The following is a 125,092-nucleotide window of genomic DNA, read 5'->3' as shown; positions in this document are numbered from 1 at the left end:
TAAGGGATTACTATTGCTTAACAAGCAATTAGATTACTGTTACTTTTAAGCACACAGTGTTACTAAACCATGATTTTGTTTGCGAGAGTGTCTCATGACCATGATGCAAGCGCGTGCAGCGTTTGTGGTAGTGACTGAAAGAATCTTTTAAAATCACTTTCCTGTTGTTTCAAAAGAATACGAAAAGAACTTAATTAAGAAATACGGGCTTCAGATTGTGACACACCATGGACCCACACAGCACTCAATCATATTGCACTTTTATTTACACAGTGTGTCAAATGCCAGATGCATCCCTCCGGGCAGCTTAGACACAGAGTTTCCTGGTCGGCACCCTAATGACTCTGGACGCACACACACATCATCTCTGGTCTTCCACATCACTATCAAAAAAAAAAAAATCAAGAATGAAATTACTTGCTACTACGCAAGTAACCCCGGCGGAAGGGGCTACATGAATAGGATGAGGGACCTATGGATTCTTCGATACCCAACATCCACAATGACGGCGAAACAACTAGTAGCTCAGTGTTCCAACATTCGAAAGAAGGGACTGCTCTCACAGCTAGAGATTGACGAGGTACAACACAAATGCTACAGCTGGAGAAATACCAAGGGCTCAGAGAAGAGCTCGAGAGGATGTGGAGGGTGAAGGTAACGGTGGTCCCCGTGGTAATCGGAGCACTAGGTGCGGTGACTCCCAAGCTAGGCGAGTGGGTCCAGCAGATCCCGGGAATAACATCGGAGATCTCTGTCCAGAAGAGCGCAGTCCTAGGAACAGCTAAGATACTGCGCAGGACCCTCAAGCTCCCAGGCCTCTGGTAGAGGACCCGAGCTTGAAGGATAAACCGCCCGCAGGGGCGTGCTGGGTGTTTTTTTTTATATATGTGTATATATATATATATATATATATATATATATATATATATATATCAATCATCTAAAACCTAGATGTTTTATATATATATATATATATATATATATATATATATATATATATATATATATATATATATAAAACATCTAGGTTTTAGATGATTGATATATATATATATATATCAATCATCTAAAACCTAGATGTTTTATATATATATATATATATATATATATATATATATATATATATATATATATATATATATATATATATATATATATATATAAAACATCTAGGTTTTAGATGATTGATATATATATATATATATATATATATATATATATATATATATATATATATATATATATATATATATATATATCAATCATCTAAAACCTAGATGTTTTATATATATATATATATATATATATATATATATATATATAACAGGCTGAGGGTCGCAGATGCCAACAGACTTAATAAACTGATCCGTAAGGCCAGCAATGTTGTGGGGATGGAGCTGGACTCCCTCAAGGTGGTGTCGGAGAGGCGGATGCTGTCCAAGATAAAGACAATGTTGGATAACACCTCCCACCCACTCCATGACATGTTGGTCAGTCACAGGAGCTCGTTCAGTGAGAGACTGAGATTACCGAAAAGCACCACTGAACGACACAGGAAATCATTCCTGCCTGTGGCTCCCTGTACAACGCATCCACTTAACACACTGTTTGCTGCTACAACTACACATGTTTCTTTTCCAACTATTTATTTATAAGTGACTTATGTATGTATGTATGTATGTATATATATGTATATATTGTACTATTCTTAGTTAGCGTATTGTCTGTCTTGTCTTAATGTTGGTTTAAAATGGAGCACTGTAACAAAAAATAATTTCCCCCAGGGATCAATAAAGTATTCTGATTCTGATTCTGATTCTGATATAACATCTAGGTTTTAGATGTTCTGACTGGCTGATACCTAAAACCTGATTCTGCCACTTTATTTTTTTCATTCAGATTTTGTGTCACATGCTGTGCAGCCGATGACTAAATTCCACCACATGGGGGTGTAGCTCAGTGGCAGAGCATTTGACTGTAGATCAAGAGGTCTCTGGTTCAATTCCAGATGCCCCCTGTGATGTCCTTCAGTCTCTCTGCTGTAGAGATGATCGTTGGTACTTTCATCTATTGTCTCAATAGGCAAATCTATGAAATGCTGAGGAGTGTGTGCTGCAGCTTCACAGAACCCAAAGTGCTGGGGTCCGTTCTTCGTACCTCGCTAAGTAAGTTAGCTGGATCTGATTGTTGACGATTTCACGTGATCTTGGATCGTTCGGTTCTCCGAAGCTCATCCGGGACTTGCTGTCATAGCAACAGATCCGTAAGCGTAAACCTGCTCGGGAGCAGGTTTACTTTATGTAAACAAGATTAGATCGCGGCCACTCAGGTATGTCCGCTTCATTTATACGAAAGCAACAGCGATATTTTACCACTGTTTGTCCATAAATAAATAACATCAATGTAACTAAAGATAATGCAGCACTTGATCCTTTCATTGATTCCATACAGATACATACAGGTCATTTCCTAACAAAAGGGAAATGAACTATTAACATTCTATTTCATGTATTTGATTATTTCAGATGTAATTCATATTTTAGAGTAGTAATAGTAAATTACTTCGTGTAATCAAGATGAGAGCCCACGGCTATAAAAGCGAAGGTGGATTTGGGAAGTCTGTCGCAGCCATGTCCTGTCCGTATACGCGAGCCACCCATTGTGGAAGGTGCAAGATTGATAAGGAGAGTCCTCAGAATTCAGCGTATATTGCGGGACAGACAGGATCCTTTAGCTCAGCGTGACAGTGTGCTCATAGAGAGATATTGATATTCCCGTGAGGGTATTATTTACTTAACCAACTTGTTGATGAGGGGGTGCAGGACCACCACCTGTCTTTTTTTGCTCTGCCCTTTTCTTGGTTGCTGTTATAAACAAACAGATTATTCCAGGGTCTCTTTCCAAGAGACTAAAAGCAACATAAGTGATAAATATTACCATTCTGTAGAATATTCTTATATTTCACTTTTACTTGTTCCCATGTTCTAGTGGGTCCTGTTGTGGCTCTAATGTGAAAGAGGATATAATATAATATAATATAATATAATATAATATAATATAATATAATATAATATAATATGATAAATTTACCCTACCGCCTACTGGTGTTGGCCAGAGGGGCCGATGGCGCGATATGGCAGCCTCGCTTCTGTCAGTCTGCCCCAGGGCAGCTGTGGCTACAACCGTAGCTTGCCTCCACCAGTGTGTGAATGTGAGAGTGAATGAATAGTGGTATTGTAAAGCGCTTTGGGTGCCTTGAAAAGCGCTATATCAATCCACTCCATTATTATTGTTATTATTAGATTACTTACGAGTTTAATTTGTCAGCAACTTCCTGCCAGCCCTCTCTCCTTGCTTTTGCAGCCTTTGCAGTGTTCCCTTGAGTTTTAATTAAACTCTGAAACTCCTGAAATCCCTCAATCAAGAGTTCTTGCTCTGCTGCCGAAAAATACCGAGCGCGCTCCTTCGACATTTTCGCCGACCAATCAAAGGGTTGCCGATCAATGTTTCTACTATCGATGCGTAGCTCCTGTTAAGCCACCCAGTGATCTCACATTACTTCATCCAGCTGTACTAATCGTCAACAACAGGTGAGAACCGGAATAGTGAGCTCAAAGTTAGCGCGATGATTTGATCTTGGATGTAGTAAGCGACGTACGAAGAACGGACCCCTGATCTTCACTCAGTAAAGGAATTTTCAGCATTCTGTAACAACAGCCAAGCAGAATCATGAAGACTGTGATAAACAACATTTATAACATGTTTCCTGTTTCACTGCACAATAACAGACAAGCTGTTTTCATCACAGCAGGAACATTATTAGAGTTTGTTACAGAGGCGTCACCTTTACTGTAACAGGCTGAGCTCACAGGAGTCTCAGTCGATGTCAGACTGAACTGCAACATAATCGACAGTTTTTAGGAGATGAGGTTAGTTACTGTCACTAGAGTTTGGTCTGTTTGGAGGTCACAGCTGAATCGGTGAGCTTCACAGAGCTGTCCGCCTTCAGACTCGACGGTTTCCTGGATATAAGAAAAACAGAAGAAGAAGAAAGTCAGGTGACATAAAACACTTAAAGCTAACAAAGGGAAACCTCCAGAGCAGCAATGTCAAACTGCTTCAGTGGCCACCTCTCTCCATCACTGAGTCAGTCTCAACTTTACGGCATTTAAAACATGTTTTTAATAACTGGTTTATTTTGATGCTGCTGAGGCTTCACTGACAGCTGGATGCTGACACCAGTCGCCCTGCTACGCCTCCATGATTGTGCCATTTGGAACAATCTACTTTTCTTTAATATTTATCAGTGTGATACTCAGATTACGTGTTTCTGTTTGTTATACAGTTTATGGATGCAGTTTGCTGTGGGGAGAAGATAAGTCAGCATAACAACCTCTCATTGCTTTAACACAGCGAAGGCTACAACACAAACACTGAGGCTCTGTCCCTCTTTCACATACAGTCTATGAACTGAACTACTTAAATAGGAGGATGTTGTCTACCTGATATCTAAACTGATGAAGGAATGGAGAGTTTAAATGTTAGTTGTAAACAGCTATATCATATAATAACTGCAGCTGTAGCTGTGATCAGACATCCCCCTGCAGGCCCTGAAGCTGAGCTCTGAGGTCCTCACAAACCTGCTGGAGCCAGCTTCCATCCTGGGGAGCACGTTTTTGTGTTTCAGCGCGGGGCGAGGCACAAAACCCAGATCTCCCGGCCTGTAGCGGGCCAGCTGGAACTGGAAACTCCAATCTGGATCCAGACTTCTTGTTCTACACAGACGATAAAGATGCAGGATTTCTGTCAGTCATCAACCTGTCAGGTATTTGCAGACCATCTTAGCGAGCACTGATTTTATTACCGGGCTGCTGCAGAGTCAGGCGTCTGCAGCTCGTTCACTTTGCCGCCGTCAGCAGCGGAGCTGGCAAATCCGTCTCTGCTTAAAAGCACCAGCATCCTCTGCATCAGCTGCTTCCACTGGTCCACCTCTGAGTCCTGCTGCAGGTGAAAACAAGACTGAAACAGTCTGATTGGCTGAGATAAAGACCTCACCTTCTTCACTGGAGCATGGAACCATCGTCATCGACAGACAAATAAAATGAATTCAGTTTGCTTGCAACAACTTTGTGTTTTACAGATAAATTCCACCTTGTCATAAATCTTTTTTTCCATTTCTGTATTCTAAAACATAAAACGTTGATGAGGCGAATACCTCGTGTGTTCTGTGTTAGCTGAAGGTTTCAGACTTTTACTTTGAAATGATGTCGGTCTCACTGAAGCTCACTTTTCTAAAATCGAGCAGTCGGTCAGAAAGTACGACACCTGTCATCTGCACACGTTCCAGAGTCAGCGCTGTCATCTTACCATCAGTGCTTGTCTGAGAGCAACAGCTGCTTCCTGAATGATGTTCTTCATCCTGCTCCTCCTCCTCCTCTCCTGTTGAAGCTCCGCCTCCAGCCGGCTGATCTGAGCTCTGTTTTTACTGCACTGTTCAGACAGAGAGGCCTGATTCTGCCTGAAAGCACAAGCAGAGGGGGTATATCTCAGTGGTAGAGCGTTTGACTGCAGCTCAAGAGGTCTCTGGTTCAAATCCGGATGCCCCCTGAGCAAATGTTATGCCACCCTGAGTTACCTGCCATCATAGAGCAGGAGTGGGAATGTGTTTTAGATGTGTCCTTGATCCAACACAGCTGATCTAAATGGCTAAATGACCTCCTCAACCTGTCCTGAAGTTCTCCAGAGGCCTGGTAATGACCTAATCATGTGATCCAGGTGTGCTGACCCAGGGTGAGATCACAGGAGACTCTTCCGCTTTTCCTCAAAGTGAAACAATTTCTCCCCTTTAAGGAAAAGATCTCTTTCTACTCCATATAATTTATTTTTCAACTTCAAAACAATCCTTACTCTTCTTCATCCTCTGCATTTAAGCCACCTTTCTTCTGATTGGTTGCCTCTTTCAAACAGGTTTGTCCTGAACAGTGCATATATGGCAGAAATGATAATGATAACAGGCTCACCCTGACATGTTTAACTAATAATAATAAATAATGAACAATATCAGTGAGTACTTGCAGTCAAGCCTCCAAACTGATGCACAACTTTCTGTTTTCTGCCTGAATCTGAGCCTTTAAACTAAAATACACTTTTCTAGTTTTGCATGTAAAGAATTATTCATTTTGAATGAACACGTTTCCTGTTGTGTTTCTATGTACAAATAATAATTTATGGAGTTAAATGTACGATATTTCACAGACACTGTTTTGTGTGGCCGTAGTTAACACGTCAGGTCAAGGCTGCTCTTATCTTGCAGCGTCTCTTCTCTGGATGTGTGAAAGAGGGATTTTTCGAGCTCTTGGCTTGGAAACACAGAGGAGCAACTGAGGTGGAAAAAAAGGAGGCGAGCACTCCGAGTCACTGATGACAGCAGCTGGGACCGCTGCAAACGTCGCTTTCTTTGTCTGCAGTGATGAACAAGGCTTCATTGTGCAGAGATCTGCGTCTGCCTGAGAAGAATGCGACCTTGCTGATAAGAAAAGTAGCAGAGCAGAGCAGAGCAGTGAGTAATGAGCATTTAATGTTCATATCAGGCACCTGTTTGAGTACCTGCTTGATGGGAGCCACAAGTGCTCTTTTCTAGAGGCATTTTTTTAGTGTGTGTGTGTGTGTGTGTGTGGAGTCCTGCCTGTGCCCCTCACAGTAACATTTAACGATTAATCACAGTGTTGCTAAATAACAGGCTCTGGGTTGCATCAGTCACATGATGACCATTAACCAATGATCGCCCTTGACAGCAGAGCGCGCTGGTCACGAGTCAGGAACGAGCTCTACAGCACGCAGGAGTATTAGCTTGTTGTGTACACGTTGGTCAGTTGTGTTGTGGTAACTGACGAATTGAAACAAACGAGCGTGCTGTGTGTAAAACCGCGTGACAACCATCACCTGTCCTTTTATTAACTGCACAAGTAGTAGCTGCTAACTAACTGGGTGAGGCTGTCCTGGGTCTGTGGGGCTGTCCCCGTTTTATGGAACATATTTATTTTTACAGGGCTTTTCCTCCCTTTATGGAGGGCTTACATTTAGTATATTTACACAGTGAGAGAGAGTGTGTGTGTTTGTGTGTGTGTGTGTGTGTGTGTGTGTGTGGCAAAGTGCTCCTGCGCAGTGTACCATAGGCACGAGAAAAGTTGTCGTACCATAGGCACGAGGAGTGTGTGTGTGTGTGTGTTTTGCCTTATGATTCCAAGCACTGTCACCAATCTTTGCATTTTATTATTATCTCACCTGTTTAATCAGCTACATTCTCTCCAATGGACTTTTTACCGTCTACGGTCTCAGATCCACACAGCCCCGCCCTCCAGCACTGTCAGCAACAACATTGTACCCATCAGGTAAAACTAGTTTCTTGATGAGTGTGGGTTGTTGTTCCAGGCTGAACGCTTCCCTTTTTAACTTTGAGCCCCGCCCCTTCAAACCTCTGCACTGCCCGGGTTCATTTTCATTCTGAATACAAATTTCTGTATTTCTGCTGCACTAATGTAAAATACTAGTTTATGTCTTTGTATTGAAGTAAAACAAAAATGAATGCACAAATATTTTTCTATTTTTAAATATTAATACATGAATTTTCCAGCAATCATAAGTAAAAAAGGAATAAACTATAAACTACTGTGGGTGTTTTCTTGTCTCGTTCAGGGAGGCCTCATCATCATCATCCAGCCATCAGCTGCTACCAGTAACACGATTCAGTGCTTTTATGTTTCCTGTCTGTCTCCTTTGTGTCTCTGTTGTTATTGATTTATTTGATTACTTATTATTGATGAATCTCACTGTGGAGTTATTGCTTGCATATAAACGTACCACAAATGAGACTACGAGCCCGTATGTGTAATAACTGCACCTGCTGCTTTGCTTTCATTAACGTGAACCTGAGTGAGACTCATCTGTACGGACGGCAGAGTGAACTTTGACCTCAGCGCCTCCATCTTGCCCAGGGCTCCTGCGTGTTCGGTCTGAAGCTGCTCGAGCCGCTGCCTGCAGTCCTTCTGCTCCACCTGCAGCTGCTGGCACTTCTCTGTGAGCTGCTCCACCACCTGATGGAGAGAGTTGGATATGGATTTAGAGTGAATCACTTGTTTTTCACGTTAAGAAGACGTTGGCGTTAAACACGATGAAAGGGCCTGGCACTGGGAGCACACTGTCTAATGCTGGTCCACTTTTCAGTAACCTTGATTTAACTAAATAAAATGTGGATTATTTGAAGCCGCTGTAATCTGAGTGGACAGTGAAGCATGACTGTGGTTACACTGCATTTAAAATATTAAATTAAACTTAAAGACATTTAGAATTCCTTCTCTTACCTTCTTACGGACGCAGCTGGTGCGTGACGTGTCTCTGAGCATTTCTTCCAGGTTTTCCACATCCATGCTGAGCTGACTCTTGCAGCCCCGCAGGGCAGCATTCTCCTCCATCAGGATCTGCACCTGCTCCGACAGCTGCCCCACGCGAGCTTTCACCTCCGCGTTCTCCTGCAGTGCCAGCCTGGTCATCTCTGGGACTTTCTGGTCCACCAGGAGCTGCACCTCTGCTGCCATGGCTGCAGCGTGAGACTCCATCTCCCTCTCCAATCTTTGGCAGGACACAAGACAAAGAAGGTAAAGTCAGAGGGTATTTTAGGTGGATAATTCAGGTATGCAGCCTTGTGAGGAGACACTGACGATATTTGTGTATTTGCTGTGCAGTAGATAAGGTGAGTGTTCTCATATATATATAGCCAGATATTTAATTCAATTCAATTTTATTTATATAGCGCCAAATCACAACAAAAGTCGCCTCAAGGCGCTTTATATTGTACAGCAGATACAGAGAAAAACCCAACAATCATATGACCCCGTATGAGCAGCACTTTGGCGACAGTGGGAAGGAAAAACTTCCTTTTAACAGGAAGAAACCTCCAGCAGAACCAGGCTCAGAGGGGGGCGGGGCCATCTGCTGCGATTGGTTGGGGTGAGAGAAAACTTATTTTATGCCCTTAAATTTATGCCTGCAGGTTCAGAGCTTCAAAGGAACACGACCCTTGGTGGGACGAGGATGACATAAAGGAAAAAACATTAGTGCTACAGAGGCAGGATTAACATGTCGTCCTGAAGACAAGCTGCGAGTTGCTGCGATGACACGGATTTGTTTACAGTCTGAACTTAAACTAGTTTCTACGAGTGGACTCGACCCGGGTAATGAAAAGAGTCTGTGCTGTGATTTTTATGTACTAAAGTGGATTCCACCTCCTCTTTTCCAGCAGCGCTTTCATCTCCAGGCTGTGAATGTCATCCTTGTGCTCTTCCTTCTGACTCGCCAGCTGCTTCTCCAGCGACTCTAAGCTGGACATCATCTCCTCCTTTTGCCCCTGAAACGCCTCCAGGCTTGCAAACCTCTCCGCTAGAGGAGAGAAGAGGAGAGTTTAAATCATTCCCTGAAGCCAGTCTTTGCTGAAATAAACCTCCTGAAAGTTTAATGGTTCCTGCTGGAAACACTTGCATCCAAAAGAAATCTGGGCTGGATTTTCAAGGAATACTATAAATATAGGAATACTATAAAGCTGAGCTCCTTTTAACATCTTTGGCAGGGAGAGGCTGATCGAGGCCTCTTCCAGCAAATCACTGTCAGTTCTTTTCAGCCTTTCCAAAAGTAAAACCTTTTTTTAAATTTTAGTATTATTAATTTCTATATTTGAGACAAAACAAAAAGGCTTGAATTGGAAGGAAAACTTTTGAGTTCCCACATTTGAATTCTTGTGGCTGACACTTCATGGTATGATACAACATTAAACTAATGTTTAAGAACATGCTTCAGAAAGTTAAATGGAAAATGTATATTCTCCTGAAATGCAAAGACATATTTAATTTAACATATTTAAAATATCACGAGATTCCAAATAATGTAATCTTTAAGATTCCCCCACAGAGCTTTATTGATGCTACACAGACACACACACCACCCTCATAAATATGAACAAATACTTTGGAGTAAAATCCATCTGAAATGTATAAAATCAAAGGTTTATTTATTCAAATAATTGATTATTGAGGAAAATATGTCTCGGTATAAACTGAACTCATACCAGTCGTTTGACCAGATTCCATTAAGATTAGTTACACGTAAAACGTTCAAACAAAAGAATGCAGTGATATTTTGTAATGATTGTGAAAGCATATGTTTGAAATAAAAATGAACTGAACTGAAAAGGGAGGAAGATCCAGAAATTTCATCTTTTATTTAAAAAAAAAAATCCTTATTATTATTTTAAAAATCGAATCCCTACCATCACTTTGATGTTTATGTGGATACCCTGTGGTAAACTCTGGTGGGCTACATGCTAAGAGCTGAACTTTTACCGAGTGCTGTGTTTTCTTTGATAAGCTCATCGATGCGGTTCTGAAGCTCCTGCCTCTCCCGGCTGTGCCGCAGCTGCAGGGCGTCTCTTTCCTGATCTGAAGCCTGCAGCTGGTTCTGCAGCCGCTGCGACAGCTCGCCCACCTCGTCCTCCTTCTCCAACAGGGAACGCTTCAGGTACGCGATCGTGTCTCTGTTCTCCTGCTCCAGTGTGCTGCGCTGAGTCAGCAAGTCTTTCCTCTGTCTCACAAGGTCATCACATTTCAGCTGATATCTGAGGGGTTAAGGATGACAGCTTCAACGATTTATAAACTGCATCTGGCCTTTTCTGGATTTCAAGCAGCTCTACAGCTCGAGCAGAGCATGCACTGTCTGAGTGGCCTCAAGCTAACTCAGACCGATGGATGCCTGAAACAAATATATATGTGAAGGTCTCGAGGCCTGTAGAAACCACAGTTTTGCAGGTGTGAGAGTGATATTTTATTTCCAGCTTCTCAAATACAAAATATCTTTAAAACAGGCCAAATCAGGTGAATGTTTTTGACAGATAAGATGGAAAACTCTAAAAAATATTCCCAGTGTGACATGTACCAAATCCAAATGAACTTTTTTTTTATTTTAGAAAAAGCAAGTTTCCAATACTTGAAAAACAAACAGACACTTTCAACACTTAACTTTCTTTCTTTTGAGAAAATTCTGACAGTAAGCACCTAAAATTACTGACACAAGACAATCAACTTGCCTGAAATACTTTAATATTCTTTTGAACCTTGGTTAGTTTCAAAGTCACCACAAAGCAGTGTCAGAAACATGAGTCTCACACTGCAATTTACTTTCTTTTCTTTTTTAAATAAATTTTTATTGCTTTTTGCAACAGCATACAAAGGTCTGTTTTCTCAGTAATATGCTGCAGTAATAGGAACCCTCCCCCCCTCACCTCCCACCCTGCTCTCTTCCAAACTTACATCAAATAAAAAACACATAGAATATGTGTACATTTGTGACATTTATACATATTGAAGGAAACAAAAAAGAGAAAAAACAAACAATAGAAACAGCTAGCACAGACTAAACAATTTTCCCCTCATCCAAAATGGAAAAATGTTCCACGGGCTTCTCCACATTTAAAACATGTATCTGGAATTCTGTTATTATATTTGTTCAATTTCACCAGTGTTACATATGTTTGCATGATCCAATTATATTGTAATAACTTTAGGTTAATATTAATCGATTGTTTTTGTGATTTTAAGCAAATTGGCTTCCATGTCTCCTCAGAAATATTAATATTTAGGTCCTTTCTCCAAGCTTCTAACTTAGAAGCTGATGTTTCTGGAGAGGCAGAGACAATCCAGTTATAGAATGTTGAAATTAAGCCTTTATTACCACCTTTTTCCACCATTAACTCCTCTAACTTACTTAACTGGGGAACGTTGAGAGACTGATTTTGCATGGAAGAAATGAAGCTTCTAATCTGTAAATACTTTTGAAACTAAATCCTCAAATGAGACCATTATTCCATCACAAAAAAGATCACCCACTTTCCTAACACCTTTTTCTGCCCAACCCTGGAACCCTGCGTCCAAATTTCCTGGTGCAAATAAAGCATTTCCTCAAATAGGACTAACCTGAGAGAGATTATTCTTAATATTCATCATTTCTTTTATTGTAAACCAAACTTCAATCATATTTTGGACTATGGGATTATTTGTTTCTTTCTTTAATTGTTTTGGCTGTGCAGAGTGTAAGTACAAGTTTAATGGCATTTTAAGAGAATTTGCTTCCCTTCCCTCCCAAGATGGGGTATTTTGGGATGAAAAATAAAACATTATTGTCCTTAGTTGAATAGCCAGATAGTACCCCCCTGTATCAAAGGGAAGATACAACAAAGACAAGCGAATGCGGGGATGCTTCTTGTTCCAAATAAACTCTCTGACTAATGACGCTGGTTTGCTAAACAATCTTCCAAGTGTCTCCCTTTAGCATTTTTCTCATGCAGTATAAATACTGATTTATGGTTTGGACGTGTGCAGAGGGTTGGTATATAAACTGGACAGAGGATGTTAAAGAAGGAGCTGCAAGGAAGAAAACAGGAAGACCACGGAGAGCTAGTGTGGGAGAGGAGGATGTTAGAGACGATGCTCTGCTGTGATGACACTTAAAAAGAGAAGAAACTTGTGAATATGTTGGATAGAAAAAAATGAAAAGTCACTTTCATAAGTAAATCCTAGTACATGGCATGTGAAAGAAGCATGTAGTAAATGTTTTGTTGTATTTTGTTCATGTGAACCTGCATTAACACACTTTTCAAACCCCCTCATGAAGGAACCCCGGGATCATTGTTATCTGAGCGCACCAAAGAATGAAGCGTCTCACTGTAGCTTGTAAAATCAGTTCATTTCAATGAAGCTTTGTAAATTCAGCCTCCATTATGCTAATGCAACATTAGATCGAGTTAGCAAATAAAACATATTTAAGATATCATTACAAAGTGCTTTTTACTGCACACACAATCACTCTAAACATTACGGTAAACTTAAACGGCTCACCGCTCCAGCTCGTCGGTTAAATACGCTATCTGTGTCAGGTAGAGGTCCTTCTCTTTGTCCGCAGACCCGCTTTTCTCTGCAGGAAACTCGGAGTTTTCCTTTTTCGGTGTCTTCTTGTTTCCATCTCGTTTGTCGCTGCCTTTTCTCTCCGTCTTTCTGGGCATTGTGTCTCACAGAAAGTTAGCTAAAGTTTCCGCGGATAGCCCGGCGCGAGAAACTAAACGGCACCGTTGCTAGGCAATGCTGCCTTCAGTGACTTCTCGGAAACGGTGACGACTTCTTCTTTAACCTGATTCGTGATTGTGAATTGACTGAGATTTAAACTTTCTTGATAACAATTTAATACATACCGTACTGGAATAAAATACTTTCATGCCTTTTAAATGTGGCAGAGCTAATATATATTTCCATTCTGTTTAATATGCCATCATTTCCCCTTAAAATTCAGTTAATGTGCAATCACAAATAGAACTAAATGCATAGAAAATAAGAATGAAAAGAAAAGAAAAAAGACACTGGCGAGTACAAAAGAAATTGAAGACTGAGTTCATGATTGTAGCTAAAAGGTATCAACGGGGGAAAATATCAATATAATACATAATAACAGTGAAGCAGCATTTGAACTACACACGGAAAGCTTCAGAAACAATTCAGAGACTAAAGTGTCGAAAATGAAAGAAACTCTTTATATGCTTTCACTTTCAGTAGCACAAATTGGTTTTGCCATCTCCTTGTGTCCACCCAGGTAAATTAAATATATAAAGACAACGTTATTGCGTGGCCATTCATCATTTCATTTCACTGCTTCATCAATGCAAACAAACCTCTACAGACCATTGCAAAAAGAAGGTCTGAGACCTAACTACAGGTATTCAAAGCCAACTTCATACCTACTTCTTGTTGCATGGTATACTCAGTTTAAAGCATAAATCATTGTGGGGGCTGGATTACATAGTTGGCTTTTATTGGCTCTACTGTTCATTTTACACTGATGATCATTTCAAAATAAGTGTCTCTCTCTGAGCTGCTGAGAGGCAGCATTTATTCATATTTATTATAAAGCGGTGGATGATAGGCACATACGTTTTCCATGTTGGTCTGCTGTGTTTTACAGGCCTGCTTGGACTGGATTCAGACTAATGGAGATGTTACCTGCATTAAACTGCAGACTTTATCACTGCATTATAATCTGTCATTATAACCTTTAGAGGCAATTAAACTCAGTGTTGCAGCCCTGCTTTCAGTTACTTTAGGACCTGAGCCAGTGAAGTGTAGCAGCTATTTATTTTGACTCAGTGATTCGGGGCTGCTTTTTAATTGGCAACTTTGTTTTATCCCCCTCCGTTTGGCTGTAAGGATTTTAATTGGCTGCCTCTGAGCTTCACCTCACTCCCTGTCTATAAATCCACCGGGCTGACTGACGGTGCGGAGGTCAGCTCAGTTTCAGCTCAGTCAAGCTGAGCAATTAATTAATTCACCAGCAGCCAAGGTGGGAAAAACACTGCAATAAATATGTTTCAGTGGGAAGATACTATAAAGAATATTACACTAATAGTAATAGTTATTTTAATTTGACAGGCAGAACAATTTCCTGTATTTAATTTGGGGGATAATTGGCATGAACCGTAGTTAAGTTAAATCTTCAGATTATAATACAGAGTCATGGTTATTTTCTGTTACCCACTTGGCCCACGCGTTGGTCCTTCAGACTGCAAAGCTGGCACAGACTGAGTTAAAGTCCAAAGAGTATGCCTTTTTTCACTCTGCAAAGCCATCAGGTGGCCTCTGAGGACACTTTTCTGGTCCCTGCACCTCATAAGAAGAATTGTATTGAATTTTAAATTGTGTTTTTGAGTCAATATTTTTAACTCGTGTCTGGAGAGAGAGAAACGGGAGGCCTGCAGAATGATGCTTCTGTACTTCCAGCTCTCTCCCCCGCATTGTTTCCTCCCACTGGATCCCAGGCCTTCTGGGGAAAAAAACCAAAAAGCAGGGTGTGGAGGGACAGGGACCTTACAGCCTCCAGCCTGGCACCAGTGCATATCTTATCAGCCAGCCTCTGCTTGGGCTCAGCAGCAGACCTGTCCGTGTGCACACGTCTTCTCTGGGCAGGTCCAACAGTTATCAGCACTCCTTATTGCCAGGACCCATGAGCCAGGACAAGCAGAATAAGCAGGTACCGGATTGCAGCGGACCGATGTCCCCCAAAGTCAAGAAATCCCCCAGGATGCCCAAGTGCTCCCGCTGTAGAAATCACGGATACGTGTCTCCACTGAAGGGACACAAGCGCTTTTGCAACTGGAGGGACTGCCAGTGTCCCAAATGCAAACTGATCGCGGAAAGACAGAGAGTCATGGCGGCCCAGGTAACTCAGTTTAGGCGCCCGTTAGCGCGGCTAGCTGCAGCTGAGAACAAAACTGCTTTTTAACACCAAGCCAAAGGTTTTGTGACCACACACAGCCACACAGGCTGTTTGGGACTTTCTATTTATGTCTGTGGACTTTTAAACCCTGTTTTCTGCGGGTGAGTCTGTTCATTAGTAATAACCACCCAGAAAGCAGCTAGCCAAGTTCGTACAGAGCTAACAGTTAGCTGCCTGACGGAGCTAAAGTTCAGGGTTAAAATGTTCCAGCAGCTGCTCACATTTATAAGATACTTACAAAAAGCAAAATAAATTCATTTGTAACTTTGTAATTTAAAGTGACAATTTAAGAGTTTGTAAAATAACATTTTAAATGTATTAAGTTACTAAAAATAACCACATGTTTTTTTTCCTTTCAAAGAATATTTTTGTTGGTTCTTCCAGTATTTCCCCCACATTGATATCTACTGTTTTTTCTTTGAGCTTCTTTAAATCCATGTTGTTGATTCTGCTCTCTTTTTTAATGATCTATCCTGTAACGAACGCTTTAATAACTGAAGTTTATTGTCTTTTTTAAATAGACTGTATTTAATCCTATTGAAAACCTTTTTTTTTTTTAGCAGGAAACGCAGCAAAATTTAGAAATCAGTGGCTTTTAAAGTCAGTAGTGCTGGATAATTTCCTCATTTTCTAAAGAACAGATGAATAAGTTGGTCTAGCGTGGTCAGGTGTGTGAAAACTGATTTGGAAAACTGTTTAAAAAAGTTATTTGGAATTTCTGCTTGAAAGTGACTCTTACAGAGAACTGATACTAACAAAATGAGCAGATAAAGAATTAAAATGTCTTTTTAACTGGGTAAAACATCATGTTTTACTCGTGACCCTGAGATACATCGATGCACAGAGCTGTCAGTTTACAGAAAGCTGAGCTGATCACCTGATTGATTACACCAATCATTGATTGATTGTTTGTTAATTTATTTCAAACATGTAAACAATATACAGGTACATTTAGAAAAGAAAATAAGAGAGAGAAAAAAATACTATACAAAAATCAATACATTTCAATATTGCTACCATTCTGATTCATTTACACGTTGAAAGGGAAGAAGTACACACTTATTTGATCCCACCCCTTTGCCATAAATTATCATTCAATATTTAGTCAGCTTCCTTACTGATATAATTTGTAATAAAAATGGTGAACAGATTTCTAATATACTATATCCTGTACATCTTTTAATAGAGACATTCACATAATTTCAAGATCATATTTTTATAACTCTTTTTGAACTGTTTTGTGTTTGGACATTGCTGTAATTCCATATTCAGACTGTTCCACAGTTTCACTCCATGAACAGAAACACAAAAGCCTTTTCTTGTAGTACGGACCTTCCCTGTTTTGAAGTTACAAAAACCCCTTAAATTATAACTTGCTTCTTTTAAAACAAACATACTCTGAATATTACCTGGCAGTTCTTTATTTTATGCTTTGAATAAAATTTGTGCTGTTTGGAATTTCACTATATCGTCAATTTTCAATATTTCCTACTGCAAAAACAGTGAGTTTGTATGTTCCTGTAACCTGCAGTGTGGATGATTCCGACTGCTTTTTTTGAAGAGTAAAAAGTGACTGTAATGTTTTATAGCTGTTGCCCCAGACCTCTGCACAATAGCTTAAGTATGGTGAAACCAGTGAACAGTAGAGAATATGAAGTGATGTTCTGTCGAATACCTGCTTTGCCTTGTTTAGTACTGCAATGCTTCGTGATACTTTGGCATGAATATATCTTACGTGAGCTCTCAGTTAAGTTTTTCATCTGTTATTACCCCCAGAAATGTATTTTCACTGACTCTTTCAATATCAACACCATTTATTTGAATCTCAGCATTTGTATTTAAACGACTATTTCCAAATAACATAAGTTTAGATTTATTTAAATTTAATGATAATTTGTTTTTATCAAGCCAGAACTTCACTTTACTTATTTCATATCCTCCAATAAATTCTGCAGATCATCACCAGAGCAAAAAATGTTTGTATCGTCAGCAAAGAGAACCATTTTTAATGCTTTGGACACTTTACAGATGTCGTTAATGATGTTGAATTTTGGGGGGTACACCACAAGCAATGTGCATACATAAGGAGCAACCACCATTTAATTTCACAAACTGCTTCCTCTCACTAAAGCGACCCCTCTGACACCATAACGTTCCAGTTTTCTTATTAATATATCCTGATCTATAGAGTCAAATGCTTTTGTCAAGTCTCTGAATAACCCAGCCACATATTGCTTTTTGTCTATGGAATTTGAGATGTATTCTATTGAATCTGATAGTGCCAATGATGGTGATCTGCTTGATCTGAATCCGTACTGACTCTCGGTGAGTCGTTTATCTATAAATTTTTCAGTCGGTTGTTAAACAGTTTTTCAAGAATTATAAACAACAAAGAGCTGCTGGTTTCATCTCGCTCAGCAGCCAGGAGCGTGTTTTCAATATCATCTTGTTTTATGGCGATATCAACAGTTTATCTGCACACAAACAATCTTATTATTGTCTAATCAGGTGTAATTACAATTTTCAGACGAGCCTCTGTTTAAATCTGTTCTGGGAAGTCAGCAGATAAGGGCAATGTTTGTTTCATGCTCTCGGTTCCTTATCAAACCTCTCCTCCCTTCCAGGTTGCCCTGAGGAGGCAGCAGGCCCAAGAAGAAGAGCTTGGGATGTGTAGTCCAGTGTCTCTGTCCGGTTCTGAGATGATGGTCAAGAATGAAGTTGGAGCAGACTGCCTGTTCTCTGTGGAGGGACGGTCCCCGACACCTACCAGCCACCCCACCTCTGCTGTCACAGGTAACCTCGTGTTACATGGACCTCGTCAGATTTTGTTGTGTTATGAACCTTATTATTAGAGATCTCCAGTGTTTTTAGTTATTAAACAAAAACAAAAACAAAAACAATGCTATTAACGTGTCAAGTGTCTGAAAAAATTCCAGTTAATTCTCTCAAAGACACCTTTTCACCTGTGAGGTCTGGACACAGGTCAGTGTTACTGCCTGCACTTCAGCTGCTGGTCTGAGAGGCATCCACCTGCCTGCACTTCCTCCTTCTCTGTTGTGTGCCTGTCTAGATAAACCAGTTACCCCTCAGTGAATTAATGTTGTTGCTTTTTTAAAATGTTAATTGGTGTTATTGCTAATCCAAGGCTGAACAACATCCTGTGGACTGAACACGTTTCTAGACGAGAACAAGAGACTCCGTGATAACAAAGGACACTAGAAACTTGAAAATATGTCCTTGAGTTTTTCTTCCAGGTTGTGTGGAAGCTGACACAGAAGAGTGTTTCGCTGATAGCGCTTAAATGTGATTTTGGGTCAAGGCTGCTCTTATCTTGCACTTTGTATGTTTGTATGTGTGTTCCTTTTATTTTGAGGGAACGGGGGGGTAGAGATGAAGATTGAGGTATAAAAAGGAGTGGAGCACTGTGTGGAGCTGCTGATGGCAGGAGTTGGGACAGTAAATGTGATCATGTTTGGCTCCAGTGGTGCACAGTGTCTTCCCTGTGCAAAGATCAGGGTCTGCCTGGGAAGAATGTGTCCTTGCTGATAAGAAACGTACAAGCGAGAGTGAGTAATGATGACTTAATGGTCATCTTCATCCTGAAAAATGACAATTTTATGTTTGACACCAAGTACAGCTGTCACCTGAAGATGGAGCTGTTGGGCAGCATGTTTCAAAATGAACTCTTTCTGTCTCCTTTAATGATCTGAACAAGTGTAACTTAAATACTGAGAGAAGTTAATTGTTACATTTTAGCATCAGTAAAATGTGAGACGGGCTTAATGAGACTTGTTTCCTTGTTAAAATTGCAACAAAACACAAACACGAGCGTTTGAAAACATCCTGAACATCATATGTTAAATTACCTGACAGTGCTGAAACAACCAGCCACAGACTTCACTCTTCATCCTCTCGGTCTCATCGTGTTTTGTTTGTTTTTGTGTCCAGGGACCCGCTCAGCATCGTCCCCCAGCCCATCAGCCGCTGCCAGGGCTCATACCGAGGGACCGTCTGACCTCCTGCTGGAAACCCCCTATTACAATTTCTACCAGCCTTCGCGCTACCCCACCTACTATGGAAACCTTTACAACTACCCGCAGTACCAGGTGAGCCACAGCAGCGACAGTCAGTGTGATCAGGAGCTAATGAAGGCGTGAGCGTTGGTCCTGCTTGTTGGATACGTTGATTTGACAGGAATTTTAAACAGCTGGGTGAGCTCGGCAGGACAAATCTGTCCGTGTGCGTCAAGCTACAATTCATAATCGTATTACTTTAACCCAGTTACATCAAACGTGACCCGCTACAGGGGATTAACTGCTGTGGCTTCAAATATAAAAGAACCGCTTTTGTGTTGGAATGTTCTTCATGTTTAGGAACAGGTCTGCACATAGTTTATTGTTCTCGTAGCAGCAAAGCCTGTAAAGCAGCATGTGAGAAATTCATGCCACAGAAACGGGAGGTAAGCGGCTTTACGGCGCTTCAGTCGGGAAAGGCTTCGCTTTCACGCCAACTTATCACGAGAGTGTCGTGTTTCTCTCAGACAATCACTGGTGTTAAACCAGTGTTAAACTGGTGTTAAATGATCCTCATTTTAAATGAGTGTTGGTTAGATTGGCACTGATTTGTTATATATGTAGACAGTCACAGCCCAAAAATACTTGTAACTCACAGTTTTGATTATGTTAAACTGATATTTTAATGTCTAAATTCCAGCCTCTTGTTGGGTTTGTGGCTATAAAGAGATCTCACAGGTCTGCTTCACTAAGTCAGTGTGCAGGCTACACTGCTTTTATTTGCCAGTTACTTTGGACTACATAAACAGGAAAGCCTAAATCTGAAGTTGCTTTGCATTTAATCCTCTGGGGTGTCTTCACTCTGTCAGTAGGTCTGCAGCTTCTCAGTCCTCCAGGTCATGGCAGTTTTAAGTGCTTGAACTGAAAACAGCTGGAATATTTTGATCATTAGGATGTTTCACCCGTCATCCGAGAGGCATCTTCAGTGCTCAAAACTCAGGTAGTTTTTCCCCAATGCAGAGGCCAAAAGGTCGATTCTGTTCATCTTCACGTTTACATCATCATCATCATCCAGGTGACTTCTTCAGTCTCAGCTGACTGCAGGTTTCAACCTTATAAACGTACATTTGCATAATGACTGAAACCAGCCCACTGAAGGAACAATGGGCTGGGAGATCAGTTCATTGATCATTAATATGCAAATCATCATGAACATTGATCAACAACTAGGGCTGAACGATATATCGCATTTGCGATAATATCGCGACATGATCAAGTGCAATTTTCTAACCGCAGAGGCTGCGATTATACTCTGGACATGTCCAAATTCATGGGCTGCATCCTCCTGAGGCCGCATTTGTAGACCGATTACGTCACAGCGACGTGCCGAAGGCTGTCCAAATTACTACCATATCCCAGAATTCATAGCGCGGCCCAGCCAAACTCCAGTTTCCAGCAATGGCGGCCGCTACTAAGTTTTAAAATTACTCATACTAATCTTTCTGGGTCACAAAATAAACTTTTAACATATTTTCAGGCGAGAAAGTAGTTGTGTAAACATCAAATATCTGCTCGGTTTATCAAGATATCCCATATTTGCAAAAGTGCTTCGACGTTTTCAGAGGCGTCTGCTACCCACCAGCTCGACAGCTAGCCGGGAGCTCGAGGGTTACTGATGCGGCCGAGAACGGCACAACTCCCGGCACATCATTTTCAGATCACCGCGGAGTTTCGCTGCTCGGGTTAAACGTAATATATAAGTCACTTAGACAACCTAAAAATGTTATTGTTGGGCTTTTTTCAGTGTTTTGTTTGTTCGTGAGTAAATCGGTTTGGCTGAGATTAAAGTTATTAGATTAGATAAAATAAAACTTTATTAATCCCCCGGGTGGGTTCCTCCTTGGTTTTCACACAGCTGACTAAACGTCAAACAGAAAACTTATTAAACAGAAGTATGAGACAGTCGAGAATTTACACCAGTGTCTGGTTATATTTTAGATAGCAAGAAGCAGACGGCCGAGTTTATTAAACTCCACCGAGACAGCGGTGACGCTAATCAGAACTAGACCGTCCAATTTCACGCCTTTAAACTTTAAAGGCGTGTTTGTGTGTGTGTTTATACAATTGCTATTATGTTTGCACTTTATGTGTAATGTTACTGACTGCAGAGATCAGTAAGATGTGTGTATTTTTTATTTATTAGTTTTATTTATTTAATATTATTTTTTAATTGAATGACTGTCTAGTAGTTCACAGATGTCGAAAAACTGAGTGTGGTAAAGCCACTGATTTTGTTTATGTATATTTCTGCAATCTGAACATTGTACTGACTTTCATTTTAATGTTTACACCAGGGTTCCTTGTCAGCACTTTATGCTCAGATGTTTGTAAGCTAAAAATAAACTATTGTGTATGTTCAAATATACTGTTGTGATTGAAGAAGTTAAATAAAAATGTCAGTCATCAATTCATGCATCACCTCATGTCATCATAACAGAGGTCTGTCTTCCAGGAAAGAACAGTTTAAAATTAATGTAATATAGTATTGGCCATACTATATGATGTATTGCTTGTCTTTGTTTAATAATACAGAAGACAAAGACCTTAAAAAATAATCGCATATCGCATCGCAATCGCAATATTGGGGCAAAAAATCGCAATTAGATTATTTTCCATAATCGTTCAGCCCTATCAACAACCACTGATCAAGTCAGCTCAGACTGAAGAAGTCACTTGGATGATGATGAAACAGATGAACAGAATCAACCTTTTGGGATTTACTTACCTGGATGTTTGAGCCTGAGCATCAAGACACCTAAATGCAGAGGTGTCAGACATAAGGCCCGGGGCCCAGAATCAGGCCACCGCTGACTCCAGTCTGACCCAATGGATTTTTTACAGCGCTTCTTATTAATAAAGACCTCCCCCATGACAGGGCTGTATGACCAAAATCTCATATCCCGATATAAGACATCTATCGTCCGATAACGATATAAATCACGAAAATGTAACATTTTCTGTAAATTCTGTGAATCTCTGGTTGCTGAAGTGTTTCCAGCTGCGCGTCATGTAGCTGGAGTCGAGTGTTTTAACTGATGCATGAAACGATGCATTTTTAGACATAAGTTGTAACGGCCGCCGTTTTCTTTGTATTTATTACACGGCGTGCGGCGGGGAAAAGCCTGTTCTAAGGTTTGCGTCTAAGGTTTATTTTTTAGCACCTGGCGGCTCTTTTTTGCTTCTCATCCGTAAACACTCTGCATCTTTCACGTGATTCAGCTTATTTTGAAAAGTCTCAACAGGATCTTGAGCTTTATTCTGAAAGGTTTATGTGGAAAATAAACAAGCGGACACGCGATGGTTTTATTGTCGTTGTTGCTAACGACAACGCATAAAAACAGGTGCTTGTCCGTCTGTAGTGGTTATATTAAATATAAGAGAAAGAGAGAACTTTAAGAAATTAATATAGACACTACAGTGACCATCAAAACAATGAAAACAGTTTATTTTGCGACACCACGCAACAAACGATAGCGTAAAATGAAACGATAGACGTTTTTATATCGTTATATCGAACAGCCCTACCCCATGATCATTCATACTACACCACAGTAACTCGGTTAAACATACGTTTACGTGACAGAAAAGTTTAGTTTTTTCAGTGTTTAATATGAAAATGTTTCTTTTTTAATTCACAAGAATTAATTTCTTACAGTTTAAGCCCAAAGAGTCGTGTTGATTATACCGTCATGTATCTGAGATGAGCTAAAGTTGAACTTTCTCACTTTGGGGTTTCTGAGGGTGCAGTTAGACTTCTTTACACTGACAGAACGCAGAGTTTCACTGGTCCCGCCCCCTGAAGCTCAGAGTGGGCCTACCATATAAAATGAGTTTGACGTGCTTGCCTTAGTGGTCACTTTATAGTATGTTACAGTCCTGCAAACCCAGAGGATAAAGATGTGTCCAGTTTCTGACTCCAGGTCCGCTGCCTCGCTCTTACTGCGCTCAAGTACAGACCTCTGTTTAAATCACTGAAATGAATTTGGGGCTGATTATACTGGATGTTTACTGCTCGGTCAAAAGAAAAGCGATGAAAATCAATCCAGTGTTAAATCATCTTTAAGGATACTTTAGTGAACTAAAGGTGTCTAAAAACAGAAACCAGCTGTGAAAAATAAAAATCAACTCTAGACTTTGGATGGCTGCAAATTAACTGCATTCACAAAGTGTTTGTATCCAGATAACTGCTCTGAACTTATGTATAGAATAGAATAGAATAGAATAATCCTTTAATTGTCCCGCAGGGGAAATTTGGTTCTAAAGGCAGCAAAAAAACACCTATACAAGCAGAAGAGGACACAGGACGGAGACACACAAAATTGTTACATATTTCCATCATGGACAATCGTTACCAAAACAGTTCTGTGCTGTTATTAAAATTAAAGTACAGATAAATGGCAAACCCAGCTGTAGTGTGCAAACAGAGCAGGATATGAAAGTTTAAATAGTTAAGAATATTTAGAATAATTAGAAAAGTGCAGATTGTGTGTCGTACCTGTGCATTAAAAAGTAGACGTGTAACTTCCAATAAGTTAGTGTATATAAACTGAGGAAAGTAGTTGTAACCAGAGGTGGGACCAAGTCATTGTTTTGCAAGTCTCAAGTAAGTCTCAAGTCTTTATCCTCAAGTCTCAAGTCAAGTCTCAAGTAATGTCAGGCAAGTCAGAGTCGAGTCTCAAGTCACTGGTGTAAAAGTCCGAGTCAAGTCACAAGTCTGAAACTTTGAATTTCAAGTCCTTTCGAGTCTTTAAAAAAAACAAACGAAAAAATAATGTTGCAGTTATGCTAAATGTAAATATTAGACCATGTAATTTTAAATCTGTGTTTTTCTCAACACATACAAAATAGTGAACTTAGAAAATATACACAAATTGTGAAATTGCACCTCTTTAAAATGCAGCTCAATTAAACCTAGCTCCAAGAATAATTTTCACCGACAGTTCTGAGATAAGCTGCATGTTATTCTTGGATGCGGTTGTAGGACCGGCTTTAAAATCACATGACAAAAATATCATACACATTAAAAAAAACTGCATCACCAACGTAGCCTGGACAACATTTGCTAGTTAGATGAAGTCAGCTATCTCATCTTAGCATATTTATATGCATATTTATAATTATACGGTTCTTGGAGTGAGTGCACACACTCATGAAGTTTAGTAACTTCCGGTCACTGCAACAAGCCCAGGTACAGTTTACCGACGGATGGGTGCAGGACCTTGAAATGCACCGTGTAGAACGAAAGACCATCGTACACATCATAAGTTTACCAGTCTCACAAATCGTCATCATAAATACACATTCGTTAACCGTTTATTAATAGGACCTTTGAGCTCAACGGTAATTAATTAGTAGTGGAAATAATTTCTGGTAGCATCACAGAAATGTAGCAGTGACAATAATACTGTATGCTGTAATCGTACTGGACAATTAGTGATACAAAAAACCTGTTTTATCCTGTGAATAAAAGTATATGTTTTTGTTAATGTACCATAATAACAGAAGTGAAACGCAATATTGTGTCAGGACAATTCACTATTTATGCACAATAAACAAAGGAGCATAGCGCGACAATTTCTGTTCAGCGCCAGACTTGCTTGTAACCTATATCACCAATTATGTTAAGAAAAATGACGCATTAACTACAACAGCAGACTGACCTTTGTGTAAATGCTTGGAGCAGACTAACCTGTGAGCTGGAGGGTTCTGGGACGTTATATTTGATCTTTGAATGGCTGCAATCCAGGCCATCCGTCGCCTCTTTGTCACTTCGGAAACATGGCTCGAACAATTTCTCTTCAACGACGTAATCCGATAACAACCGATCTCTTTACCCGTCGGCTTCCCGTGGCTGTCATGCGACCGGCTATTGCAGTTAATAATACAACAGCTTCTTGACATTTTTGTGTTTCTTTTTATCGCTGTATAACTGATTTTAATTGAAAGCCTGCGTGCGCTAGTACCGCTTGCCACGAGTTCCCAGAATCCTTTGCGGTTCTACCCGTGAATGACGTCACATTTTCAATCTCTATATAATATGCATGTTAAATTTTATATTTGGGGTAAAATATCAAGTCTTTTCAAGTAAACCGGTTCAAGTCCAATTCAAGTCCAAGTCATTGGTGTAAAAGTCCAAGTCAAGTCACAAGTCTTAGAACATTTTTTCAAGTCAAGTCTAAAGTCATAAAATTAATGACTCGAGTCCAAGTCATGTGACTCGAGTCCACACCTCTGGTTGTAACAGTAGTAGTTGTTCGGTTGATTAGTGGAAATTTACTCCACGACTAAAAACATTGAACCCAACACTGAAACTAACAAAGCTGAACCCAAAGCTCTTAACGAGTAAACCAAAACAAGCAAACCTGCTGTGGAAAGTGAAGAAAAGTGAACAGATTTCAGAACAAAATAGAAATAAAAGCTCTGATGTTGCTGTATGTTTGCTTATTGTAATCACATTACATTTGAAAACAGCCCCAGCTGATTTCTAACAGAAGCCGCCTGATGAACGATGTCTGTCAGAACAGTTTAAAGGACTAAATGAGGGACAGTGTTCATGTATGAGACTGATGAGGAACTTGAACGTGTCCTGATGGAGAAGGTTCGACGTCTGTGTTCAGGAAATGTAACCGAGCTCCGTCAGTGATGCATCAGCGTGTCCTGTACTCATATAACCGTATACGTGGTTACACCCAGGTCACAACTCAATTGAAAAAAGTCAGCGCTGATGGTAAAAGAGAGAGCAGGGCACACACACACACACACACACACACACACACACACACACACACACACACACACACACTAAGCTTATGCATGGAGCAGATTAGATCTATAACTCTCCTGCGTTTGTGTTTTTATGAAGAACATTTGTACCCCTCTCTCCGCCCCCTCCTTCTCTCTCAGTTGCCCCAGTAGCAACGTCTACTTTTGGGGTCACTGCCTCCGCGATCCTGCCCGCGCACAGCAGAGCCTGAATTGCAAAGGTTAATGGTATTGTCTGTCGGCAGAGGAACACACCGCTATGCCTCAGCGCCCGAGGGAGAAAGCCAGCACATTAATGCTAATCAGTTAGCGCTCTTTAGCATAATTTGGCCATCCGCTTTTGTGATTTATGATATTTTCAGTGAAGTTGTCAGGTTGAGAGGGCTACGTGCTGTGGTTATTCAATATCAGAGGCAGATTTTTTTGTATTTGCACGAGGAGCTGATTTAATGAAGATGAGTTTTAGAGCAGCAAACACTCAATAAATAATATCTGTAAGTAGAAAGGTGGGATGAAATAGTTCATTGCCTGATTTTAACATTTGGTTAAAGAGAAAGAAAGAAGGAAACCGTTGTGTGTCTCCTTTACCCGTCCTAAACCTCCAGTTCAGTGAGCTGCATTCAGATTTTAGTATCCCAAACTGAAGCGAGTCCTTGAGTTGCTCACTTTAGATTTTGTCTCCATATTTGATGCAAAGCAGTTATCGCCGTCCTGTTTCTGCACGATGCAGAGAGCACGCCTGAGTCAATGCAAGCCCAACAGCCTTTAACTTTTCATTCGTTGGGGTTTTTCTCAAGGTGTCCCTTTATAAATACAACATCTCATTGTGAGTGCATAAATGACACTATGCACATCTATAAATCTGTTGATGCTGACAGAGGTGATGGCAAAGGCGAATCATCATTAACTGTGGATGGATCTACTATGAAACTTCCAGAACTAAGAAATAAATGGTTTTCTTCACTGTGAGGCAGGAAACTCCTGACAAAGTGTGTAACAGGAGAAAAATCTGTACAGTTCACCTTGTTGCTGTAGTCGTGGGCTCACGGTCAGAATAATCTTGGTGGCTCATATACATTTTTTAATTTAAACACTGGTTTTCAGCCATGCATCCATATTCTGCTGCTGATCTGAGAGGCAGCAGTCTAAGCAGGGACCTCCTCGAGCGCTGAGGTGTCACCAAGCTGGCTGAGAAACATAATCTGACCAGTGTGCCCGAGGTCTTCCTGTGCTCTCCTACTGGTAGGACTATGATTCCTACGATGCCCAAACCACCTCATCTGGTTTCCTTATAGAAGAGTAGCAGCTTTACTCGGAGTCCCTCTCAGGTGACGAACTACAACTACTGCTGGATGGAACAGGGTTCACTCTTAAATGAGCTGTGGGCCCCTGCTGGCAGTGTCGTCTCATTGGAGGGTCACTGTAGTGTTCAAGTGTACAAAAGAAACAAACAACCACAAATGTTTGTTTGGTACCACTGCTTGCATCCACGACCGTAGGCGAGGGCGGGAACGTAGACGGAGCAGTAAATCGACAGCTTTGATTTCACGCTCAGCTCTCTTCACCGTAAAGATGGGTACAGCGTTCAGATCCCCGCTGACTCCTGCTCCTCTCTCCACCCACTTGTGAACCCGACCCACAGATACTTGAACTCCTCCCAAACACACCATTTTGTGGCCTCTGACTTTTCTTGCCAGCTGTTTCACGCTTGGCTGCAAACCCTCCAGTTTAAGCGAGAGGTCACTTCCTGATAAAGCCAGAAGATCGGCAGAAAGCACAGAGGTGATCCCGAGGCCACCAAGCCAGAAACCGCCGGCCACACTTTGCTGCGCCTGGAAATTCTATCCATGAAAGTTACGAACAACAAGTTTCAAGTCAAACTTTGTTATTTTTTATATTTCTGCATCTGCTTTTTGCCAGTTTGTTTTCGTCTGTTCTGTTTTTATGTTTTGTTGGCACTTCTTAACGCCTCACTCATGACTGAGGTGAAATATGCATTTCCCTTAAAATCATTAAGCTAATGCGTCATAATAAAGTGATGCGCAGGTCCTGAGCTCTTCCCACTGTAACACCAGAGGAAACAATGTGGTCTTTATCAGTGGAAGGCCATCTGCCTCCTCCTTTTCTCCTGTGCACTCAGTGATGCTTGGCTGTCATGCAGGTGGATGGTGATAATATAAGGGTAGTGTAGAGCTTCCAGACAGGAGATGGTGCCAGATAAGAAGACAGGCCCTCTCAGGGAGGTAAGGAAGCCCCTCCTTAAGGACTCAGCAACTTATCTGGGTGGTTCAGAGGAGGCACTGTAGGTCTGTGAGCAAACCGCAGCGTACGGCCGTCTTACACGTTTGGCACAAGTTGTTACTGATGTCATGGTGATAATGGTGGCTTTCTCTTCACTCGCCATTTATTTCAATATTAATATCAGTGCTGTCTGACATGTGCCTTGTTTAAATCGCTTTGGTTGGTACATCCAGGTGTTCTCCAGACTGAGTGCAAATAAGGCAAAAACTGCACACGTGATCTGTCCACTGCTGAAGCAGGACCACAGGAGAGCCGATGCTGCACGCCTGACCCGACAGGCTGATATTGAGACACATGTGCACGTCCAGTTTGTAGCAGTGGCCCTTGTTATATTTTAGTCTTGACCACAGAACTCGTAATATTTTAAAGAAATGCTGCTTTGATGTTAAACTGCGCTTTGCAGTAAAAACTGAGCAGCAGTTTCTTCATTCGCTTACAGGCCTGCAGACTGTTACTGAGGGCTGCTGCTGGCCTGCAGACCACGCTTTGAGAACCATGCCTCCTTTCCTTTAACAAACAAACACCTTTATACAGAGTACAACATGTAGTGAAATTCTTGTGTCCAAGCTGCAGACAGGCTGCAGACATAGCTGCGGGAGTTTTGGGGGTTTTTTTGCGTGGGGGGTCTAGCCAGGACCCTTACTGGATACCGGGTGGGAATCAAGCTTGTGACTCTCGTTCCAAAGGTGTGTAGTCTTACCACTACACCATCCAGCTTCCTTCCCTCCACTTGAACTGGAGTCAGCTGATTCAGGCACAAGTGTGCAGAAAAAAAGGCGCTTTGATTTTTCCTGCTCATCCTTCATGCAGATCATTAAAGATTTGCAATACAAACAGCAGCACATTTGTACCTGTAATGGCGTTACTGAATTTAGTACAATAACGGGTTAAATTACTGCAAAAAAAAAGTTTCATGCGTGCATGTGGAAAAGATTAAGAAACAGCAGCGCGACCTCTGCACAGACCTGAGCGAGCACCAGTGAGAATGATAGCGGGCTGCAAACCAGCATGACTGAAGGCAGCCGTGGAGACGTTACTGCAGGTTAATCGGACACTTTATTAGATTCATCAGTAAGATAGAAGAAGGGTATCAGCTGGCACTGCGATCAGCTGATCAGCCTGGAATTAAAGTTAAGCTTGACTGTGTGACTTAATTTAACTCTTATCACTGAAGGACATGTTTTTGTTTCTGTTTCCAAAGTTTGATGCTTTAGGTGAGCGTGTTAGGGTGAAGCTGCACTTTGACTGACGAGGACACACACAGTTTATTTATTTTGGAATGAAAACCTACACTGTTCACAGAAAAACACAGTAAACTGGAAATAATCTGATAAAGCAGTGGTATTCAGATTTCTCCGGGCATAACCACGTGGTCGGTGTGAATAACCAGCCTGATTATGGTCGCGTGTCTGAAGGACATCCCAGGCAGCTGTTATCATCTGGGTGTTTTGAGCTGCTTTCATTATTTTAACCGACACATTTTGAACCTGTTTGTGATCATTTCTCCTGACTTCTTCGTTGGTGTTGCTTCCAGCTTCAGCTTCCCATTTATCGCTCCATAACCCCCCACAGCTTTGTGAAAGCCTGATTGGTGGCTGGTGGATCCAGCTGCTGTCGAAGGTTTATTAATCATCTGTGGGGAAAATATGTTTGAACACCATTTGTCTCTTTGTGTGAGAACACCAACACTGAGCTAATTTAAAGTCCTGCTTTTTACAAAGTGGCACAAACTATCACCTGACTTGATGACAGGTCAGATGATGTGGACAGTTAGCTACACACTGTGGCATCGTGCTGAACCCGGGGATGTGCTCGCCGCCTCTGGATGTAAACGTATGGAAAAACTCAGCCTCGGCGAGCAACTTTGCCAGTTTTGTTTGGTGCTCCGTGTGTCCCGCTTAACCATCAGCGCGGTGCACTTTCAAGACTCCAGTTCCAATCTGTATTGTATTTTTCACGGCCTAATACAGGAGCCGAGTGTAGCTTAAATAACAGTTTATAAAGCTGTCGCAGAACCGATGGTGTGGACAATACGGGTGACGTATTACAGCCTGACAGAAATCAAATTCCATAAAAATGAAATTGAAAACCCTCAGCGAGGCGGCCTTGCTGCTGAGTAGACAGCTCGTTTTAAAGTTTTCAGAGGACTGAGGAAAGCCAGCTCTGGGTGTTGCTGCCCATTTTGAGAACAAGCCGCGGGCCTGTGAAATCACACACTGCTAATTTTCTGTCATATATTATTTTACGGCTGTATTTCTTTCTGTCACTCCGAGTTGTTAAAGTGTTGCCTGTGAAAATCTGATGTATGTGATGAAGGATTTTACAGTCAGAATCTGTGAGTGGACTCACACAACAGCGGCGTTTATATTGTATTATAAATATATCCAGTGGTGGTGTTAGCGGGCTCTGATGTTCTGATGAAAGTCATAAAGCCAGTGTAAACCACTGTAACCTCACAGAGCTGCAGGAAATAAACTGTATTTTATATAAAACCTTTATTTAAAGTGCAGATCTTAAGATCATGTGACCCCAGTAAGGCGCATAGCCTCTGTTGAACCAACGGCTGGTGTTTGACTCACAGAGCAAAAGTCACAGGAAAGACTTTTTAAAGCCGGAACAGTTCTTTGTTCTTTTGAACAGTTCCCATGAAAATCTCCAGTTTTTATCAGCGTGTCTTTAAGCTCAGTTTTTTAATTCATCATGTAGCTACCAAGATATCAGCTCAGACGGAAACTATTCAAACACCTCAGAAAGAAATCCCCTTGTGTGCAGCTAAGATTTCAGTGTGAGCATTTAAGATCAGGACATTTTTGTCGTTAGCAAAACCAAATGTAGACTGATGTTAATTTTAGCTGTTTGCTAATCTGTCATTATCGCATTTATAACAAACAATTAAAAAGAAGCGACAGAAACACCCTTCAACTCTGTTATGAGTGATGTTGTATAGTTTGTCCACCAGAGGGCGCTCTGCAACTTCCCCAATAGCAACAAACATGTTTGGAACCAACAACCAGCTGATCCAAGAGTAAACAAGCAGATAAATAACTGCACACAACAAATGTTACAGATCTGTTTAGGTTTTGTTTGTCTGGAGGCAAAAAATATATATTTAATATCATATTTAATATCCGATAATTAAAACATTTTGTTTCTAGTCTCGTGTTGTTTCTGTCGTCATCTTGTCATATGATGGTTTTGTTTCTGCCCAGCGGGGACCCCAACATGAACTTTTATGGAGAGCTATTTAATCCTCATACCACACCTTCAACCATGGGTCAGCTCCTAAATATGAAGACTGACCTTAATTCAGATCTTTGGTGGATTAAGGAGGACCTCCAGGCCTCCACTTTCTGGAGCTTTGCTGTTTATCCACAGCATGCAGTGTTTGTATGTTTTCAATCTAAAAGTGCCTGTCTTTGTGTTTTACTTGCATAAAGCAGATGCCTCATGGCGATGGCCGCCTGCCCAGCCACAACGTGTCGTCTCAGTACCGCATGCACTCCTACTACCCAGCAGCCACCTACCTGACTCAGGGCCTGGGCTCCACCACCTGTGTGCCACCCTTCTTTAGCCTGGATGACAGCAATAACAGCTGCTCTGAGACCATGGCAGCCTGTGAGTGACACACAACAACACACTTCTCAGGCTCCATAAACCTTTACCCAGACTTTATCAACAGTACATGGAAGGGAGGATTGCACTCGAATCCAGAGCGCCATAAAATGCACTTTTTACTTTGACTAAACTTTTTTCCTTCCTGCTTCTGATGCAGTTCTGTGAAAGCAGGTCTGACCCGAGCGTTTCTGAAGCTACAAAGTTAAAAACAGTACTGCTCTGTTTCTTTTTGGCATGTTTAAAGATGAAGTAGATTTGATCCCCTGATCTCTGCAGCTCTCGATTTCTGGCACTTGCCAATCTCAGACGCTGATCTCTTCTTAACGTAGCTGCTGACGGAGGTGGCTTGGATTTTGTGCCTTTCTCATGCCTGTGAATGTGGGCTCATCAGATTGTGTGTGTGTTGCTTCACATGTTCAGCACAGTGTTTTTGGAATTTGTAAAGACTGCATGTAAGTGCATGATAAGAGAGAAGATCCAGCATAAAGCAGAAGAGATAGAGGGAGGCTGCTCGACTAATAAGGCCAAATGGAAATTAAGGACATTTAAAGGATTTGCTGTTTGATGGTTTTCAGGCAGGATAAGCTTCAGATCAGGATTCTGGCTCTGCAGTGGACGTCGTTATTAGATTTAAATGTGTTCAGAGAGCACACGACATAATCTTAACAACTCTCAGATAAACTTGTTAGTAACAGAGGACTGCAGCATGCAGAGGTTCACATTTGCATGAGCACAGTGGGAGTGCAAAGGCTGGTTTGACTGAGGCATTGAGGGTTTGATGTCTTGATTTTGTGTTATGATTTTTATTATTTGTTGTAGTTTCTGTTCCCTCCAAGGATCTCGGACTGTTTTTGTTCCTGTTTTAATTTGAAGTGTCTGCCTTTTGTGTCGTTTGTTTTGTGATTGTTGGTGCTGTTGTTGCGTTGAGTGCTCAGTCTTTGTTCATTTGTCTCCACACACCCTGACAGAAGGTGTCTCTCTGAGTTCCTGTGATGGAGCTGCGTCTGAGTCAGTGTTAAACTCAGACTGTTGGACGGTCGTCTTCTGGATCTGTTTCATGATTATCGGCGTTTTCTTTCACACCTGTTACCTGTACAGATCTGGGCTGTTCTAATCCACACCTGCCTCATTTTTGTGATCCTCAGATATATGTAGAATCATAAACCTGTAGGTTACATAAATTCTGTAGCAATTAGCATAAAAAAAATCTCTTTTTCCTCTTTCCTCGTGTGTTTGTCTCATATAAACCTTTGCACATTGCAGAGATTCACTTCTATAAAGCCTTAAATTAAAATCAAGTTTTCTTTTAACTATTTCTGGCACTCTTTGGCACAGGATAATCCATTTTTCCTTCCTTGCACTTGGCAACAGTGGGAAGGAAAAACTGACTTTTAACAGGAAGACAGCTGGTGTGAAGGAAAGGGAGACATAAGGCACGCAGAGGAGGAGAGCCAGAGATTAATAATAACTAATGATAGGAAATGAATGAAAATGAGTCATAGACGCACCTTGGTTGCAGAGATTTTTAACACTGTGAATATAACACTCAGTTCCCTTCGTGCTTACATCTAAAAACTGGGTTTGTTTTATTTTTAAGGAACTAAAGATGAAGGTTGTATTGTATGTTATTGCTCATATATAAAGGATATAGGGGAAGCGCATCAACAGTACAACATAAATATCCTTCTTTCAATGAATCGGAGCGCTGACAGCACCAGCATCGCAAACCTAAAGACCCCCACGTCTCTCCTTGTGTCTGTATTTGTTTATGACTTTCACCTGTCCTTTTCCTGTGGGGGTCCCACGTCAGCCCCCTGCTGTGAATCGCCATGCTCCATTACAAGATAACAACGCTCTCTGTGGGTGGCCCCGCAGTTAGAGGCAGAGGATCAGCCTGCCTCAGTCGGTTCTTTCACCTTTACTGTGGTTTCTCTCATCAGGAAGCGTGTACTTGCATATATACCTGGAGACGTTTTTTTTAATTAATCGAATTTTTAGCTTCTAAACTTTAGAAATTAAATGAGCTTATGTGTTTTTAAAGATACAGAAACGGCCTTGGTGGCTTACTGAATGTAATAAAAACAGCACAGCAGATCCCCAAAGACATTAAAGTGGCTCAGTATAGCAGAGGGAGGCACAGAGCAGTGCAAAGAAGAGCTGTCATTTAACACTGACACGAAGGTTGATGGTTTATTCGAAATGACAGAGACTGTGAGTACACTGCTAACGTTACAGTTACTTTATGTGTTTAATGTTAGCTGCTGCAAACATTTTGATTGATTCCACATCGACACTGTGCTGTCTCACACAAAAATGTGCATCTCAGGGAATCATGAACTCGTGCAGCACAAATTCTGGATGCAGGTCTTTGAGCTGTGTTGTTTTTCCTGTGCTTGTGCACTTCCTTCTTCTGATTCAGCTGTAAGGACAGACTTGAACACTTGTCCCTGCACCTCAGTACAAACACTACAGAACAGAAACAACATTGATGGCGTTTTCAGGATTTTAAGTGTTCGTCCTGGTGACATCTGCACTACTCTCTTACAAATGTGATTTTGCTTGAAGCATCTGAGCTGCCACAGGAAACAGAGCCTGCTTGTCTCAGCCCAGGTACCTGTTCTCCTCCAACACATCAGGGACATAAAACACTCATCTGAAGTGCTGTTTTTGCGTTAAACTGTTGGTTAGCATGCGAGGAAAGGAGGTTGCTAGCCCAGACTATTGACTAATAAATTAGTCTCCATCAGATGTTATCGTTTGCTTGTTTAGATCTTCATTTTATTGTAAAAAGGTAAAATCAGTGCTACAGTAAAGATAAACCGAGAACCTCCCCACGCTGTCTCGTTTCTCATATTTTATTAAATCATGTTTCACTTCAGCCGACCTTCCTCGGGTACAAAAACCAGTGTTTTCAAAATGTTCACTCCCATCCACCCGGCAGAATTCCAATTAGGGAATATTGGATGTTGAAACACTTGACACGTGTTTGCTGTTAATCAGATGATGGCGCATTATAATAAAAACACAGGAACAGACTCACTAACAGGAAGAAGGATGAAGGATATCTGCTTCCATCGGTGGGGTGAGTGGGGTCTGCTGTGGGCTAATACTGCAGCTACTGCTGCACAGGCTCTGATAATGTGGTTCTCAGAAGGAATAACTAAGCGTTTAAAAGGGAGGCCTGTTGGGTGGAGAATGTTTTTCCTTGACTCAGCTTATTGTCATCATGCTTGCTTAGTTCAGACACAACCAAACTTGGTGTGTGGGTGTGCGCCGTGTCTCCCAGAGCTGGAAGATAAAGCGTGTTTCTGCAGACAAGGCTGCGTTTAATATGTCGGCTGTTAGATCACTCCTGTGCTTCTGTAAACGGCAGCGTGCATGTGTCAGGCCGCGGCCTTGATGTCTGCTGAGGCTCGTTCACATCTTATCAGCAAGTTTTTGGACAATGACCATTTTTGTAGCTTTGGCTCTGTGTGCATGTCAACTGAAACTGCCAAGAAGTGAACACTTTCAGCTTGGCTTCAACAACTGCATCAACCGTTTCAGGATTATAAACACTTTTATACACAACTCCATCATCAGAGGCTCAGGAAGTGGCAGATAAAAAATGTTTTTTATCTGCCACTTCCTGAGAACATGAAAACTTGATGTTGATGGAAGTGAAGTTGGCCGTCGTTAGACTGGAAATAAAGGCTTGTAATAAAGAGATGTGATGCAAGGTGCAGGTGACTGCTGGTTTTCTTTGTTGTTTTGGTGTAAAATCATGTTTCTGATTTGGAGTTTTGCTCATTTGGAGTTCAAATGATGAGGAAGAGAAAACGTCTGTGTCCTGTGACAGTTTGGTTTGGACCTCAGTTCACAGCCATGGTTCTGGTTCATCCCTTCAGGTGCACAGGGGTGCAGCGGTTACTACTGTGGCCTCACATCAGGAAGGTCCTGATTCCAAATCCACCGCCCGGCCGAGACCTTTACAGACTTGTATGTCTGCTCACTCTTCTACAGTTCTCTTCTTCCTCCCACAGTCCAAAGACACGTTAAACTTAGTGGTTCTGAACTGGTCATAGGTGTGACTCGTGTGCTACCCCTGAAACAGACCAGCGACCCCCCCCCCCCCCCCCTCGCTCCACAGCAGCTGAAATAGGCTCCTGCTTTCTGACAAGCACTTAGGAAAATGGATGGTCGGGTTCATAACTTGTTTTTCTTTAGAGGGATGCACAACAGAAACAGGGTGAAATGTATTTTTACTGCAGATCAGATCGCTTCATCATGGACCAGCCTGTTAAGAATGACATCATCGTTTGTACCGTGAGCTTAGTCTCAGCTAACGGTCACAGCATTACTGTCGTCGTATTTAAACAGAAATATTCAGTGTAATCAATGAAATCCACTCTTTTCCTAAAGATAACTTTTGGACAAGAACTTTAATTATTATAACAGCAGTCGATTAATCATTAATCAAAAAATGTGTTACTTCTAAGACAGAAAGTCCAATAATTGACATAAAATAACTTGTTTTGCTTCATGCAGTAACCAGAAGCAATCCAGCAAGAAAAACTGAAAAAATGACTCAATTTAAGGTTAATAAGTAATCAATTAGTTTTTACATTTATAAATAAATAGTTGAGGTTAATTTTCTTCCATTCACATATTGATTTTGGACTGTTTACTGAATAAACTGAACACTTTAACGACGCCTCTTTGAAATTGGACATTTTCACTGAGCTAAAGTCAAACAGTCATTTTTAGCTTTTGGTGATAGAGACACAATCTGGGTTATACGTCCTGGTTTCAGGTCTGCATTTCAGAAACGGCTTTGCTGTGGCTGAACGTGCATCTGGTGCATCTCGGGATCAGTCGATGAGGAGGAAATGACTGTGAGCGGGGAGCCTCGCTGCCCTCCCTTCCACCTGGCAGCCAAGCAGCACCCTGTCAGATTTATCTCCCTCCCAGGATAAGGCTAATCATTTGGCCAAATACAGAGATCCAAATAACCTTCAGGAGTGCCACGTTGTCCTTTCCCCTCCCCTCCTCGCCTCCTCCTCTTCTTCCTCCACCCCTCTTCGCCCTCCCCCTTCGCAGGCCCCGCTGTCTCCGCAAAATTGCCTTCTGGAGTTAGTGAGCGGGAACAGTTAAGATTTACAAACAATGATGAAGCTTGTCATGCGTCTTTCTCCATCCGTCACGGCGGTCCGGGCGGAGCTGTGGGTAGAGCCGTCCCGGTGTTCTTCATAAAAGCCAGCTCTGTGTGAAATACGCCCCCGGCCGGCCTGTTTACTGCCCCGCGCTCGTCAGCAGCCCCGCCGCCGTAAATCGCCGAGCGGGAGGTGACAGTGCAGTCCATCAAACTCCCACCCCACTTCGCTGCCCTCCCAACATCTCACCTCGCGCTACCCCCACCCCTCATCACTCCATATAGACACACACAAACCGCAAACACCCGCCCCGCTTCCTCGCTAAGATCTATCCGAGGAGGCTCAGATGAGCTGCCCGAAAAGAGTTATGGCGGTTTCGGTCTTACGGGAGACAGCCGCGCGCCCGGTCCGTCGGTGTTTATGTTCTTTCTTTTTTGTCCTTGTGTAGACTTTTTCAAAATTCACGAGAGCCCAAAGTTTGCGAGCTGTCAGCAACTTTCCCTCCACCTCCTCCGACTCTGTTTTTAGACCTCGCCCGCCTGACTGTACGTTTGTCTGTTTTTGTTATATTGGTGTCAGCGCGGCGTGCAGTCATTTAAATGCAAATCAGATTGTTGAGCTATTGCAGATGTTAATCCTGCTAATCGATAGACCTGTGTAAGCCCATTAAGTTAGAAATCCATTACTATCTTTCTAGATGATATTCTATTGATTTTTCTTGCTTCGGTCTACACTCTACTGTACGCCAACGTGAGTTACTGCGTATAAAGTCTGGCGTTTCGGGCGTTCCCCTCCTCCTCGTGCAACAGGCGGGGAAACAAACGGCGGGGAGATTGGTGTTAGTAAGTTTCTTTGTGTCGTGTGTAAAATGGGCTTTACCTGCTTTCAGATCAGATTTCTTTACACTCACATACAAAAAGAGTTAAGAACACACACACACACACACACACACACACTCGGGCCGCACTCATTCCCGAGATGTCGGCAGGGCCTCTCGCTCTTTTGGATTTATTAAACCTGAAACAAATGGGTACCTGAAACCCAGGAGGTGACCTTTTCAGAGGGAGTGCTGTTTCATGTCATGTAGCAGCCAGAGTTCATTTCCTTGGTCACTGACAGGCTGACAGCATCACTCAGCTCCGTGTTGTTTCATTGGCTCAAAAACAAACGGTTGCTGCAGGAAGCAGAAGTTTTGTATTGATTATGGAGCTTAAAGCTCTCTGTAAGATTTCTGTGACACACAGGAAAAAGCCGGGGTGTTGTTTAGTAAATAAAAAACAGGGACATACTGTGATTGTAGCTTCAGATTAAAATATGTGAGTTCAAATTGGACTCTTGTGTTTTTCCTTGTTTTGTCCTTTTGCTCTAAATGCTGTAATTCAGTCCATGCTCTCCACACATGGATCTTTCTGATGTCACTGGGAGTGGATGTCCCTATTGGATGTCTGCAGGTGCACTTGGGCTCCTTGGAGAGTCAAAAAGATGGACGTATTTTCCTGGTTCAAAAGCCTTCAACCTGTATTCTTTCTATCAGACACCAGGGGGCGATCGTTGTGGTTCCAAATACAGAGGAAAACTTCTTTATGCGTATGCTTATTGGCTACATACGTTCACCTGAACAATAGAAACCAGCCTACAGTTCAAACGCACAATGAATGAAAACTTTGAAATGGGACGAGGGCTGCGTCACGCCTCTGTCATCTTCACTGGGGACAGACTGGTTAACAATGCCGGAGTTTTTTCATTTAATGGCTGATGTCAGAAAAGTGTTTGCTTGGTTAAAAATACACTCGTCAGTAAAGTGGGCAGTGACAGGATTGGACAGGAAAAAGAAAAGATGCAACTGTTCAGTAATTACCAGCTTTAAAAAACAGAAAACTCTGGGTCACACACTTTTAACAACAAATTAAAATTTTAGTAACCCTGGTTATTAATTGGGTCACCTCTTTGAATATAAACACGTTGTGATCTTTGCAGTTTTTCAGAATACGTTTTGTTTGCTGTTTGTTTCTGAGAGTCCCCGCAGTGTTCCCGTCATCAGCGTGTCTGACTGAGCGGCCGTTGCTCACAGAAAAGTCCTGCGTGTCCTGTCAGGTTGTCTTCCACACTTTGCCGTGGTGCTAAGTGCCCTGATAGCCCGCGGGGCCGTGGACGGGCTAAATACCGGCGTAATTGTCTGCTCGGGGCACAAGCACCGCTGTAATGCGTTGTACAACCACCATTAACACAGGCCTGGGGCTGTGGAGACATTAAATGGCCAGGGCTGTGTAGTTTATGTCCTCTTCCCCTCACTCTCTATTTCTCTTTCCCTCTTATACACACACACACACACACACACACACACACACACACACACACACACACACACACACACACACACACACACACACACACTCTCACACATTGTCCTGCTCTGAGGGGCTTAAAAGGAAATGAAATGTGATCCTATTGGCTGCTGTTTCATCTTTGATTTTCTTTGATGTGCTGCATCAGTCTTTGTTGCTCGGGACGTTTGGATTAGATTTAGTTTGTATCTATAGTTCAGGAACTTTATTAGCGGCAGCGTCTCGACCCGGTGAGCAAACAGAACAATCAGACTGAAGCGTTTCTGAGCCACAGTTACATAATGAGACCTAAATGTCTGACACTTATTCACTCAGAAAATACACATTTTTGTCATGTTTTCTGTTGTACTTTCACTTATATCGTCTGAGATCTTAAAGCTTTAGACAGTTAACTCTAAAAGCGATTAAAGGTCCTGATGTTCTCGTTCGGTTGCCTTGAGTTTGTTTTCATGAATGAAAAACCTGGTGCACTGATTTTTTTTTCCTGTTTTACTTTTAAATAGAAAGAATAGGAAGCTGACATTCACATTTGTGATGTGGTTATGTATATGTTTAGGACTGGTGTTTATATTTTTGTAAAATTATATCCTAATTAACATTAATAATAAGAATAGCCTTTTTAATGAAGTCTTGTATTATGGTGGCATTTCAGGTTCTTAAACACTGAAAAATGACTTTGTCTCCTAATCTAGATTCTAACCTGATGGTTCTACGCAGCTAATCTCAAAATGCAAACATGACTTATGTCTAAATGTTCTCCGGATATAAACGACTTCTTGGATGTTGTTTCCTACTATGCTGCGTTCCCACTTAATGGTGCTCGTGTAGTCTCTTTCCTCGCGTTGTTTTGAGCATCAGCAGCGGCTGACAAATGACGCGGCCGTGGCAGCTCTCCGAAACAGCCGAGCGACTCGGATAAACACATCTGGCAGCTTTAGCACCCGTGAGAGGCGTCCTCCTATCCACAGCAATATATTTCACTCTTCCTGTGTCCTTTACTTTGGCATTTTTCTTACCCTGTCGACTCACAATGAATCTCTTGTTTAAAATGTAATGATAGAGAAGTCCTGCAAATATCGATCGGCCACCTCAGCTCATTATTGCATATCCATAACTCTTCGATGGATCATGTCAGGCAGCCCAGCGATGGACTGACGGGCCATTTTGTGAGCTGATGGGGCACAGTAGCCGAAATGGAGATTTAGCATAGGGACGAGGGCTGCGTCACGCCCCTGTGGCAGTCATCTTCACTGGGGACAGATTGGTTAACAATGCCGGAGCAAAGGTTTCTCTCTGCTTAATTAGCCTTTGACCCCGACAGTCTCCGTGGCCTCGTCTCGGTTTGGTTCCAAAACAAACCAATAATGAGCCTTTAAGTGTTTTCTGATCCTCTGCATCCCTTTGAACAATTATCTTAACAGCTATTTATTAACAAGGTGAGAGTGATAAATGTATTTAACGGTACAGACAAGAAAACAAATAGTCCTGATTCATGAAAATGCAAAAGTTATTATTGACTCTGAAGATGTTTGATGTGAAATAGCAGTAGCTCAGGCAGTGACGGACTGTCAGCAGCAGTCACAGTGCAGAGCGAGGTGTGGTTTGTTTCAGCAGTGCTGGCTCTATTTGTACACACATATATATATGTGGGGGGGCTCAAGGCTCGTCTTTGTGTTGTGAGAAAAAGAACAAATATAATCATACAACCAAAACAAAGAGCAGTCTGTCCTTAGGCTCTGTTAGCTTCAGTGTTCTGGTTTCCCTTCGATGTTGTGTCTTTTTGTTGCGACTGCTTCCACAGCAGGACGGGGAGGCTTTGAAACGCTTCATTTGGACTAATTCTTCAAACTTTGTGGGGAAAAATTCTCTCAAAGTAAAAAGAAAAGAGAAAAAGATTTTTTGTCTCCCTTCAGATGTGGATTTCTTTCCATAATCTGGATTAGTAGTTTATAAACTTGATAAGTTACATAATTACCTTAGGGGTTATTAAAGTACTCTAATTCTGAAGTCTAAATAAGTGGGACGCCATAGTGGGCATTTAGTCTGTTGCTTGGCATAATATTAATTGAAAAGTTCAATGAAATGTGTGAAATTATGACTGACACATACATTCTGTCAGGTTTAAAGGCTCCAAAACATTTAAGATGATGTCTTTTGATCAGCTGTAATGCAAACAGTAATATGGATTATGTGATGTCAAAGAAGTGAAACGAGCATTTTTTTAAATAAACTGATACATTTTAGACTGTTAGATTAAAATGATTGTCCAGCCTGCAGAGTTAGGGCTCCTACAGAAAAGCCAGGTGGTTTAAAGCCGAGGGTGAAGGTCTGCACTGTGAACATCAGCTGAGTGTCATGAGCCTCCACTGTTCACTGCTCAGTATTTAAAGCCCGCCTGCCTGACTGCTCTTTGACTGAGTTTTCCGGGCCATTAAGTCCTGCTGCTCGCCTGATGATGAGGAGCCGAGCGCCCATACGGGGAGCATCCATCCCTACATGGGCTGTCCTCAGTTGGACACACACGGGACCCTCTCAAACTGGCCAGGCGCTTTTTTTAAGCTGCAGCTCGTATCTTTTTAATGGGAGCCATTTAATCCCAGGTCAACCTTGTCATGTGACAGGCAACTCTTCATTCGTAAGATTGAATTTTTGCTGCCTTGATAACAGCCTCCACTAAGTGTTGCTGTCCCTGGACAGAAAGCGCTTTCAGGCAGTCGACAGTAGCGGGGAACTTGCAGCTTGCAGACACTGAACAGTGTCTCCTTTGCAGTTAAAAGTTATGAAAGTGAGAGCCAAAGTATCAAGGCTGAGTCATCTGCTGCAGAGACAAGAGTTTGGATCTAGTCGAGTCATGCAGCTGTTCTCTCTTAATATATCATTAATGTGTTCTTGTCTGTTATTCTAAATCAGGATTAAGACAAGATTGATTTTTCAGTTTGTTTGTTTTTGTCAGGAGTGTTAGTTTAGTTGCTGTCTCGTGTTTTGGTTCATGTCTATTTCTATCATAATTTATGCAGAGGTAACCTCCCCTGGTGTTTCTGTTATTGCTCTCTCTGTCTCACACAGTCTGTGTTCTTTGCTCCCTTCTGTTTCCTTGTGCATGTGTATGTTAATTAGGGCTGGGCCATATTATACAGTTCACGGTAATACTGGTACAATGTTAGGCAACGATAAGAAAATGATGTTTTCATACGCACATGGCCGATCGTTGAGTGAAACGGATGAACCAGAATTGGTTTGTAAAAATGCTGCAACTTCAGTGATGTGGAACTGGTTTGGTGTTTGTCCGTCAGATACACAACAAAGCACATTTTTTGTAGAACATGCAAGCGGCCGTCGTTGTTGTCGTATTTGTCGAACTAAGGTGCGCCTAACTCTGGGAGTAATCTGGGTCCTAAACTCCGTAATCCTACAGGTCCCAAAGTCAAACGAACACTGCAGCATCACTGAGAGTTAAAAACTGTCTAAATTCTTTCATCTTTAATAAAACGATCAGCATTGCTGCTTTACCAGGTGTAACTATAAAGTTTAGCATCCAGGCATCCATGAAAACAGAATTTATTACATTTAACGGAGGTAGAAGTTAGCGGAAGTTAGCGGAAGCTAGCTCGCTAGTTTCGCTAGTTACCTCAGCATGATATTGCATGTTCTGACTGAGAGATTTCTGAAAAAATTTAAACGTACAGCTCTGTTATCACTTCCAACATAAATGAAGACAGGAAACTAAACAGCAGTGACGTTTGTAAAGTTACTGAAGTTGGGCTAGCTGCTATATAATGATGTGCTACGTGATCGCTAGCGACACAGCTATGTTAGCATAACATAAACAGTGAAGCTGGAGGACGAACGCTAACACTTTTCCACTCGATAAAAGTTAACGTGAGGGTTCCCGATGGTTAGAGACAAATGCAATCGCATGGCAGGATGCTGTAAACGGACCAAACTTCAGTCAGGAGAACAACTGAGACAATCCATCCACAATACGAGGTTAGTGATTAATATACTGCAACAACATGGGAATAGAGCAGCTGTGATAGAATACAGCATTAATGAATCAATGGTACAGAAGTGGAGGAAGCAAGAAGAATGAGTTTAATAAAGTTTGATTTATCTGACTGCTTTGTTTCGCTTAATGTGTCTTATAATCCCGTGCACCTTATGGGCCGAAAAATACATATTTGACTTTTTTATTTGGCACACTGCAGTTTAATGTAGCAAAGCACCTCTTTTTAACTTCAGTGGATATTATACATGGTTATGCTCTGGATATGCCAGCCCATGTCTACTGGAAATGGCTTTGGTTAAACTTTCAGCAAGGAATTTGCATTTGCACTGTTACATTTTTATATAGCTTCAATGCACATAAAAAACAGCTGCTTGTTTAAGTGAAAATAAATGGATGGGTTTTTTGGCGCTAGTAAAGTTGTGGAGTTGTATTTTGTCTCGCATCAATTATATCGTCAGTTATATCGTTATCGCAAATTTTCTGTTGATGTTCTTGCTGTTTGTCCAAGCTAAGCTGGACATTATTTAATTCTGGACTTTCCATTTCCACCAACATGTTCTGGATTTGGGTTCTTCTCTACATACTCCACACACAATGTCAAATTAGTTTTCCAAGAAAGCCCAATGTTAGAACTGCTAACACGATACATCTGATTATTAATCCTACAGAATCAGGTTAGTTCAGCTGGTTACTTTCCATCTGACTTGCTAACAACAACCCATCAAACAGAGGCAGAGACGCTGTGATGTGATGACATCTTAGAATCAGCTGTTAGCTGCTGTTGCACAAACATTACTACAGACAGCAATGCAACATCCATCCATTCTCTTCCGCTTATCATTGTCAGGGTAGCAGTGACCAATGCAGGGAACATATAGTCAGGTAATTCCACACATCACAAACTTAAAGTAAACAATTGCCTTTTAAAAGAAATTCGTTAAAAATACAGAAATGTTTGAGATTCACTGACCTAAAGGCTCACAAAGCTGTTAGCAGGTTTCAAGTCCCAGTTAGATGAATTATTTTCTTTGTTAATGAGCGATAAGATCGGCCTCGTTGATGTGAAATGATCTCTGCAAATTTAGATCCTGTGCTAAGTAGGTATTTATTTCAGATACATAAACTCCCCTGACAATCAGTACAGCTGAAGGCAGAGCTAAGCATGCACATACAGGGTGTGTGTGTTTACTTAAGTGTTATCTACCCACATGACCCTTGTGTACAGGAGATGAGTGTGGAGCATGAAACCCACAGAGCGAGCTTATCCTCGGAGGATCAGACTGAATTACCATCTCCTCTCACATCTGGGCTTTTGTTCCCTGCTTTGGCAGCAGCAGAAGTGATTGTACCTCCATTCACACCCTCCCTCCCTCTCTTAGCAGGACAAGTGGGAGGTTAAAAAAGCTTCCTTTTGTTAATCCACACAAAGACTGTTTAATAGTTTGGAAATCTTATATAGAGTGCTGAGTGAGTGAGAAAAGGGCACAAGTTCATTCCAGAGAACGAACTCTGAGCATCACAGGCGGTTTGTTACAGCCTGGAGGGGAACTTTGGACAGACTGGATATTCTTGGTTGTTACTATCAGACATGTAGATGAAAGTTACAGCTTAAAGTTCTCTGGAGGCCACGCATGAAATATATAACATGAAAATTATCTGTATCCATGGATACTGTGACGTCACCCATTAGTTTGTTTTCTTCACCCATGTTTGTATCAGCTAATGCTGGCGAGCTGGTTTGGTTAACAAGCATCCATCCAGTCGGCAAACGTCAGTGACTTGACGCGATGATAGATGATCACTGGAGATGCAAAGTGGGCGGTACCAGGTTAAACTTTTCCAACTTTGAGGTCAGAAAATGAAGCAACTTTGAACGAGAGCGAAGGGTTCTGTTGATTGAATACGACATGCTGGGTTATACATTGTTACCTAGGAAACCGGAGTTGTCTGCCTGTCTTCAACTTATAGATTTTATGTATTAAGCTTTTATCAACCCCCCTATTTAAGAAGGGGGGGCTGGAGAGTGTGCACCAACCACAGGGGGCTCGCACTCCTCAGCCTCCCCAGCTCTGTGCCTGGGACACTGGAGAGGAGAGTCTGTCCGTTAGTCAAGCCTCCGATTCAGGACGATTTTCAGTCGTGGAAGCTGGACCAACTCTTCATCCTCTCCAGAATATTCGAGAGTCGTGGGAGGTTGCTCAACCACTCAACACGTGTTTTGTGCACTTGGAGAACGCATTCAATTGCGTTCCTCGAGGTATCCCTTGGGGGGTGCTTCAGAGGTATGAGGTGCCTGGTTTGTAAAAGTTGGACTTTTCCCGTGGTTGTTTGACTTCACCAGCGCTGCTCTGTGTCACATATTAACATATTATGGACAGAATATCTTGGATGATGTGGTTCTGTTGGCTTTATTGGATGTAATCTCCGGGTCGCTTTGCAGCTGAGTGTGAAGCGGCGGGAGTTAGAATGATCACCTCGAGGTCTGAGGCCGTGGTTCGTGGAGCGGCCACTCCGAGTGAGGGAACAGTTACCCAAGGTAGAGGAGTTGAAGTATCTCAGGGTCCTGTTTACAAGTGAGAGGAGAGTGGAAACGGAGGTTGACAGATGGTTTTTGGCCGTGGGGCATCACGAATGCTGTATTGATCTTTTCTTTTGAAGAGAGAGCTGAGCTTAAAAGCAAAGCTTTGGATTTTACCGGTCAGTCTATGTTCTTATGTTCCCTCGCCTAAGCTCACGAGCGCTGGGTAGTGACCAAAGAATGAGTTTGCAGATAGAAATGACCTTCGTTTGAGGAGTGCCTGACTCCTCTGTAGAGATGTGGTGAGGAGCTCGGTCATTTAAGAGGGACGAAGAGTAGAGCCGCTACAAGGGGCCAGTTGAGGTGGTTCAGTAATCGGACTGGGATGCCCCCTGGACGCCTCTTGAGTGAGGTATTCTGGCCATGACCTGCGGGGGAGGAGGTCTCAGGACAGACCCGGGATTTTGATTTAATTTTTTAAACTTTTCTATTTAATTAAGCACTTCTGATCTATTTAGTTTTGTGATTTTGTGTTTAATTTGACTGCTGTAACACGTTTCCACACACACACTTCCAAATATTTAGCATAGACAAGATAAAGAATATGTTTAATTTAATTAGTGTCATTAACAGGTGTGATGTGGCTAATTGAGAACACGGCTTCCTGCTGTCGCAGCGGCCTGACATTAATCTGAATTAAACAGGAGAGCCGAGGACAGTCGAATGCAGTTGGGAACATGTGTACTACAGTGTGTCGTGATTTAACGTCCCCACTGAAACTAACGCGTCCGGTTGCTTTCGGCCTTTAATTACACCATAGATTTCCTGCTGATGAACAGGCGGCGAATTAACAGTGAGAAGGCTAATTCACAGCCGCTCTCCCCCACCCACTCGCTGTTATTGCCACACAAGTTATTGTGTTATTGCTGAGGGATGGAGGGGAAAAAAGAGAAAGAGCTGAGTGCACTTAGCTACACAAACATTAGTATTAACGATCGGGCTGCCAGTTCACAACTGGTGACAAACTGCAGACGGGCAGAAACTGGAAACCAATCAGGAAGTTAATGAGGAGAAAAATTACTCCTCTTCTCTCCTCCCACCACTGCTGAGGAGAACACACACACACACACACACACACACACACACACACACACACACACACACACACACACACACACACTAGTGCAGGGAGGTTTTATATTTTTTTAAGCTGTGAATTCAGTAGACTTGTGTAATCTGATTACCTGTGTACATTTCTCATAGTTTTATTGTATTTTGGGAGCTGATGAACCTTCTAATCTGTCATCTTCTCTCCTGTAAACTCGATCCTCAGATTAACACGTGTGGAGCATCTGGATTAAGCAGCTGATTATTTTCTTGGTTTTTATTAATAAATAACATAAATAAAAAATAACAAAATCTTTTAATGTACCTTAAAGTAATTTTTTGTTAATTATCTTAACATTAATTATTTATTAATTTATTACTTTTATTAATTACATGTAGAGCTGGGCGATAGAACGATAACGATATGTATCGCGATATAACTTTTACTCGATAGAGAAATTAAGCTATCGCGATAGACCTCGCCGCTCTTGTCCGCAAAAAAAAAAAAAAGTCAGCCAATCCAAATTAAGTAACGCAGAGCCGAACCAATCACAGCCGCAGCGTCACGTCGCGTGACTTGTTACGTACAGCACAAGTGCCAAGCCACACGTGTGTTTGTTTGGGAAGCAGCCAGCGGGTAATGGAGGAAATGAGTGTGCCGACTAGAAAAATCAACCGAGCGTGACCGAAGAGAAAACAGATGATGGTTCCAATGGCGGAGAGATTGTCGAACGGAAGAGCCATAGAAGTTCCGTAGTGTGAAGGTATTTCGGCTATTTCAAGTCTGACAAAAAACAGAGTAGCGTGCACTGTAAATTGTGCCGAAAGCAAGTCTGGAAATACAATAAACTGGTGCATGCGCTACGTCCACACGTATTTTTGAAAACGCAGATTTTTCTATGCGTTTGCACCTTTCGTCCACACGTAAACGGCGTTTTTGGTCACTGAAAACGAAGATTTTTAAAAACTCCGTTTTTGCATTTACGTGTGGACTAGAAAAACGGAGAAAACGCAGCGTCAAAGGTGTGCACATTTTTTGACGTCACACTGTGCGCCACGTTATTGTTTCGGTGAAATGAATTTCTACAATACTGTTAATTCTCTCTGCAGTGTTTAAATGCTTACATATACACACAGTTACTGTCCGTCCACACATACGACTCGGTTCTGCTTCTATGCCCCAGCTTTGTTTACTTTTTCCCACCGAGGCTTCTAGACTTCTGATTGGCCAACATTTCTGCACGGTTAGGAATCTAGCGCCACCTGCTGCTTTGGCATGTTCATAGCAGCGTTTTCCTTCATTTCTGCCTTTATGTGTGGACGGGATTATTTTTTAAAACGAAAACGGAAAATCTCAGTTTTCAAAAATACCCGTGTACGTGTGGACGTAGCCTCAGTCTCTGACTGGAAGCGCTAATTCGTCATTCGGCTTTTGTCAGACTAAAGTAACTGTTAAAACTGTTTGAAAAGCTCAGCTATACAACAAGGAGAGATCGAGAATTTCCTTTTAGTTCTCAGTTTATTTGATATTGACAAAAGTTAGTCAGTTTTGTCTGTTCTTCTGTAAAACAAACTAAGATTTATTTTTAGAATTAATATTTTGTTTCTAAGTGGAATTGACAATTTAGTCTGTTTCGTTTGTTCTATTTTGAAACTTAAACGCTTTAGCGGCTGCCTTTTGTGTAGTTTGCAATATTTGCCTTTATTTATCTGAAAAAGTCTCATGTTCCTTAAGTACATCTACCCTGTTGAACTTATTATGGAAAATGAATATTTAAATAAAAACAAGCTGCTGATTATTTCACATTTTACTTGTGAGCAACGGCACATTTAAATCTTACAAATATAGTTATTTGGCTTATATCGTGATAGATATCGTTATCGCCTGAAATGAAAAAAACATATCGTGATATGAAAAAATCTCATATCGCCCAGCTCTAATTACATGTTATTAAATTAAAAAGGCATGATTTTGTTTCTTATTTGTATTTTTTGGCATTTATACAAAAAAGTTACTAATACTATTGTAAAAACGATATTTAAATATTTATTGAGTAATTCTGTGATCAAAAGGCTGTTCGACTTTTCTTGCTTCGATCTGGGAAACGTAACTTTTATCCTGTTAAATTAGCACTTTCTATTCATTTTACAAACAGGGATGAATGATTGCGTTTGCTGCCACATTAATGTTATTGTTTTATTAGTAGACATAGCTTGTTCGATTTCAGTTCAATTTTATTTATACAACACCAAATCAAAACAGTCGCCTATAAAATAAAATACATAAAATTGTATATTTATACGATAATACACACAGAGAAAAACCCAAAAACCATATGACCCCCTATGAGCAAGCACTTTGGCAACAGTGGGAAGGAAAAACTCCCTTTTAACAGGAAGAAACCTCCAGCAGAACCAGGCTCAGGGAGGGGCGGGGCCATCTGCTGTGATTGGTTGGGGTGAGAGAAGGAAGACAGAATAAAGACATGCTGTGGAAGAGAGACAGAGGTTAATAACAGATATGATTCAATGCAGAGAGGTCTATTAATACATAGTGAGTGAGAAAGGTGACTGGAAAGGAAAAACTCAATGCATCATGGGAATCCCCGGCAGCCTACGTCTATTGCAGCATAACTAAGGGAGGATTCAGGGTCACCTGGTTCAGCCCTAACTATATGCTTTAGCAAAAAGGAAAGTTTGAAGCCTAATCTTGAAAGTAGAGATAGTGTCTGTCTCCCGAATCCAAACTGGAAGCTGGTTCCACAGAAGAGGGGCCTGAAAACTGAAGGCTCTGCCTCCCATTCTACTTTTAAATACTCTTACTGCTAATAGTTGAAGTTTATGTGTGTGCTTACATGTGTTTAGTACGTCCATGTTGTTGAAATGGGAACTTTTACTGACCTCTGCGTCAGTAAAAGTGTCCAGTGTTCATCTGCTAGTGGTGGGAGGAGCCTGGCTCTCTGCAGGTGCTGCAGGTGTGAAGTTGTGCGTGAGCTGGATGATGTGACGATTTCCTTTCCCACTCATGTACTGATTTATTTTTATTTGAATTATAATTAAAGTTTTGGAAATCAGCTGTTCAAGTTTTTAAAAATGTACGACTCTTGTTAAGTTAATAAGTGATTATAATGATTTGGTATAATAACTGTCTTCTGTATGTTTCCCTCCCTGAGCCTGGTTCTGCTGGAGGTTTCTTCCTGTTCAAAGGGAGTTTTTCCTTCCCACTGTCGCCTAAGTGCTGCTCATAGGGGGTCATATGATTGTTGGGGCTTCTCGATGGCTTCTTACAATATAAAGCGACTTGAGGCGACTGTTGTAATTTGGTGCTATATAAATAAAATTGAATTAATGTAGTTTATACTACTGCTCAGTTACATCAAACACAACAAAAGCTGAGCACCAAAACTGTCAGCAGTTCTTTCATTCATCGTCTCCAAGCTCGAACATTTAAAAGTTTAACTACACGAAACATTTCAGAAACAGTTACCTGAGTAGAAAAGGTCACAACCAAACCAAACAGTGAAAATGATCATTGTTAATAACTGAGCCTGAGGTCTGCTGTTAGTGTTTGTGCTGCAGCTACAGGGCGAGTGTTAAAATGGGCGGGTGCACATCGCTCCGCTCTTAACTGTAAAAGATGTAATGCTTTTGTTTTGTGGTCACTGTCTTCTCTTTTTGCTCGCTGATTCAATTTGCTGTAAATCCCAGGCTTTGCCAGGAATCATTTCACCGTGCGCTCGTATTTATATCGAGGCTAACAGAGAGGAGCATTTATTCTGCAGAGCTGATGATTACTGTCCCGTTTTGTCTGTCTCACTGTAGTATTTCTGTTGTCCTTCTCGTTTACTCGCCTCACAGCACGGAGACATGTTTATTTTATATGTGCGCTGTCCTGTCTACCTACACGACGTAATAGGAATCTATCATATTAATGACTTTAAGGAGTTTCCGAGGAAGAGATTTGTACTTGGATGTCAGACGTGAAGTGAACCATCTGAGGATTGTCAGGGTTTTTTCCCGGTTTATTATCATGTCACTGCAGTGTGAAGGAGTTTTAATATCTAATAATCAAATGTGTCGAGCAAAGCTCAGCAAACGTCGTCATCGGAGCCATCGTGACAACATTTTGGATGTGCCGCTGTAGTGTTTTTAATCGAAAAACGACTCCTCCTTAATTTCCTCAATCAAATTCTGTGACTTCTTGTAGTTGGTGCAGCAAAGATTATGGAAAGTTGTATGAAATATAATCTCTTGTTTTTAATACTTTAATATCATTTTTAAAGTGGTCTTGAGCGATAGTTCTCCAGGCTTTCTGAAGGTCTTTCAAAGTTTTCTTCGGGCATTGGCTGCGTGTTCACTCGATTTTCAGTCCAGTCCAGGAGATGAACAGGAAAACAAAATCCAGCAGAGACCCGACACAGGATCAGCCTCTCAGTCGATTCATTCAACAGTCCAACAGTGAGTCTGCAGCTCACTGTAAAGCAGGGTGGAGGCTCTGCATTTCAGCCAGTGGGGGAGGATGAAATTATGAACACAGAACAGCAGCGTCCGATTGGGCACAGCTTCATTTGTCAGCACACTGCCAGTGCGGTTACAAGCTTACCTGGACAGGTACAAAATGTTGTTGCTTTGCATTGCTGCGTCTATTTTTCATCGTCCGACTTTTATATAATCAACATAAATAGAGTCATTAGAAAAAATGTTTCCATTATCTACCCAGGTGGTTGTTTTAGTCCCTGACATTGTTCGGTTTGTTTGATGTTAATGAAGTAAATCGATGTGACGTTTGTTGGTGACTCAAAGGGTTCAGACTCTTTAGAGAAGCACATTTTTGCTCTGAGATCTTCGGTGCTCCTCAGCAGATCTCTGACTCTCCATCTGTGTTGTTCCTGCAGCCTTCTCGCCCAGCAGCATCTCCGCTGGTCACGACTCCACCATGATCTGCCGCTCCATCAGCTCCCTGGTTAACGTTGACGCCAAGGCTGAGTGCGAGGCCAGCAGCCAAGCTGACGGCTTCACCGTCGACTCCATCGAAGGCGGCGCCACCAAATAAGAGAAGAAAAGGATAAGATCACACGACAGAAGCTTTACGAGCTCGGACGAGCTGAAACTTGATGTTCTTTAAAAACTGTTTAATCGTTCGCTCTAGTTTCACGTTGTCTGCACGTTTCCCTTCTAAAGCTCTGTTCTTGTATTTGTAGATCATTTTAAATCCAGTTCAGGGTTACGTATCGCAATGTAATTAACTGGCCAATGCAGTGAGACCCTTGATTAGCTTTAATCAAGATCAGATGATTGAGCGTGAAGCAACTCTTCCAAACAGAAATAAAGTGGGTTTTTTAAATGCAGAGCAAGGTTCTGGTTTTTTCCTTTGAATAAAGCTGCAGCGCCACATTTCTGCTGAGGGTTGCTTAGCATGATCGACTTTCACCTCATCAGTCCAACAGCTGGTGACTTACAGACAAGAACAAGAAGACCACATTTTTCTGTGTTAAACTCTTTGCAGCTTGTAAAGAACAAACATGTCAGGATGATGTGCTGTTAAATAATCAGCGTGCACAGCCTTTAACCGTCTAACCTCCGTCGTGTCCGCGTGCACATTTACACTCCGGCTCAACATTTAAGTCTGATTCTCTAAACGAGCAACGTAAAGACAGCCGTGGAGAAAAACGAGACTTTGTTACAAATAACATTTAATTTAATTATGAACCAGGTGATTTATTTGATCTGAGCAAATGAAACTACATATGGATGTTTCCTGTTGGTTATTGGCTGACGTACAGTATCCTCATTATGCTGTCATGTCAGCTAATTATGGGCCCACTGTAACCATATTCTCACAATGGGGGGGAAAAAAAAATTTAATCTGAAAAACTGTTTTTCAGATTAAAAGTCAGCTGATGTAAAAAAAAAAATCACAAAAATCAAGTATTTGTGACGTAAAGTTTGGTCTCCGACTGGACGTCTGTGTCAGACTCAGATGTCCTCCCGAGGATGGCGTGGGACGGGTTAGACGGGAATCGCGTGTCCTCTGCTGCGTTGGCGCCTGGTGAGCACCGGCTGCTTATTTATGGTGCAGCTTCCACAGCATTTGCATGTCTATTGTGTTTTTAACCCTCCTGTGGCCGGGAGTCAGCTGTGCACACCGCTTACTGTTTGCAACTTCTCCAACGTCCTGTCAGGCGGAGCAGAGGCGGAGCAGAGGTGGAGGCCGACGGCTGACTTTGGAATATTTCATGTTTTCAGCTCCATGTTTGCTGATCGACCTGTGAGCATGTGGAGAAAAACTACATCTTAAATATAAAAGTAGCTTTCTCATTTCTGCTCTTTTTCACATTGACTGAAGGCATAAAGCTGCGTTTGACTTCATAGAGTTTAACTGTAAATTAAAAAGCAACTCGCGGCCCGGAGCTCTCCCCGCTGCGCACGCTCTTTGTGTTTTATAGAGATTCATTTCAAACGGCTCGCTTCCAATGCCTCTATTTGTGTTTGCGTTTGAATAAGACAGCAACAAAAGTAATTTGGAGCTTTGGAGTTTATGTCGCTACAGGTTTCCTGGGAATAAAAACGCTGGGACGTGATGGAGTGCGAACGCGGCCGTGTGCCGGGAACAACGATATAAAACAGACAAAGAAAATTACTTGTATTTTCTTTGTGCTGCACGGTGGGAACATTCATTGGATTGTGCCCCATCTGTTGTAATCAATAACGTGACCATCTTGTTTTTTTATGAAATGCACTTACTCTTAATTTCATCCACCAGTGGTTTTAGAGAGAAGAATGTGGAGTTACCTATAAGGCTCTGACATTATAAATCACCTCTGGAGACCAGATTGTACAGCAGTATCGATTGATCCTGATATATCACAGAAATTTACTGTCACTTCTGTTTTCAATTAAAGATACAATCAGTCAGATAATGACTTAATTGGATTTTACAGAAGATTGAGTTTTATCGCCCCGTGCTTTATGAGTTTAGTTAAGGAAGGCCGTTTTATCACAGTTGTCAGGCCGCTGCTGCCTTGTCCTTCTGTAGCTGCTGCCCCGCGTACAGGCAGGGGAGAAAGTGTCACAGGGTCTGTTTTCCTTGAGCTGCCTCCGCCTCCATGAATCACGCCCTCCCGTAATAGATAAAATCTGCTCGGATCCCGCCGTGACACCTCCTCGGGGAGTGATGGGAGCTCGGTGCAGACGGTGTGGAAGGGGATGCTGCAGGTTCAGAGACGGAGGAGGAAATTTCCAACCGCTGGGAACAGCCAGAACGTTGGCACCACTGTTGGAAAGGAGAGAGTTCAAAGGTTATTTTATTGAGACGATATTTTACTGTGTAGATGAAACATTCTACATTAAAGGAAACCAGTTCTCCCATTCTACTCATTCCCAGTTCCATGTTTTTATTCCTGAGTCTACTAGAGCAGCTTTGCATGATTCACAATTCAAAATAAGCCTCATACATCTTATACTACTGAAACTAAAAATGTGTTTCTAGTTCAGTTTTTATTCGCAATAAATGAATAAAAATTAGAATAAATGAATAAATCCAGAAGTAGGAAAAAAAGTCTCACAGGGAGTTCTTATATATAATTACTTACATTTTTTGTCTTGTTTAATATGATTGTCCTCCATAATAACACCATAGTGTATATTTAATATTACAGAAAAAGCACAACAGGTGCCCTTTGACACGATGTCTGCGTCTATATTTAGCATCTTAACACTATTTTCTTGCCAGTTTTCACTTCTGTGAACCAGGAGAGCGTCTCACCTTTAACGTATCACCATCAGCTCTGGCTGTTTACGGCCACAAACTTGGACTCGAGGATTAACTGAGCAGAAATGTAGTGGTCCTAGTCCACTGTGATGTCACAAAGGACATTTTTGGTGGTAACTGAAAAAACTGCAACATAATTTCACTGAAATGTCTAAAAATAGAAGGAGGTCAGAGTATTTTACAGTTGGTCTCATGCTGACAGCACTGACGTGGCTGTTTGGGTCCAATGAAGGGTTTGCAGAGAAACTTGTGAAAGAGTGATGTTCCTCTGGCCTGATGTTTTGTTCCTTCTGACTCGTCATATTTTTAGATTTCTTCTCTTCTTTTTTTTTTTTAAACTTTAATTACCACTAAAAGTCTATTTTATATAAAGGCTGAGTTTTGTTGCAATATTCTGCCTCCACTCTGCATACCTTAAAAAATGCAGTAAAATTAAAGCGTGTACTTCAACCAAGTATTCTGTACGTATTAGCAGCCACTGAATTCAGCTGGTTTACTGAGAGCACGACTGTCTGAAGGACGGAACGAGCTCTGTTCATAAATGTCTGTCCTGAAAGCCGAGCATCAATAAAAGGGCCAAACTGTGAAGACTAACTTCCCAGGTTCACCCTCCCCTCATCTGAGACACGGAGCAGCCTTTGGGAGGACAGAGTGCGACCAGAGACCTCAGTCGTGGCCTAATTTTGGTATGAAGAGATTAGTTCATCGTTAAAAATGGCCTTTTTTATACTTATCTATATCTCAAAAAGAGATTGTGGCCTTGCAAGACATGCAGTAAAACACCAAGAGGCTCTCAAAGTGTTATTTTGTTGGCATTCCCCTCTGCACCCACAATTACATTTTTAAATCAGCTGTTTAAAAAAATCCAGTTTTATTTGAATCTCAGTGCCAGACCAGCAGGCCTGCATCAGCACACTGTGTGAGATAATAAGCTCATAAAATAATTATACAAGAAAAGCAGAAAATCTTTTGAGAATAACGACACGTTAATAGTTTAGCACAGAAAAATCTAAATGATTCTTTAACTCATGAAATTATGTGAAAATTGTTTTCATTCCTTCGAATAATGAATCACATTTTGTATGACAACTTCAGATTTAGACCACTTTGTATTAGTCCTGTTTTTTACTATTATTATTGCATCTTTCCTTTTCTGTCCTTATCATCATCAAATTGACTTCCCTGCCCGGCACCGACAGGGTTGAGCAGCCACGTAAAGAACACCATAAAATTTTAGCCATCTTCAAACATTTTATAGCTTTACATGCAAGTCAAATAAAAATGACCTGCCCTCCTTAATGATGACAATAACATTTATTTATTTATTTTACAAATGTGAGATAATAAGAGGCGAAAGAAAAAGCTCAGTTTGAGATGTTAATATGATCTATAACTCTGAGACTGATAATATTAATGACACACTCACGTGTGCACGCTTTGCTGATATTTCTGTTTAATTTATTCAGTATTTTGTTTTTACTGCCCGCTTATAGATTTTCTTGCAGCGGTCTTAAAAGCACAGCCTTTCCCTTTTTGCCTGGATGAAGGCTGACGTCTGACTGATGTCCTCGGTCAGCTTTCTAAAGACGTCAGATGTCCAGCTAATTCCTCTGTAGGAGCTCGGTGTCCCGCCTCCCCAGGGAAAGTTAAATCAGCATTTCTGTGACAGGACTTGTGAGTGGCAGCGACGCCCCCAATCAGCACCTCATAAAAACCTCACTCAGCAGAGGTCAGCTCCTCCTCCTGCTCCGGAGGGGCCCTGCTGGAGGAGTTCCCTCAGCCAGCGTAAACAAGAGCTCCAACATGAGGAGAGACTCAAGTGCAAAGTACTGAAAGCAGCGTGGGAAGGTTTTGTGTCGTGAACAAAACTGCCTAAAATAAACACTGGAACTCCATTTATGAAGCAAAAACTGAAAAAAGCCTTCGACACATTAATCTGAGTCCAGATTTCCAGGATGGAGGTGACATATGGTTTAAGTTCACAGAGCTCTGTGTGACTAACCAATGAGCCCCGACTACGATCTCTCATAATAACAGAATCTATAATGAAACCAAGTCAACGTGGACTCTCGAAAAGATGCACTTTTATCCAAATACACTCATAAATAAATATAAGGAAAATATATTATAGCCAATATAAAGACACGTTAATCATCCTCAGCTGACACCTTAAAGAGAGAATCATTATTTTTACATTTTTTCAGGTAAATGTTGTAATCCTACAATATTACAGTATAAATGCTTCTTTTCCTGCTTTGCTGAAGGATTATTCAAAAGTAACAAACCAGTGTTTAAACTGTGTGGAAATGAAAAAATAATTACATTTTTAGTCTTTTAAATTCTCCTGTGTCTGTTGTCGGGACCTTATTCTTCTAATAAACGGCACGTTGCTTTAGGCACATTATAATTTTGCATGTGTAAAAGAATGTGTGACTTTGAGCTCATTTTAAATACTCTGTATATGCAATCCTGTCATTTTGAGCTTCTACAGGACAACTTCACGTTTCCTACAGAAGGCAGAACAAAGCACGTTTTTCAAATTCACCCACATATGTGAAAATATTGGATATAAATATGCTGATGCACTGAGGCCATACAGCACCACACACAGAACTTCATGTATTCATTTACTTTGTTACTTCTGGGTTGGAGCAGCTCAGAAACTCAGCAGGCTGTGATGGAGAGTGACTGTGTGCGGCAGTGTTTTAATATCAAAGGTCTAAAACTGAGATTATTAACATTTTACATGTGCGTGGGCGCTTTGATTGAGTTAAATTACGTTGACACAGCTACATATAAATTTGGGCTATAATACATAATGACTGAGCGGACTGGCACAAGTTTAATTTGGATTACATTTCTAACGTGAAACGTCTTAGCGAGTAAATTCGAGTAACCTTATTTTAATCTGTCACCCACGCGTGTTGGGCTGTCAGCGAGCGCGGTTACAGACAGCGAACAGGTGTTTAAACCCAACTCACGAAGGGTTTAGTGCTCAAACTGAAGCAGATAACACTGCAGGCGATGCCCCTCCAAAGCAGCCCCTCACCCCACGGTGGCTAATTTGGCCACGACCAGCGCGTCAGGGCGCTAAAGGACACCTTGCGCGTGACGTGGAAACGCAGGAGCCTCTCCAGCATCCTGCAGAGCCGCAGCTCTAACAGAGAAGCTGCAGTATAAACTTTCATCCCGAACGTGTTTTAATCTTTATCGTGAACAACACGAATAAATTTATTATGCGTTCACCCGCAGCCTCCCACTCCCACAAATCTACTCGGCCGGCACAAACTGCAAAGCCACTCTAGTCACCTTGAAATTTCCTCTGCTATTTTCCAATTAAAAGCTTAATAGCCCTGGAGACGGGCTTCACGCGGGGAAGTTTACCGTGCTCTTATTCCCTGTAAGCCGCGAGCCTCGGATCCCATTATTTGCTTGAATAAACCTTTTTTACGGTCAGAAATGGGCCCGGCTTTGTCCGGTGTTATGTTTCAATGCCCTCTATTAGTCCGGCAGAAGGGACATATCAGCATCCTCGACATAGCTCCCAAAGGGCTTTTATACATGCAGAGGCCTAATCAGCTAAGTTATGTACGATTGTGTAAAAGGTGCGAGAGGCGCCATTATTATTTTTCGCCCCTGGAATTAAGACTTAAAGCGTTTCGGGCCTGCAGGAAACGGAGCAGAGCGCGGATAGATGTCCGGGCCTGTAATCGAATTATGAACAGTCTTTAAATAGCAACCTTTTTACACCGTAAAGGTTTTCATGGGTGACTCATCTGGATATTTCGGAAAAGGGAAAGTTTGGATTGTATTTTTATGAAACAGCTGATTTAAGATTTAAAGGTTTCGCTGGTTTGCTTCAGGGAGCGAGTCCTTTTGAAACCTGCACACAGGAGATGTCATATTTAGTCGTTTTGTGATTTCACGCTTCTTTTTACACACACACCCTCTCTCTCTACGTGTGTGTGTGTGTGTGTGTGTGTGTGTGTGTGTGTGTGTGTGTGTGTGTGTGTGTGTGTGTGTGTGTGTGTGTGTGTGTGTGTGTGTGGTGTACGACGCTAATGTTGCTAAAAAGGGGCTCAAAACAAATCGAGTGCCTGGAAATAACACGAGGCTCTTAAATCTTCATACGAGTCTGTCCTGCAGAGTGATTTTTCTCTGAGCTACTTACACTAATATTGCACTAATATTGCAGTAAAGTTGCAGTAATATCACACTAATATTGCACTAATATTGCACTAATATCACACTAATATTGCAGTAAAGTTGCAGTAATATTGCAGTAAAGTTGCAGTAATATCACACTAATATTGCACTAATATTGCACTAATATCACACTAATATTGCAGTAAAGTTGCAGTAATATTGCAGTAAAGTTGCAGTAATATCACACTAATATTGCACTAATATTGCACTAATATCACACTAATATTGCAGTAATATTGCAGTAATATTGCACTAATATTGCAGTAATATTGCACTAATATCACACTAATATTACAGTAATATTGCACTAATATTGCACTAATATTGCACTAATATCACACTAATATTGCAGTAATATTGCAGTAATATTACAGTAATATTGCACTAATATTGCACTAATATTGCAGTAATATTGCACTAATATCACACTAATGTTGCACTAATATTGCAGTAATGTTGCAGTAATATCACACTAATATTGCACTAATGTTGCAGTAATATTGCAGTAATGTTGCACTAATATTGCAGTAATATCGCACTAATATCACACTAATGTTGCACTAATATTGCAGTAATATCGCACTAATATCACACTAATGTTGCACTAATATTGCAGTAAAGTTGCACTAATATCACACTAATATTGCACTAATGTTGCACTAATATTGCAGTAATGTTGCACTAATATTGCAGTAATATCGCACTAATATCACACTAATGTTGCACTAATATTGCAGTAATATCGCACTAATATCACACTAATGTTGCACTAATATTGCAGTAATATCACACTAATGTTGCACTAATATTGCAGTAATATCGCACTAATGCTGTAGTAATTTTGCACTAATATTGGAATAATCTTGCAGTAATATTGCAGTAATATCGCACTAATGCTGTAGTAATTTTGCACTAATATTGGAATAATCTTGCAGTAATATTGCAGTAATGTTGCAGTAATATTGCACTATATTGCAGTAAAGTTGCAGTAATATTGGAATAATCTTGTAGTAATATTGCAGTAATGTTGTACTTCATTGATAAATCTGTAACACGGGGTTTCATTTCGGATCCAGGGTCACGTGTTCGCCTCCAGCAGCGTGTCCGGTGCTTCGGGAGGTCGTTGCTGTTATCTGATCCTCGCAGGCGCTTTGACGCGTTTGGTTACTGCTCGTCTCCACAATAGCGTGTCAGGCTGATGCGTATCAGTGCTGTCAGCTGAGGAAAGGTGGATCCTCCACTACAAGCCCACACCTCTCATCCTCCTCCTGTCATGCGTGCAGCACAGCAGCTCCATCCACCTCCACCTCTCTGACTGCTGCTGCGGCCGACGGCGACTCTCGCGCCCGCGTCCACGCTGGAAAACACGCTGAGTCCGACGCAATGAACGGTTATGGGTCTCCGTACCTCTACATGGGGGCTCCGGTGTCACAGCCTCGGGCCCCCCTCCAGAGGACCCCCAAGTGCGCGCGCTGCCGGAACCACGGCGTGCTGTCTTGGCTCAAGGGTCACAAGCGCTACTGCCGGTTCAAAGACTGCACCTGCGAGAAGTGCATCCTCATCATCGAGCGGCAGCGCGTCATGGCGGCGCAGGTTGCGCTCCGGAGGCAGCAGGCAAACGAGAGCCTGGAGAGCCTCATCCCGGAGTCCCTCAGAGTGCTGCCCGGCATCGGCTTAGCCGGGGCCGGCGAGGGGAATCAGCCAGCCCCGCTGAGGACCGAGGAGCTGGAGCTGAGGTGGAGCAGCACGGAGCCGGGGCAGCCCGGAGCACCGCTGTGCTCAGGTAGGAGAGCAGGGGGGAGAGCAGGGGGGAGATATTTGACTCTCTAAACAATTATTGTTTGTCTGGAATGAAGAAAAAAACCCTCGAAATTATGGGATGTTTTTTTTAATAAGAATATCTTTAAAGGCCTGAAACTCACAGTATAAACATTGTGACTTTGTTATTTAAAACCGTTTTCAGGTCAAACAAAAACGGATGTGAAACAATATAAAAGCTGAAATGATCATTTCAGCACTGCTCGCCGGTCTGACTGCACTGATAATGACACATTTAGCTGAAGTGATCGATACACATCACTCCGATTTCTGTGAAATAATCACGCAAATACGAGGTTTCACTTTGCGAGTCAGGAAACAGATGAAGAGATGAGCTGTTTCAGGAAAGAGACGTTTAATAAAACTGAAGCGAAATCAAACAAAGACGTGTTGACATTTTTAAAACAATATGAATTAATTCAGTTTTTAACATTTGTTTAAATAATGATGCATATTGAATTATTACAGACGTTTTTTCTGCTGCTGAACTTTTAATAATGTTCTTCTATTTCACGCAGAAATTTTATTTTCTATATAAATATAGAAACTATATAATTTATATAAAATAAAACGTGCTTAGTTCTCGCTGACCTGCGTGGAAATGATTTCTGTGAGAACCATTAAGGAATAATTACTTTCCATCCACCTGCCCGAATCACCTTTATTGCTCCTGACACTTTAGGCACGGATTCGGACACGCGCGCTTTCATTTCCTGCGTGACTGTAAAAGATTACAGTAATCAGCGGCGGACAGGCCCGATCGAATATAATCGCCATATTTCTCACAGGAGGTCAGCTTCGGATGAAATGTTGCCGAGCAACAGGCCATGTGTTTGCAAACTGCGGTCAAAGATCCCACGGCGCGCGCACTCAGCACTCTGCGTTAACAGCTTCTGTGAGGAGGCTCAGATAAATCCTCACACGTCTACGTGTAGCGGACAAGTCGTGACACGCGATTAATGGCGTGTTGCTTTTCCTCGTGAGGAGCGTGGAGGTGTTTGCACTGTGAGGCGGGTGAGGAGTTCGCACTAACCGCCTGTGAGCTCACAGGCTTAGGGGTGTGCTTAAAGTTTTCTGTGGATGCTGACACTCTTTCGTGATTTTGTGCTTACGCCGATAAAGTTGTGACTCTCTGACCCGCAGAGTCCACGGAGGACGGCGCAGACGAGGTTTCAGCAGGAGAGAACGGAGAGAGCTCCAGCGAGAAGGAGCAGGACGCGGTCAGCTCACCGGAGGCCTCCAAACCGAACTGCTACACCCCCGAGCCTCCGGGGACCCCCTCCCTGCCAGAGGAGAGCCGCTACGGCCTCCCTAAAGCCGGGAGCGCCGAGAAGGAGGCCAAAGCCGAGAGTCCGCAGAAGTATCCGGCCAGCCCCGCGGAGCAGGGCGTGCTGATCGAGGGCCTCGGCGGCTCAATCACGCTGCCCCTCAGCCTCCGGGCCAACCGGCCCCCGCTCGAGGTGCTCAAGAAGATCTTCCCCGCCCACAAGCCTCCGGTCCTGGAGCTCATCCTGCGGGGCTGTGGGGGCGACCTGGTGGGGGCCATCGAGGTGCTGCTGTCTAGTCGAAATCCTGACGCCAGCGCGCCACCGCACGCGGACGCGCACGCGGACGCGCTGGTGCTGCCCTCCAACGGACACCTGTTCGAGCCCGGCCTGGGCTCCTACCACCCGGCGTCCTCCTCCGCCAAGTGGTCCGTGGGCTCCGCCTTCCGGGTCCCGGACTCGCTGCGCTTCACCTCCGACTCCGCCGCGGGGGTGGTGTCCACGGGCGCGCTGGGGGTCCCCCTGCAGCACCCGTCCTTCCCGCAGCCCACGCGCTACCCGCTTATGCTGCGCAGCTCTCTGACGCGCAGCCACGCGGGCCCCTTCGTGCACAACGACGTGACTCTGTGGAATTCCGTGGCCCTGCAGCAGCAGTACCAGCTGCGCTCCGCGGCGCAGTACGTGTCCCCGTTCCCCCCTGGCGCCCCCGGCGGGCCCGGGCTGTTCCGAGGCTCAACCCTCCTCCCCTCCAGGCCCTCCGAGGAGCCGCGCGTGGGCATTCAGGAGGAGGGGTGCCCGCTGGGGCCCAAGCCGGGCCTCTACTCCCCGGATGAGGAGTACGAGGAGCGCTCAGATTCGGCGGACTCCCGCATCCTGAACTCCTCCAGCTGAACAGGAGACTGAGGAACATGTGTCACCGTGACAGGACGTGTGCGTGGACGGCGTGGACTGTCCTGTCTGAGCTGAGCCGTGGGAGCAATCACTCCGATGAACCTCAAACATCAGCCTCGCGCTTCCCACACTGGACTCGACCAAAGCGGGTGAATGTAACAGACTCATTATTCTGAAAGCGTCTCAGCTGTTTCCTGTAAGCATGTGTAGTACTGTGAAATCTGCCGTGTCCGGATCACGGCTGCATGTCGAGTAATGCCAAATAAATGTGAGTAGTCCAAACGGATAAAGGCTGTTTTCTTGCGTGTCGGCCACACACACTCAGTCACGATTACACGAGACTACAACATGTCTGCCCACAGTCCGGCTTCACATCCACACATAAAACACGCGTGACACCAAAGGATAATAAGAAATAATAGAAGCAAAATATGGAAGCATCCCCGATAATGATTTTGTTTTATGGAGCAGCAGTAATAATAAAACCTTAATTTAATCAGGACTGGAAACATTTAATATGTTTGTGAGTGTGCTGTGGGCCTGATCTCTGTCACCCGTGGCACCGTCAGCGCACTCCTCACAGACACGTGATGTTGTTTTTGTATGAAATGTTTTCATATCACCTGTAAAAGCCGAACAGAAGGATCTGAAATCAGCTTTAAAAAATCTGATTAATGAATAATCTCAGTTCGATGCATCAAAACACGAGATTATAAATATGATATTCATGTTATTAAAATGATTAAAGCCTCGTGAAACCCACTGTTTAGATATTTGGTGTCATGTCGAAGATGTTTCTGTAAAAGTGAAAAACAAACACTGATCGTCATCAGACAGTGACGTCAGTCAGGCTGTCAGCGCTTTAAAAATCTCAAACGCAATAATAAAAGCACGTGTCTCCCTCAGTGCTCGTGTATTTAAACCTGTGACGTGTTGATGATCTGCGCAGCTGCAGACCAATCACATACTCCAGCTTTTAAGCTTCCGCTTGTTCAGACGCTCCAAAGGTGACAAATTCCAACGAGGGAAGAACCAGGTAAGACGAAACATCCGGATTAAGCAGCTGCGGCGGATTAAAATAAACATACGTGACTTTCTAGTTACAACAGAGAAGTGACAGTGCTGTGAATAATCTGTGGATCAAAATTATCCACGCGCGTGGGGGGCAAATAGTTTTTACTCACAGAAATACACAAATGAATATCCGCTAGTCCACGTTTCCTTCGCTCAGCGCGCGGCCCCTCACGTTAAACCTGTCACGTGCTGCCATCTCGTGGTGTCCTTTGCACATAAACCACAAACAGGCGCCGGAGACTCTCGTGACGTGGATAATGAAGATTTTCAAAACAGTAGATGTAACGAAGACGAGTGATGTGAGAAATGAAAGCCACAGAATCCCCGACAGTGTGGGCAGGAAAGAGGAAGGACACGCCCGGAAGCTGAACCCCTGCCTTGCTCATGGACAGCTCGGCAACTGTTTCTGCGCTTTGTGACAGCGCAGTGATATTTCCTCGTGTGCTGCTCGCCACTGTTTTTACTGCACTACAGTCACCTGACAGCTGCTGCTTTACTAATTAAAATGTGGCTGCAAAACACGAGAGAAGCGTCAGAGTGATCTTATACACGCGGAAAGACACGTGAAACCAAATTATCAATAAAATAATCTGTTTGTCTGTTATTTTGGACATTTTTTTTTTGGGATATTTTATTGAGTGGTTTAAGAATCCGATTCATTGACCAATATTATTATTTTGTCTTTCAGACTGATGAAACAAACAGATTTCCTAACATTCATGTGCAGTCACATATTTATGAGGCTTTGCTGACATAATATAATGATGCCATTTAAAAATAATCTTTGTTTTATTGATTAATTCTTTGCAATATATGGATTCAGACTCAGGTGTGCTGCCAACAGGGAAGCTGCAGAGCGCCCTCTGGTGGACAAACCGCAAAATAACAAGCTTTTATTTTCTTCTGCCAGTTCTTCATTATTATTATTATTATTATTATTATTATTATTATTATTATTATTATTATTATTATTGTTGTTGTTGTTGTTGTTGTTGTTGCTTTTACTGGACATTTTATGTACCACACTGATATTGACAAACAGGAGCTCTGGCCTCAGTCCTGCATCTTCAGCACATAAACATTTATTCCATTAATTGATTAATTTACCAAATATTTTCTTTAAAAAAACTACTTTAAAGTAGTAACATGTGACTCATTAACGGATTTTATACCTAATATTTAATGAGAACACTTTTAACATCAACTTAATTTTGTACTTAGTTTCTTTCTTTCTTTTTTCTTCTTCTTTTTTTTTGGACTCCTGGAAGGAAGAAATGTGGAAACTGAATTATAAATACAAAAAAACAAAAAAGATAATCCATCTAATTTTCAGACAGCCACTCTTCCTGCACTATCCATTCATTTTCATGAAATCTGGCTCTTTTGAACCGGAATCAATGTCGTCACTGCTCTGACCTTTGACCTTTCTAATAGCAAGAAATATGTAATGTTACGGGTTTGGCTTTAACCAAGTCATACTGCTCAGTCTCCTTTACAGTAAGCTGTTGAAAGACTCAGTGAAATGCATTAACTGTGCTGTGCTCACATTATGAAATGATTCAGCGTGTTTGGATGTGGAGCCAACACATGTATGCCATCATATTCCCGGTAAAACTGACCTTTCTCAATGTCACAACATCCGATCTGACAGGCTGTGTGTGTGTGTGTGTGTGTGTGTGTGTGTGTGTGTGTGTGTGTGTAAATTGCTACGTAATGAGGAAAGGTTAAATATTACCAGCTGATAGTTAATGACTAAAATTGAGCTAAACAGTGTAACCAGCTGTAAAATGTAAAAAATGAAATATCTTTGAAGCTAATGTAATCTAAACCCCACAATAAGAAATCCAATTTACATCCAAAGCAGAAGACTTTTGATCAAATGCAGACTAGTAATATTAATCAATAGTTTAATTATAGCAAAGAGGTTAAATGATCTGGACTCTTTCAAACAACGAGAGGAACTTTTACATCAATTGTTTTTGTTGTTGTTGTTTGTTTGTTTTTTTGTGGAGTAAGAATAACAGAACATCGCTGGATTTCCGGCTGAAGGCTGCCACCCAGTGGACAACAGAGGAATGTCACGTTTTAATCTTAAAAACTTCACATTCCTGTTAAACTGCAGCGCATGCTTGTGTGCTAAAAAATTCTATCCACATAAATATTTTTTACATACAATACTTTTACATAAAAGTGAAACTAGGATAAAAGGAAAGTTTTCTGGATATGATACAAGTGTAATTCACAAACATCACAACGATATTATTCTCCAAATGAAAGTGTGGGGAGCTTGTAAGTAACAGCTTTTATTCAGTGCATCGATAATGTCAGTGCAAACTCAGACTGAAGGAATGTAAGTTTACTTTAAAGCTGCTTCTCTTTCTCACAGAGAAAATGTCCCAATTATCACATGATGACCAGCAGTCGGGTTACAGGGAACTGGCTGGGTGCAGCAAATGCAGATGAAAGTAAAAAGCGTGGATGAGGCTTGTCAGGCAGCTGTAGGACACGTCCTCCTGTTTGTTGCACATTGGCCATGAGAGGTCGAGGTGTCAGCCTCCTTCAGACAGAGACAAATGTCGCCCCGCCTGGTTTTCTATTCAGCTGCATGTGTTGTCGGTCCATCAGAGGCTAATTAACATAGCAGGATCCCCAGTGATCCCACGCTGCTCGTTCTGTCTATACACAGCTCCTGTTACACTTTACGGCATGCACAGCAGGACGCTTCCAACGAGATGCTGCTGTTTCAATCAGGCCCAAAGTAAACTGGACAGCATGTGAGGACTGTGTGTCTGCATCCACGCAAAGGTCATATCAGCCAAAATCGCTGCTTCCTGCATGTTTCCACAAAAAGCCCAAATGCAGTTAACACATGATTTTTATAAACACACACTGTCACATATCTGTGCACGCTGTGGGAATGAAAGAAGCCTTTAATGTTCTGAAAACTGTTTCCTGTGCTGTTTAAAATTATTTTCATGATGTCATGTTGGACCTGAACTCTGTCTTCTTACGTTTGTTTTTGGGGAAATACCTGGTGCAGGAAAATCAAAGGCAGGGAGCCACTCCCACAAAACAACAACGAAATGTGGAAAACTATTCCTAAAATGTTTATGGAATCATACTAAAGAGACACCATTCGAAGGTTCAGATGAATAAAAGTCATGAGATGACTAATGACTCTCGGTTATCACAGACTGGTTTCTTTACAGGAACATCAGGAACATCCAAACTGGGGCGATACTGTCTGAGGAGATGTATTGTCGCATTTGTGACATTGGACAGGGAACCCCGCTGAACATCCCCACAGAAAATCTTCAGGGAACAAAAACTAAGATTTCCTGGTTTCAGGAAATACTCTAAAAAAGTCACAGGCTGGAAACATCTGTAATGTTTCAAAACCACTCCAGGATCCAGGAAAACTGATCGAAGATCTCAGGATTCCTGAGGTGATCATGGAATTTGTTCAAGGATCTCTGGGTTTCCTCGTAATAACCTCTGAAATTGCTAAGTGGAGCAAATCTCTCTTACAACACCCCAAAAAGGCTGAGGGGGGTTTGCAAAGCACCTAAAATTAATATTAACTTACATTTTCTTCTCAAAGCTTCTTTTAAAGCAATCAAGACTCAACAGACCCGTGAATGTTTATGAAATTCCATCAGTGCCTAAAACCCAATCAGTGATTCCCAGAGTCCTCACCTAATTGTCTGATACACCCCAACCTCTGAGCAGATAAGCGAACACCCGCGAAATGATCAAATTCCACGAAGGAAAAATATCAGAATTAATAAATAATCAATACAAAATCAGGACTCCCTGCAAAGACCCTTTAACAAGCTACATTTCTTAAATCAAATTAAAGGTCCCTGGAAAATCCTTATGCGGAGTTCAGCTAAAACCTGGAAATTCCTTGGCCTTGGGAATTCACCAAACCTCCCTTAGATTAACTCCTTAAAGCCTACAACTATTTCACGGATCCATATAATTCCTTCAAGGAACTCCGAAGAGTTCAAAAATAACCCCTCTCTGAAAAGTCATTGAAAGACCTCCAGGCCGTGACGTCCACATTTCTCCTGGAGGGTCCGGCTCTGCGCGACCCGCCTGTCCGGCCCTCCGGCCCGCTCTCAGGATCAAAGCATTCCCGGCGTGGAAGCAGCAGCCGCGGGTGGGCTGCTCGTAACCTCCGCAGTAAATTAAGACGAAGAAGCAAATAAAGCTGCACCTGCGGACACTTTTTGGCACTTTTAATATTTGCCAAAAAGTGATTGCTCGTATTTAAACTGCTATAAGTAACTTGTTGGGCTATAATATGTGAAACATGTCAAATTGGATGACACAAAGTCATCTTGAGCCACAAACAACATTCGTGTAACAAGGTAGAAGCTGCATTTGGCAGCGACTTTTATATAACCTTTATTTATGTAGTTAAAAAAACTCATTAACATTAAAAATGTGTTTTTAAGAGTAAGTTGGCCAAGAGCACAGCAGCAAATATTACGATATTCAGTAAAAATATTTTAGGTGGGGATAAAGGAGCGGGTTGGTTATAATGTACAATAACACAGAGTTGTAAAGATACTTGAAAAACTGATATTACACATAAAAAATACACGGAAACATTGGACATCAGTTTTTGCCAGGCGATCACTTTTTGGCACAACACCGGCTCACCTTGAGTCCGCGTGCCAGAAAAGCACAAAGCGGGACCAGGTCCTCCGTGAAAATAAGAAATAAAGATCTGAACTCGTCACGGAAAACAAAGAGCTAATAACAGTCTGTAACTATATTTAAATTTGCACCGGAGAAAAATCACATTAATTGAATTCTTATATTATCTTAATGATAATGAGAATTATAAACAGATAAAAATGTCATTTAAGAAAATCTCTTTTTAATATTACGCATGCGCACAGTGACAGTAAATTAAAAATATGTGGACATTTTTAGTTTGAAAAAATCCCGCAGGACAGAGTCCCACGGCCTTCTTTCTCAATGCAGCACATGCGTGACATTAACTCGCAGCAGTCAGCGCTGCCGTCCACTGTGAAGGCCTGTGTGCGCGTGTGCTTTGTCCCGCAGTCAGTTCCCGTGAAAGTCGGTTGACAATGAATAAATGTCACGTGTCCGTGTTTTTGTCTTTGTGAGGCTGACTCTCAATCAGCAGCCCGCAAACAAAGATGCACGCGTGCAAGGCCCACGTTCAGTCATTAGTGTCACGGGTGAAAAAGACACTGAGGACCAGAGAGAGAGCACTCAGACACCCGGGACTTCATCTCAGCCGTTTATAGCATTAAAGGAGAATTATGAGGGTGGATTTCCAAAATAAAAGCAGCGAATAATAATAATCAGATGTATTAATATAATATTCAGATATTCTAAATAACGCGTCTGCTGGTCTGAGGCACATTTGGGCCTCCGTATCCTCCAGCTGCTGTTTTGTGTGGGGCTCCTCTTCATGCTGACACGGTGGGTTTTTCTCTCAGGTGTGATTGTTGTGAAAACACGGTAATCTTCCCCGGTTATCTGTGCCAGCTGCACGGACTGTAACAACCCGCAGGACACCTGTATCGCCCCGCCCACCCCCGTCTGTGGGCAGAGGCCCAGCAGAATAATGACGTCAGGAAGTGAATCCACCAGGTTCAATCTTTTTTCAATCTTTATAATATCATCTTCTCTTTTTAAAGGTTTACTTATCAATAAATGACAGTTTTCCTCATTTGCTCACTGAAAGTTACAGTTTTGGAAAATTCTGTTTCATTTGTTCGTTTTTTCAGCTGAAAACTAAAAAGCTCGATTTCCATGACGCGCAGAGGACAGTGAGCCAGGCCTGAAGCTCCGTTTCTGCTCACACGAACCTGAAATTAAACGCAGACATGCGACGTGATAAACTGTTGCGCTGGTTTCCTGGACGACTTTCTCTTTTTCACATCTTCCCACTTTCGGCCTGTCTTTCCTGGAAAGTGACCTCCTGAAGTAACCGCAGGGCGCGCGGTGCTTGTGGCCGACGCTCCGCCCGCCCCCTGCATAACTGCTCCTGCTCCTATTGGCTCTTTGCGTGTTTGTAAATGAGCCAATCAGAGGGCAGCCTGCTTCGGTTCATAGCGGTGTGGCTCCTTGTGTCCGAGTCAGAGGAAAGTTGGACGCGTCCCCGGCGCGTCTGCGTTTATCCGCTCAATTAACGGCTAATTACAAGCTTGAGTCTGGACCGTGTGTGTGTGAGTGTGTGTGTGAGTGTGGCGTTCATCACGGTGTTAACGACGTTGCCCCGCCCTGCTGGACTCCTGGAGGTAAAATTCATTCCGTTTTTTAAAAGTGTTTCTCGGCTCAGTCGCTCAGACGCAGATTAATTAAACCGGTTTAATTAAACTCTGTGAGCCAGCGTGACCCAAATATCCCGGGTTATGTGACAAACTCCTCTGAGATCCAGCAGACTGTTGGAGTTTTACTAGTTCTGGTTTTATTAAGGCCTCACTTTCTCTGATTACAAACTGTCGTGTTAAAATATTTCACAGCTGTAAATAAAAATAAATGTTCAGCCTTCTGAAAAACTTCAAACTGTTTTAAACTTAAAAAAAACGAACAACAGATTTATTATTATCTTTTTATTCTTGTAGATAATCTACTTACTAGACTAAAATATTTTTATTTTATTATTTTTTAAATAAGAAATGACAGACCTGAAAGTTTGGGATAATTCATGAAACTGTCCAGATGAGGAAATGGGAATATTTGGTGTGTTAAGTCTGACAAGCTGGTGATATTTACATATTTTAAGTGCCAGTTTTTCTCACCTGATCTAATCTAATAACTCGTATTCGTCTCCAGGTACAAACTGGCTTTAAATCCGGCAGACATGTCAGAGAACTCCGGGTGTGAGCTGGAGATCGACGTGGAGAGCCTGGAGACGGAGAGCGAAGAGCTGGCCGACTCCTCCGAGCGCCCCGGCTCTCCGCAGCTCGGCCACGCCGCCTCAGAGGACGACTGCCCCGGCACTAAGAGCCGCGACAGGGCGGGCCCCATGTGCGCGGGTGACCAGAGGAAACTGAGCCGCACGCCGAAGTGCGCCCGCTGCCGCAACCACGGCGTGGTGTCCTGCCTGAAGGGCCACAAGCGCTTCTGCCGCTGGAGGGACTGCCAGTGCGCCAACTGCCTGCTGGTGGTGGAGCGGCAGCGGGTGATGGCGGCGCAGGTGGCCCTGAGGAGGCAGCAGGCCACGGAGGTGAGACTGAGGGTGGTGTGTGGTGGAGGTGCTGTGCTGATGCGTTCAGGTGCTTCGCGCTAATAACGCAGGAAGGACTCACGTGTGTGATGAAGCGTCTCCGGTTAATCAGCTGCTTGCTTGGAAGTCTGAGCCTGGATCACTGCTGCCCTGCAGCTCAGGGTTTTCAGTGGAAAGTTCAGATGATCAGGACTGTTTGAAATCAGGCAGCTCAACATATTTATCTCCTCACACAGCAAGCTGTGGCACTTGGAGCCGCTACAGTGACCTGTGGCCTTTGACCCCTCAGTGTTAGTGAATCAGGCCTTGCTTCTGTGATCGCAGCTTCTGTTGTGCTGAAGTCCTTCTTTTGTAAACGGGGCAGTTTCTGCTTTTGTCTGTGGGAAAGTCGAGCGCTTCTTCGTGTTGTTTTTGATAACTGCGGCACATTTGCACACTGACCTTTGTGCTACAGTGGAAGAAAAAGAAAATCGCTGCGCTGATTCTTCCAAAGTTTTTATAAGAACCCGAAGCCTTCAGAAGCGCAGTCCGTGTTATTTTAAAGGCTCTGTGTTCGGGCTTGCAGCTGATCAGAGTAAAGCCGAGGCTCAGTGTTCAGCGTGAATGCAGTCGCTCAGCGTGCACTTTATATCGCTTTGTTAGCTTCACTGAACAAACACGAATATAAAGGCACATCCGAGGAGCCGTTGGAGGTTTTCGAGGTTCATTCAGCAAATGAGGAATATTTTGTTTTTCCCCCAAATAAAGGCTTAGGAAGAGAATTTGAATAAAAACACAAAATCACAGCTGTTCCATGTGTGTGTGAAAAATCTGCGCATATTTCTGTAAAAGAGCGAAACTGTTACGGCGCCAGCATTTTAAAGATGAGACCAGATGAATGTTTCCCAGTTTGTGTCATCAGCTGAGCTCCTGTTAAATGTCCAAGTTTATATCTTTAACAAACACTTTCTCTCATTTCTATTACTGCAAAAAAATAAAAACTAAATGTGTTAAATGTTAGATTGACTTGTTAGGCCTGCGTCTCCGTCCTGTTTAGGGCTGTTTCGAGGCCTTTTCAAGGCTGTAATAACACGAGAAATGTGTGTCGCTGCCCATATTTTAACTGGATTATTATTAAGAGGCTGGTTTTTATTATCCAAACATACATGGGACTTGGACCTCAGCTGTGAAAAATCAGTTATTTTAACAAGGATTAAGGTGAACACTCTGTCAGCGTCTTTTAAATATTTTTCTTTTGTTTCTCTAATTTCTCAGGATAAGAAAGGCATATCCGGGAAACCAATTCCTGCAGAGAGGAGGACGATATATCAGCGACACATCCGACCGTCCACCATGCTCGCCAAAAGCATCCTCGAAGGTACGGCTCAGACAAAAAGAAAAGCTCCTCTTCTGCCTCTCCTTCGCTCGAAGCGGGGCTTACATTTCTTTTTCCTTTAACACCAACGGGGCGATAAGGACGTGCTAACATCTGTAAGCAGTAAAATTCTGGCACGTGATACGCTAACTCGTTTAGCAGCATTACAAAGTATAAATAGCTAATTAGATTATTATCTATGTTGGGTGTCGTAATATAATTCCAAACACACTCGATGTCATAAAAGTTGAAGTAAATGTTTGATTTTCGATGACAGGATATCGCCCGGTGCAGTCTGATCCGTTCCTGGCAGCCAACCCGTCTCTTCCCCCTCCGCTGAGCGACCGCATGAGGAAGAGAAGGGCTTTTGCAGACAAGGAGCTGGAAACCATCATGCTGGAGCGGGAGTACAAAGAACGAGAGCTGATGGAGAACAACCAGGGGGCTCCAGGCTCTCTCCTCTTCCCCAACGGCTTGGTCCACCACTCGTCTGAGTACAACTCCTACAAGACGGCCTACTCGCCGGCAGCTCCGGTCGAGCCGCAGCCCAAAGAGCTGTGCAGCTTCCTCTCCCCTAACTGCCTGGATCTGGGCATGCAGTACCCCTCGACCCCGGGGAACGTCGAGCTCATCTCCTCCAACGTCAGCGTGGCGACCACCTACCGCCATTACCCGCTGCAGCCGTCGCGAGGTGGCTTCGTGATGTGGCCCCGCGGCGCAGCCAACCTGGGAGACGCTCTTCTGTACCAGCAGTGCCTGTTTAACGCCACGGCGGTGCAGAACATGAAGCCCGGTGCTGTGTGGGAGCCCAAAGCGATGCCCGCTGAGAGTCAGCCGCCAGAGCAGGAGGCCGCGCTCGCTGCTAAATTGGAGGGATCCCGAGCCGCTGCTCTGCAGGACTTATCAGACCCTCAGAGGCCCGACCCCAAACCTCCTGCTGTCACCCAGGGGGAGCAGAGGGAGTGCTCGGCCTTCTCTCCTCCTAAGAGGAGCTTTGGACAATCTTTCCCCAACCACCCTCATTCCCAAAACTCCAGCCAAGTCCTCAGCAAGTTAAGCAAGGACAGTGCTAAGCCTTCCATGAAACTCAACTCCTTTCACTCCCTCATCCAGCACTCGCTGAGTGAAAAAGCCAGCGGCGGGTCCGGGCCAGAGCTCAGAGCTCCGTACTGCAAGGAGCTGTTAGAGGAGGCGGCCCGCAAGTACAGGGAGAGCTCTGCCAAAGACTTTCAGGCGGTAAAACTCGCAGACAGGTACGCCAAAGACTTTCTGTCGAAGCCTGTAGGGACCAAGATGGCGCCCAGCGAGTCTCTGTCCTTCTCCGTGGAGGCCATCCTGAAACGGCCCACGCCCGCCATAAGTCGAGCATTCCATTAAAATCCACGAGGTGTCCTTTGTTGCACTATAAACACGAGGCTTGTCTCAGCCAGAGATCAGCTGCAGTTGTGGTTTTCGGGGTCAAATGTAAACGTGAGCACTGCATCGGAAAATAGACCAGTTTGAAATGATTGTTTTTTCAGTGTAATATTTATGTACAGTGTATAATATTTTACACGCGCATGTTTGAATAACTTTATTTGTGTCGAGTATTTAAACACGATGTCGATGTTTCCCTCACGTCAATAAACTTTATAAGACTGAACTTCCATAAAAAGTGTCCGATGTCATTTCATACTCGAGTTGTGACGGCTGGAAGTGCGAGCGGGTTGTTGTTTAGGTCAGAAGTTAGTCTGCACCGAGCGATGAACGACTGTGGCCGGACGCAGAAACACGAGGAACTTCAGTCCTCTGACGGAAACACACACAACCCTAATGTTTTTTTAATCATTTTTTTCATGTTGCACTATTAATAATTTAATATTTGGGCTTAGACTTAATACTTCATTTTGTAACACCTCGTTTGTTTCGTGCCCATTAAAAGCATAAATTCAGACGAGCTGTTCCTCGACTATAATCAGGGCTTCTTTAAGAAAAGGGAACTAGAGTTACAGACTCGTCCTGCAGACATTTTAACCTTACTTTTCCATAACGTGGTTAAAAACCTGTTTCCTTGACCTTTGCACTTTAGTCGTTTGCAGGGTCATTAAGTTTTTACAGTAACTCTGCGACAACTAAAATATGTTTCAAATGAATGTAGCGGACAATATCCCATCACTCCTGTAGAGCCTCAGTGAAAAACTAAGAAAAAGAAAATCCCAGGAATGTTTTTATCACTAGAGTTTTGCACAAAGACAAATTTCACAAGTAAACCACATAAATGAGGTGTGGATGTGACAGAGTGGATGTAGACTAAATATGCTCTTCAGGGGCTGAAACACGATATCGGCTCATAAATCTGCGAGCAGCATCATCTCATCCGTTCATGATGCATTTCTCCACTCATTCCTTTCCACTTACAGCCTCTCAGCGTGTGTGTGTGTGTGTGTGTGAGTTTGTGTGTGTGAGTGTGTGTGTGTGAGTGTGTGTGTTGAAAGGAAGCTCCAAACACGGGTTTCACATGAGCAGCAGAACTCTGATCCGTGCAATAATGAACAAGACAGGAGGTTAAAAAAAGTCACTAATCTCTTGTTTCTGGCACGGACGTTTCATCGGCATGAATCTGCAGCGAAACCACTCGCCTGCCTGATAAAAAGAAGCATTTTTCCTTTACTTTTCTCTTCTTTAAGCCTGCTGAGACGTCTCACGTAAAGCAGAGACTGTGGGCGTGTGATTGTCTTGAACAGCTTCCTCGTTGCTGCTGTAATTGGATTTGGCCAGACGATGACATTTTGTGTCACCGATGACGACTTACATCACTTTAAGTAGCTTGCGGTTGCACTTTGTTTTTCACTCTGTGTGTGTACATGTTAAGACATCTTTGTGAGGACAGACAACCTGCATGTTACTATACTTGTGGGGACCAACATTCACTTATGGGGACAAAATGCTTGTGTCCATGCGTTTGAGGCATTTTTGAGACTCAAAATGTGGTTTTAATGTCAGGAGTACGGTTAGGTTGTGTTTAGGCTGAGCAGCCAGGGAAAGCATTATGTCAATGAGATGTCCTCACTAAGATATGAAAACGAATATGTGTGTGTGGGTATGTTTACTCACCTTCTTGGGGACCTTGGTGATGTGGACATATCTGCATTGTGAGGACGATTTGGCTCCTACTTTTAAACTTAGATGGTACCGGGCCGCGAGAGTTAAGGCTCGGGTGTGAAATTGATGGTTTTCAGGGTTTTTATGGTTAACTTGGCCCCTTTCTCAATTCTCAAGTACGCGAGTCCGTATAGTGTACATGTATGCCTTAATAAAAACAAGCAGGTAAGATGTTAGAACGCTTTTATTTTGATTTTAGTGGACACTCAAAAATTACAATAGACAGCTGCTGGGGTTTGGAAGAGAACTGAACAAATATTTGAATATTTACACAGCTACATTCTAGCTTGAAAATATCTTAGAAGTTTATTTTGTGACCCAGAAAGAGAAATATTTAAAAGTTTTTAGCCGCGCTCGTCCGCCATTGCCGCGTTTGAGTTTTGGACGAAATGCATTCTGGGATATTTAGCTGTACCAAGTCCACACACGTCACCAAAGATGCATGCTCGATAAAAAAAGGCGGAGCGAGAACACATCGGGAATTTTTCGTGTTCTCGGCTTGATGCGTACTTTGAATTGGAACAGTACTTGGTCTCCGACTGATGACGTATCACGAGTACACGAGAACACAAGTACGCACCTCCGAATACGTTAGAGCACTTATGCAAATATGTGATGTGTTGATAAATCGAGCAGGTATTTGAAGTTTACACAGAAACATTCTCGCATGAAAATATCTTAAAAGTTTATTTTATGACCCAGACAGAGGAATATTTCAAACTCCGCCACTGCCTCGTTTGAGTTTTGGACCAAATGCATTCTGGGATATTGCATTTCGTCATTTCGAGCTGATTGGAGACCAAAACAGCCAATCAGATTTTTTTGCATCCAAGTCTGTGATTGGCTGGTTTTGTGGCACAAATATAACGGTGTAGAGAAAGAGTTGAACGCGCACGGGCAGAAATGTTGAGAGCGACACATTGGGAGCGAGCGCAAATGTAAAAACTGAGCGAGAGGGGCTGCTGTGTGTGTGTGTGTGTGTGTGGATAACAGCAAACACTGAAATACAGTTTTTGCACGCAGCAATGAATTTTGTTCACTCAAATTGAGCTTTTCTTCGCTCAAAATAAATTTCACATTTCAAAATGCAACACCTGCACCTGCAAACTTTTATTACGTGCGCTCAAATTATTTTTACGTGCGCTCAGAATAGTGGCACAAAAATAACGCCATACCTGTCAGCACTAGTGTCTTTTAGCGTCTCGTGTTAGTTTCCCCGTCTGTCCTGTCCTCATTCACAGATTGTTTTCACTTGTGGTTGGTTGTGTGCACCTGTTTCTCTACTGTTTACTCAGCAAACACTTTCTCGGGAGTTTATGGTATCCGTTGCTAGTTCTAAGTATTATTGAACATAATATCACAATCATTTTGCAACATCCCTGTTAGAGTTAAAAAGCAGGATGAAGCAGTGTACGATTCAGGGCAAGCTTACGTTGTGGCTGCCACCATATTTCATGCAGTGTCCTCAGTTTCTCTGTTAAAGTCACCGTTTATTTGTTAAAGAGGTTTAACTCAAGGATTCACAGCGCAGCTTCGTCTGGACGTGGCTGCAGCCATCTTCTTATACATTGATTCATGCTGTGCATAGTTCACTGAGACGCTGTAAGAAGGGTGTTGTGGATTAAACATGGTTTACAAAGTGTAACTGAATATGAGAGCTTAACGTTTTAAAGATGTTGACTGTATCAGGCTGTGTTTTCATTCTGAATTCAACTGAATTCAGTGTTGTTTACACAGCCTTTTACAGATTAAACATACTCCATCTATAGCCCCAAAGTATCAAATCTGATATGTACTCAGAGCACAATGAAGACAGTGTTTTATCTATGACTTATCAATGTGTGTGTGTGTGTGTGTGTGTGCTCTGCAGAAGGTGACAGTGTTTGTCTGCACTAACCGCCACTGATAAGTATCTGCTGAAGTCCTCACAGTCTCATTCCCAAAGTGTGCGATTTAGCATGTCAGCAGAGAGAACTGGTTTGTTAAGTCGCTCCCCTGGGGTCCCCTCCCGGCGCCCCTCACCCCTCCACCCTCCCCCTTATCAGCAGTTGTAGTTCACACAGTAGCATTTTGTTTGGCGTACACAGGTGTCGTTTACCATTTAGAGACTTCAGTCTCTCTCCTTCATCACAGCATGAACAGACACACACACACACACACACACACACACACACACACACACACACACACACACACACACACACACACACACACACACACACACCCACACCTCTGGGAATTCAGTCTTTCATGGCTCTTGTTTCAAGGCAAACAGCAGAGCAGAGGTCACTGAATGCGTTTGTTGCTCATACAGTCGAATGTCCACGTTAAACATATGGCTGCACTTCAGTGCTCACACATTCATTACTCACATTCAGGTATATGTATAAAAAACTAAGCATCGCCGCTCTGACTAAAGCATGATGAAGTATATTTTCTCTGACAATAATGTTCTCCTTTGCTGACTGTTGTTTAATTTTGGGGATTCACAAAAACCCAAATGACCACACTGAGCTAATGTGAGGATACTTTTTTTTAAAGGGTGTGTCTCTGTAGTTTTAGTTGGGAGCATTTGGTTTCCATCAAGAGGAAATCTCAGTCCCTCAGTCCCCACAGACGACCATGTTAGGATGTCCAGCAGAAATAAACAGGAAACTCTTTGCACAGTTTGTTGGTGCCTTTTGCACATTTGTAATTATGTGAAAACTTCCTGAGCACTTCATTGTGCAAACAGCTTTTTTCATGCTTTACTTTGCACTGAATATGCTAATTTTGCACCTGCACAGTTTATAAATGCAGCTCATTATCAAAGCTTATTAATGGTAGCTGATAATTTAACAATGCACCCACCAAATTAATTATGCTTTTGGTGCAGTTTTGCTGTGAGCGTCCATTCACCTCTATACAGTAAAAAAGGCTTATAGAAAATGCAGATGGTGTCCTTATTCTGAAGTCATTATGTTGTGCGGTTGCCAGTATGGGGGCAGAGACGCATCTGATAGGCTGGATTTGTGTGTGTAAACTAGAGACCATGACAGCAGCCTGGACTGTAGCAGTGAGTCAGAAATATTGAAACAAAAGTCCAAAAGGTGAAAATAAAACGGAGGGATGGTGTTGTACGGAGTTCCCCTGCTATGATACAACAGCTCCATTCTTCTCCTCTGCTGCCCATATAGCATTTGGCTGCCCTGTCAGTGACTGTGCGCCGGGTTTATTGCTTTATCACCGCCTGCGTCGGCTCAATCCATGACAGACACACACACACCCACACACAAGCACACACCGGCGAACCCTTCTCCAGGTGTTAAACCAAGCCATCCGTCCCACTGTTGCCATTGTCACGGCAGCAACTCTTAGCCCATCTGATAATCTTTTGCACATTAAGAATCTATTAAGCACCACAAACTCAACCCTCCCACACACCCACACATTCCCAGAAAAATCACACGGTGGGTTATTTTGACTCTTGAAATAAATGGCACATGCCTTATTTTGCATTAGCGATCAGCGGGCGTGAAGGGAAGGGTAGGCTCTCTATTCATTCCACCCATGTTTTTTCCCTCCTCCTGTACCAGCAGCAGGGAGAGGAACGCCGGCCAGTTCCTGCATTCCTTCCCACCACCTTGTAATCCAATAAGAAATGTGTAGCCTTGCAGCTTTTGACAAGTAGCTCCCACTTAATTACCATGTTGTTGAAGCTGACAGGCCCGGGGGCCAATGGGGGCAACATGCTGGCGGTTCATAGCTTAAGGAGGCTGGGAAAGTCCTGCACACACACACACACACACACACACACACACACACACACACACACACACACACACACACACACACACACAATTATGATAGTTTTGCAGTACCAGTGACAAAAAAGGCTGCAAAGATGTATCCACGTAAAGAATCCGCCCTGACAATAGCGCAGGGTTCTCAGTCCTTATAAATGGAGGTGCAAGACAAGGAAACCCCAGCATTATTTTCTTTTTCGAGATATCACAATAAAATAAAATATATGACGTTTCCAGTGTGCAGTGGCATGTCTGAGCGTTCATGGTGGTGAGATGTTCCACTTGTGCCTAACAGGATGTGAAATTCAAACCTCACATTATCCTGCAGGAATCAACGTTTTACAGACGACACTGGAAACAACCGTGAACAGGAAATAAGTGGAAGGACATCACTGCAGCTCACATACGCTCACGATGAGTGTCAATGTCACACAAATTTTGGGCCTTTAGTGATTTCTTTGAGTTTTTCTTCTGACACACAAGTTTGAATTTATGACGGGGGCTGGTTTGCTGCCAGTGCAAAAAATGGACAGTATAATGAAGAAAGAGAATAATCTCCAAACTTTTCTCCTCTGATCAACAGACGTTGAAACTTGGACACAACTGGATGTTCCAGCAGGACAATGATCTCAAACACATGTCAGAACTGCTTTATTTATTGGAATAAATAAAGCGGGCTCACATTAAGCTTCTGGAATGATCTTTCCTGACCTCAACCCTACTGAAAACTTAAATGCCGAGTCCATGTCGACAAACCATCCAATTTAAATGAATAATTCCAGTTGGAGTCAAGTCTTCATCCAGAATTACCATCAGTATCTGATCAAAGTGCTAAAGTACCATTTAACCAATATTAGTGGGAGTGTATGTATATATTTGGGTGTGTATTTATACTTTGAACCCTGTGAGGAAATAAATTTAAACTAAACAACAGTTTAAACATGCTCGTGATGATTGCGTCCACACTGAAGGCTCAGTGGGGACTGTGAGGTCTGAGGCGAGACAAACCTTTGTTTGTCAACACAGTCGCGAGGGTAGAAGTGAAACTCAAAGGAAGACAACGCTAACAGTCAAAGTAAAACAGGAAAAAGATATCAACTAAACGCAGAGACAGAAGGAACACTGGGGAAGAACGATGATAATCACACACACACGTAGTTTATCATCTGTCCACATCTGTGCATTTTTCCCATTCAGCAAAGCTGCTTTTGCCTGGATGGACCAACTGAAACGAGGCTGTAAAGTTAGCATCAAGATTCTGCCAAAAAGCTGAAACTTCACTTGTTGCCTTATTTATCTCAGGTTTATTCACATAGCACCAATTCACAACAGTATACCCCAACAATGATACGACCCCCTATGAGCAAGCGCTCGGCGACAGTGGGAAGAAAAACTCCCTTTAACAGGACGAACCGTCCAGTAGAGCCGAGCTCGGAGAGGGCCAGGCATTGACCACGACGGGGCAACGGGAGACAGAACAAGAGACGGGTAGGATGGACGATTCTCTGGATATCTAGAAAAAGACGGCATCAGAAATTAAGCTGGTCAAAACTTTTCCTGTTTCCTGTTGATTTCACTTAATACAAAGTAAAACTGCAAGGCAGTGGTAAGCAGGACAACTTTAAACGTGTTCTTCTAAAAAACAAACTGAAAAGAAGAGCCGAATACCGTCCAGCAAAGTAAACCACGACACAGTACTCGATATGTGGGGAATGAGAAACAACACACAGCTGTGTAGTGTCACTGAAATAATTTGTGCCGTTTAAGCAGCCGATCATTACATATTTAAATCTGCAGACTGTGTCCACTACAGCCCAACAATGATGCATTGTAGTGCAAGCTGTTGCCTCCTGAGGGTAGGAACTAATTATTTCTCCAGCTGGCACCTGTACTTGCTGCACAGGTCACCCTGAGAATCGCCCAGCGCTCCTGCTCACATTAGGGAAAACGATGCACCACAAACTGACATTTGGAGCTCTAGAAAAACAAATGAACTGTTAACGTGTGCCCGAAAGCAAACAGAGCTTCTCCCCTGGGCCCATAAAACAATCAGCCCCTCTTCAGCCTGCACAGAGGGAGCGAGCGCGCCGCACGCCTTCGCTTCGTGTACAACAATTTTTCACCGTCTTTGTTCTGTTCGCCTCAGGACTAATTGTTTCCACAGAATGAATTTGCAAGTCGAAGCAATGTGAAAGTTTGACTCGTGTTCTCTGGAGTCATTTTGAAACATTGACGCAAGGATCAAGGAGAAAGGCAAATTCAGTCACTTCAAATCCAGCTGATAGCCACATTTGCAAGTTTATTCAAATAGTTGTAAATCTTTGAGCAGCACATGTTCAGAAAGGTGAATCCTGAGACAAAAACAAGCTTCTTTCACAACATTTAAGACACTAGTTTTTGCTGGATTTGAAAAAACCCCCACATTGGTCCATTAATGAACCATTCATGTCATTGCTGTTCTTTTAAGACGTTGTTTCTTATTCATTTCTCTTTATTCAAGAAAAGCTGTTTATTTGGTGACTTGTAGGAACAATGACATCTTCTCCACCTGCTCAGCGTCTACAGGGAATTTGCCAGTCTAAACATTCATGTAAATGCTATGGAAACATGGGTTGTGTTGCATTGTCACCAGAAGAAAATACTATAATCCCGAGCAATGCGCTGTCGCCGGGCTCTGTACACCTTTACAGCTGTTATTTCTGTCGGCTCGTTGTTTTTGCTGCCTTCTGCAGCTCCTCCGGTGTGATTCGCTGCACTGTGACGCTGTGGCGTGAATGAGAGAGTCCGTGAGTGACGCTGCACGCGGAGGTCGGTGCAGATGGTGCAGCTGTAATTCTGCAGTGATAAATGGCCACCGCACCTGGCTCATGGTAACTAGAGTAAACACCGCGATTGCCAAGGTTAACACTTAAATGTTCCGATTTGCATAGGACTATAAGAGTGTATTCAAATGCACACACCCACCCCGCAGGCAAACAATGTGTCCATGTTTAGCACGAGGTGTTTTATTTAACACTGCTGAGTTAAAGAACAATGAATCACATTTTACACAGCCTTGTTCACCACAAGGCTCCCACAGGGAGTAGATTTATTTTGCAATGACCCTCATCAACTCTGTGTACTCTGTGCAGCGCCTGGTTTATTCTGAAGTACTCACATTGTTTCAGAGTTGTAGCCACACCTGTGCCCCGTGTGCACAGTGCTGGTCTGTCTCAGCATCGTTTTCTCGAGGGCTGGATATGAGCTCCAACCAGCTTTTACTTGGTTTTGACGTTAAATTCTCTCTTGGGCTACGTCCACACAAGGGTAACACAACAGCTTTAGACAACCTCTGCACCACACGATCGGAGACAATGTGAAAAACACAACCAAACACTGTGTATTAAACGTGTGGTTGACAACAACACACGCTGCGATAAAAATAGGGACCACAATAAAGTCCAGGGACCGAGGATGACACGTTCAAGTTTAAATCCACTGCTTTTCTGCCCTCATTTATATTTAAGACCCACAGTGTTAAAGTGTGCATTATGTAATGTGACACTCTTTAGACCCAGCCAAAACATTAAAACCACCTGCATGACAAGATCCTTGCGTCATCAAAACAGCAGTTGGGGTAATGGATCCTTCGACTCCTGAGAGGTGGCCTCTGTGGACTGGGCCTGTTGTACTGCATCCATCGGATGTTTGCACAGGGATTTAAGGAGTTTGTTAATCCTGAGATGAGAAGTTTTTTATTTCCAGAGTGAGGGCTAACCTAAACCTTTAGCTACTATGATGTGGAGCTAACCGGCCCACAGGCTGCTTTTCTTACCCCGACTCATGTTTCATTTTCCTCATTCAGACATTCGATGTCAAAGCACATAACAGGAATTATTCATCTGCAGAAGTTTACGTCTCTAAGAAAATCTCAGATGTTATTTTATATTGGACTTCTGTAATCAATCAGAAATATCAATCGCTCGACATCAGGGATTTATTATTAGATCATAACAAATTTGATAGGTTTCACATTTCAAGCTGTCAGAAACATTTTGAAACTGAAAATGTCTAAAAGCTCAAGCTTAAACGTTTCCATTGCAGTTACACAAAACCAGTTGCTCACCCTAACCAACGTCACTGATTTACATTCATACTTTTAGTTTTTGTTTTCACCTGTCGGGTTACAGATGAATATTTATTCAATTAAAGTTTGTTAGGATTAGAGCTTCATCTGTTAGGGAACATTTAAAATTTAAAGGGACTTTTTAATGCTTAATGCTTTAGCTTTGCACCACTGCAATAAAACCTCCGCGTTGGAGCAAGCACTGATCATTCCCTCCAAAGCTTTGCACTGACCAAACCACACAGAGATGCAGCTGCTCAACATGCTGCCTCTCTAGAAAGTGATGAGGATGGGAGGGCAGATGTGTGCTTTCCTTATCCCACACAGGAGTACAAACACTGCTATTCTCTCTTTGCAAGGGATGCAGTTTCAAGGAACCAGGTGAGACCGCCTGTGGACACAGCCCTGAGGGGACGAGCTGCTCAGTGAGGGGACACGCTGGCTCTCACCCCGTTGGAGAGGAAAGTCAAGTAGCCTCAGTGTTTTGGTGGTAAACAAGCTGGAGGTCCTATACCAGCCTCTCAGAGCACTTCATCATGATGAGAGTGAATGCTACAAGGTGCTAATCATTAAGACATGTCAGTGTGTGTGTGTTTTTTCAAAAGCACTGGTGGTGGTACCAGTCTGGAACCATGATGGTACAACAGCCTCATTCAGCGAGGTACTGTGAGGACATGATCCAGCATGGTCTGACTGTAATGGGCCGAGTATCAAGTTTAGAGGTGTTTGTATGATTATGTCGTGGGCTGTTTTTCAGAAGTTGGATCTTAATGCTTCAGCATACCGAGACATTTAGGACAATTTCATGCTCTCAGCATTTTGGGAACAGTTTGGGGAACGCCCTTTCCTGTTCCAGCATGAATGCACACCACTGCACAATGCAAGGTCCACAAAGACATGAATGAGAGAGTTTGGTGTAGAAGAACTTGACTGGCCTGCACTGAGTCCTGACCTCAACCTGATAGGACACCTTTGGGATGAATTAGAGGGGAGACTGTGAGACCACCATCAGTGTCTGTCTCACAAATGTTCTTCTGGAAGATGGGTCACAAATTCCCATAAATATTCCTAAACTTTGTGGAAAACCTCCCCAAGAAGAGATGCAATTATTAGAAATCCTGAAAAGGGCCAACATAGTATTAAACCCTGTGGATTAAGAATGGGGTGTCACTTAATTTCATATGCATGCGAAGGCACGGCAAGGATGCAGAATGGGTTCAACACTGGGGAGAATGGCAGCTACAGGGTGTAGGAAACCGTGATGTAAGATGACGGATGCAAGGAGGTGGAGTTCATGGCATCAGCAACTGGAAGCTCAGCATAGAGCTTAGCAATGTTGCCGTGCAGATCGGAGTGTGACAAGCAGGCATTTAAAGATGTATAATGTATGAGTACGGGGTGAATCCCTCCTGAACTTCAAATAAAATGATCGAATAAACACGATTTAACATGTTGAACGATGACATCAGAGCTCCACAGATCGTGGCTTTCCTTCATACCCGGGCACATGCTCAGGACTAAGGTGGGCTAACCCTTCATGCACATGTCAAAATATGATGCAGAGGCATGCCCACGCCCCAAATGTCCCAGCAGAACACACAATTATAGCAAGAAAATGAGTGTCATTGAAACCCCTGATATGTGACCAGATAAGCAGATGTTAAAGAAATGAAAAGTTAGAGACGTGTAATCCATCAGGTCCGTCTTCAGCATCGCTGCTGCACAATGTTAAATACGAGGCCTCTGACGCGGCGTTGTTTTCTAACCCGGCTGCAGAAGGAGGAGCATTTCTCCGAGGTCACCTTAAGCTCAGTTTGACACATTTGCATTAGGAACAATTATGACATCACAGCCTGTTCACGTTTTAACATTTGAATATTTGCATCGACTTTGTATTTTTACGTATGCTGCACAACAGCAACGTCCTTTATTTATATAAGTATCTGTGATCCTTCTGTTGTTCCAGGATCACAGTGATTTATTTGGCAAATTAGCCATTTGGTTTTAGGACAGTTTAAAAGGTTTTTACAAAATGCCTCATAGAACGAGTCAAAGCAGAAATCTGCGACGGTGAAGCTGAACAGAAAGTGAAAGGTTCACACTAATCAGTGCAGACACGACCATGTTAAGCTGGAGATTTGAAACAGTAAGAAAACAAGATGCAAAGCAGAAAATCACAATGGACTAAACGCCGGTGACTGAGAACGAGGACACAAGTGATACAAGTGGGTGAGATTCAGTTTCTTCTTCCTTTGTTATGAATCATACTGACAAACGTGCTTCTTACATAAAGATGAGAGAAAAACGTGGGAAATCATTTGTTTATAAACTAAAACTAATCCACAGTCTGATGTGTTAGAAGTCTTCACACGGACTCGGTGTTTAAACATGAAGCTTCTGCTTACAATAATCCTGTTTGACACTTTTTGCTATTTTGATTTAACAAACATTATATAAACATTTTATTTTTATGCATTTGTGTTTCTGTTTTTTCCCTTAAAGAAAATCAGCTCATTGTCTTTTCACTTTATTTGCAGCTTGCTTTCATCTACACGGCACCTTAGCACACAGATGCCTCTCCTGCACACAGATGTCTTTGCAGTTTGTATTTCCACAGTCAAAGATGGATTTAATAATCTGTCCTCAAACCAGCAATTAAAACTCCAGACTGGAACTTCCTGTGTCTGCATGGACAAAGTGGGACATTTTTACTGGTCCATCAAAGCCGGCTCGTCTGGAGGAGCCGACGGTGCTCGTGTGTGACAGGAGGGTTTGAATGTTACTATTAATATTATACTGCAGTTACTGTTTCCACCGAAGTGAATAAGAAATATCGAAGCACGGGGTATGACAATGTTTGTAATGACTCATCGCAGTTGTTACTGAGATCACAGCTGACATGTGTGTCCTGGATGTCCTAACACAGGCAGAGGTCAGTCTCTCATGTGTCATCTCATTTAAAACACACAAAAAAAGATTAACTTTAGTTTGAAGGATTCAGTTTTTGCAGGCTGACTGGACTCATTCTCATAACTAACTAAAGACAATGCGTGACAGAAACAGGACCGGTTTCCTCTCCTGCATCCTTCCTGTTCCCCGTGCGTCTTCACTTGGGCGACAGCGTTTCAGTCCTCATTGTGCCGTGTGTGAGATTCATCACACAGCACAGTGGGTTCTTTTTAAGTGACTCTTTCATCCTCTCACATTCACTCGCTAAACGCCGGCGGCCTCCCTTACAGTGCGAAGGACGACGGTGCTGAGGGACAACCCCACAGTTCTCTCCTCTCGGAAAAAACTTGTCAGTTTCTGTCAGGAAGACCAACGTTTGGTCACGATGGTGTGGTGACACATCTGCTGTTGAGATATTGTGAAACTGATGATATCACTACATTATTGTTTTTTACAAACAGTTATGCAAGGACGACTTGGCTGATGGATCTGAGTGACAGCAGAAAACTGTCCTCACTTTAAAAACACTGTTTTTGTTTTTTAACCATCTGTAGAAGAAAATTTGTCGAGTACTTTTAATCTGCTGTTTTATGTCTCTGCAAAATCTCTGCAGTGCTTTGCATCACTACCAGTTAATCCTCAGCATGTCCACAGTTCAGCATAAATGCCATTCATGAACACACACAGCACACATACAGACTGAGTTTATTTACTGTGGAGTCATTTTATTCACCTGCCAGCTTTTTCATGTTTCTGTGTCTTGTTAGGAATAAAATGTCTGATCATCCCAAACTTTTTTGTGTCCTGCTTCCCTGATTCGTGATGGGTGCTTTCAGCTGTGGCATTCACACGTTCTTTTATAACATAAGATCAAATATCCTCCACGTCCTTTTCCAATAATACCCTGATGGTACTCCAGGTTTGAGCAATAGATAAACGTTTACCATTACAGATGGGTACATTGCTTCAGTCGTGCTGTAGGTACAACTACTGGAAATGTTTACAGCCAACTCAGGATTAGATGTGCTGTTTATGTAGGATGGCAACAAACAAGGGTTTGATGTTATGTTTGAGGCTATTTTGTTCTTTAAATCAGCAACAAAATCAATTTATAAAACATGACACTTCATATGTAAGAGTTGGTACTGAAGCCGCACAGAGATGTCGCTCACTTCATCAATACAAAGATGTAGCTTCTTTCAGCTACAGATGAAGTTTTGATCCAACACTCAAAAAAAGTCAGCATCTACAGAAACCATAAAATTCACTTTTAATCAACTTAAACAGTGTCTTGGTTTTGGCTTCAATGTGCAACTTTAACTTTAGTTTTCAGCTTTTATAAGAAGACGCTTCATGAAGGGGCTGAAGATGGAGAGGTGACGGCTGCTAACATAATTACAGTGCGTGCTACGGTGCGCCAGTCTGTCACAGGGCCAGCACAGACACAAACAACCATTCGCACTTATGGGCGATTCAGATTTACCAATTAACCTAACCTCACTAACTCTTTGTCTTTAGACTGTGGGAGAAAGTACCCGAGAGAACCCATGCAAACATGTGGAGAACACGCTCCACGCAGAAAGAACCCGGCACGAGAAACATGCTAACCACCAGCATGCAGCCTGAAACACGCGCTATGAAAAATGTCTGAACCTTTTTGTTTTCACTGTCAAATCTATTTATTTATAGCAAAAGTAAACAACAGCAGTTGAGCCAAAGTGCTTCAGAGATGAGCACATTTACATCCCAGGTCTCCAAAACAACAAGTTTCAAAATACCCGACAAGCTGAACGGTGTGTTTTGTTGCATTGACTAATAAGTAAGTTAAAATCACAGAGTTGCAAAATGATGATGACTCATCGCATTAATCATGCACTGCTCTAACATACACAAGCTGCCTTTATAGGTTCAGAGTATCAGTAACAACACTGATATTAGAAATACTGGCCCTATATATACTTGGAATATTACAGAGCACTAATGATAGTCAGTAATTCATCAGATATGTTAAAACAGTTTAAGAAGTTGAAGCAGTGAAGGGTGAGGCATTTGTTGTTTTAGCTGTTTGGTGGTTGTAGAAAGCGTTTAGCTGAAATTCTGATGTTTGTGTGGATGCAACGCGGCGATATTTAAATCAGGCCTGCTGGTGCGTCCTGTGGAACCTGACGCCCCCCCTGTTCCTCCTGTTCCTGGTACCTTTGGGCTCCACCAGGTTACGTTTGAGTGGAGCTGCTGAACTTTTTGCTCGTATTGACTCCATTGTGCACATATAGAGGTAAGCTAGCTGCTGTTGGAGGGTCTGTAAATTAAAAGGATGTAAAGTGGAGACTTGAAAGATTTGCAGCTGAGATCTAAATGATATTAATATTTTAATGATGTCCTCAGAAACTAAACTAATGTCCTCAGATTTTCTATTTGAAGCACGCAGATCGATTTGACGTTTACGACATGACCTTCGAGCTCGGTCTAATGTCAACCTGAGCAGAAGGCGTTCAGTACACAATACCTAACAACGTAAAGTCACTTATATGGGTGTGCAGGTGTGTATTTATCATGTATTTCAGTTGCAAACAGAACACACTGAGCGAGTACAGTCAGGCTGCTTTTCTGCTCACATGTGATCCCAGGATTCACTCACTTCGCCCTGTTTTCTTTTTCCTTGGAGTTCCTGTTCTCCTGTTTTTCACTGAATTTTACCCAACTAAGCTCTACAAAGTCAAAAGCTGCTGACACCTGAAGGCGCAGGGCGACGTTTTAACCTTGGTCTGATATAACCTGTTTGCATTGTGACACTTTGGTGCTGTTTAGCCAACAGCGCCTGTGCTATTCTCTGTTTACACATCACCACATTTTGTTTCCTGCACAATACAGTGTGAAGAAACTGGTTTCCATTTCTTATCTGCCCGGCTGTTTGAAGAGGCTGTTTATGCTGTCGCTCCCGGACGGACAGACTGAAGTCCGACTTCGATGCTTCTTGTCTGATTGACCTGTTTATCATTTTGCTTTCGTTGGTTTTTTCTTATCTGACATCTGAAGAATCTGTTTGCTGCAAAACTTTGTGAAAACCTGGAGTTTCTTTTTCTGATCTATGATCTCATACAGAAACATGACCTTTATACTGTGTTTATAACACTGCTGGCTTTGATGATCATGAGCGGCAGCTCTAAACTTTATTTAAAGAAAATGTGTTTGCATGGCTTTCCTTTGAGTCCTCTGTCAAATAAAAGACAGATGACTGTCTTCATGTCTTCCTGTTATTCAGAGAATTAATTGAAAGGTGATTTTTATTCATTTTGTTGCTTCATTTACAGTCCTGGGACTCATTTCAAACCTGTTGGGTTTTCTCCCTTCACAGTGCCCACTACTTAAAAACTTCTCAAACTCCATCATTAAATTAAATTCTGTGAGGCAAACATAACCCCGCCCATTAAATTAGCATCACATCACCGACTACCATCATTTATAAACTATGTGTGGAGTGAATTATGCTTAAGGACATTTTTTTTAAATTCCTGAATCATGCAGCACCGTGAAAGTGCGTCTAGTGCTGGCACGAGGTGTGTTGTTTGGCATGGACGCTGGTTCACACATCAAGAGTCACATTTATGCTTTGGTTTAGGCAACAAACACGTTTTAGTTCAGGTTGGGAAATATTTTTGTTTTGAAACAGACGATGACATTTCACTGTCTTTGCAAATTGCCAAACACGTTGATTAACAGCCTCTCGCCCTCATGTTGACAGATGTCACCCGCTTTGTGTTTCCTTCAAAACATATTTGCTGTTGCAGTTTAGTTGTTTACACCTCAAACATTATTTCTAGGAGAAAGCACTGCTACGTGGCACCTATGAGTTTGTCAGCTTGAATAACAGAAATGAGCATTTTATTGACAGTAGTGAGCTAATTAATTCAGCTTTATTTACACAGCATCAAATCACAACAACAGTCACCTCAAGGCGCTTTACATTGTAAGGTAGACCCTACAATAATACATACGAAGAAACACCCAACAATCATATGACCCCCTATGAGCAGCACTTTGGTGACAGTGGGAAGGAAAAACTCCCTTTTAACAGGAAGAAACCTCCGGCAGAACCAGGCTCAGGGAGGGGCGGGGCCATCTGCTGTGATTGGTTGGGGTGAGAGAAGGAAGACAGGATAAAGACATGCTGTGGAGGAGAGACAGAGGTTAATAACAGATATGATTCAGTGCAGAGAGGTCATTGTCACATCTCCTCGAACCTGTGAACGTCTCCTTTATTAAACTTCTTATAAAAGCTGAAAAGCTGAGGTTTAATTGATTAAAAGTAACTTTATCTTCTTACAGGAGATGGTTGGTAGTTAGGAAGGAGGAATCAGCCCCGCCCGGCGAACGTGTTTCAAACAGCAACATTACCTCTTCATATGTCGCAACGTGACCGTTTACAGGCGGATGTTGATGTTTCTGTAAAGAACAGAGGCCGAGCCGGACAAAGCAAAGAGGTGGAGATTATTGCAAAGAAGAATTTAACTGTATTTGTTTAGTTTTGTTTTATCCATGAGCTAATCTGATCGCTACAGGCTTGTGAACGGCCTCCCGCCTGATTTAATGCACACGTCTGTGTTTGCACCGGCACTGCGTTCGTCAGGGTGACCTCATTTGAGCAGATGTAAACGCAGCCTATTTGCATGGAAAATGCTTTGTGATGTCTTAAAAGGAAAACTGCTGCAGCATCAGTTTTTTTTCCATTTAACGTTCAATCGTTGAGATGTTTTCTGAAGAATGATCCAGAATGAATCCAGATTAGATTACATTTATTCTACTAATTCCAACATTCTCATTCGTATAAAACCCTTCCAGCCATGGAGTGCCGTCTATTCCTAGTAAGAGTGAGGCCACGAGATAAGAATGTGACAACAATCAGACTAAACAGATATGCTGTAAGTCTGCCGACTCTTCTGAATATATTTGTGCACCAGTACAGCGCTGTGTCACATAGACAATAAAAAGTGCTGTTATGGGATGAAAACAGGAAGTCGTAGCGTGTTTGTCCAGCTACAGATCCTGCACTTCACCGCTCGTGAAAATGAATTATTGGATGTGTGCATTGGGAATTTCTGCCAGTGATACCACACTTTGACTTTTTGCCAGTGTAAGAGACACTGAACGAGGCTCTGAAATGAAATCTAAAGCCTGTAGATGAAAAATAAAACCCCTGTTCATGAAGCCATCTTTACATTTTCACAGGACTTTTCTCTTTTTTTACTGACTTACATGAAAGTGTTTTATGGGGAGCCTGCGTGACAGAGGGGGGATACCACCTCTGAAGCAAAATTTGGACAGTTGACTCATCCAATACATCACCTGTAAGTCTATCTTTGGGAGAGACGGTGAAGCCGCCTTTGATCAGGATCGCTGCGGAGCTGCTTTCAGTTTCACTGGGATGGTATATCATACTGTCCAGTGCAAATCACACATGTCACAGGCCAAAGTATAGCCTTACTGTACACGAGGGGAGAGAGGAGCCTTGTTTCTGCCTCAAAATGTTGTGATGCTCACATCACTCTGAAGGACTTTGAAAGTGTTGCATTAAAGAAGAAATCATTAGCAGTGATTAGTTAAATAGTTACCTTTGGTTTAATAATGACACCTAATAATACCTAATAATGACACAGTTAAATACAGAGCATGTGTGTGAATAAGAGCACATGAAGGTGGAATAGTGAAGAATTCTTCTGATACAAGAAGATTCTGCAAAATCATCTCAGAATATTTTATTTAAAGTTTACTGTTTAACTCAAGTAAAAGTGTTAATATCAAAAAATTTTAAAAAACACATCAGTACTGTTAAAAATCAAATATTACTGCTGTTAAATACACATTTGTCACTGTCCTCAGTGTCCTGAGTTTTGTTTCTCCGTGTCTCCTTGTGTCACATTCGTCCCAGCTGTGTTCTCGCTGTTCCCCATCCTCTCGTTTTCTTACTTGTGTATTTAAGCCCTACGTCTCTCCTTCTGCATTTCCTCCTCAGTGTTCATGTCTCAGGCTCCTCGTTCACAGTTTTCTTTGTTCTTCATATTCTTTTGTTAGTTTCTCCCAGTTTAGGTTTTTCTTAGAAGTCCCACTCTGCTCTGGTCTTGTTTGCATTTTGCTGTAAATTAAAACTCCATCGTCAGCGTCTGCACTTGGGTCCAAACTCCTCTCATCTCCACACGATTGCCTCATTAACTGTGACAGAATTACTATTACTAGTAACACATATGAATGGTTATTCTGTGGTTGGTCCTCATCAGACTTTCATATATTTATAGTTTCTTTTAAAAAACTATAATAGTACATCTCCAAAGGTTGATTCTGTTCATCTGGACGTAGCGTTTTAAATATGGTACAAAACATTTTGGATGCAGGAGACACCGAAAGAAGATGATGCAAACCAACAAACAACTCGTCCCATCATATTTGACATGAAGTGGAACATAAGATGTCACAATCCCCGAAAATCATCCCCGAAGACTCAAATATCACAAGAAGTAAATGTCACAAAAAACTAGAATAATAAAGAACTAAATCAAATAGAAATGCTCAAATATAATTGTGTTTCACTCGTCTTTAGTTCACATAAAGTCACTAACATATTAAACTTGTGTGACTAAAAAGCCGGAGCGCTCCCTGCTGCCTGTTTCTGACGAAGCCCCCACACAGCACAGACGTACCATCTCAGCACTGCATTAAATAATCACCACAGAATGCTAACACTGAAACACGATCTGCAGTTTCCTGAATATTGTGGCGTTTAACAAGGCGGTGTGATGTGGATTCATTCTGCAGAACTCATTATTAAGACTCAATGAGGCCTAAAATATTCTCAGCGGTAGGAAAAAGGACACGATGCCTTGTGACAACTTTGACCGGAGTCATTTTCCAGGAGAACCAGAGCCGTTCCCTTTGAGTGGAAACTTATGTCACACCTGCAAAAATGAACAGCGGATGCACGGAGATGAAACGACAGAAAACGAGGAAAACGGCGGAGCTGAACAAGCGCAGAGGTCGAGGTAAACATCAGGTTTACGCCCGCTCTCTGAAATATCATATACTGTAAATTTGTGCAAGTGGGTGCACACATTAAACTGCTCCACCTGCAGGAAATCTATCAAGAGGGTCTTTGGGAGACTGCAGGAGGTCTTTGAACATGTGCTACTCAGCTGCTCACCTTCTAGCTCGGCTCTGCACGTTACATTGATGGAGGGAGAGATTTACGCCCCTGCTACGACCAGGGAAAAAAACCCTATTCGGGCCACATTTCTTTGGTGGTGCTTATTGCTCCCATTCATGGGAGTGTATTATATTCAGAATGTAACAGTATATATGTGTGACACTAATGACTCTTGTGGTTTTGGAAGTGGAACAATTTCCCAAAGTCCTAAACTTCTCAGGTAGCGTCTGTCAGAAACCTGCTGCTGTGGCGGAGGGCAGCTCTGCTTTTACTTGTTCTCCACGGCGTGAAGAGCGACCCAAATGTAGAACAAACCAGGAAAAATATCCACTTCCTTTGGGCCCGAGAGGAACGTGTCGACAGCTGAAGCCTCTGCTGCGCCTGCTTCCAGGTCTCATATGGGCCATTTATGTAAAACAACACAGAGAGCCCGTGGAGGGAAAAAATACATGTTAAATGCTTGATAATTCACCATCTCCTAGAGTGGATCAGAAGAGTCCTGGAGACAAACATCAGCTTCTCATTGGGCTGCAACTATTGAATGTTCTTACAATTTAAGTGAAATCAGTCATTTTGACTCGTTTCTGATTCTACAAAGTTCATGTTGCTTTAAAATAGAATAGTATAAAACTTCTTGTTACAAAAATCCACGTCATTGTCCTCAGATCTTACATCTGACATGCAGCGTAGTATTAAATGAGTAATGTGATAAAGTGAACATTAACTTTCATAATGTGGACATTAATATTGTAATTTGGCACGCTACACTTTTATTCTTGGACTATAACAGCTTTGCATGATTCTCAGTTCAAAATAATCCTCATTTATCTTAAACTTGGCCTTAGTTTCCCCCTCTGTTCATCCTCCATGTGAAACAAGCCACTTTAGTGCAAAAAGTCAGCGCTGGAAAGCAAGAAAAAGTGTAGTAGATACTCGTGAATTATGCGGTTGAAATTATAAACACATAAAATTAGACTCTTTAATATCTTGTCACAAGTTCTGCAATAAATTGACTGTAGCAGGCTCTTCCTGTCTTAAGCTGATCATATTCTACTTCTTCACACCGTTTTTTAGCAATATGTCAGAGATCATTGTTGCAGAGATTAAATATTTTAGCTTTGATGCATTTGGCTGAATCTGAGCCCAAAGAAGGTTCCAGTAGATTTAAGTTTCAACATGAACTATGGCCAAACTAAGTGTTTCACCACTGCAGTAAGAACTAATGTGGTTTCATGAAGCATCCTGCTACCAAGCCCCTCGACTTGGTAGCAGGATCCTCCTCGTTCTCCACCCTTGACCTGCCAAGTGGATACTGGCAGGTGCAATTGTCCCCTGAGTACAGACCAAAGACAGGGGGACTATGGCAGTTCAGGGTCCTGAGCAATTCCTCCACCACCTTTGAGAGTCTTATGGACAGTGTGCTGGCTGGTGTCCTATGACAGCGGTTTCTTGTCTACCTGGACGAACGTCTGGTGCATGGGAGCATCTTTGCTGCTGCTCTGGATGCCCTGAGACAGCTGATGGAGAGAGTGACAGCTGCAGGCCTGAAGAGTGAGTGAGAAGGGAGGTGGAGACTCTGGGCCACAAGTTGCATCATTAAGGCATCAGCACTTTGGAGAAAAAGTCCACACCATTGAGGACTGGCCCACCCCCACAGACCAGGTCCAACTTAACTGTTTCCTAGTGCTGGCTGCCTATGAAGGCCTTCTCCTCCATCGCTGCTCATCGGGATATTTACCATTTAGCTGAGAAGATGGGAGTATCATTGTTGGGACCTTTATTGTCTGCACGGCCAAGTCATAATTTCACTGTATTGCTTTTCTTTAAAAATGTAAGTGTGAAGTGTTACATTCAGTACTTTTACTTAATTATGTTGTAGCATGAACGGCCACATGGGAGGTCTTTATCAGCAGAATCAAAGGCATAAAACTAAAAATACAGTTAAAAGTCTTCAGTTCATTCATTCATTCCCAAGTGTCCAGGGGGCCGGATTGGAAAAATAATTTAAAAAATGTATAACATTTGCTTGACAGCATTTGAAAACGAATTCACCAATTTTGTATGTAATGACTTTAGCAATGAAATGAAGACTAATAGTTTTATTGGGAACGACTATTCAGCATCTAAAAGTAGAGTTCATTTTGATTGACATAAGCAAATGATAATGTTGTCGATGGCAGAGAATTGTATGAAAGCAACTGATACATGTTCAGAGGAAGGAGACATTGCTACTATGATGTGCACAAATGACTAAATGTTGTGGAGGTTGCACTAATGGTTTTGAGAATTTTCATTCTGATCTGAGAAAAGCACCAAAGTGACTGAACTGCAGTTTTAAGCCATTTGGAAAAACATGTGCCTCTGGATGCAGAAAAAACAAGTTAGACACTGTAACAAACTTGAAAATGTTTTGGTACTTTAACACTAGACTGCAAATGAAGACGAACGAGCGAGTGATAGAAATTAAAAACTGGAAACAGTCCCATATGATAGATATTTTCTCCTATCGTGCTCCCGAGGTCTTGGGGACTTATATGTATTGTCGAACAGTAGCCGGGAGAAAGTGGCTGAGAAGCTGACTAACTCCACCGTATCCAGCTTTGTTAATGCTGCACATCCATAACAGGGGCGGCTCATTTTTCAACAATGCTAACCGTTACAGCAGTCCCATTATGAGGCGAAGCTTTGACGTGAAGAATCTAAATGAACATTATTACTACTCGAATTACTCGAGTTCCTCGAGTAATCGTCTCAGCCCCATTTTCTTATCTTTGTGTATCTGCACCTGTTGTGCTTTTCAGTACTTTGCATGTTTCCAACGTTATACGAGACTAGAAATGTTTAATATCATTTAGCATCCTTGCTGCGTTGCAGCAGTTTGAGGCTGAGAAGCAGAGCAGGCGGGAGCTCTGATTTCGTCATTCAGATTTGCTCCTCTATAACCATTACCTTACTCCCCACTTTCCCCCCTGGAGCACAGGTGAGCTGAGCTCGGCTCTACAGCCATGTCCTGCTTCTACTGCACATTCACAACAGCTGCAGGCTTCATGTATGAGCACTTGATATGAAAAAAGAATTAATTTGATCTGACCACAACCTGCAAAATCCCCGTCAGTGCAATAAAGACTCCCAACATGGAACCAGGAAGATTTACCTGGATTAGGAATGAGCTATAACAGTATTAATATTTTCTACAGTAGCAAATGCTGCAACGGAAACTGCATAAGGGAGCTATTACTACTGATTCTCCACAGAGCATTTTGGATTTACTGAATTTCCAACATGTTGGTAGAGAACAGTTTTGTATGTCAAACAAAAGCTCCTATTAAAAACAATATGCATGTGAACAAATGCAATAAGTTGATTTCTATACGGTGCATGAAAATGAGGTTTTTTAATTTCAAAGTAGTTGCAGGTTGTCATGCTTGAGCAGCGACTGTCAGTGCCAGAAATATTTAACCAAATGCACAACCAAAGTGAACCAAAGTGAAAGCAGGATTAGCTGACTCTGACTCTTTATGGATCTGTTCTATCATAATAGTTAAAAACAAGACATATATATATAGATATATATATAGATATATAAATATATCTATATATCTATCTATATCTATATCTATCTATAGATATCTATCTATATCTATATATATATAGATAGATATCTACAGTGGGGCAAAAAAGTATTTAGTCAGCCACCGATTGTGCAAGTTCCCCCACCTAAAATGATGACAGAGGTCAGTAATTTGCACCAGAGGTACACTTCAACTGTGAGAGACACAATGTGAAAAAAAATCCATGAATCCACATGGTAGGATTTGTAAAGAATTTATTCGTAAATCAGGGTGGAAAATAAGTATTTGGTCACCTCAAACAAGGAAAATCTCTGGCTCTCACAGACCTGTAACGTCTTCTGTAAGAAGCTTTTCTGTCCCCCACTCGTTACCTGTATGAATGGCACCTGTTTGAACTCATCATCTGTATAAAAGACACCTGTCCACAGCCTCAAACAGTCAGACTCCAAACTCCGCCATGGCCAAGACCAAAGAGCTTTCGAAGGACACCAGGAAAAGTATTGTAGACCTGCACCAGACTGGGAAGAGTGAATCTACAATAGGCAAGCAGCTTGGTGTGAAAAAATCAACTGTGGGAGCAATCATCAGAAAATGGAAGACATACAAGACCACTGATAATCTCCCTCGATCTGGGGCTCCACGCAAGATCTCATCCCGTGGGGTCAAAATGATCATGAGAACGGTAAGCAAAGATCCCAGAACCACACGGGGGGACCTGGTGAATGACCTGCAGAGAGCTGGGACCAAAGTAACAAAGGTCACCATCAGTAACACACTACAACGGCAGGGAATCAAATCCCGCAGTGCCAGACGTGTTCCGCTGCTGAAGCCAGTGCATGTCCAGGCCCGTCTGAAGTTTGCCAGAGAGCACATGGATGATACAGCAGAGGATTGGGAGAATGTCATGTGGTCAGATGAAACCAAAGTAGAACTTTTTGGTATAAACTCAACTCGTCGTGTTTGGAGGAAGAAGAATACTGAGTTGCATCCCAAGAACACCATACCTACTGTGAAGCATGGGGGTGGAAACATCATGCTATGGGGCTGTTTTTCTGCCAAGGGGACAGGACGACTGATCCGTGTTAAGGACAGAATGAATGGGGCCATGTATCGTGAGATTTTGAGCCAAAACCTCCTTCCATCAGTGAGAACTTTGAAGATGAAACGAGGCTGGGTCTTCCAACATGACAATGATCCAAAACACACCGCCCGGGCAACAAAGGAGTGGCTCCGTAAGAAGCATTTGAAAGTCCTGGAGTGGCCTAGCCAGTCTCCAGACCTCAACCTCATAGAAAATCTGTGGCGGGAGTTGAAAGTCCGTGTTGCTCGGCGACAGCCCCAAAACATCACTGCTCTCGAGAAGATCTGCATGGAGGAATGGGCCAAAATACCAGCTACTGTGTGTGCAAACCTGGTAAAGACCTATAGTAAACGTTTGACCTCTGTTATTGCCAACAAAGGTTATGTTACAAAGTATTGAGTTGTATTTTTGTTATTGACCAAATACTTATTTTCCACCCTGATTTACGAATAAATTCTTTACAAATCCTACCATGTGGATTCATGGATTTTTTTTTTTCACATTGTGTCTCTCACAGTTGAAGTGTACCTCTGGTGCAAATTACTGACCTCTGTCATCATTTTAGGTGGGGGAACTTGCACAATCGGTGGCTGACTAAATACTTTTTTGCCCCACTGTATATACATATCTAGCTATCTATATATATCTATTATATATTATATATATTATATCTATTATATATATATATAACATAGTGCGCATGCGCCAACCAGCGTGCAGCCTGTTACAGTCGCTCCTGCTTTTCTCTTAGTTTAGCTCTTTTTTCTTACGTATTCTTTTTTTTTTCTGACTTGTATTTTCCTCCGTTTTCTATCTCTTACTCAATCATGTGGATTGAGAGAGTTTTTGTTCTTCTGGTGGCCGTGGAACTGTTACTTTTATCAAGGAACGGGACCGCGGCACATCTCCTACACGCACGGACTGTTTACTCCAGAGATCAGCTGATCGCCCTGATGCCGGCCGGCTCGCTGTCCAGGCCCGCAGAAGTGCCCGCAGAAGTACCAGCTGAAATTTGGAGGAAAACACATCGGGGATGCAGAGGTCAAGGACAGAAGAGAAGAAAAAAGGTGACGGTGAGACAGCGGAGGCTCGAAGCGAGGAGGAGGTTTAAACCGTGTCTGCCGTCTATCGTGATGGGAAATGTGCGATCGTTGGCAAGTAAAATCGACGAGCTCTCAGCACTGGTACGGAGTCAGAGGGAATACCGAGAGTGTAGCCTGATGTGTTTCACTGAATCATGGCTGCACCAGGACATTCCCGACGAGAATGCTTCCGTGGAAGGCTTCCACACAGTTCGAGCGGACAGGGACAGCATCGCTAGCGGTAAGCGGAAAGGAGGTGGGCTTGCTGTTTTAGTTAACAACCGGTGGTGTAACCCTGCCAACATAACAATCAAAGAAAGGATTTGTTGCCCGGACACTGAACTGTGTGCTGTTGGACTCAGGCCGTATTATTTACCCAGGGAATTCTCTCACGTCATCTTGGTGGCTGTTTATGTTCCCCCCTCTGCTAACCCCACAGCTGCATGTGACACTATCCACTCTGCCATAGCTCGGCTACAGACTCAGCACCCGAGTGCCTTTATTGTGATCTCGGGTGACTTCAACCATGTATCACTGGACAATACACTACCAACATTCAAACAATATGTGGACTGTCCCACCAGGGGAGAGAAAACTTTAGACTTACTGTATGCCAACGTCAAGGATGCATACAGCTCCTCCTCCCTCCCCCCACTTGGTAGGTCAGATCATAACCTGATTCACCTCACCCCCCGCTATGTGCCAATTGTGAGGAGGGAACCTGTGACCACCAGGACTGTTAGGAGGTGGTCAGAGGAGGCAATAGCGGAACTACAGGGCTGTTTCGAGGTGACCGACTGGGAAACACTCTGTGAGCCTCACGCCGAGGACATCAATGGGCTTACTGAGTGTATCACAGACTACATAACTTTCTGCACCGACTCCATTGTTCCAGCTCAGACTGTTCATTGTTACCCAAATAACAAGCCGTGGGTGACTAAGGACATCAAAGCCCTCCTCAACAACAAGAAGAGGGCTTTCAGAAGGGGCAACAAAGAGGAGGTGAGGAAGGTCCAGGTGTTACTAAAGGACAAGATCAGAGAGGCTAAGGACAATTACAGGAGGAAGCTGGAGTGGAAACTCCAGCAGAACAGCATGAGAGAGGTGTGGAGGGGCATGAAGACCATCACTGGATTCAGGCCAACCAACAGCAGGGGAGCTGAGGGAGGTGAGAATAGAGCCGACGAGTTGAATCTGTTTTTCAATAGATTCGACACCACAGTGTCTGCTCCCACCCCCACAACCTCACCTGCAGTCAGCCTGGAATCCAGAGCCACACCACTGTGCCAGCCTCTCTCTTCACATGTTGCCTCCTGTGAGATTCCTGACACCCCCCCACCCATCACCTTCACTCAATACCAGGTTGAGATGCAAATGAGGAGACTTCACTCAGGCAAGTCTGCTGGACCAGACGGAGTGAGTCCCCTTGTCCTCAAGGCCTGTGCCCCCCAGCTGTGTGGAGTCTTTCATAAACTGTTTATGCTGAGTCTGAGTCTGCAGAGGGTCCCGGTGATGTGGAAGACATCATGCCTCGTCCCTGTACCAAAGACGCCTCGTCCCAGTGGCCCCCAGGATTACAGGCCCGTGGCACTGACCTCCCACATCATGAAGACCCTGGAAAGGCTCATCCTGGACCAGCTGCGACCCATAGTAAGACCACATCTGGATCCCCTTCAGTTCGCTTATCAGCCTCGTCTCGGAACAGAGGACGCCATCATCTACCTGCTCAATCGTGTCTACACCCATCTGGACCAGCCGGCGAGCACTGTGAGGGTCATGTTTTTTGACTTTTCCAGTGCTTTCAACACCATCAGGCCGACCCTCCTGGGTGATAAGTTAGCAGCGATGCAGGTGGATGCTTCTCTGGTGTCCTGGATTGTTGATTACCTGACAGGAAGACCACAATATGTACGTCTCCCACAGTGTGTGTCTGACAAGGTGATCAGCAACACAGGGGCACCACAGGGGACTGTCCTCTCCCCCTTCCTCTTCACCCTCTACACCACAGACTTCAGCCACTGCACAGAGACCTGCCATCTTCAGAAGTTTTCTGATGACTCTGCGGTGGTTGGATGCATCAGCAGGGATGATGAGACAGAGTACCGGGCGGTGGTCGACTCCTTTGTCACGTGGTGTGAGCAGAATCATCTGCAGCTCAACGTGGCAAAGACCAAGGAACTGATCGTGGACTTCAGGAAGACCAGGAAACACTTGACCCCTGTTTCAATCCAGGGGGTCAGTGTTGACATTGTGGAGGACTATAAATACCTTGGAGTACACATTGACAATAAACTGGACTGGGCTAAAAACACCACAGCACTTTACAGGAAGGGCCAGAGTCGTCTCTATTTTTTGAGGCGACTGAGGTCCTTCAACATCTGCCAGAAAATGCTGAGGATTTTCTATGAGTCTGTGGTGGCCAGTGCGATCCTCTATGCTGTTGCATGCTGGGGGAGCAGGCTGAGGGTCGCAGATGCCAACAGACTTAATAAACTGATCCGTAAGGCCAGAAATGTTGTGGGGATGGAGCTGGACTCCCTCAAGGTGGTGTCGGAGAGGCGGATGCTGTCCAAGATAAAGACAATGTTGGATAACACCTCCCACCCACTCCATGACATGTTGGTCAGTCACAGGAGCTCGTTCAGTGAGAGACTGAGATTACCCATGATGCACCACTGAACGACACAGGAAATCATTCCTGCCTGTGGCTCCCTGTACAACGCATCCACTTAACACACTGTTTGCTGCTACAACTACACATGTTTCTTTTCCAAATATTTATTTATAAGTGACTTATGTATGTATGTATGTATGTATATATATGTATATATTGTACTATTCTTAGTTAGCATATTGTCTGTCTTGTCTTAATGTTGGTTTATAATGGAGCACTGTAACAAAAAATAATTTCCCCCAGGGATCAATAAAGTATTCTGATTCTGATTCTGATTCTGATTATTAGGGGTGCAACGATACACAAAATTCACGGTTCGGTTCGATACTTTGGTGTCACAGTTCAATATTTCTTCGATACAAAAAAATGTTCATGCTTTTTTAATTTGTCATTTATTAAAATTATAAATATATATTTTAACTCAAAAGTACAGTTTTTAAATTTAATGTTGCTGAAACAACAAAGTAATAAAATAATAAATATGATTGAGGAATCCCTCATCTTTGGAAAAGAGAGTTTATTACAGAGAAATGTCTCTTTCCAAAATAAAAGCTATACTATACGCTTCTTCTGGGCTATATTCTCAGCAGCATATTAAACATATGAGGTCCCCATAAGGAGAATCCTGTGCTAACGGCTGTCTAAATGACTCGGGTAAAGTTTGTAGCATGCATGCTTGTTGTTTTTGTCTGCTTCCACTTGTCTTTGCACTAGGATGATGTTGGAGTAAATGTGCAGTCATATTCGTTGTGTTCCCACTAGTGCTGTCAGCGTTAATCTGAAATGACGTTAACGCCACAACACGGCAAATCTCCGTTAACGAGCTACCGTGGATCGCCCCGTGCGTGGAGCTGGACGGGGTCAACACCTTAACGAGCTAACTGCGCTAACACACTAGTTCCCACCAATTGAGCATTGCGTGGTACATCCAACATACTGTTTTACTTTAGTCCATGACGCGCTTACCTTCAGGGTCATATGTCACATGAAAACCAAAATAGTTCCAAACACCAGATCTGAATGAGGGTGGGGGAGGTTCAATTTGCCATGTTGCAGCGAGCTTAGCTTCTGTCTTGCTAGCTTGCACTGCGCTCTTCCTTCTGACTATACTGTCTGTGTGGAGCGCTCAGTGAATCTGCACTCGACAGTGCAGCCTAGGCGGAGTAGTCGAACGCAGATCCACTGAGCGCTCCACACAGACAGCAAAGTTGATAAAATTGATTAAAAATTAAATATATATATCTATATATATGTAATGGGGAAGGCTTTAGGACCCAGGGGACTCAATGGAGGGCATAAAAGAGGGCGTAGTAACAGGTGCTGATGATTCCCACTGACAAGCGGCTGTGAGTAATGGATGCGTGAGTAGGTGAAGAGCCGAGAAGTTTAATCGCCTACGACGCAAACTGTGGTTTTAAACCTCTATAGATGAGGTTCAAGGTATAGGCTGTTTGTCTTTTAGTGTCCTTTTTTTTTTAATTTTGTTGAAATGTATTTGATGTTTATTATAATTTATGTTTTAGTAGTGATTTCTGTGGAAGAAAAGGCCAAGACAAATCAGGTGTGCAGCAAATACAGTTGCCTACTCGAGGTATGTTAATTTAATATATCTGACATTAAAAAAAGGGAAAAAAAGTCTATTATGCATTATAATTTAACTTATATTGTATTCCCTCCTGTAGGGCAGGCTGCACATGCGAACTTGTCACTGTTTTTTTTCCTCCTTCTCTGTATGGTTGTGTTTTGTTGGTTTTAGCAGGTCACCGTTTTTAATTATTTTTGTTGTTTTATTTCGGGTTTTGTTTATTTTTATTGGGTTGGTGCAATACTAAGCGGGCAACGTGCAATCCCTGAGTGGGGCTCATACCTCGGGGGGATGAGGATTTTTTTAGTGGTGCTCTGTGTGTGGATTTGCCGTGATTAAGGTTTATTAAGAGTGCTTTTGTATTACCACCGTCTATTGCCTGAACTAGCACTTAGTGCATGCTATAAGTGTTCGGTTGGGCCTTTTTATGTTTGAGGTGGATTTGTCTCTTTTAGAGTGACGAGCACCTGGGACCGCCAAGGAGGAACAAACCCTCAGGTGATAGCTTCGTTGCTGGCAAGGTTGCACCGCTACTATTTTTTTTTTTGTTGTAGCGATGTTTTAGGTTTTTTTCTTTTTCTCAAAACTTTGGTGTCTTGTCATGTTAATAAATTGTTGAACATCTTTTACTGATATTGATCCTCTTGTCCTGTTTATTCTGGATTCGATCTGTGAGAGTTTTTTTTTGGTCTGAAAGTTCGTACTAGTCATAAGAGAGGCCCACAGTGGTTACTTGGTGGCTTATACCACGCTATATATATATATATATATATATATATATATATATATATATATATATATATATATATATATATATATATATATATATAGATAGATATATAGATAGATAGATAGATAGATAGATAGATAGATATCGATATATCTATATCAGTGCATCTCTGTGGAGAAGACTGTCAAACAATAGTCTTGTCCTAATGGTGGCTGATGCTTAAATTGAACTAAATCTGAGTAAAGTAAAACAGTGAAAGCATCCAGGTGAGACTCAAGAGTTGGCCATGCTAATGAGGACTTCGTCCTTTTGTGTCAGGATTACAGGGTTGTTTCAAACGGGAGGACAAACATTCATTTAATCTCTGTAAATATAGGTCAGTCGGTGAGGAATGCATGACTCCAAATACTGCTGACCAGAGATGGGCAGTAACGCGTAATCTGATTACTTTTTTCAAGTAACAAGTAAAGTAAGGGATTACTATTGCCGAAACGGTAATTAGATTACCGTTACTTTCCCATAGGAACGCTGCGTTACTGCGTTAGTAAAACCGTGATTTTTTTTGCGAGAATGTCTCACGACAGTGACGTAAGCGAGTGCGACGTTAGTGACAACAGCTGTGTGCAGATCAACAGTGGATCACATATCGATTGTGGGAGAGAGTATGAGCGTGCAGCGTTTAAAGCGTGGAAGTACTGACCTTACTTTGAGTTTGATTCCATAAAAAGTGACAAAAACATTAGTGTCCGCTGTGCGTGGGAAGAAAACTTCTTTTTACAGCGAAAAAAACCCTAAACTTCCAACAAGCACCGAGTAGCTACGACGTAATGGGAAACTCACAGAGAAACTCGCGGATTCTTCAACTGACCGCGGCACACCTGCACCAGGGTAAACCTCCGCCTGCCCCACTCCTGCTTTACAGGTGAAAATAGAGCAACAGGACCGCTGAGTCTTTGATTTTATTTATTTTCTGCTGTGTTTTACTTGCATCTGTTTGAAAGAGTGAGTGTAAACACACAAATATTTTATTTTATGTGCTGGAATGTGCAGAAAATAGGTTTAAATGTTAAACTAATTTCTTCCAGTCAGAGAATGTTGCATATAATTACATTTTTGCTTGATGCATAAAGTTAAAAGATTAAAATTAATAAAACTATAAAAGTTTTAAAAAGAGACTTTTCCATTTGATTACATTTTGTATGATGGATTATGCAGAAAAAGTAGAATTGGGCTGAAAGATCTATCGCTTTATCACCTATTCAGGTTGTAAATCGTGTTTTTAAAAAGTAACTAAGTAATTAATTACTTTTGAAAATAAGTAATCAGTAAAGTAACGGGATTACTTTTTTGGGGAAGTAATCAGTAATTAGTTGCTGATTACTTTTTTCAAGTAACTTGACCAACACTGCTGCTGACCAATAAGATTTGAGCACTTTGGCTGCAGAAATTCAGCCTCATCCTGCGAGGTGACCAACGCCACCGCCTTTGACCGCACGTTTGTGAGGACAGCCCTCCAGCGTGCAGCAGGTTCACTTTAATTGAGCTTTATTTATATTGCACCTGATCACAACAACAGTCGCCTCCATCGAAGGACTCTTGACTGAAAGAGAAAACCTCCGGCATCATCAGGCTCAGGGAGACGCAGCCATCTGCTGCGACCACATCTCCACCTGATCTGCAGATCTCCAGGGCAGAACGAGAAGGACTTTTGGCAGCTGCAGCCCAAGATGGAGAAAATAAAGTCCGTCCAACCACAACCTTTCCTCTCTGGAGAGGCAGCTAAATGATACAGACGACCCCTTAATGTGAGGCGGGAAAGGGCGGAGCTAGCAGTGAGTCACTGCTCAGGTGTGGGTGGTGTAGTTCTTTCACATGGATTACAGTAGATAAATAAATGAAGTCGTTATGCGGTGGGCTGTTATCTGTACCGTTATAAAGTCTTTATGTGAGAAACGCTGGATTTGATCTAAACATATGATTCCAGTTTAATCTGCATCCTATTTAACTCATTATCAGTTTGTCTCTGCACCTCGCCTAACCACGGCCTGCTAAAATACCAACACTGACGATGACCAGACTCATCGTGTAGCATCCTTAAGTGATTTGAGGATTTAACCGTTGTGAAGCCACCTGAGCCGTGCCCGGCCTGTCCACGGGATTGATGGGAAAGCCAGACGACATGTGCAGCGTTTTACTGTGGGCTGCTCTTCTATTTTCTCGCTGGAAAAAAACTCTCACATCCATGAAACACACATTTGAGCCTGAACAGGAAAGGGGACTATATAGGCTATAGCATGACATGTGTAAGCAGATCTAGCTGCATTTGAAGTTTTAAAAGCTTCTGCCTGAAAGATTTAGTATCGAGAGGGGGAACTGTATACGACACCCTTGCAGGACCCCTTATAAATTGGAATAAATTTTTCAAAGGAAATCATAAAAAGCCCTTTCCTTTTCCCCTTCTTGCCATGCCATGCTGATGGCTCCATTTAAACTGGGCCTATCCACATTCTTTCACCATTACTGCTAAGTATTGAGCTTTACCTTCAGTGACAGAGAGTTTAAACTGAGGTAGGAGCACTTTAATGGCCCAATTTGAGCCATTTTTACATTACATCAGGATGTATTGTGGTATTGTTTGGAAAAGGGCAAAGAATAATACAGGTCCGGGGAGAACGACAAAGCCAGCAACTTCCTACAAATCGACCCGGCTGATGAGAAAAGCAAAGCATGTGTAACGGCTTGGAGCGACCCTAAAAGGGTTCCTGGTTTAAAGAGGTCGGTTAAACGTTTCAAGTCCCGTCACGCTTCACTTGGACAGCTTGTAACAAAGGAGAGACTCTCCAGAAGTACTGGTGATGCAAGTGGATGCAAGGATCCCGCTCGCTCTTCATCCCGATCCTCGCCGCTTTCATCAACATCCACGAAGTTCGTCCAGTAAACGGCCTAATAACGTTTATCGCCTCGCTTTATTGTTTCACAATTTCTTGTTGAGAAAATGTCCCTGGCTGTGTAAAATCTCAGATGAAAGAGAGCGTTTGGATCACCCCTAAATGTGCTTCGGTTTCAGCTGGCTGCAGGCTGTTTGGTGCACAAAATCTCATCTGTGCATTTTGGTTTGACACCCTGTAACCAGAAATGTCACCAGCTTCGAGTGCCGTTGACCGAGACACTAAACATCTGCCTTCTTCAGAAGGACTGCACGTAGTTTAGTCCGTTTTAAATCAAACTCTGGTTAGTTTTCCAGCTTGGTGCAAACACAGTAGTCGCACTTTGTGTGGAGCAAAACAACTGCACCAAGAGCCTCTGGAGGAACTGTAGAACAACTCGTTTGTGATCTGAGCCAGTTGCCAGGTGTATGCATTAAGTCTGCCTTCCTATTCTTTGCATTCTGGGATGTGGCAGCGTACCATAGATGTGCATAGGACACATGGTCAGTGTGGACTATGCAACCAGCTGTAAAATGTTGCAAATCCTCCTTGTTCTACAGTAGACCAGAACACAGCAGCTTCTTCCTGCACACACACTTCCTGTTGAGTTAAATAAGATGAGTAGAGTCCAGTCCACCCGGATTAAACAAAATGTTTAGTCAGACAAATATCTTACACTGAAAAACAGGGTGACAGAGACAGAGGAGCACAGGAGCCTGGAAGAAATGGAAGGATCGTGACACGAATCTGAACACCACTGAGTGATCACAGTTTGAAGTTGGAGCAAAAGAACACACTAGTGTGTGATCATGATTATGGTGTTAGTGCACACCTGACATCCTTAATAATGACCGGCTCAAACTAAAGTTTCATTTCATTCATTTTCCTCATGCGCAGTTATCTGCTTGGAGGAGTCTGCTGCCATCGGGGTGTGCCTTTGTCATTTCTCTGAGCCGTCTGCAGTGTTAATGCAGAGGATGATAACTCTGTGTGTGTGTGTTCAGTCTGCCTATATCAAAGTATTTGTTTAGCATTTGTTTAGCCAATCAAGCGTGTTGAAGACGCTCCAGGGTCCTATGTCAGTGAGTCTCCACTTTTTCCTCTTCAACCTTTACATACAAATCGTCTTAATCTGCGCACTGCAAAGCAGAGCATTATATTTCTGGTTGCTTTTTCATGTCATATAAGCACATTATCTGTTTGTTATTGTGTATGGTGTCTTATAGAGATCTGGATGTTTGTGTTTTCAGTGGGAGAAACGTTTCGTCACTCAGAGACTTCTTCGGTCTCAGCTGACTGCAGGTTTGCCCAGCTTTATAAACATGATGAACTGGACGTGAGTTTAGTTTCATGATCATTAATTAGTGATCATTACGTCTTATAGAGAGCATCTCGTGGTGCCTTCAGCACCGAAAAAGAGATGATTCCTTCTTTCCCTCAGCTTGCACTTTCACCTTCTGCTCTGTGCCGCTCCTCTCTCTTTCCCAAAGGGATGTAATCGTTAAATGAGGCAGACGATGAGCTTTGCATTTTAGTGAGATGACTTAAATGTAGCGACCGGGTGGTCTCCTGAGGGCTCAGTCCTTGTAAAGATGAGGACCTCCCCATCTGTATGAAGGCCTCTCTGGGTTTGGCTGTTTCAGGTTGATGACCCGCACAGCTGGAGCTCCGACCTCAAAGACTTGAAAAGTGAATATTCACTTTTACGGCAGTGTCTCAGACTTAGTTGTGCACAGTGATTAAAACACTCAAAGTTGAATGACACTGGAGCAGCATTAGCTTGGGTATAAAATGTGTATTTGTGGCACTGTTTGTCACTCTTTTAATCAAAATAGAGATAAAAACAAAGACAAAATAAGCAGCAGGACCCAGTTCAGCTCTGTGCTTCTCAGTTTGTCACATTAAGTTACTTTTCCGTCTGTTATCCCTTATCATGATTTTTCCTGCACACAGAATAAACTCATGCAAAGAGGTTTTTGTGTTCCTGCAAAGAAAAGTCATCAGGAAAATGAAATGAAAAAAAGGTTCAAAATATTTTTATTTTGAACCTTTTTTTCATTTTGGGTTTTCATATAATGTTAGTTAAGATCACTGACTGTCAAAGGGAGCAACTAGAGCTTTAGAAGTTAAAGGTACAGACTGGTGATTTGATCTCCGGCTGCTCCAGTTTGCATGCCAAATTTCCTCGGGCAGGAAAATAACATCAAGATGCTCGAATGCATCTATTAGAGTGTAAATGTTAGATAGGAAGCACTTAACACAGAAGAGTGTGTGTGTTGTGTTGATCAGGTAGAGTAGAAAAGTACTGCATAAGAACCAGTTCAGTTACTATTGCCGTTTGACTGGATACAGGTGGGTTGTAGAGCAGCTTGCAGATGTGCAGGCTTGATATTTGTCAATCATAGAGGCAAAAATGATGGGAAATGCAGTCTTCTGTTAGGCAGGATAACTAATGCATTGCCTTAGTGAAATGAAAATGTTAAAACTGGGTGAGACTTTACGACCCCTGTCTCTCTCTCTATCCCTCTGCCCAGTGTCAGTGTTGTGTATCACTCACACTCTCAGTGGTGTGTGTGAGTCCCTGGTGTACAGCTGCTCGTCTCAGCGCCCTTCGGCCCCCGTGAGTAAGGAGAAGTGCTTCTCTCCCAGTCTGAAAACTTCCTGCCGATCTGTTCCGCTGCAGCCTTTGGTCTGTATCCATGCGCAAACACGACTGACCAGACACATGCAGGCCACTGAATCACTCACAGCCTGATGGGAAACATCACCACAAATCACTGCAGAGGCAACTTGTTTCAGTCGCTTCTGCAAAGAGGTCAACAAGGTTAAGACAAAGAATGTGATCATACCTCCGGCAGCACATGTCAGAGTGACACACTTTTGTTTGTTCTCTTCAAGCCCCGTAAAACTCCCGAGATCGTAGATACATCATCAGAGCCTACGACCAATAATATCTGAATGAATGAACAAGACCTCCACCAAGGCTGGAGGCTCCCTCCACACACTGCATGTAATGATTCACTGGATCCAGAAGAACATCTGGAGCCACTGAGACAGCTCACTGAGACAATGTGTCATTTGTGTCATTCTGTTAATGCTGCTTATCAGCTAAATATGTGTGTGTAAGGATATGACACAGAACATTGCAATGGAGAAGAATCCTTCCAATAATTAACCTGATAGATTCCTAAAGTGAATCACTTCTAAATTGAGTCAGCCGCTGGTAAAATCTTCCATTCCAATCGATCACATGATCTTCTTGGTGGAAGTAAGAAAGACATGTGTTTCTAACAGAGGTAAAGGTTGGGGAGATGAGCTGCAGATCTGCAGTGACCGTTCCAGGATATGATGAGGCCAGAACAAGCAGAGGGAGCTAGAAATGAAACAAACTGGAGTCCTGAACAATCGAGCCCAAAGCCAAGTCTTAATAATCAAGTTACTGAACCCCAAGTTGTTCTCTGGTCCGTTCCTCAAGTGTGAGTGTGATGTTAGATAGAAAGCAGGGCCAGAACATTTATCGTTTACTTCCAGAGTTTGGGGGCCAGAGCCGAAAGCATCAGCCTCCCTTGGCTTCCAGTTGATGTGCTGCAAAGCTCAGTAGAGGAAAGATGTCCGGTGTAACAGAGGCAAAGGACGAAGCTTTCACCCTGGAGCAGGGGGCTGCTCGCCCCCCTCACCTTCTGTAAAAATGTTAATATTGCTATTTGTTTACTTGTAATCTGTTTTGTTATGTTGTGACTTTTCGGTTTGCTTTGTTTTTAACGTTTGTGTTTTTACACGTGATCTGCCAATAAATAAAGACACTGGGGGCGAAGATGAGCACGTGACTTCAGGTCAGGGGATTTCACTTTGTTGCCGTGGTGAAACTGAGTGTGGGAGGGGCACTTGTTAGTCAGGCGAGTTTCCAGAGAAGCACAGGTGGAGAGCGGGCCGACAGGTTACAAACAGGTTAGTGTATCGTCTTACAGGAGCGGCGGAGCCGGAGACATCCTCAGTGTGCGGGGAGTGGGGCCCCAAACCGACAGAGCACAAGCAGAGACTCCCGACTGATTTGTTCAAAGCAGATTGTTAACAAAGGAAGCCTGAGTGCCACCATATTGACCGTGACAGCCAAAGAACTGCAGCACCACATGACCTTGATTTAACTACTGGCTGATTGCTTCATTGCAGACCGGTGCAGGAAGGACGGCTTCCTCTGAAAGTCTCCACCCTGGGGTGGAAACCCACCACCGAGCCAGCCCAACAACCAGCAGAGAAAATTAACAAATGACACATGGGAGCGAGAAACAGAAGAAAGTCCTAACCCAGTCCTGCCGAACCACAACGTACACAAACACAGCGATGGAGCAGATCTGGATTGAACACCGTGCAGATGCTCAAATTCAGGATCAAACACTGAACCAGAGCATTCAAAAAAAGAAACGCTCAACAGCGTCAGGAGCCAGAGCGACCAAACGAGATACTTGTTCACCTCGCACATGCGTACCTTCAACCCTGCATAAAACAAAGGTGTAAGTCAATGTGCATGACCTTGCATAAACACTTGCCATAAAAGTTAACACAGATGATTTGAAGTGCTTCAGCTCCTTGATGTGGGTTTGCTGATGACCCGCGCAGATCTGGTCCTCTCGGCAGAGTCCAGCTGCTCCTACGACTACTTCAAATCATCGCCTCGGCAAGTGTGACGCAGCTATTTCCGTGCAAGCGGGTTACAATAGCAACAGGAATGCTCACAGAGCAATAAAGAAAGCACAACGGGATCTGGAAACTAGATTGGAACATATAAAGCAGTGTATTAATCTCTGCTGGAGGTTTCCTCTTGTGCTCTGGAAGTCTCCCCCCCTCGTGAGATGACCTCTGCATCTGTCCAACCTGAGGTTGACGAGGGCCTCTCATTGGCTCTGGGTGCAAGAAGCTCAGGAGTTTTCACTAACATGTGCTCTTCCTGTTTAACACATATCTAACTTGGCTTGTCCAGCCTTAAATAATAATTACTGATGAATTAAATGAAATGAATAAATGGGACAATGCTGAAAACTGAAAGTGCAGATAATGTTGCACTGACCCATCAAACCACAGCGACAGTGTAGCTGGGATTTAAGTCGTTTTTTACACTTTACTGAATAAACTTTTTAAAAATGTGGTGATAATTTTGCACTCCTTCATCTGTGGTTAAATGACTGGAGACTTAGTGCCATCAAGTGTTTGCCTTAATAATTGTTGTTGTTGTTTGTTTATTTGTTGATTGGTTGTTTGTCCTGTTTGCAGTGACACAGAGTGTGTTCCTGAGAGGATGCATTTCAATACTGGTCTGTCTGTTTTTTGGAAGAATTTCCCGTTTTTCTCCTTTCTTGCTGCCTGACCTGCTTTTGCTGGATTCACTTTGAAGTTTTGAATATCTTCTTCATATCAGGACATCATGTGCTCAACCAGCTGTCTGTTTTTAGTACTGCCTGTAAGACAATAAAAATGACATCTTATTTTATTACCTGCCTTCCTGCCTTTATGATGTCCTGAGTTTGAGTCTGTTTAGAATTTCACATTAAAACATTAAACTTCCACCAAAAAGGAATAATAATAATAATAATAATAATAATAATAATAATAATAATAATAATAATAATAAATTAAACACATGTTGGAATTTTCATGGCTGCATCCATTTAAAGGTGATCAGATCATTGCATTATTTGCACAGTGTACTGCAGGTCGCTGATTTGAACCATGTCATTATTATTTGCCGTAGCAGCCAGTTGTTATAGCAGCGTAGCATCAGGGTGTGTGATGCCATCATCTACCTCCTGCACTGAGCTCTGACCCACCTGGAGAAGACTGGAAGCACTATGAGGATCATGTTCTTTGATTTCTTCTGTGCCTTTAACACTAGCCTGGATTTCTGAGGGCCAAGCTGGAGCTGTTGGAGCTGTTGGTCTGCAGGGGACTGTGAGGGCCCGCTACACTGCAGACTTCTCCAACTGCAACAGACTGCCACCTCCTAAACTTCTCTGATGACTGGCATAGTTGGCCTCATCACAGGTGAGGATGACTCAGAGTACAGAGAGTGGATTCAGGACTTTGTGGAACCGCTGTCCGTACTGATGAACGTGGGAATACCAAGTGGATTTCCACAGGGGCAGACAAACCACACTGACACCAGGGAAGTGACACTAATAATAATAATAATAATAATGGAGTGGATTTATATAGCGCTTTTCAAGGCACCCAAAGCGCTTTACAATGCCACTATTCATTCACTCTCACATTCACACACTGGTGGAGGCAGCTACAGGTGTAGCCACAGCTGCCCTGGGGCAGACTGACAGAAGTGAGGCTGCCATATCGCGCCATCGGCCCCTCTGGCCAACACCAGTAGGCAAGTAGGGTAAAGTGTCTTGCCCAAGGACACAACGACCAGGACAGAGAGCCCAGGGATCGAACCGGCGACCTTCCGGTTACAGATGCGATTCCCAACCCCCTGAGCCATGGTCGCCTAAGATAGTACCTGTGTGTTCACCTGAACAGTAAACTGGACTGACATTACAACACTGAGCAGACTCTACCTGCTGAGGAGACTGAGATCTTTTAGGGTGCAGGGGGCGCTCGTGAAGACCTTTTTTGACTCTGTGGTGGTGTCAGCCTTCTTCTGTGGTGTTGCCTTTTGGAACAGCAGCTTATCTACAGCTGAGAGGGAGCGGTTGGATAAACTCATCAGTAAGGCCGCGTCTGTTCTAGGATGGCCCCTCTTGACCCAGTGCAGGGGGGAGGACACAGAAGAACTCCCCCGTGCATGAAGCAGTTGCAGAAGTGGAGAACTCCTTCAGTGACACACTGCTGCATCCACGATGCACAAAGGAGTGTCACGGAAAGTCCTCCAAAACAAGACATAACACATCAGTTTGCATCCATGAGTTTTAATTTGCTACATCTGGCAACTGTCTGCAGTTTATTGCTCACAGTAGCTTACATCCCACTGTCTGCTTGGATACATCAGGCTTTTCAGGTCACACTGCTGATGCTGAGGACTCAAAACCTCAAGTGTCAAATATGAGTCATTTTGCATTATTGTACTACTTGCGACACTTTTCCAGTCAAATATTTTCTTAGCTCAGTGCACTCTGTAAGATAATAAAGCATCAAGTTCATGTGGTGTATTAAAATGTGCAAACTTTCCCTGATTTGCAAAGGACAAAAAAACCCGAAGGAACACGTGTCTCCAAATTGTACTCGGTAGTTGATAAATGTACACGTTCTGTCACTGGTCAAGGCGGGGTGAGGTGAAAATCTGTAAAGGATATAGGGTGATGTGATCTACTGAACCAATCTTGTTCTCGGCTACACAAGCCCTGAAACTTAAAAGAATAAATCAGAGGAGGCTCCCCTCTGCCCTCCCTCTCTCACTCTGAAGTCATTTTTTTCATCCTCTCTATTCCTTCCAGGATCCCACATGTGCCCAATATATCACAGAGACTGTATCACCTTCTCCCTTTGTTTATCATCTCCTTGGATAACCATGTGGAATCCCCATCTCATCCCCTTTGCCTTGTCTCCAGAACTTCTAAACGTATTTTACAAGCCACCAGTTATTGAGCCTAATGGTTTGCAGCAGCCGAGCTGGTAGCGCACATGATATCTTGAATGTAACAATCAAAGAGGCATGCAAGATTTTGGTATTTCCGCTGGCTTACAGATGTGCAGCGGCTTCCAGCTCCAGAAGCTGTAATCTAAGTTAAAGGCGAAGGGGAGAAAAAGACTTCAAACGAGCGAACATCTTATTGCCAGGTGCCGCTGTCACAGATAAGAGACGGTGCAGTGGAAACCTCAGCTTCAGCTGGCTGTTGTGTGATGCCAGATAAATAAAACATAACAGTGACAAGACACCACTGACACACATGTCACTGATGAGAAATTCATTATTGTGCAAAACAGGGCAGGCGCAAGACTTTTTAGGGTCCCTGAGCACAACTTGCCCCCCCAACCCTCCAGGAAAGAAGATGCCTACAGCAACACAGCTTTACTCTGCAGCCTCATAATTAAACATTTTAAGTCTTATTTTACTCAAATAAACGTAATAATGTATCTTTAGTCTTGCATTGAATTTTTTACTTTCTAAACTCACCGATAGGTGGCCTGTGGGAACTCAGACACTGATCTTTACGGACCATTTCTATTTTTCTCATATTTACAGTAAGGTTGTTTTGAATTTTGCAGCTTTTTCCGTCGTCATTATAGGAACCGTGATTTTATGCACACCGGAAACACACACGGACCAATCGCTTGGCAACTCATCCCACATGACACTATTTAACCAATCAAGTCCTTTACTCAGAGTGGGCTTTAAAACTGAAAATTCTGTGAGAAAGAAAAAAATAGCAAAAGTCACAAGTGGTTAATCAGGGAGGACGAGGCAGAGCCCATTTAATCCCACAATCGTTGCCCTTTGAACCCCCTATGATATTAAGAACATTGAACACACTGTGCAGGGGAAGTCTAAGCAGGAAAATGCATGCACTAATTTTGCAGGGAAAAAATTGGGATTAAATGGGTTAAAGCTGAAATTTTAAACATCTGAAATGTAGTAAAGGAAAAGGAAGAAAAGGAAAAACTCAAACTTAAACCATCTATTGATTTAGTATTATTATTTTTATATATTAACCCCGTCCATCCAACAGCTTTAGAAAGCAGAATCATGGTTTGAATACACTGACAGATGCTTCTTGTTTCCCAGCAGGAGCTCTAAGACTCTCTATAGGCTCCTCTTGTGAGTCTTTTTCTGAAATTTATTTATTTATTCACATTATTATGTATTATATGAATTATTGTTATTATTTACATCTGCATACTTGTGCAGTGACAAGCAGGGACGAGCAGATTATTAAAGGGTGGAGAAGCGATAAAGCTTTGCAGGCTAACATGAGTCCCTCTGATGTTAGAAAATAAAATAAAATAAAAGTTTCCTACTTTGTTAATAAATGAAACATAAAGCAACTGAGATAATCTGGAGAGTAAATTATTATTTTTTTACTATTTATTTATTGTTATTTTTAGATATTACAGTTAGCTTTTTCATTTTTTTAAAAAACAACCTTATTTTACTTGAATTTACTTTGTTATTATTGTAATATTAGACGCTCCAGTCATTATGAAAATGAACGAGAGACATTGTTGAAATTCTGTTGAACTGCAGTCTTTATTTTACATGACAGCCAGAGGTTAACTGTATACAACAGACAGAGCTGTGTAATATTTTGATTCTTTAAAATAAAATTGGTCTGCATGTCTGCATGCCTGTGTTCCTCGGGTGGGAGTGGGCTGAGGGGGCGGGCCGTCTGTTGTCTGCCTGCTGCAGCTTTAAACACTCACTGTGACATTTTCTCGGGCTGCCTGATGAAGCAGCCGCGAGTTTGCCACTTGTGCAGCATATGTCTTTAATAAAAGCAGAGTGTACCTTCAATTTTGATTTCTTTTCATATGGGCCTACAATATGTGGACAGTGCTGGACAGAAGGTTTTCATTACTCTGTTAAAGTCACACTGAAGTGAAATCTTCGATCATACAGGACATGCGTTTGATGAATTAAGCCCCAGATTAGCTGAAATGTACAAATCAAATCGTGTTTGTGGATAAATACTGAGATTTAAACCTGAAAGCTCCAGCACAGCTCCTCTGGTTTTACCTTTGAAGTCAATTTTTTATTTAATGGTTGGGTGATCCCAAGGGTTTGGGTAATGTAAATAACATAAATGCACCTAATCAATAAGAAAAAGGAAAAGATGCAGGTGCAGCAGTCTGAGCAGTTTTCCCCTCCACCAGCTTTTCCAAGCGTCTGCCCTGTTTCCCCCCGCTGCACATGCCCCAAACCCCTCACATATTGGGGGTCGAGGTGTCTTAACTCGTACTCGGCTTCTTGTCCCGCCTCTAAAATCTGTTATTAATCATTTGATTTAATCAATTAATCGTCTGATTCCTTCAACAAATAAGCACATAAACCTTCCAGTCCCAAAAAGTTGATTGTGTTTATCTGGACGTTGGGACGTCCTTACCTGGATGATTGAGCGTGAAACACATGAAACGTTCAGTTTTGGCTTTTGTTATTGTCTCCTGTATTTAATCCTAACCTTTATGTCCTCTTGTTTTGATTAGTGTATCATTACTCCAGTGACTAGTTTCCTTTTGTTTCTTGGTTATGTTTAGTTGTGCCTTGTTCCTCTCTGTGTCGTGTCCTCAGTCTTCCTTCAGTCCTTGGAGATTCATTTTGCTTTTTTGGTTTGTTTGCTCTGCACCGTGTTTGTGTTCCTGTTGCCTCCTTGTTCCTTGGATAACTTTGCCCTTGTGTTTCTGGACTAATATTTCTTTGGACTTTTTAAATTTGATTCTTGCTTGCTTTTGTTTTTTAACTCTGCCCGTTGCTTCCTGTATTTCTGTCATATGTGAATCACAACACTAGTGGAGTTTCTTTTGAACCACCTCATGTCACTTCCTAAAATGTTTTATTCCTGCTACGGTACCTCAGAAAGAAATTTGGCCTGTTTAGTTCACATATCTGGTGTATGTCTACTGTAAGACCATTAACGACTGATGGTGTCTGAGTCGTGTATATGTGATCTGAGTTACAGCAGAAGCTGATTTCCAATCCTCTGCTGTGTTAGGGTCCCTGGGTCGTTGACCCAGTGTTTTGTGTTTTTGGTTCTTTGATTTTGTTATTTCATTATATTCTAGCTTTGCTTTATGGGTTTTAGGATCATTCTTAGTTTAGGTTCTCTGGGTGGGGTTGGTTAGAGTTTTAGTGTTCTGGTTTTCTGTCTGTGTTCCATAGTTGCTGTCTTCCCTGTCTGCTGTATCCCCACATCCAGTCAGTGTTTGTGTCTGCCCTGGTCCCACGTCTCTGTTCCCTCTGTAGTGCCTGCATGTGAGTCTGTGTTATGTGTTTCCTGTTTTACTTTGAAGGTCTCTGTCTTATCTCAGTGTGTTCAGTTTACGCTTCTTTGGTCTCGTCAGTTCTGATTTGTCCCAGCTGTGTTTCCCTCCTGTTATTCATTCCCTGATTGCTCCCTCTGTGTATTTAAGCCCTGTGTTTCTCTGTGTCTGTGTCGCGATCTACCGTTTATTTTGCTGTGTGTTTTGCCAGTCCACCGGTGTTAGTTTATTTTCAGTTTTTCCCAGTTATGTTATGTTTACGTTCAGCATTAAAGCTGTTTTGGTTTAAGTTTGTCTCCGGAGTCTGCATCTTGGGTCCTATTCCTGTTTGCACACAGCCGTCACCTAACATGCTGACATTTCAGACTCCAAATCTTAGTTTATAATCAGAAGAGGAAATGACTTTCCTTAAAGTCCTCTGCCAACATTGATTCTACAGTTTTAACAAATACTCATACCTCGTGCACGTATGGTATCAATTTCAAACTCCTACGTCGTTTCGTTCTCAAGTTATGAGAATCACAAACTTGTGGGTCAAAGCTGCCCACCCGCCCGGCAGGGTGACGACAGTACCCCATCAGCCTTTTAGCCGAGAACATTTTCTGCATTAACCTTCTGTTCTCTGCAGAAGGTCAGAAAACTTGAAAAGTGTCTCTCCAAGTGTCTTTAATGTTTTGCTTTTTTCTGCCCATCGATTCAAAACCAAACACCTGTTTAAAAGGATCCAAAACCACGAACGTTCCCAGAACTAGGAGACAAAAACAAGTTCTTGGAAGTGTTTCTTTAAAATTATACTGTTATCAAAATAGTGTCTGTTAATCTTGTTTTAATCACTAGCACACCGTCACTCTCACACTGTGCGAATGTACCAGTTTGTGCTTAAAATAACTTCAAACAACTGGAGCTTAAATACCTGGAAATAAGATTTTCTTGATACCAAAAATCCCGTGGAAAACTAAGTGGAGCGGAACAGTTTGAACATCACGCTGAAAAGCGACTCTTCCCTATGGGTGGAAAACTGACGCTTTTTTCTGCTTCCCAGCTCTTTTTTTGATTTGTCTAAAAACAGTTTGGGTTCTGAGGAAATGTGTGTGACTTCTGGAAAATGATGTGTGCTATTAAAACCTGGATTTTATGGTATAAACCATTACACATATCTGTTTTGATAACATTTTACTCACGGAGATACATTCTGATGAAATTCTGATGACTTCATGAGGTGATTCCATGAGGGCAGCAACGATAAAGAGGAATCAGAGCACTCGCCTTTATTTTCTTTTAAATCTTATTATTTCACATTATTTTCCAAGTTAAGGATGGAAAAGGAAATTATCTCACCCACAGCTGACCAAAGAGAATCCAAGTCATGAAACCAGCGTAGTAAAGAATCATCATCTCTGCCAGTAAATCCTTCAGCTCAAAGGTATCTGGAGCCGAGTTTGACCTGATCTCAGTTGGAGGCCTGGGGTCAGTTTGACTCTCTGCCAGTCCTGCCAGATAAATATGCTTTGTGCTTCCAGAATCTCTTCAACATAAAGAGATCTCTCACTGCTCCATGAATCTCGAAATCTGTTCTCCATCTTAACTACGTTACATTCTGCTGGATCAAACACGCTTCCTTGTGCACGCTGCTGCATTAATAAATCAAATCAGATTAAAAGCAGCTAAACCAGCTGTGATGTCCTCACTCAGAAATGACAGAAAGGGTTTAGAAAACAGAGATTTTGACAAAGTTGCCAAGACAAAAATTAATTTAAAGCTTTTAATGCTTTAAAGCTGTTAAAAGAAACATTGCATTAAGCCGTGCAAGCATCAGTGACATGACTTCATGTCAGAAATCAAAATTATGAGGTTGAATAAAATCAAAAATTAACTTTAAAATAAAGGAACACATCCTGTTAGGCCTTATGTGGGCCTGGAGAACAGTTGACTGGTGAGTAGTTGTTGGAAGTTGCTCACAGTTGCTGCGAAATCGGTCAGTGACTGTCAGTGTTTTATCCCAGAGCAGTTGGTGAGTGGTTGCTGGCAGTTGCCAGATAAAATTGGTTGCCAGGTACACACTAAAAACCTTAGTGTGAATCGAAAACCTTGGTCACCAGCAGATTGCTGCTGTCACCAATAGTTTACATGAAGGATGCCAATATGTCTGCAAATACTTGCCAACTGCTGAACTTTTACTCTGAAGGGACTCTCAGGACAGCGTCCCTTCAGAGTAAAAGTTTCACCTGTTGGAACATGTTGTTTGCAGCAATAGTTTTACCAAAGCAATCACAGGAAGGTTTACGAGGCAGCATCTTCTTCTAGAAACAGACACCACCACTTACCAACTGATAGGCAATACACATGTCCCCTAGCAACCATGGTTGCCAAGGGGTTGTTGACCAGTCACTAGCCCTGTGTGCCCGTGGCTTTATGAAATGATTTACTTAAGCTGTACAGCTTGTGTGAACACTGGTTTGGCACACCTCATCCCTGACTTTCCAGTCCAAAAACCTCTCTATGAGTCTGATGCAGCACATCAACATTGTTTCCTTTACCAAATGAAACTCTAACTGCTTGTAATCAGATGCAGTTCAGAAAGCACCACCTCAGTCTGAAGGGGGATTACACCATGGATTTGCTGCAGATGACACAATCACTCACGCACTTAAATCTCACGAATTATTCAAATTCTGTCTAACAAGATGATATTTGCCGCTTTTTGGTGACTCGGTGTGACCTGGTCGCTTAGAAAAAGACTAAAAATGGAAAACAAATGTGAGACAACACCGCGGGAGGTGGAGGGACAAAAGAAAGCAGGTCTCACACAGTCCCTGCCAGATACCGAGTGCTAATGGAAGCAGGAAACGCATATTAATGTTAATACTTTATACGCAAATATTTCTGTGCTCTCCCACCGGCTTGTGTTACTCAACGCTCAGAAGACGAAAGCCAAGCGCTTCTCATGTTTCTGACCACAACAAACCCTTTTCTCGTGCACGTCCAGCTTCGGGCAAACTGTGCAGGGAGGGGAGTTAGCTGTGATTGGCTAATACCTCAGCCTGTTGCTCCCCAGGGATGACTTCACTGAGGTGAACTACATGGACGATTCTTCTTGCGAGAGTGCCTTCACGTGCTTTTTGTTTTGCAGCCAACGTCCTCGTGTTTGTGGAAAACAGGAGGCGATGGGGGGCAATGAGCAGCTGGAGCAGAGGCGGCCGTGGGGACTTTCCATGAAATTGGCTACTTTCAGACTTGTTTCCATGAGACAAAGCATTTCTTTTTACAGTGGAAAAATTGCCAAACTTGTGTTGCTATTCCAAACACTATGTGTCATATTAGATGAGGCCACTATGCTGACTGTGGAGCTGGTAGCGTGAAAGGAACTTGCTCACCTGTGAAGGTTATTTTTAAAACTGCTTTATGGCTGCAGGTCTTTATGGGGGGAAATAATTTAAACATGCAAAATTGACAGACAAACAAACAAACAAACAAAAAAATAGGAATTCCAAGTGAATCACTGAATAAGCCCTGATATTGCTGCATGTTTACTAGTTGAATTCACCGTATCATTAGGAAGCATAATGGTGCAAATCAAAGTGACAACAGATGAACTGGAGGAGCAACAACAAGACAACCCTTTAAAGGAGATGGTTTGTGGTGGCCACAGACCATTGCTCTCCGTATCCGAGTGATTGTTCTCCAGTTTTGCTTTTTGGCAGTGAATTCTTGTCACTGTTAATAATGCGAAATGTAATCAACAAAAAAATAAACATGGCCACCAATCTGCTAGTTTTTGGGTATTTTGAATTTAGCTAATGCTAAAAAGCTAATGCTAGCAAGCTTGGTTAACAAGCTGCATTTATAAACTGTGCAAATAGCAGACTAACAAACCACAGAATAAATTCTGAACTGAAGTACAAATCCTCTTGATGGTTTGCAATATATAAAACTTGTCAGATTATTTACTTAAAATGCTCCAAAATAATACACCAGCACAGCCGGGGTTAGGGGACCAATGCTTAGCTACAGATTCCTACATCGGGAGAACTGTCAATCAAAGCAGCCGCGCCTGTCTCAAGCTTCAGATGGAGACTTGTTTGTTTTTTTTACTGCATTATAAATTTTGAATCCATAAACCTTTCCTTTAAGTGAAATCTATCACACATTACGTATCTGTATTAGCCTCTTTATTGTCATGAATGAGGAAATATATCCAGTGTTGCTAACCTCTACTACAAACATTTATCCCCAACGATGGCCAGAGATTAGATGGTATTCTGAAAAGGTGATTTAAATTGAGACCCGGTTAAACAGTGAATGACTGGACTCTCCAGCACACGCTGAAATAATTCATTCAAAGCATCAGGGAGCTGAATCAAAGAAACACTGACACTTCCCATATAACTTAATGCTGAGCTGGAGGGGAAAAACAGATCTGTGGTTGGGGAGCGAGTGGAGTGACCCAACCTGGTCAAGTGTAACTGAGAAGGCCATGTCTGGTAACCCCAGGTGCACCAGAGGAGTTAAATGATGTGAGGAAATAAGCAATAACTGCAGAGCGTGTGTGTGTACTTTTACAAAAGCGGTGTCAGGGTCGATAAGTGTCCCGCGGTGGCAGCGAACAGCTGGAAACAGACGATCTCTGACTCTGAGAGCAAGACTTGTTTCATATGCAGCTGGTTAAAGAAGCAAGGACTTTAACATTTCAGCACAAGCTAGTGCTAAGTGCAGACAGTGTGGCTGTTTGAAAATCAAACATGAGATAATGAAGAGCCGAAGCTGCAGATGCTGTGTAAAAGTGAATGTTTTTATAGTGTTGTTATACAGTTTCCTACATGTTTCTGCCAAAAGACTCTTGGCAGCCTGAGAGCTGTGTGGTAAGAAGTTTAGATTGACTGGGGACACTTTTGTGACTCTTTTACTTTAATGTCTGCGCCTTGAGCACCCCCATAGGATCCAATTAGGAGGTGCATTGGACTCCTGAGCTGCATCCCCAAGTTAAAAAAGTGCAGCTTGATCCCTTAATAAACATTTTTGCCATACAGAATACATTATTAGTCTTATTAGAGTTCATGAAAATGCCACCAATAACCACCAAAATTTTACATGCTGCAGTTTTCCACAAAGGAGGAAGAGCTGTTCTTGATTTATCAAAACTCTTTAGAGACTTACAGAGGAAGCACGAACACAATTAGCTTAATACTGTATATGTTTGCCTTAAAATCACTGGGTGTCATTAACAGGCCGCACAAACAGATCTGGGCATAAACCGCCTGAACCAACATTTCACACACAAATCTGCTAATCATCAAAATTTACTTCCATGAATTTTCTCGTAGTCGGCCGCTGCCCATGAGTACAAACCAACAACGAAGGACAAAATGTAGACACACAACTTTAAACTACTGTTACTTACTAGCATGATTATTAATTATGAAGCTGATTGATCTTTGGTTGTTTTTTACAGTTTTCCCAAACACCATCAGCCAGAATTAGAATTAAATACTTACCAGTAAGACATTAAATTGGATATGAAGAATACAAAATACTAACTGAAAAGGTTGAAATTGGCATCATTGTATGGTTGTCATCACTTACAGTCTCATGTCCTGGTACTCTCCAGGAGAAACTGGAAATTTTTCCTGAATTTCTCATCTCATGCTAACAGATCAGATTATCTGGCACCTCTTCTTTTCCCCGTCTCATCCGTCTGTGGAAACACTTCAGCCTCAGACACTAAAGGCTCAGTCGGACTTTCTCCTGCTTTTGTCTTGAAACATCGTCAGCACTTTCATGACTTCAACAAAACATGCTTACATTAGTGAATAAGGCCCGATGTTTGAGTGTTGCTATCAGAGATTCCCAAACCAAGACTAGATCCAAAGCCAATCATGCCATTTTTTTCCATGGTTACCAACGCTGGTACAGACGGTGTGATGGTCAAGTCCCACAAAAGCTCCCAGACTGGATGATTCTGACAAATGTTATAGTTAACCATTCTGCAGGGAAACAACCACAACAAGAACTCAGATTTCTCTTAAAATCAGGCGAAATAAAGCAAATTCTTTTTGCTAAATGTAACCATGGGACAGTGAGAGTCTGTCCCACGGTTACATTTGCAGCTTTGGAGGGGCTGCAGCTCATGTATTCTGTGTCCTGGCCCTATAATAAGTCTGGGCTTATATACATGTTACACTTAACTGTCTGCTGGTCCAGAGATGAGTGCTGTACTGATTTGGTATCCACTGAGCCAAACCAACAGGAAGTCCCTTTTCTTATTTTATCACTAATATGCTGCAATGATGTTGAGAAATCTGTAACTGATCTTTGATACAGTGTAGTATAGTTAATGATCACGATAACAATGAGCGACATTAAGCATTTTTCTCAGTCTCATTTCAAACGTGTGTTCAAAAAACAACCAAAAAACACCTTCTGTAATATCAAATGGCAGAGAAAGAACCAAATGCTTTGCTGATTATGTGGAAATGTTTGTGAGAATGAATGATGGATCTGTGAGGAGAGTGAGACGCGTCAGCTGAGAAGCCCACGCAGACAC

General features: G+C 42.5%; 4 protein-coding genes, 1 long non-coding RNA gene and 1 other non-coding gene across 8 annotated transcripts; 5 read left to right on the top strand and 1 right to left on the bottom strand.

Moving 5' to 3' along the window:
* The first annotated feature begins 1,945 nt into the window (after window positions 1-1,945).
* On the top strand, window positions 1,946-2,017 carry trnay-gua (transfer RNA tyrosine (anticodon GUA)). Its single transcript has one exon. It is a non-coding gene; the product is annotated as a tRNA-Tyr (tRNA).
* A 1,717-nt stretch (window positions 2,018-3,734) lies between these two features.
* On the bottom strand, window positions 3,735-13,178 carry LOC113034290 (cilia- and flagella-associated protein 157-like). 2 transcript variants are annotated; one of them, XM_026188725.1, is made up of 9 exons: window positions 12,939-13,178; window positions 10,392-10,663; window positions 9,282-9,435; window positions 8,361-8,628; window positions 7,972-8,093; window positions 5,368-5,518; window positions 4,865-5,001; window positions 4,641-4,775; window positions 3,735-4,022 (listed from the first exon to the last, which is right to left on the bottom strand). In XM_026188725.1, the coding sequence occupies exons 1-9, from the start codon at window positions 13,100-13,102 to the stop codon at window positions 3,944-3,946; spliced, it is 1,482 nt and encodes a 493-aa protein (XP_026044510.1). In that variant the 5' UTR covers window positions 13,103-13,178; the 3' UTR covers window positions 3,735-3,943. The 2 variants fall into 2 exon arrangements, with proteins under 2 accessions (XP_026044510.1, XP_026044511.1); XM_026188726.1 differs by having other exon boundaries at window positions 4,865-4,998.
* Window positions 5,753-7,874, top strand: LOC113034291 (uncharacterized). Its single transcript, XR_003274145.1, has 3 exons — window positions 5,753-6,559; window positions 7,297-7,391; window positions 7,696-7,874. It is a non-coding gene; the product is annotated as an uncharacterized LOC113034291 (long non-coding RNA).
* Window positions 13,179-14,884: 1,706 nt separating the features above from the next.
* On the top strand, window positions 14,885-52,567 carry dmrt1 (doublesex and mab-3 related transcription factor 1). Of its 2 annotated transcripts, none has more exons than XM_026187525.1 (5): window positions 14,885-15,303; window positions 17,985-18,153; window positions 19,309-19,466; window positions 31,937-32,111; window positions 52,115-52,567. In XM_026187525.1, the coding sequence occupies exons 1-5, from the start codon at window positions 15,088-15,090 to the stop codon at window positions 52,270-52,272; spliced, it is 876 nt and encodes a 291-aa protein (XP_026043310.1). In that variant the 5' UTR covers window positions 14,885-15,087; the 3' UTR covers window positions 52,273-52,567. The 2 variants fall into 2 exon arrangements, with proteins under 2 accessions (XP_026043310.1, XP_026043308.1); XM_026187523.1 differs by having other exon boundaries at window positions 31,934-32,111.
* Window positions 52,568-60,087: 7,520 nt separating this feature from the next.
* dmrt3a (doublesex and mab-3 related transcription factor 3a) lies at window positions 60,088-63,760 on the top strand. Its single transcript, XM_026187522.1, has 2 exons — window positions 60,088-60,979; window positions 62,158-63,760. Exons 1-2 carry the CDS (start codon window positions 60,580-60,582, stop codon window positions 63,168-63,170), a joined length of 1,413 nt encoding a protein of 470 aa, XP_026043307.1. The 5' UTR covers window positions 60,088-60,579; the 3' UTR covers window positions 63,171-63,760.
* A 6,549-nt stretch (window positions 63,761-70,309) lies between these two features.
* Window positions 70,310-74,456, top strand: dmrt2a (doublesex and mab-3 related transcription factor 2a). The gene is made up of 4 exons (XM_026188850.1): window positions 70,310-70,528; window positions 71,067-71,460; window positions 72,715-72,817; window positions 73,092-74,456. Exons 2-4 carry the CDS (start codon window positions 71,095-71,097, stop codon window positions 74,189-74,191), a joined length of 1,569 nt encoding a protein of 522 aa, XP_026044635.1. The 5' UTR covers window positions 70,310-70,528; window positions 71,067-71,094; the 3' UTR covers window positions 74,192-74,456.
* The last annotated feature ends 50,636 nt before the right edge of the window (window positions 74,457-125,092 follow it).

The sequence above is a fragment of the Astatotilapia calliptera genome, chromosome 12 (assembly GCF_900246225.1).
Source record: "Astatotilapia calliptera chromosome 12, fAstCal1.2, whole genome shotgun sequence".
In the NCBI taxonomy this organism is placed as follows: domain Eukaryota; kingdom Metazoa; phylum Chordata; class Actinopteri; order Cichliformes; family Cichlidae; genus Astatotilapia; species Astatotilapia calliptera.
This window is presented reverse-complemented; position numbering and strand designations above follow the sequence as displayed.

Bases quoted from the DNA above. Each gene is read 5' to 3' on its own strand.
- dmrt2a (XM_026188850.1), top strand. From the start codon at position 71,095: ATGTCAGAGAACTCCGGGTGTGAGCTGGAGATCGACGTGGAGAGCCTG. The intron at 71,461-72,714 runs GTGAGACTGAGG...CTAATTTCTCAG, and splicing joins GGAGGCAGCAGGCCACGGAG to GATAAGAAAGGCATATCCGG. The intron at 72,818-73,091 runs GTACGGCTCAGA...TTTCGATGACAG, and splicing joins CGCCAAAAGCATCCTCGAAG to GATATCGCCCGGTGCAGTCT.
- LOC113034290 (XM_026188725.1), bottom strand. From the start codon at position 13,102: ATGCCCAGAAAGACGGAGAGAAAAGGCAGCGACAAACGAGATGGAAAC. The intron at 5,519-7,971 runs GTCAAAGTTCAC...TTGTGCTTTCAG, and splicing joins GGCAAGATGGAGGCGCTGAG to GCAGAATCAGGCCTCTCTGT. The intron at 5,002-5,367 runs GTAAGATGACAG...TTTCACCTGCAG, and splicing joins CTCTCAGACAAGCACTGATG to CAGGACTCAGAGGTGGACCA.
- dmrt1 (XM_026187523.1), top strand. From the start codon at position 15,088: ATGAGCCAGGACAAGCAGAATAAGCAGGTACCGGATTGCAGCGGACCG. The intron at 15,304-17,984 runs GTAACTCAGTTT...CCTCCCTTCCAG, and splicing joins AGAGAGTCATGGCGGCCCAG to GTTGCCCTGAGGAGGCAGCA. The intron at 32,112-52,114 runs GTGAGTGACACA...TTGTTCCTGCAG, and splicing joins CTCTGAGACCATGGCAGCCT to CCTTCTCGCCCAGCAGCATC.
- dmrt3a (XM_026187522.1), top strand. From the start codon at position 60,580: ATGAACGGTTATGGGTCTCCGTACCTCTACATGGGGGCTCCGGTGTCA. The intron at 60,980-62,157 runs GTAGGAGAGCAG...TCTGACCCGCAG, and splicing joins CGGAGCACCGCTGTGCTCAG to AGTCCACGGAGGACGGCGCA.